General features: G+C 32.9%; 14 protein-coding genes and 1 long non-coding RNA gene across 27 annotated transcripts; 9 read left to right on the forward strand and 6 right to left on the reverse strand.

Moving 5' to 3' along the window:
• The first annotated feature begins 3,523 nt into the window (after positions 1 to 3,523).
• net (atonal bHLH transcription factor 8-like protein net) lies at positions 3,524 to 26,323 on the forward strand. Of its 2 annotated transcripts, none has more exons than XM_011058089.2 (2): positions 3,524 to 5,457; positions 21,862 to 26,323. In XM_011058089.2, the coding sequence occupies exons 1-2, from the start codon at positions 5,406 to 5,408 to the stop codon at positions 23,013 to 23,015; spliced, it is 1,206 nt and encodes a 401-aa protein (XP_011056391.1). In that variant the 5' UTR covers positions 3,524 to 5,405; the 3' UTR covers positions 23,016 to 26,323. The 2 variants fall into 2 exon arrangements, with proteins under 2 accessions (XP_011056391.1, XP_011056392.1); XM_011058090.2 differs by lacking the exon at positions 3,524 to 5,457 and adding an exon at positions 20,036 to 20,371.
• Positions 26,324 to 35,801: 9,478 nt separating this feature from the next.
• Positions 35,802 to 41,381, reverse strand: LOC147908551 (uncharacterized). Its single transcript, XR_015546131.1, has 2 exons — positions 41,054 to 41,381; positions 35,802 to 38,666 (listed from the first exon to the last, which is right to left on the reverse strand). It is a non-coding gene; the product is annotated as an uncharacterized LOC147908551 (long non-coding RNA).
• Positions 41,382 to 41,458: 77 nt separating this feature from the next.
• Positions 41,459 to 45,049, forward strand: Surf4 (Surfeit locus protein 4). Its single transcript, XM_011058097.2, has 3 exons — positions 41,459 to 41,650; positions 42,789 to 43,463; positions 43,831 to 45,049. The coding sequence occupies exons 1-3, from the start codon at positions 41,600 to 41,602 to the stop codon at positions 43,915 to 43,917; spliced, it is 813 nt and encodes a 270-aa protein (XP_011056399.1). The 5' UTR covers positions 41,459 to 41,599; the 3' UTR covers positions 43,918 to 45,049.
• A 777-nt stretch (positions 45,050 to 45,826) lies between these two features.
• Smyd3 (SET and MYND domain containing, class 3) lies at positions 45,827 to 49,345 on the forward strand. The gene is made up of 6 exons (XM_011058099.2): positions 45,827 to 47,023; positions 47,537 to 47,778; positions 47,868 to 48,172; positions 48,380 to 48,659; positions 48,795 to 48,957; positions 49,080 to 49,345. Exons 1-6 carry the CDS (start codon positions 46,914 to 46,916, stop codon positions 49,291 to 49,293), a joined length of 1,314 nt encoding a protein of 437 aa, XP_011056401.2. The 5' UTR covers positions 45,827 to 46,913; the 3' UTR covers positions 49,294 to 49,345.
• A 143-nt stretch (positions 49,346 to 49,488) lies between these two features.
• Positions 49,489 to 54,112, forward strand: LOC105147225 (uncharacterized). 2 transcript variants are annotated; one of them, XM_011058100.2, is made up of 6 exons: positions 49,489 to 49,947; positions 50,446 to 50,640; positions 50,721 to 51,211; positions 51,646 to 52,439; positions 52,872 to 53,373; positions 53,497 to 54,112. In XM_011058100.2, exons 2-6 carry the CDS (start codon positions 50,514 to 50,516, stop codon positions 53,695 to 53,697), a joined length of 2,115 nt encoding a protein of 704 aa, XP_011056402.1. In that variant the 5' UTR covers positions 49,489 to 49,947; positions 50,446 to 50,513; the 3' UTR covers positions 53,698 to 54,112. The 2 variants fall into 2 exon arrangements, with proteins under 2 accessions (XP_011056402.1, XP_087265556.1); XM_087409430.1 differs by lacking the exon at positions 49,489 to 49,947 and having other exon boundaries at positions 50,499 to 50,640; positions 50,776 to 51,211.
• Positions 54,113 to 55,592: 1,480 nt separating this feature from the next.
• Positions 55,593 to 58,829, forward strand: LOC105147226 (ribonuclease H1). 7 transcript variants are annotated; one of them, XM_087409437.1, is made up of 8 exons: positions 55,593 to 55,963; positions 56,043 to 56,254; positions 56,330 to 56,628; positions 56,789 to 56,947; positions 57,566 to 57,749; positions 57,988 to 58,118; positions 58,199 to 58,463; positions 58,581 to 58,829. In XM_087409437.1, the coding sequence occupies exons 3-8, from the start codon at positions 56,528 to 56,530 to the stop codon at positions 58,665 to 58,667; spliced, it is 927 nt and encodes a 308-aa protein (XP_087265563.1). In that variant the 5' UTR covers positions 55,593 to 55,963; positions 56,043 to 56,254; positions 56,330 to 56,527; the 3' UTR covers positions 58,668 to 58,829. The 7 variants fall into 7 exon arrangements, with proteins under 7 accessions (XP_087265563.1, XP_087265564.1, XP_087265558.1 ...); XM_087409438.1 differs by having other exon boundaries at positions 56,043 to 56,082; XM_087409432.1 differs by having other exon boundaries at positions 55,593 to 56,254.
• Positions 58,695 to 59,729, reverse strand: LOC147908552 (uncharacterized). Of its 2 annotated transcripts, XM_087409441.1 has the most exons (3): positions 59,419 to 59,729; positions 59,170 to 59,321; positions 58,695 to 59,070 (listed from the first exon to the last, which is right to left on the reverse strand). In XM_087409441.1, exons 1-2 carry the CDS (start codon positions 59,499 to 59,501, stop codon positions 59,174 to 59,176), a joined length of 231 nt encoding a protein of 76 aa, XP_087265567.1. In that variant the 5' UTR covers positions 59,502 to 59,729; the 3' UTR covers positions 58,695 to 59,070; positions 59,170 to 59,173. The 2 variants fall into 2 exon arrangements, with proteins under 2 accessions (XP_087265567.1, XP_087265566.1); XM_087409440.1 differs by having other exon boundaries at positions 58,695 to 59,321; positions 59,419 to 59,726.
• A 245-nt stretch (positions 59,730 to 59,974) lies between these two features.
• LOC105147227 (uncharacterized) lies at positions 59,975 to 62,620 on the forward strand. Its single transcript, XM_011058103.2, has 4 exons — positions 59,975 to 60,171; positions 61,612 to 61,665; positions 61,738 to 61,954; positions 62,198 to 62,620. The coding sequence occupies exons 2-4, from the start codon at positions 61,613 to 61,615 to the stop codon at positions 62,306 to 62,308; spliced, it is 381 nt and encodes a 126-aa protein (XP_011056405.1). The 5' UTR covers positions 59,975 to 60,171; position 61,612; the 3' UTR covers positions 62,309 to 62,620.
• A 1,162-nt stretch (positions 62,621 to 63,782) lies between these two features.
• Rpb7 (DNA-directed RNA polymerase II subunit RPB7) lies at positions 63,783 to 65,499 on the forward strand. The gene is made up of 8 exons (XM_011058105.2): positions 63,783 to 64,045; positions 64,134 to 64,243; positions 64,320 to 64,479; positions 64,873 to 64,923; positions 65,006 to 65,071; positions 65,153 to 65,224; positions 65,295 to 65,328; positions 65,405 to 65,499. The coding sequence occupies exons 1-8, from the start codon at positions 64,034 to 64,036 to the stop codon at positions 65,419 to 65,421; spliced, it is 522 nt and encodes a 173-aa protein (XP_011056407.1). The 5' UTR covers positions 63,783 to 64,033; the 3' UTR covers positions 65,422 to 65,499.
• A 475-nt stretch (positions 65,500 to 65,974) lies between these two features.
• Positions 65,975 to 69,157, reverse strand: LOC105147229 (Uncharacterized protein C6orf136). Its single transcript, XM_011058106.2, has 5 exons — positions 68,826 to 69,157; positions 67,251 to 67,778; positions 66,952 to 67,040; positions 66,613 to 66,837; positions 65,975 to 66,365 (listed from the first exon to the last, which is right to left on the reverse strand). Exons 1-5 carry the CDS (start codon positions 68,958 to 68,960, stop codon positions 66,179 to 66,181), a joined length of 1,164 nt encoding a protein of 387 aa, XP_011056408.1. The 5' UTR covers positions 68,961 to 69,157; the 3' UTR covers positions 65,975 to 66,178.
• A 360-nt stretch (positions 69,158 to 69,517) lies between these two features.
• On the reverse strand, positions 69,518 to 72,019 carry LOC105147230 (uncharacterized). Its single transcript, XM_011058108.2, has 3 exons — positions 71,738 to 72,019; positions 71,140 to 71,384; positions 69,518 to 70,898 (listed from the first exon to the last, which is right to left on the reverse strand). Exons 1-3 carry the CDS (start codon positions 71,930 to 71,932, stop codon positions 70,340 to 70,342), a joined length of 999 nt encoding a protein of 332 aa, XP_011056410.1. The 5' UTR covers positions 71,933 to 72,019; the 3' UTR covers positions 69,518 to 70,339.
• Positions 72,020 to 72,157: 138 nt separating this feature from the next.
• On the reverse strand, positions 72,158 to 74,164 carry LOC105147232 (exosome complex component RRP4). The gene is made up of 3 exons (XM_087409877.1): positions 73,869 to 74,164; positions 73,544 to 73,784; positions 72,158 to 72,876 (listed from the first exon to the last, which is right to left on the reverse strand). Exons 1-3 carry the CDS (start codon positions 74,003 to 74,005, stop codon positions 72,358 to 72,360), a joined length of 897 nt encoding a protein of 298 aa, XP_087266003.1. The 5' UTR covers positions 74,006 to 74,164; the 3' UTR covers positions 72,158 to 72,357.
• On the forward strand, positions 73,645 to 76,577 carry Ercc1 (DNA excision repair protein Ercc1). Of its 2 annotated transcripts, none has more exons than XM_011058110.2 (5): positions 73,645 to 73,768; positions 75,360 to 75,478; positions 75,670 to 75,864; positions 76,068 to 76,253; positions 76,366 to 76,577. In XM_011058110.2, the coding sequence occupies exons 1-5, from the start codon at positions 73,741 to 73,743 to the stop codon at positions 76,573 to 76,575; spliced, it is 738 nt and encodes a 245-aa protein (XP_011056412.1). In that variant the 5' UTR covers positions 73,645 to 73,740; the 3' UTR covers positions 76,576 to 76,577. The 2 variants fall into 2 exon arrangements, with proteins under 2 accessions (XP_011056412.1, XP_011056411.1); XM_011058109.2 differs by lacking the exon at positions 73,645 to 73,768 and adding an exon at positions 74,507 to 74,954.
• A 931-nt stretch (positions 76,578 to 77,508) lies between these two features.
• On the forward strand, positions 77,509 to 78,795 carry LOC105147233 (uncharacterized). The gene is made up of 2 exons (XM_011058112.2): positions 77,509 to 77,653; positions 77,841 to 78,795. Exon 2 carries the CDS (start codon positions 77,853 to 77,855, stop codon positions 78,372 to 78,374), a length of 522 nt encoding a protein of 173 aa, XP_011056414.2. The 5' UTR covers positions 77,509 to 77,653; positions 77,841 to 77,852; the 3' UTR covers positions 78,375 to 78,795.
• On the reverse strand, positions 78,639 to 102,410 carry LOC105147234 (b(0,+)-type amino acid transporter 1). 3 transcript variants are annotated; one of them, XM_011058114.2, is made up of 5 exons: positions 101,861 to 102,410; positions 80,916 to 82,039; positions 80,333 to 80,546; positions 79,622 to 79,927; positions 78,639 to 79,059 (listed from the first exon to the last, which is right to left on the reverse strand). In XM_011058114.2, the coding sequence occupies exons 1-5, from the start codon at positions 101,883 to 101,885 to the stop codon at positions 78,995 to 78,997; spliced, it is 1,734 nt and encodes a 577-aa protein (XP_011056416.1). In that variant the 5' UTR covers positions 101,886 to 102,410; the 3' UTR covers positions 78,639 to 78,994. The 3 variants fall into 3 exon arrangements, with proteins under 3 accessions (XP_011056416.1, XP_011056415.1, XP_087266001.1); XM_011058113.2 differs by lacking the exon at positions 101,861 to 102,410 and adding an exon at positions 84,672 to 84,777; XM_087409875.1 differs by lacking the exons at positions 78,639 to 79,059; positions 101,861 to 102,410 and adding an exon at positions 84,672 to 84,864 and having other exon boundaries at positions 79,865 to 80,004.
• Positions 102,411 to 103,072: the final 662 nt, after the last annotated feature.

The following is a 103,072-nucleotide window of genomic DNA, read 5'->3' on the forward strand; positions in this document are numbered from 1 at the left end:
AATAATTGGTAAAGTACAAAACGATTTTCCAATTAAATATCGGATACGTAACTTTTAATTTTAATTTTTAGTTCAATACATGAAATTTCTTAAATAATTTTTTTTCTGAGAGTTACAAATTCTTTTTGTTGCAACCTTTGCACTTTACGAGCGAAAGGAAATGAGAGATCGACCGTGTCTGCGCTGAGGTTGCTTTTCGAATCCGATGCGAATTGAAAGGCGACCGAGTGCAGCACGGGCGTGTCTGTTTCGCGAGTTGACTCGTGTAATTGCGCGCGAAATTGCCGGCCAAAATAACAGTCATTAATGATCTTTTTTTCTCGCGCGCGTGACCGATATTCGTCGCGATAGAAAACTTTTTACAACACGCTGTAAATACACCGCGAAGAAATGAAATATATATTTGACAATTAAGCTCGGTTTGTTTGTTATGGAAAATATGATTGCGAGATTATCAGTGAATTCGCAAAAATGGTCCGATCAGTAAATTAACCAATGCCCTGATAAAAAACAATGTATCGTATGTATGTATAAAGAAAATTATCTCATTGACCTATCTTTGATGTATCTTTGTTCAAGATACCAATTCTACATAATAAAACTTCATTTTTTTTTAAATAAATTTCAATTTTTAGTGTAAATTTCATGATACACATTCGACATTCAGTAATATAATATAACGCTCTAAGATACACATACACACACACACACACACACACACACACACACATACATGTGTGTGTGTGTGTGTGTGTATATATATATATAAAATATATGATATTAACAAAAATATTTGTAAGTGTAATCTTTATCGCTATCAGATCACCTATCCTTACTGCAAGATATATACCTTAATCATTGATAAGTAACTCAAAAGTCAATAACGATGAATCCCTGATAATCACTTTAACCAATAGGTGACACCAAGAATTTTATCTCGATTAACATACTTTATCGAAAAATCTTCATTGAAATACTCAAATCCCGAGAATATCGCTCACTAGATTAAGCTTGTTGTATAGAAACTCAAAAACAGTTGTTTTTTTAAATTACTCAAGGGAAAATTTAATCACGTTCCCTTTTCTGCATTCAATTGATTGACTTGAAATATATTAAAGTAATTGGACGGCTACGTTAAATTTACATTTATAACTCTAGCTGAAACAATTATAATAATTTTCATGTTCAGGCTTTAATGTTCACAAAATTAAAAAAAAAGGAAATACCATGCAATCTGTTCAAAAAATAGAAACTTTTTTAATGAGATTTTTGAATGGCCAACAACTGAGTTAAAAGAACAACTAACAATAACAATCTTGAAATTGTTTGGTAAATTTTATTATTTAACAAAATTTAAGATGAATAAAATATCTATAATAACGTATTATAAAATTTTTTATATTTTTGAATGTAGAAAGAATATGAATGTAAATTTAAAATATATATTGTAAATTTTTCATTTAATAGACAAGTGACATTTGAGGAATCAGGAATGTTTCAAAAATATTATTGAATATCATATTTAAATTATTAAAAAGAATAATTTTGTGAATTTTTTTACTGGGACTAGAGTGAAACAATTTTTTTATACTGAAAAATTTGATAAATATAACATTTTCTTTCTACTTATTTTTATTGGATTTATTTTCTCGCAACATATTATTGCTTACAAAGCTTACATAATCAAGATTATGCAAAAATTTCCTACACGTGTTTTAAAATTCGTGTTGAAAGTGTCCGTGTAACTTAATACTTCCGACCAATTCTAAGGCGGAGTAAAAAAAGAAATGTGATGAATCATACTTAAGCTTATTATCAGAAGCCGCACACAGGTACCGTTTCAAGAATGCAAATGCATTCCTTTATTCCTTGATTTCTACCGAAAAACCGTCGTCGGTGTGTTACTACTCAGAAGGAGATAGAAATCTCTTCGATCAGTAAATTCCGCAAACCGAAAGTGCGTAATTTAAACCAACAGAAACTTCATAGTGTTAAGAAAAGATCAACACAATGCAGAAACAATGTCATAATGCAGTTCGTAGAACAAGAGAATAGATCAACACACTTGAGAAAGAATATTTGTCAGTGATTATCTATAAATTCTAAATTAAAGATATAATCATATTTTTTCATCATTCTTCTAAGTTGCAACTATGTTTATTCTTTCAGAATAAACATTTTCCGTAAATTTTGAGCATTGCTATACTTAGGATAATAAAGAAATATAAATAGATAAGATAACAGTGTGTTTCTCCCAAATAATTTCTGTATACAAACATGAATTTAGTTAAAGAAGTAACCGTGTTTTATCAAGAGAAAGCATGTCAAGAATATTGAAACATGTCAAGATTATGAAGATCATCAATAAGTGATAATATTAAAAATGATTAAAATGTTAATATTTTATAAAATCTTAAAAACCCTTATTTTTTTAACAAATTACATGATTGATACAAATCATAGGTATAATGCATTCATATTTATATTTAATATAAACTTTATCTAAAAAAATTATGTCGCGTAATATATCCCTGCCAAGCCTCATATGCATATGTATTATTGAGTAATTAAATTTAATTAATAAGAGAAAAATAACAAAAGAACGATTTGTTCACTTCGTTAATTGTACATTTAGTCGGAGAAGAACTCGCAGCTATCAATTAAGCGTATTATAAGTAATCAAACAAAAAAATCAATTACAAGCGCTGTAAGAAAATAATCACGCGATTAAATAAAAGTCTCGGATGGCCTTGATCGGTTACTTATTAATACGCGGCCAATTTCTGGTTTGACAAGTCTGACTACAAGTCTACTGTCGAAACGAAATACATTGCAACTACGAAAATGCAGCCCGCAAAATGTAAATTTTTGTGACAGAATTACTAAAAGAACGAAATTAAGAGATCACGACTTCTTTTTTTCTTCGTTGACTTCATCGAATAAAAATTATAAATTGCAATTTAAATGGGCTAAAGAAAAATGAAAGCTTAATAATTTCGTTTCATGCACAAATTAAATAAAGCATGGTGATAATAATTCCGTTCTTCACAACGCAAAGCGCACTAATCCTAGTGGATTGGCCATATGGATTTGTGGAGTCTCGAATGGAGAACATACAGCTGTGTCTGCAAACGACCACGTGGTGACGTATCAAATAGACGTGTACCAAAATATTTTCAGACTCGTAAAATCGGCGAAACAATGGAAAGACTGACTTATCTCAGATCATTGCTTAACTCATAGAATCCTGAATGGACATGGGTATATTAATTGCATGTATTGTGTAGTAAGATTCCATATTTCGAAAAGATGGAAGAAAGATGTGTACATATGTTGACAATATGCAATTCAGTTGAATGTGAAAAGAATGTCATGACGCTCACATGGACGATATAATTATTTTAATTCGTAAACATTTAACAATTAAAAAACAATTTAAAAAATATTAGAAAATATAATATATTAATTGTTCGTATTCTTTAATAAGAAAAATATATCCAAAGATACAATAAAAATTTGTTTCTAAATAAATAAATTCGATGATCATTCACCGATACTATTAATTTATTAGTATGCATAGCCTATTTTTACAACAAAATCGATTTTACTGTAATTATTTCGTCATGGAAATAAAAATTACCGTCGCACGGAATTCATAAGTGTTTACGATTCAGCGGAACGGTGATGTGCTCGGTGAATATTATAACGAGCATGGTGTTTCGCCACCGCCCCCGAGGAGAAGTGCCCCTAATATCCGCCCGTGCGCAATACGCCCGCGGGTGTTTCCCATGCTTTTGGCATAGTGAAAGCATTCTTTCAAGAGGACAAGAGTTGCACCGGGTCTGCTTGTGTCCAACAAACGGGAGAGTCACCATGATTAGTGGAGGACACGATGAAAGGAAACGCAAGGAAGGGCGAGGATGGTTTAAAGCGAGAGGGCGGTAAAAGAAACAAAAAAAAAAAAAATTCGGAGGTCGAATCTGCCGGAGATCAACGCTGGTAAACGGCCTCCGCCTCAAAACCTGGGGAAAGACTCCTGCGGTGGTCAGTGAGTCCCATAAACTCGCGATTCTTGGCCGCCCGCGGCATCTCCGCACGCAGACATGCAAACGCACACTCGCACATTGGAGAGTGCTACCACTGGTGGGTGGGCAGAGCGACTATAAGGCATGACGAAAGAGAGACGAATGTAGAGAGGAGAGAACTGTAGGGTCAGCGGAGACGGAGAACGAACGAGGAGACAGGGTGCAAGGAGAAAGAGAAAGAACAAGCTAGTGGTACAGAGAAACTGTGAGCTAAACTCTCAGCCTGCTGGCGCCGCTCTGTCGGCCCCCGCTGATTCCCGCCGCCAACAATGCGTGCACTTCTCCTCCTCCTCCTCTTTCTCTTCTTCCTCTTCCCCGTAGCCATCGCCACCACCGACGCCAACGCGCTGTGTCGTCTAACATCTCGGTGGTTACCAATACTAGTGGACAGCGACCATCACCATGATCAACGGCGCCAATATTAGATACCAACGTCGCATTGAGAATCATTGAGTGATCAAGAATCAATAGGAGTCATTTAGAATCGTTAAAACCATTATGTCTTAACATCGTTAGGAATCGAGAATAATAGACATCGTACTATCCCAGCCATTCACAACCCATCGAGTAAACTAGAAGGCAGACCAATACTCTTACTGTTATTGTCATAAACCGCGCCTAGCATCAAAGTGGAGTAACACATACTATTACTACTATCACTGACGCCAACGCCAACGCCAAACGCCAACGCCGTGCCGTTCTCTGTCACGGGATCTTTTCCGGCGTGATCTCCCACTCATCGCAATATTCTCGTATGCTACGTTTCGAGTCGACAAAGCTTACGGGTGAGAGGGAGACTGTATTCGCGGGGACGTCAGTCGTTGCTGATAGTAGTGGTGGTAATACAGGCGGTAGTAGTTCAGTAGTACTACTAGTATTGCTGGTACTGATAGCGATTGTGTAGTGGTGGTGGTAATTTGCCGGAGTGGTGGTGGTAGAGCGACGACGTTACTAGTGGCGGCGATGGTGGTGGTGGAATGGAGCACGAACCAGTCGAGCCTCCCTCGCACACGTAAGAGCATGAAACGGAGTCGAGAGTACACGAGGCGAACCAGTTCACTGTCGACTGCGTTCGGAACAGGACGTGTGTCGACTCACATTGAGTTTGTTGCTTAAACATAGGCTCGCGAAACTTCTTTAAACATCGTATTCGTTCAAACGGAATTTTGGGATTACCAGGATCCAATCAGTTTTGTTTATTATACGTGTCGAGATTTGTGGATCTGTACTACGAGGGAAAAGGAAAAAGTGTATTTTGTGCGTGAGGGTGCGTGAATCGAGGAAGGAATCGGTGAAGTGCCGGTGGTCTATAAGAAGAAAATGACCGATCACGTGGTGGAAAGTACGTTCGAGCTTTCAGCTTTCATGAAAGGTGAATTTAGTTCGTAGTCGCAGACTTAAATTGAGGGATGACACGAAAGGGATGACTGAAGCGAATGTGATCACTTTAGATTGCTGAGTATTTCAACTTTAGTTTAATCTAACTTCTCCCACATCCTTTAACGTGCTGAAGTTAATATTAGACGTAGTTGATGTAACTAAGCCGTAAAGAGTGGAAAATTTGATAATTTAAATAAATAATTATTTATCTATGCGTAGCAAATTTTAAAACAAAGTATTATTCTACATCGAACGTACATTAACCTACTTTAGTCCGAGACAACTCTAATTTTTTTCATTTAATTGTTCTAAATTTTATGCCTTAAAAGCCTTCGCTTTCATATATTCTCGTGTCATCGCTCGAAATATTTTAAGCGCTTCCAATTAAAAAATAAGGGATCCAAATTTGGGAATCATCAACATCATAATCCCCGTACAATTTAAGCCAATTTACATTTCTAACCAGCGTGCTCCAGATTGGTTTCGTCGATCGGCTTTAAATCGGTACATGTCAATACATGACATCTCAATACGCGGTAAAATCTGCTAAAGCAGTATTCTGCCGAAAATAACATCAAAGAAAACTTCAAACGTAAATTATCATGTCAATTGTCCAAAAAATACGGGCTGATCGATATACTCCCCTTGGTGGAGGACCGACAATTATCGTTATGAACAACGCGGAATAGATCGTGATTGGTAGATCAGGACGGGGAACGAAAAGAGAATTGCTCTACAGGCGATAATCCGAATGGACTTTTATACCGGTATAAAGATTAGATATTCGCTTGTAAATGAACATACATAGAATGGAATGGAAGTACACAAATGGGAAAATTGCTCTTATTAGCTACGCTCGTTGCACTGTCACGTTTACATCCTATTTCTCTAGAAGCGATGCAGAACAAATGCGACACTTGAATACTAAATACTTTTGATATTCATTCATTAGAGATATCTTCAACGTTCTGATTCAACTTGAATTAAAACATCTAATATAGTTTAATAACATGATTCTAATAAAAAAAACGTTATAAATTTGATTGGAGTCACATACAGCGTACGTTTTCATGGTATGATTGTTAAATTGAAATAATTTACGTCAGACGATTAAATCTACGATAATGATATGAAAGCGTTCACTTTTTATTATCAAAAGTGTCGACTTGAAGTTCATTGAGGTGTGGACTTACAACTAGAATTAGACCACTTACGTAAATGTTGGTGATATCAGATGCCGAATGATAGTCTGGACATTTTTACTAGACTACGTAGCCGAAGGTATAGCGAGATCTCGATCGAGAGAGAGAGAGAGAGAGAGAGAATAGAAACGCGAGAGTGCGAGGCAGAAGGCTGCGGCGGCGACGGCGACTGTGGCTGCGACGGCGCCAGCGTGGGTCGCCACATATACGCACTGCTACAGAGATACGATCCCGGGTAACAGACGACCCCCTTTGACCGAGCTTGAAATCAGTGCTGAGCATCTACGCGTAAACAACGATCCTCGGAGCAGCGAAATCAGCGCGATATACTGATTTAACTTAACGCCGGCAGAAGACCGATACCTGAGGATTTGATAAAACGTCATATAAAAGCGCAATTCAGGAGTTATTAATAAAACAGTCAGAAATAATTATATATGCTACCAAGTTTTGGTTAATAAGATGTCTATTTATGACGTTTGATATCAAACGTCATTTTATAGTATCTCGGAAAACGATAAGAAATATAAAGTGAAATATCAAACCTTCGGATGATACAATTGAAAATAAAATCCTATCTAACCATGAAAAGTGTATCTCTTTAATTGAATACCAAAACGATAATTCGTGCAACAGTTTATATGTAATGTTTGAAGGATTTATATTTGATTGTAAAATTTCATTGTCTAATTTTTTTAATTTATTGATATTGTCGCGTTATTATATCGAATGTGTGCTACTTCATGATAAAGAATATATTATTTATTATTCCTGCAATATAATATATAAAAATATTATATATTATAATAACAAATTACTAACAATATTATTTTAGTAGGATTTTTTAGTAGGAAGTTAAAAGCACGGTAAAGAATTAGTATCGTTTCTTGTTTTGTTATTCATCGGACGGATTTCCGATAGAAGAAAGAATGTTCGACTATGTTCTACTTTCCACTTTCCTGAAGTCGAAAAAACATATCAAAAAATCGTGCCGATAAACTGTTATACTATTGATCAATGCAATTAATCGCACATATGTTAACGTCAATGGTCACCGCTTAATTGTGATGCACTCGAATTCAATATTCATCAACGGTGTTAAATATATATCGATAATGTCACGCTTGTGTTTCGTGGGCAGTTATGTGAGTCGTAAAAAAATATAAATGAAAGATTACATTGCACGCGTGCCGTTCAATGTTTTCTCGCGCAAATCTGTACCCTTGTCGGCATCATCAACGAGATGTAAAGTTAATTGAAATAACTGAAGTGCTGTTAGCATAATACCTTCGTTGAATAATATGCGAATAATCGTTAAATAATATGCAATATATTCAATAATAAAATCAGTAGTCAACATTTTCCAATGATTTCAGTACACCTGAATAATTAATACAATAATTAATAAGTGATCGGTATAGAAATGATAAATATATGCCGAGACATTTGCGGAATAAATACATCTAGTTAAACACTCCGAAGGATATTTTATTATTCCGTTTAATTTATATTTTGTTTATTTGGGTTTCATTCATTTAGTTAGAGTTTCTGTCTCGTTAATTCACATTATTTTATATTAATCTCTCATTTCCGATATTTTAATAATAATTATCAAAATCTATTGTATAGTAGTGGTTTACACTGATTGAAACATTACTGATCGTTTATTACAGTAGCTCCATAAATACTATATTTATTGATCTCCGAGTAATCATCAATCTCCACCGAGAAGTATTACGGCTTCATTCCGCTATCATAATCAGTCGACACGAAAGCGTGCAGAAAACGAGCGTTTTAATTAGATCGTGTCCACCTTTTCCGCGATAACTATAATCGAGATAGTACCTATCGCCTGTTGCTACTTAAGTTCTGCGTGCTCATTTACATATCTCATCTCCTCTCTCGGTCGACTACTTTTACTCTTAAATCTACCGCCGACAGCAAATATCTACGTTGCGCTTGATTTCGACTTCGCAGCGAGCCGCAGCGAAGAAATGATTTCTGCAAGTTTCACGGGATTAAGAGGCAGAGGAAAAGAGAGAGAGAGAGAGAGAGTTCCATCGTTCGTTCATCACTGCATGCATATTGAATTGTTACGCGCAGGTGCGCGCACTTTTATACGCTTCATTCTGATTTTCTCGATGTCATTTCAATAGGTTTGTCTTTCTCGAGGTTAAACCACGAATGACTTTGCCCGAAAATGGATATGTTTATGCATTAATAGAAGAAACACAGGAAATTACTAATGCTATCGCACGCATATGTAATTAAAGGTCGACACCCCAGACAAGCAACATGGAAATTTCAGCAATACAGGATGTTTACGAGACACTCGGCATTTTACTTTTAGATACTTGAAAAGTTTCGATCTTTGCTTTCGACAAAAATTTGATTAAACGTTACTTTTTCGTCGCTTCATGTTTCTCAATTCTGGAGATATTTTAAGGGCTAACAACGATGAGCATAAAAAAAATTCTATTAAAAGTAAACAGTACGCCGTACTAGTATTATCACAATTAAATAGCATTGTGTCTGTATATTGGTCAACACCGTTCCGACACTGTAGACGCTTTGGGCGACGGCACAATACTCAATACAAATTTCGCTTGGGGTTTATTGCGCCGGCTTTGACCTCGCCTCGAGAGTGTAATCGATACCCTATTGAGTCCCGTCACAAATACAAAGGATGTCACGAGGCGAAGGAACTCCTCTCTCTCATCGCCACCCACTTATGCATTACGATCCTGCACCTGCTACCTACTACTTGCGATGGTATTAACTTCTAATGGCCATTCTCCGCGCGAAAAAAAAGGAAAAGTTTTTTAACCTTTGTCCTTTTAGGAAAACAAGATGGTATCTAAAGAGTCCTCAATTTCTGTATACATTTATATAACGTGTAATTATAAACACCGATCTATTAAGCAAAATTTAACTTAAAAATGGTAAGAAAAAAATTGGAAATTATTTTTAAGAAATTTGTCTTAAAAAATGATGTAAATATTTGGCATGATAATTTCAAAATCATCCAACGTATATATTTATAATCAATGATGTACGATGAGAGTGCACGCGATAGCAAGCCACTTGTTCTCGATTTTCGAGAGTACGGTTGACGTGATTAAAATAAGCGGTCATCAGATATGGTGGTCCGTGTTAGAAATAATCGCTAACACGCTAAAATTCGTTAACGCGAATTCCTCACTGCAGATAAAAAAAAAGATAATATGACATGTTAAGGGAAATGCTATAATCGAAAGAATTATCGTTTTTCAAATATTTTCGCACATGCAGAGCTTATACGAATCGTTATATATTGACATGAAATTTACGTAATATCATGGCACGTGCATGCATTCAGTAGTAAATTATAATTCGCGATTTTATGTTGATTTAAGCGCGCATGAGTAAATACGAGCGATTGGTGCGGGTTCGCGACACGTGGGTCGTTTACACGTGTTTATTACGCGGATTGATATGCGCCGTAGCACACATGTGAAACGAGGAAGACAAACATTCAATAGTTAAATTCATAAAAATCTTACATTTTCTAAAAATATTGAAAATGAATATATATTTTAATGATGGACACGTGACAGAAAAATGATGTCAAAAAAAAATAAGGATGATTTCAAGATGATGTATAATTTAGAATATTTGCAAATTGAGTTGATTAAACTTAAATTAAACTTCATTTTTTGTAAAAACTAAACGTTAATTCGTTTAATTAAATTCATAATATTTTTAACAAACTAAAAATTAATCTTTACGAATATATACAATATATATATAAATAACATTGTATCTGAATTACTTTTAACGTGATATTTAACATTAAAAATTAAGAAACTGTTTATTAAGGAAATATGAATTGCAAGTAATTTTTACTTCTAATTTTAATTTATATAAAAATACCATTAATCACGGAAAATAGATTTTTCAATAATAATTGACAATGAATAAGAGATTGTGTATAAATTTGTATCAATAAATATTTGCTACAAATTAGGATTATGATAGACAAAACTGTTTTTAAATGTCATTTGAAACACATAAGACTAACACAGAATGACGTAAAAAAATTCACTCACGGATAGAAGATAATTTAAAAAATTTAATTAAAAGATTTCTTAGAATTCATTCCTCTTTCTCTACTAAAATAATATTTTCTCCTTTTTTTTAGGAATCTAATAATCTTAATAATAAATAAAATAATAATCTTATATCGCTGATATGTACATCTCTGTTATCGTAAATAATTACATTTCTATGAAATTATTAATTATCAAAATTCGAGCGTGCTCGAAAACATGATACTATGGAAGTTCTCGATATCGGTGCTGCGAGTTAAGCATGCTGGCAAAGGTCAAGACATAAGGTCAATGAGAGAGAGAGAGAGAGAGAGAGAGAGAGAGAGAGAGAGAGAGAGAGAATTCTCATATTACATGTCCCCGATCGATATCTTCATTTGATATTATTAGTTCGTGCATTTTCTTGTCTAATGTGTCTAATAACTAACGAGACATTTACATGATGAATCTTTCATGTGAAAAGAGAAACCAAATATAGCAACAAGTACGTGTAAAAATATTAAATAAAAATGTTACTTAAAGAAAAAAATATATAGGGTAAAATGGGGCTATTTTCTTCATTTCCCATGATATTATTTATGTTTTTGAGCAACATATATTGAACATTCAAAGGTCATACTTGTGCTTTTAAGAAGCAATCATGATTGTATAAGGTAGTTATAAAAAAAAAACATAAATTACAAAAAGATATTATATTATATTACAAAAAGATATTTGTTTGTTGCTGTAAATTTCATATTACTTTAAGATTGAAAATGTCGGAATAGCTCCGTTCAATTTTCTATTAAATATTTTTATTTAAATTAAAAATAATTGAATTCAATGAATCTAAAAACATTTATTTTTTGTAATAAATAAATTATGCATTATCTACTTTATATTTTCTCGTGAAAAGAAAAAAACTGAAACAGAATTTATAAAACGAATAAAATTGGATGTTATAAATTCTGCTATTTTTCTTCATCATAATTATCACAATTTCTAATTACTGCTTCGAACAAACGAAAATATCGGAACAGATATTTTTTCAAAGAAAAAAAAGAAAAACAGAAAATACGAATAATAAAAATAATCTTAGATCAAGAACCTTTGGTAGAAAACAAATTATATATTTATATATCGGCATCGGCATTGTGTTTACGTGAAGTCGCCCAATGTCAATGAAGAATGTCTAGAATGTGATAGAACGAATGGCCATATAATCATGCAATATGAAGAAGAAGCGGAAAAGACGAAGAAGTAGAAACAAAGCGAATGGAACACAAATGTTTTCGCGATCGACGGCAGGCCAGTCGATCGCGCAAATGACTAGCCCGATATATCAAGTCACGCTCACTCTCACGACCATCTGGCTAGCGCCATTGCCTTCTCTCTCTCTCTCTCTCTCTCTCTCTTCTAGGCAATCTCCTCCAATTCCTCTCTACGCTACGATACCAAGTTCGTCTGCATCAGGCTTTCTCTTATCATTCACGAGAGAACACTCGCATGTCGTGAGAGACAGGAATAATTTCGCGAGTTAGATCGTTTAGCGATAAATTATTTCCTTTGACTATAAATTCTACGGTCAAAAGTTCACCGATCGAAATTCTTCTTTCGTTCTTACGTAAAATAATTCTTATTTTACATAACAAAACGACAGTTTCGCTGTAATATCAAATAATTGGCTAACAATCGCGAAGGTCAATCGTGTCGGACAAAAAACACGAAGGCAGCGACAATTTTGTTGCGACAGCGAAATTCTCGTCTTTCATGGACATTTCGAGGATCGAAACCACGAAAGTATTGATGCCGTCTCATTATTCGGATTGAAATCGATCAGGGAACGATGAACGAACACGGATCGATTTATTTATGTCAAACGAAGAAACTGCGCGGACTGGTAACCCTCGTCGGAGGCAGCCGCGTGTCTTCGCGACGTCGACGGCGTATTGGCAACGCGATAAATATCCCGCTCTCTCGCGAGGATCGGGACAGGAAACGGCGCATCCACATGGCGGCGTCGCGTCGGTGAGATTTATCGGAGGCGAGACTTGTTTTTTTTATTTCCTCCTCCTCCTACCCCTTTTCTTCTCTCCGGGCTCCGGCTTGCCGCTCGCTTCGCGGAAAGCCTCCGGCGGAAATGCGACGCGCCGCCACACGAGAGTGGAATATAATAGCCCAAGAGCGAGAGATCTTCTGTCTTTAGTGTCTTTACGGTTTGGAATTACCAAAATCTGTTCGTATCTAGCTTAATTGAAAAATTATGACGATTGAGCAAATTTTCAAAGGTCTATCTAAAAATTAATATTTCGATTTCGTTAAATTGTCTTGTTTTTTTTTTAAATCTGTTTAAGAAAATATATTCTTAAAGAAAGCTTTTATTATAATATTATCAATATTCCATTTTAAACACACATAGAAAATTATAACTAAAATCGTAATTAAAAGAGAGAAAGAATTTTGAAATAGTCTGCACGAAACATCATTGACATTTTAACTGACAATTTGATATTTTTGAAATTAAACAAAAACTGACAAGAGATTTTGTTACTGCAACTAATTGATTCGGCGTCACACTATTGACATACATACATATATATATATATATATATATATATATATACACACTTTAATACTTTTCTCTATAAACGACAAATAAATCTTATTCTAACATTTTAAATATTTAAAGGATATAATTATTTCATTTTCTTGTTAATACAACGCAATATGAATTATTCACTGTTCCATTTGAAATGCGATAAATGTATATGCATTAATAATGAATTTTACTCATATTCCCGGATATTAATTTCTTATCGATATCTCGTTAAATTATTCAAGTCTTAATAATTCAAGTCCCTACAATTAATATCTTTTGCAGTCGGTTGCATTTGCAATCGACTTTAACGCCGGTTATTTTCGTCGCAAGCGCGACGAATAGCAAGGCTCGACATGCCGCGTTGCCGTCCTTCGTCCCAACAAGAAGAAACAGAAGAGAATAATCAGACGCTTAATTCGGCCGGCGCGCACACTTTCGCGCCTACGCTCAACATGCCGCGGTCTTAAATCAACGCTCGAGCTGTCGCATAATTCTCCCAATAAAATAACGCCGGCGAAGGTGACGCAGGGTAAAACGCGAACGCGCCCACGACTGGCGACTGGCGAAACGCGTGTCAACGCGTCGGAACGGTATAATCACTAACGGAGACCGCTCGTTAGGCAATCGTTAAGTACCACGGTGTATCGAGCTATCGAGAGTCATTAGGCATACGACACGTACTCGTATCGACGCGGTCTATCTAAGTCTGTAAGTCATCGCAACGTACGGTGATCGTACGGACTCTCGTATTACGTCGCCATTACACCGCGGTAACAGGTGATTATTAGCAGCCCACGGCGTCGCTCGGCGCCGGATGCAATTGGCGTCGTGTAATTACGCGAACTAGTCAACACCACGCGGTCGGCGCTTTATAATTCCGCAAAAGGCGGCCGGTGCTGATAGACAGGCATCCGCGGTACAGCAATGACGGAAACCTGTACTTGGCGAATGATCTATGATCGAGAGCAACCTTATTTCCCTTATTTAGCTCGATTCATTTTATTCCCCGCTTATCGATGAAAAAGAAACGGTGTCTCTATTTGATTTCGGTATCTTAAGACGTGCTACGTATTCTCTCAAGATGCGCTTTAATGATTACTTATGACTTATCAACACGAATCTTAAATTTTTACGCTGTATGGGATATATATATATATATATATACATATATATATGTGCGAATAATCTTACATTTCTTAATATATAAATGTAATATTTTCCGAATAAATCGATATTTACATGGAAAGAATAATTTTGCTGAAGTATCTAGATATGAAAATAATTTTGTTGGGCCATCAAAATAATTATGTAGGACTTAAATTGGTTATTAGAATGTCAAAATTTTTTGCAGCATTGCTCATCACGCTTGAGATTTTTATCTAATTATTTTGATAGCCCGACAAATTTATTTCCAAATCTGTATCTAATTAAATTAGATGCATCAATTAAATTGTTCTTTCCATGTAAAAATTTCAAGATATAGAAAAACATCGCGAATTTATCTGCTCTTTGCATTGTACTTTATGTACGTATTCAGAGAAAAATGAACTGATTATGAGTATCGATATTAATATTATCGCATTCAGTGGTATTTGTGAAATGCGCATAGCAAATATTTTAAAGGCATCAATCATCCTATACGCACATGCTCTTTTTTCCTGTTTTCATCGAACCTTTCGTAATTCAGGTCATAGATCACGCTCGAATCGCTTATCAAATTCTTCGATGCACATTTTTTCTTCTTGCACATTATGTTATTACGCAAAAGAAGAAGCGTATTGCTTCCTAAATATCTAACACACGGATTATTATTAAACCGACGATTTGAAAAGTCGCGTGGGTGATTTCGGCCACATGCGCGCGAACCGTTTGCGTACTTTATATTTAGCTACTTCAGTTCTATACAAAGCTCTCAAAAGCAGTTGGAAGTTTCCCGACGTGTTTGTGATATCCCACGTGTTTTCTTCACCGTCTTTTCAATCTTCCACGTGGGAAGCGCCCTTACCGTCCATCTCAATCAAAAAGAAAAAACTGAACTTTCTGTTTCCTTTTTTTTTATGAATAAAGTCTCGAATGTATTTTTATATATGTTTGAGATCTCCAAACATCTCAGATTTTCTAAATCAATGAATTTATCAAATTATTAATAAATAACAAACGAAATTGATTAAAATACAATATTAATAATTATTTCAATGGAATTCATATTATAAATATCCCGTAATTAATAAATATATCTTGAATTTATTAAACTTTCAAAAGACTCGAAAGATCCATTAATTTTCGTCTTCCAAAAAAAGTTTGCAACAATTGAAGAATCATTCGAACATCGGTAACCGAGGCAATGACACGATCGCACGTAACAATAATTTTGATATGCAAACACAGCTGTGTAGCAGACGCAACATCGAATAAAAAGAACTTTTCCTCGAAGGATGTTTCTACGAAGCGTCACGTGGAAGATGCGCACCCGGCGCAACGGAAAACCCGGCGGAAGGTCGACGTTACGTTTCTCTGGCGCGAGAGTTTGCACAGATGTGCTCGGCGTGTTTGAACAAATGCGAACGAGACGGCGGCAGAACAGAGGTACACACTACATACGTCTCGAGACATTCGCGAGCCTGTCGCGAAATGGCACGAGCACTACTCCAAGTACGCGTACGTGGAGGAAAAGCAATCGCAGACAGATCTTCATCGTCCTCTAAACTGCCGGCGGTTCTCAGCGGGATATCAGTTGTTCAATTAGCTTAGCCATCTGGAGATTGCAGATTGATTCCTTTCTAGGTGAAAATTGCTCCACGTGCCTTAATCGCAGCATCCGAGCATCAGGCAGTATAATTTCGTATTTCACAAGGAAAAACAGCACGTGTCCTCTTCATTCATGGGTTTTTATTCACTCCTTTCATTCAGTTATAGCTTAAACTCCGAGTTCTACTTGAGCATCTTTGAGAGGTATTCGTAGTCCGTTCTTATTTTAAGACCTGTCTTAAGTAATATCGTAAAATGATAATCTCTCTGATTGGTTTATGACGTCTTAAAACTGTAAGACGGTCTTAAATATAAGATCCGACTATAAATATTAGCCTGTTTTTTTGGAAAATTTCAAGAAAAGATACATCTCGTTTAAAACGACAGGCACCATTCGTACGCGGCGAATCTCCGCGGCGGTGACCTCCTTCATCAATTTCATTTCTTTCGTCGGACCGATATTTATGATTCGACCGATGATCGAGCATGTGTCTCAGCCGGCGCCTGCTGATGACCCCGAATGACCTAAACTCTTCTCGCGATAATTTCCTTTCCACGCGCTCGCGACCTTTCGTTTTTTACGCGTGTGAGAAGATTACGAGGCGATGAAACCTTTTTTTGTAGAGAAATGCGTAAATTCAGCGAGTCATCGTTATTTCAATTGATATCGATTCTACGCAATAACGTTTTCGAAAATATTTACCATTTTCATTCCATATTGTTTAAAGTAACTATAAAAAAATAACTGCAAAAAACCTGCCCATAAATTATTAAAAAAAAAAAAAAAAAACGATAGTTGGCCAATATCGAAAATGCATTCGGGATATCGTTGCATCGATAATAAGCGAGCTCAAGTAAACATTATACGAGAAAAAGGCTTCTCCGTTCGTTAAACAATAATAACGATCGTCGCCAATGGCGGTGGCAGATGGCTACTATCGAGAGTATGGTCTTGTTATCGGTTCGATAACGCTTTTAAACTAACACACGACGAGCAGAGACGATGCCAGGTGGCCAATAACATTATCTCGCTTGCATGAACAGTTTCACCTCACTTGTTCCGACTCTTTCGTTGTATTATAATTCGCCCTCTTTTCGATTCTATTTGTTTGGTGACGAAAAAAGAAACGGCGAGAGAGATATTTCGATATTGAAACAAAGGGGAATTTTATTCCAATTAATCCAACTTTAACCCTTAGTTTTGCGAGAAGTTAACGACCGTTAGTCGCATTTGAGACGAGACGACAGACAGGAAATCTATGTTTGACTCCAATCGGCGGGCATTTGCTGCGCTCGGAGGAGGAATTCCATGCCTTTCCGGCGAGAGCCCTTCAGTTGGATAGTTTCCAAGATAAGTACGTAGTATCTACGAAAGGTTTTCGGGAAAGCGTCGCGTCGAGGTCAGCCAATGAGATCGCCAACCAGAAAGGAAAGACGATCCGGTTGCGATCTCATTGCTCGTTCGCGTCGCGATCGCGATGACTCCTCTATCTTGGAAAAGCAATAAAAGGAGAGCAATGAACAGACGAGATTGGCGCCAACGCCATGTGGCGGCCGTGCTTTGCTCTTCCCAGCTTGTTTCTCTTGAGAGGAGAGGACACGAGAAAAAGATAGAGAATATATAGTAGCGGAGAAATGGCGTTTATTAATACCGTAGAATCAAAATTCAGCGTACGTTATTTGATCCTTACATGGAAAGAACGATTTTGTTAAGATATCTAATAATTTATATTATAAGAGTAATAGAGCTGAAAATAATTTTGTTAAATCACCAAAATAATTATGTAGGGAATTCAAACACATGATGAGAAAGTTACGAAAATTTTGACATTTTAGCAACCAGTTTCAGCATAACTTAACATAATTTTTACATACTTATTTTGACAGTCCAATAAAATTATTTTCAGATTTATATCTAATTAAATTATACTTCAGTCGTTTTTTTTCTATGTAGATTTCTAGTCGGAAAATTATTATTAGCGCATTTTTCAATTATATTTTCGCAGCGTTATAAGTGAATGTTTTCTTGTTTTATTTTCTTTCCAAATTGTTTTAATTAAAATCAGAGTGTTAGAATAATTGGAGGATTCAAGAAAGACAGCTAATAAAAAGTTCGCTGGTCGACTTCGATTTCGAGTAAATACGACGCCGAACGTCTCTTAAAGATGTTAACTGATTCCGATTCACAGTAATCGCATTCGGGAGATCAATGTAGTAAGACGAAGAGAATGAATGCGAGAACGAGACAGAGCGAAATGAAAGAATCAAGCCGGCTGCGGCGCAGGCGATCCATGATCGAGAAATCCGATGCATCTGCGATGCTTGTCGTGCTCGATCAATTGCCACGTCAGCGATCGTCGGTTCGTATGAATTATTGCTTCGATCGATGATGGTCAAATGAAACCGAACCGTTCGTTTGTGCTACCGGATACCCGCGCAACGTTTCGCCGAATAATTTACGTATAATTGCGGGAAAAATGTCAAAGTTCGCACATGACTCGTGCGGATCGTGGAATTTTACGTGTCTCATGGTCAGGAAATGTGAGAAAGGTCATTATATCGCAATCCACGCTCTAACGTCGGATAAAATTACGCACCGTCGTGTTTGCATACGTATTTATTACACAAACAAGATGATTACGTCAGCTGGTTTGATAATTCGCGCATTGTATACAGTTTTGCGATTCTTAACTCGCACACTTTGCAAAACGTATATTTGCTCCAACTTTTTCAAGGATAGTTAAAAATTTACAAAAAAAATATACAATCACTAAAAAAAAAAAAGTAAAAATCTGCCACTCTTATTCAAGAGTGCAAATATTTTCAATACCGGCAGTATTTTCATTCGTTTGGAGTAAGTTTTCACTCCAAGAAATTTAGAGAGGTAGCGTCGCTCCGAGGAAAACAAGAATCTAAAAAAGTCTTATTGTATCTCTAAAATCATTGCACATGATAAAAAAAAATCGTAGAAATATAAGGAATCATTCATGGCCCCCTCCGAAATGCATCACACGCTAAAAAGAGGTGAGGCAAAACTGCTCGCGTAAGTCGCGCGATGACAAGCGTCTTCCCCGGAGATACTAAAATCAGCGAAATTAGTCTCCGCCTTGGAATCCGAGTCGACTCCGGTCGACGAAGCGGATGGACGGGAGGAAAGGCGCAAGTATATTATAATCTTCTCTTGCTCGAGTCGAGTCTCTGTGTGCGCGCCAGATGGTACCAGCTGGATGACGCATCAAAGCAGAAAACTTCCCGCGTGTCCAAAGCGCGGTTCCGCCCACGGAATCGCGAGGAAAACACGTGCGTCTCCGTTGCTACCATCGTCGCCGCGCCGTCCTCCATTGCCGTCAGGTTGCGAATAGTCTCGTAATGCGAGAATTCGATATTAGGATCTCGTAACGCGCCTACGTTACCGAAGAACATTATTTGTATTTATATGTTGTCCGCACGTGGACGCTGGTGCCATATTAAATTTCAATAGCGAATTCCTCGAGCAATTTATCTTACATTAATCATAATCTGATTGATGATAGCTGAGTGAACGATGCAGTTTAGAATTGTCGATATCGAATATAAATACTATAAATATAAAAATTATATAGGAAAAAAGGCTAGAATAATTTGTAAAAATTAAATTAACAAGATAATAGGGCTATGAGCCAAGCAAGGTCTTGATGCTATATAATATTAAATAACAAATAGAATATTCCAAACGGTAAATAAGTTACGGTAAAAGTAGGTAAAGACCGTCTTTATGTCCAATCCTTTAGATGTGAGGTGTAAAATTTCTTGCTTTGATTGTGAGATAAATTATGTCGGTCAAACGAAGAGACATTTACAAATGAAAATTCATGAGCACCTTACATTATTAATAAAAAAAAACGGGATCTCCATCACAGTTATTTCGGATCATCGTATGAATTTTAATCACAATTTTAATGGAAGGAGATTAAAATTTTGGATACAGAATCATCTTAAATAAAAGATTAATATCAGAAATGGTGCATATAAAGAGATAATCTCAAGATTTCATCCGACATGTACCTTCCCATACTACAATTGCTGTCCTCTTCCTAATGCCTTTGAGTATACCCCCTCTTTTCAGACTTTTCCTACCTAACGTCTTATGCTCTATCGTCAAAACAGTCATTTTCATTGTGTAACTTACAGAGCAAACTTCTCTCCTCTTAAAAATTGAGTTCCTTTTAGCAAGCTAACTCAAGACGCTGTTTTCGAATAATTAGATATTATATGAAGAAATTTTACGACGGATTACAATCAATTTTCCAGGTATTTCTTATTTTTATGATTTCTTTAAAATATGCAGATTGTTTTAATTTTAATATAACTGTTTATTTTCTCCAACATTCTATTTAATAACACATAATTGTTTTACAATCATTTTTACTAGATTTCACTATTATATATTTCTAGACCGAAATTTATAGTCTTTTTAATTGTTAGTCGTTATATTGATTATAAAAAATTCCGAGATATGCTTTTGATTACTTCCGTTTGATTCTACTTTAAGACATCGGTTAATTACTATTACAATAAATTTAATAACGTATTTCTTTGAAATTTATTATTCTTAATGTTAAAAATATAATCAGAGCGATATTAGTTAATACTGTTTGAATTTTAAAATGTTAACGACATTGAGAATGAACAGATTGGGATCAAAACATATGTTCTAATAAACTTTCTGTTTGTTATTTAACAATACAGTATCAAGACCTTGCTTGACTCATAGCCCTATTCTTATTAATTTAGTTTAAATATTAGGTGTTGGAATTAATTCGTAGCGTTTTACAAGTGATGGGAAGTACTTTCATTAATGTATTTTTTAATGCTCATGTGAAATAAATAACATTCTTTCATTAAAAAACGCTACGAATTAATTCCAACACCTAATATATTTATCAATGTAAAAACTATTTATATTTATCTTAAATAAATAGGCATTATATCAAATATATATTTATTATATTTTTATATTTGGCGTATAAAAGAGAATAAAAGGTTTAAAAAATTGTGTGGTTCAATTGATAGATTGAACGAACTTACCTATGAAGTTCGATCTCAATTATGCCCCTTGTCTCGTCCAGATGGAAATTATGTAGTCGTGTCCTTGTGCACTGTATTGGCAACAGATTTAAAAGCACCGCCAAGAAAATGAAAGAAAAGCGTTTCACTCTTCGCATTTTCCGTGGCTCTAGCCCTATTGCACGATCGCCGCATGGTGGAAGTACACTTATATAATATATTTATATTTATAATAAATTTATATAATACATTTATATGATATATTTATATATTTTATAATATACTTCCATCATGAGCATAGTGGAATCAGAAAGGTTGAAACATTAGGTATGATGGTGCAAAGAGAAGGCGAATTTTGACCAATCAATCAGCATTGCATGTTACTATCTATTGACCAATCAAACGCTATCGGCATGTCATTGTTCACTGCGCGTCCTTCGGAATGTTTCACTTAGGGCACGACTACATAGTTACATAGTTTCCATCCGGACGAGACTTAAGAAGGCATAATTAATTATTTCTTTCTTTCTATTATTATCTTATACTGCAATACTCATAGTATACCCGTATAATTAAATCTGTCCGTGCCGCTTGAACTTTGTGCACTTGGAATATTTGTGTTTTCTTTCGCTAATATTCAAATATATATTTGTCTCGTTTAAAGTACAATTTTTAGGGATTTTTTGGGGATTAAGCAACACGAGCTGATGTATTTTTCTTCATTTTGTTTACAGCTGGTGTCATGGCGGGTTCTGAGAGAGATAGCGGTTCTTGCAGTAGTGCCGATGAGGACAGTAGATCGAGTTTACATTCGCCTACTTCGTCTGAGGACAGTGTCGAAGTGCAGGTAATACCAATTTCGTTGAGAAATAAGCGGAAATTAGCGGAGCCACGAAAGATTCAAGAACCTGCAGTCATCATAGCACCACTGAAGAAGAGACGGTTTAATCCTATTTCCAAGGAGACAACTGTGGACCAAGAGGAGAGCAGATCATTAAACACATCGAATCCTTTTCGACCATGGATTCCTTCTTCCTATAAAAATGAATCAGAGACAATCGTGACTTCGTCAATGACGACGTCGACGAATACGATTTCCATGACAACAACTGCGATGACGACGACAACGACATTGTCCAGCGAAAGAGAGGAAGAAGAAAAAAAAAGGAGACAACAAGATGAGACGACGCAGAGGCTGCACGAATCATTCAGAAGACTACAACATCCTACCGATCACAATCGATTGGCTGTTTCATCTCGACGAGAGTCTCGTCAGAGATTCTTCGAGTCGGTAGCACCAACAGCAGCAACGACGTCTCCATCGAACACGATCTCTCTGCCGCATCCTAGACTGCAAGACGAGCCATTATCTTTGGTGGTGAGAAACGAAGGATCCAGAGTGCCGTCACATCCTGCTGTAAGTGGCTCCTACGACAAGACGCCATCGTACATGATGGAACACTTGTTGCAATCCTCAGTACAGATAGCTTCGTCCAGTCAGAATCATCAAACTCATCAGAGTCATCAAGTGGCTCCCATGACATCGAGACTTCATCATCAAGGCGGCCAACAAAGAAATTACAAGAACATGACGAGGGAGAGACGGATAGAAGCGAACGCTCGAGAAAGAACTAGAGTGCATACCATCAGCGCCGCCTTTGACACGTTAAGGCGAGCAATACCTGCCTATTCACATAACCAGAAATTGTCAAAGCTATCCGTATTGAGGATTGCCTGCAGCTACATCATGACGCTTAGCAAGGTTCTCGGTAAAGATGGCGAAGTAATCGCCACAAAGAACAACGACGCAGACTTGAGTAGCTGCGTAGAGTTGGTCTCCAGGACTATTCAAACGGAGGGTAAACTCAGAAAGCGGAAAGAAGACTGAACGAATCGTGTTTTCACCTGAACAATGGGAACAAGATTGGAACGATAGACAATGGAATCTGTCATAACAGAAACAGCGGGGGATGTTCCGCATTGTCCGCTTAAATGTCTTCTATTCTCGATGCCATGTGGTTCGGGGGAGGGGAGGACGATGTAAGGTTAAATAACCTAAGCAACTAATCATCACCGATTTCTATGTTGAGCGTATTAATTCAAGGACTATCGATTAAAAATGCGTTAATTAGAGTCGCGAGTGCGATAAAACAATTTTCAAAAGTAGCGACGAATTAAATTGAGACTTATTTGCGAAAAATGTACTCTCAATATTTTTTGGAGTAAAATCTCACTTCAAAAAAGTGAAAATATTTGCCACTCTTGAATAAGATCTTTTTTTTTGGAATGAGATTTCACTCTAAGAAATTTAGAGAATAGGATGACTACTTGTCGTTTTACAAAAATTGTACATTACGCTTTTGAAATCATAATAAACTTTAAATTTTAATGAATACTACTGTAGCGAAGAATTTCTCGCGATGCCCGCAATGGTAATTCGTCTACGTACCGATTGCAGTTACTCAACCAGACAATAAATTTTAGAAAAATTCTCATACTTAGATCACGCTTAAATTTACAACAGATACTGCTACAGACGTTACACTGTATCACGAATTTACGATAGAGAGCGGCGAATGTTTATGTAGGATTTGACCATTTATGATAGAAGCTAGTCTTGAAGCTATTTTAACCCTTTTGAAATGTCCAATACATCTAATTTACTAATCCCATAAAATAATTACTCTAATAGTACACTTTTATCTAGAATACATCTAGGGGATATCTTTAAGATGTTCAAAAGACATATGGATGTCCTAAGGACGTCTCTTGGAATGCTATTAGGGTTATATTTTTGTCAAAGAAAGAAATTTTATAATTCTTAGGACCTCTTTCACCAACTTCTGATTAAATTAATCGACGATCAACTCACAGAAGTTGCGAACAGCAGTTTAATGTATCAGAACGTTTCCTCTCTCTTCCTCTTCTGTGTTTATATTTGGTGGTAAGAAACGAGGCACCCAGAGTGCCGTCGCATCCTGCTGTAAATGGCTCCTACGAGAAGATCGCTGAACACACCGAATCCTTTTCGACTATGGATTCCTTCTTCCTATAAAAATGAATCCAAGATAATCGTAACTTCGTTGATGACGACATCGACGAATATGATTTCCAATACCATGACAACAACTGCGATGACGACGACAACGATATTGTCCAGCGAAAGAGAAGAAGAAGAAAAAGAAGAAGAAAGCAGGAAACAACAAGATGAAATGACGCAGAGGCTGCACGAATCATTCAGAAGACTACAACATCCTACCGATCACAATCGATCGGCTATTTCATCCCGATGAGAGCCTCGTCAGAGATTGTTTGAGCCATCGTACATGATGGAACACTTGTTGGCAGCTTCGTCTGATCAGAATCATCAAAATCATCGGCCTCATCAGAGTCAACGAAATCATCAGAGTCATCAAGTGGCTCCCATGACATCGAGATATCATCATCAGAGCGATCAGCAAAGAAATTACAAGAACATGATGAGAGAAAGACAGTTCTCTAACAGTTCTCACGTTGGCAATCGTAGTGATTGAGTTAATAATCGATTAACGTTAATCAGGATTGGTGAAAGAAAATCTTAAAGGGATCATAAATCGAAGGCCGAGAGTTTTGAAGAATCATTCGTCCGCGACGGACGCGTCTCACATCGAGTGCTACTATTCGATATATTTTTGAAATATATGATCCCCTTAAAGATGAGCTAGAAGGTTTGCGGGTTATCGTCGTATTTTTGTCCATTGCTAATGCCAATGTTTCGTGAACTTTGCCGTTCACTTCATCAGGACGAGGGCGCTCTTCGCCGAACGCTCTTCACGAAACGTTGGCAATGGACAAAAATACGACGATAACTCGCAAACCTTCTAGCATCTTTAAAGATAATAGCCGTGGAAAGCCTAAAAACATTATAATTTTCTAAATTTCCATTTTCATGGCGATAACTTCATAGAGAGCGTTATAATAAACAATTATAATAAATATGTATTTTTCCGTCTTAAATATTTTTTGCGATTCGTTGTCTTTTAAAAGGGTTAAACGTGAAATATGCAAACGCGCCTTAGTTCGGTTAAGCAGATTCGTGTGTCATCTAAAGGTCCTAAAGCAACGATTTTCAAACTACGATTCATTGAAATGCACTTATTTCAACGAAAGGACAAAAGAATCGATCGATTGTCTGCAATCTATTGAATCAGCTTACGACTCAGTGAGAAATGACAATGGAATCGACAACGAATCGATGTCGATTCGACGTCGAAATTGACGTCGAATCGATGTCGAATCAACATCGAATAATATGGGGGACATGTCAATCTAAGATATACGCGAAAAAGAACAAATTAAAAGGGAAGACAATAATAATACTGCTTGTGAATTCTTGATAAGGCGGTGAATGTTTACGACGAAACTACAAATGATATCGTCCTCCTATAGAAATATGGTAGTCAAATAAAACACGCGTAATAAAAGTACAGTTATAACTAAATGGGATTTATTAGGATTGTCTCATTTTCAGGAATACTATTACTTTTCAAACTCTGGCATTCACTATTGATGATAAAAAACAGAAACATAATCGACATAAATGTAATTTGTTTTTTCAAAAAATTGGTTTTAATATTATAATTCAATATTATTGTAATATCGATAATTAAAAAAAAATATGTTGAATAATTTTGATTCCGAGATATACGTTGAATTGTTAACAAAAGGATCGTTGTAACATTTTGTTTAAAAAATATTCGATTGTCATTATTGCTATAGCAAGAGAAGGACGTTACTTGATGCTGAGACAATTAAAGCTAAGGCCTTATCTACAATAGTCGCACAATCTGTGTCGCAGGTCGCAAGTTTGTTGCAAGAGCCAATTTGATGCCAATATTAAAAATTGACGCTTTATACTTATATGACTACTGTAGATGAGACCTCTAAAAGAAGAGCAGTTGGCTCACACAGTCTTTTTGCGCGGTTCCATCGAGACTGCGTCTCGAATTTTGTAAATAGCGAAGGTAACGTTACGATTAACGATTTATGCGAGTGTACAGTAATCGAATGTGTTATGTGGTGTGAGAAAGGAGCGCATTTGCACGTTGGCCTTATGCGACGATTCGATGCGATATCCAATATGTACCTTTCTATGTTAGAAGATAAAAAAAAAACTTCGAACAAAGTTCAAATGAAAGTGAAACTCAACAACGAAAATTATGTCTTTTTTGTGTATTCTTTCCCATCACGATCTCCCTCGTAATTACTACTACTTTCTTTAAAATTAATGTTGCTTCTTATTTGCGAATTTCGCTCGTCAAGAAATAGAATAAAAATATATGGAAGCTTTTAATTTGTATCGTTTGAATGTACAACATTTTTTATTTATTAGCTTAAATACAAAGCTATCGGAAAAATCTATCGCGTTCTTCATTGTATCTTAATGTGAGAATAGTCACCTAAGGTGTTTTACGTCAGCGACGAAAGATTGTGAATTATTGCAAAATATTATTTTGTATTAATATTACGGATATTACTTAATACGGACATATTTCCTTTCTTCTTTAATAACTATTCTTTACGAATCTTTAAATATACAATTCCATTGAAAATCTGCAATAAAAAGGCGTCATATTAATTAAAATTTTTATGTTTCGGAAACACTATCGTAATAAGCTATACTTAATTATTTCATTTAATATCCGTTTTCTACTTTTTTCAGAAAATTGAATTGACAGAAGATTAAATTCACATTCGTAATGTTCTCAAATATTAATATATCGGAAAACAATTAATATAATATACAATATGTTATTAATATAATAGTAACTTTAATTGGGGTGTAAAGATATATGTAAAAAAAAAAATCAGGTGTCTATTCCCAAGTTAATCGAACAAGTCTGGAAATTGACGCGTTTAGCGCAGACAACAATACGAGACAGTATAATACGCATCCGCGCGTATCGTTTCGCGAATGCAATATCGAACAAAAATCTGTGGTAAATTCAAGCTGAGCGAACGTTGTTCGATTGGGCGTATGCGCATAACCAGTTACGGCTAGATTTCACGAGTTTGCCTAAGCGTCCGAGATGGAATCGCGGCTGTTATCGCAGCGACGAGGTAAAAGTGGATCTAACAGCAGTTTGTAAAAAACGTATACAACGCACACGTGAACGCGGAATGTATTCAGGTGTAACAACGCTGAACACATCGTCGGAGTGACGACGGGGATGTTCCCCGAGCGCGCACATCTGGCCCACAAAAGATAACGATATCGGCCAACAATCCGATTGTGTTACCTGCCACTGCACGATACACTGCACACATCGAGCACATTCGGTACGTATGTAACCGCTATACCGCGAAATCGCGGAACCACGATAGTTTTGCGCTGTATTTGTGGCAATCATAGCATAAGTTACGATGCTTTCTTTCTCTATCTAATCTCAAATATTTTTGGTAATCTCAAATATTCTTTCGTTTTCCTTTCGAACTCTTCCAGGAAGTTTTGAAAAATTATTCGGAACAGACAGAGTTCGATGTACTGCATTAACGTTTTGTACAAAGAAAAAACACCAATTTTGCTGAATATCTAAAAATCTAGCTAGATACAGATCTGAAAATAATTTTATTGGACTATCAGAATAATTATGTATAAGGTTTCTCAAACATATTGAACAATGTTGCAAAAAAAATTTGACATTCTAACAATCTAAGCATTCTACATAATTATTTTTATGTGTGTGGGCTAACAAAATTATTTTGATCTGCATCCAATTAAATTTTCAGATATTTCAACAGAACTTATCTTTCCATGAAGAAATCATACGTGGATGTATAGAAATTTTCTAACTTTAACAAGGAGAGAAGCTCAAAGTGTTAAAATGCGAAAGAATTTTGTCTCATACATGTAAATATTTTTTCCGTTGTAATTATGATTTGTATTTAATTATCCTTTTGTAATAATAATATAATTTTCATTATAATCGCCGGATTGGCGTGGAGCGCGTTCAGCTCTGTATCCGGTTCGGCAGCTGTTTAGCATAAGGGCAAATTGCTTAAGAAAATAATGATTCTGCGCCGTCGTCTTTCGCCCCGTCTTTTATGACCCGCGCCTCCTTCCATCATTATCTAGAGATGCGGCAGGTGGCGATGACGTTCTCGCGCTCGGCTGTTCGGCTACCTGCCTCGAAAATGAGCGCGCGGTTTTACTCGCCGCGCAACGCCACGGGCGGCAGCATCATGTATGCGTGTAACACGCGTGTGCATGCTCGTCGCCGGGATCGCGAGTTGCACGTGTAACACGGGCGTTGGAGGAAGTTGACACGGAGGCTGCAGGGAACAGGAGATCCGCAATACAGAACAAGAAGCAACCGGCTATACTAATATTTAATTTGGACTCTCCAAAATATTCGTATAAAAATTTCGCAAGCACAGAACACTAACTCAGAAAACTAACTCAGATACTGTTCTATTATTTAAATGTGATCCTAATGACAGCTAATAAATTAAAAATCAGATCGGAATATTTTATTCTGATTTATCGTTTATTCGTTTGTTATATGACTTTAATTGTACCTGTGAACTGCTTTGAATTTGAGAGGTCTAATTAATCTGACCGAAGTAAAAACGTGCTCAAATCAAATTGATTATGAGTAATGAATATTGTTTCTTTAAAAAAAAAAAACGCAATAGAGCAAGAACAAACATTTTTTAAAAGACGATTCTCGCGCATTTTAAAAAGCGACGATTTTGGGATCTGTTTTCTGTTAGCTGAACTAGTGTATATTTTTGGAATTTAAAATGAGATAAGTATATGTTTGATATTTGATAAAAGCAAGAGAGTTCTAGTACAGGAATAAAAAAGATCTTCGATTAGATAATTACAGGGTATATGATAATACCATAGAAATAATGAGACCACTTGGGAAATAAATAAATTGAAAAAAATAAATAAATATATATGTAACATGTTTCTTACAGTCCGTACTAGATAACATCCTTGTCTATACAAGCAGGAGAGGAAAATCGATTTAAGCGTTAATCGATTTTGACGTCACCGGAGCTGCGAGAAATACTATTTATGACTTCCACTTGGCTTCCATTTGCAATTAGAGCATCTCTATGATAATGCGCGATTTGCGGATGGCAGTTTCGTTGCCTGCAAATGAAGCGAAAGAATGCCGACCGGGCGAGCGAGCAGGTGCTCGAAACACAACCTCGTGATACGGGCTCTCTCCTCTCATCTCTTTCAATCCTCTCTCACGCTACGAACGTTCTTTACGTTCCTTCTCGCAAACATGTCGTTCTCAAATGTATCTGCTCCATACATCTTAGACATATTGAGTTCACAAACAAGATAATAGAAGAAAATCGATATATTTGAACAGTTATGTTCTATTTGAAAGAATATATGTTGCATTCTTTAGAAAAAAGAAATAGAAAAAGGTATAGAAAAAAAATGATAAAAAATGTTATCCTTGACAAATGTAAAAAAAACATCGATAATCTTTTGCTGCGTAACGCACCTTTTAAATGAAATCTGAGAGATAAGATTGTTCGCATTTTCTGGCTAGCATTCTTCACTTTTTATTTATATTTAATATTTAATTTATATTTATATTATGTGTCCTACAAATAATGGAATCACTTAGACTCGCTCAGACATTTTTATACGTCTAATTACAAATATGAAACAAATATTCTAAATTTATGAATAATTAAAAAAACAGAAAATCAAGTGGCAATTACAATTTGCCAACTACTATTTACGAAAGATAAAGATCACGAGACGTTATTTTGCGGAAGCGTAGCAACAATAAGAACCGCAAGTTATGCGTGTACGCACCGCGAGGACTGATTATGCGTTTGCAGCGCAAGGACACGCGATCCGGCCCCACGCCTCTTATTTTCGTGAAGGCCCAAAAAGCCGAACTGTGGGTACGCACCTGCTAAGAAGCAGGCGCAGGTGCATTTATCCGTCTTCATAAGCATTACTTAATTTTCGACGGTTACACACATAGCGCGAGTATAGTAATTGGCTCAGTGCATACTTGCCTCGAAAAAAGGAATAAAAGGGCATTCGATTTAAACGGTTAATTCGACTTTATGTCATAGGCGTTCCGGTCGTTCTCGATTCATTTATAGTTCATATATTTTATTTAATTTGACGCGAAATGACTAAAACACTTAATATTGAAAATCGTAAAATGACGAGAGAATGTAATAGCCAACAATCATTACTGTTCCTGTTATAAAAGAAGAAGACGAAATACCTAGATCGTGCTTGCCTTGATGTTGTAGATGTTTTATTCTCTCTTTCTTTCCTTTTCTCTCTCTCTCTCTCTCTCTCTCTTTCTCTCCCTCTTTCTCTCTTTCTCGTTATAATTATTATTAATTACACTATTTTTAATTATAGCCATTAAGTATGTCAGATTATTAACATATTTCTTGATGTGTGTTATTTTTGCGTTAAATAATATTATTTCATTATGAAAAAACAAAGAGGAAAAATAATTTTATTGCCAAGGAATTAAAGGATTACCGTTTGTATCATGGATACAGTTTGATAAACGTAGTCTCCGCGAATTTTTTAATGTTTAGTACGCCCACAGTATATCGGCCAGATCAATTTCAACGGAAGTTTCATTACAAAGTTCCATTTCATTTTGAAACGGAACGAAGTTCAAGCACTTGTTTATGTACACATTTAGTGAGTCTCATAATGGCATATTTTGATTATATTTTGTCGCAAATGCAACAATTTTATTGCTTAAACAAACAATTTTTAATTGTGTGAAATTATCTTAGAGAAGAACACACACATAAAGAAATGTAGAGATGAATTTTTGAATCAATCAATAAGATCCCTGTAAATTCCAGAGATTTTTCATCCCAATTTTCATCCCTCTGCTTTCAAAATTATTATACATTCACAAATTTAATTTTGAGATAAGTTTTAAAGAATTTTATTATTCTCCATTATAAACTTTTATATTGTGCTTACACACGCGACATGTATATAAAGATATGTTCATTTTCATCGTATACCTTTGAAATAAAATCCGCAAGGCATCAAATATATTCTTTTATTTTTTGCCGATTAGCGTTTAAAAATTTGTCTCGAGACTTGTATTGTAACTTACAGAATAAAGTCCTTTTCAGGATTCAACTTAGGAATTCGACTTAATGCTGTTTTAGACGGCAGATTGACCAGCGCAAAACGACCATCGTGCTGAGAGAAATCGCGAAGAGGAGCTCTAAGGAGGAACCGAGAGAGCGAGAGACTTAGGTGCAACAGCGGCTATAAAGCAAGATTAATGAGGCGAAGTACGCTCTGGTAGGAAGCTGTCATGGTCCTGGCGCCAGCTGACCAGACGACTCGCACAACCAGCCACGGTATCGACCACACATACATCCATTACACCCACACATATACGCACACAAGCACGCGCGTAACATACATTTACGAACTATGATCCAAATCCTCTTCTCTCTTTATCCCCGTTGTCATGACAAACCCTCGTTTTGCGTTCTCCAAAAAATAGATCTCGTCAACGTAATCTAACAACAATTAATGATCCGATGTAACGACAAAAATATCAGAAAAATTAGAAGAAGATACGATGAAAGAGCGGAGAAGAAGTATAATAATGATGCAAGTGATTAATGTGAGTTTCCGATGCGTATTTAGATAAAAATGAAAGACTTGAAATAAAAATACTTTTACCGCGTAGTTCTACGATTTTTTTTTTCTTAAGGAATGTTAAGAGATGTTAAGAGCATTCGAGCAAGTCTATACATCAAAATGCCATATTACTTCTTTATCATAATAAGAAAATTATTAATTCATTACTTCGTGTGATTATTTACAACTGAGAATAATAATGGATGATTATTATGTCCAAATCATTTATTAAAATTATCACGCATAAATGAGAAGATTCATATAAAACCCTATTAATTAATTCATGTCTCCTCAATGATGTAAGTTCTTCCTATCCATTCGATAATTTTCTCAGGCAAAGGATTGATTGATCTCTTTATCGGCGACGATCGTGACATTAAAAAAAATGTGGGCAAAAAATAGGCTATCCTTGATTGTGGGCAAAAAATATGCGGTGGTCTGCGGTCTACGTGCGTGTGTGTTACGTATCTCGACATTACCTTCCGCATCTTCTTCCCAGGCTGCCATCGACAATCGGACAGACCATCTCGCGATGGTCGGCGTTGAGAGAGGAGTTCGGGACACCTGTCTCCGACGGTTATCCCACGTTAAGTACATAACCAGTTTCGCAACGCGAACTCGAAAGCCCGGCTATATCGATCCATTCACTGTACACGAACGCACGCATCGCACACGCGTAAGAATTGGATGCAGAGGACCGCTCGCTCGCACGCGTGCACGCATAAGATCGCACGCATGCACGGACGGATGCAGAGGTGGACGGCCGAATTAGGCGAGCGACTGCAAATGCGGGAAATTGGACTACGATAACGTACAGGGTGTCTCAGGATTGCGGTAGCTTTTATCGATAAAAGATTCCCCGATAATGGAGATTCATCACATATTTTATGTGTAAGTAATGATATTTTATGCGATTTATAAGTAAGTTAGTGGGATACTGAAAACTGCATAAGCATAGAGATACATTGCATTAAATTTAAAAACGCGTGTAAAATAATATAATGAGAATTACTTGTGTTACTTTAAAAATGAGAGTGTACCGGTTTGATAAATAAAATACTTTTTTTTAATTACGAGATGTGTTTGACCCTAAAATACATAGTAATCTATAAGTAAAATAATTCAAATCAAAATATAAATAGTAGTACAATGTTGTATATATATGTATATTAAATTAAATAAATAATTAATAACTAATAAAAAATATAATATTTCTATAAACATCATTTCCTCGAAAAAATTATAAAATATCTAAGAATTTCCGCGAATTATCGCGCTTTCTCTCAGCTGTGAACTTCTTAATCAATTTGGCGTCGATTTCTCTTTAGCGAAAGTTTAATTGGACGTCATCTTTTTCGCGCCTTCTTTATTTTCAGCATCAAGCGGCAATTAAACGGCACTTCTCAGCGTTTAAACTTCCGTTAAACTGAAGTCCATGGGAAATTGCACGAGAAAGACCATCGTTTATTTGCAAACTTAAAGTTTGGTTCGTTGAAAATTTTGAATTACTTATAAATTCGAAAAATAAATATATCTCGATACTTTTAGGAAAGAATTTTTTTTAAATATATTGATAACCTCGGAAATGTTGAAATTACTCACAGAATCGTAGCTCCATTTATGTTGTTTTTACTAGATAACAAATTCTAAATATTTTTATCTTGCAGTGACGAACATTTGCAAGAATATAATTAATTATATTTGATATAAACAAGAAAAAAAGAAAATTGACAGAATAATAATTGGAAAATAATAAAACAAAAATTGGAAAACAAAATAATGTAGTTTTTCAAAAGTTGCATATTTTCTGTATTAGAAAATTTAGAAAATTTAGAAAATAACATTTACATTAACATCAAAAACTTAACTAATCTAATTATAAATAAAAGAAATTAAAAATTTTGTGTTACAATTTACAAAAAAATCACGAAATTCTATTCTTGCTTTGATATCTAATTCCCTTTTAAGAAAATTTCTTCATTAATATATTTTGTGTATTATATATATATATATATATATATATACACACACACACACACACACACACACACACACACACACACACACACACACACACATACATATCTGGTATATTGTATTTCATTGTGCATTTAAATGCACATTAAATTGTAAGATATTTAATATTGAAGACCGCACAGTAATAGATTACATTTTCACTCTTCATGTACTTCAAATTATTCGGGAAGATTCATCACAGTGACGAGATGCGATTTCCGAGACACCCTGTACACGCTGTCGTATATTAGGTTCCGACCACTGCGGCCGGATGAATACAAACGCGAATACGAATGGCAAATGGCGGGTGACAAGGCATCGGCATCTGCGCTTAATTAATGCAACACCGGCCGCAACGATACGGTGAGGAGGAGCCCATGAGAATGCTGCGGAACGGTCGCTATGCCCAGACCCGGAGAGAGCAAATCGTGCCTCACAGAACGACGGAACGACGATGGTGCCCAAACCAGTCCAGGGTGTTCAATTATGCGCGCCATCGATCCACACTTCGTCTCCGAAACGACTTGCTCGATGAAAAAGAAAACATGTCCAGGAAACCGATTCCCTTTTTCCGCGTAAGCATCGATCGCGCCGATAGCGAGGTATCTGTGATCGGTCTTCGTGAAAGAATAATAATAAGAGTCAAGTGGAGATTCAGCAGTGGCCTTTTCAGAGTAAGCACTTCTCTGAGAGCTCAGAAGCTTCAATCTTCATTTACGAGATTTTATGTAACTTCTCTTGGAATCAATCAAATTAAATTTAACCTAATATACGAGTGATTGTTCTTCTAAATTATTTAAATCAAATATAAGTAAAATGCCTAATATGAGCCTCCGCAGTTGTTACATAAATAATATATTTATAAGGAGATAAGATACAATTCGCAAACAATTGGAATATATTAGGTGTTGGAATTAATTCGTAGCGTTTTACAAGTGATGGGAAGCACTTTCATTAATGTATTTTTTAATGTTCATGTGAAATAAATAACATTCTTTCATTAAAAAACGCTACGAATTAATTCCACCACCTAATATTTATCAACAAATTAAATAATTAATTAATTAATTGCAAATGAAATTTCGACTCCAGATTTGAATTCTCCTTTAGTCAAGTCCAATTTTTTTTTTACTCAAATCTAAAATCAATTTGCATTTTTTTAATTCGTTGATAAGCACATTCCAATTATTTACGTATTGTATCTTATTACCTTGTAAATATATATTTAAATATCATGATATATTTACACACCGACAACCGCAAAGGCTCACATAGATTTTTTACTTATATATTTGATTTATTTTTAAAGCCACAAAGTTATTTTTATTTTTATTCATTTAATTATTTCAATTAGTTTAATTTAATTAAAAACTTTTTAATCTCGAAAACAAGTCTGAAGAAACACCATTTTCTACAATCCTTCGATGCTGTTCTGAATATGATATCCAGTTTTCATTTTCCAATGTTTTTTTTTTGTTATAATTATTATAATATTAATAAAAATATCAAGGTACAACTATATTCCTTAAAGTCTAACATTTCGATTTAAAAAAACTTTTTGCAATATGTTTATTTTTATAAAAGTTATAAGTAATCAAATTGAGTTGGATATATGCTGTACCCAAGTGTATATTCCTGCAATGTGGCACCACAGGGTCAATAATTTATTCGAGAATGGATGTTTAAATGAAGATTTCTGTTCATGCTCATGTCAATTAGCTCATTCTCGTATATTTCTAGTGCATTAATTAGGAAGCTATTGCTAAAATCCTTATCATTCATAACTAAAAATTAAATATTCAAGTTTTGTTGGGAACTCATAGATCACATAAGAATTAAAAATTATATTATCAGCCACATTATTTCTTCTTATTACCATTAACGAAGAATTCTAAATTGTAAAACGTATCAAATTTGAATCTTCGACTTTATTTTTTCCTAATCTCTCTCTCTCTCTCTCTCTCTCTCTCTCTCTCTCTCTCTCTCTCTCTCTCTCTCTCTCTCTCTCTCAATCGACATGAAAATTAAAGTAAAATAATAATCACGTTTCTCATCTGTTCTTATCTGTTCTTAGCAAAATGTCTATTAACCAATTAACATTTAACGTCTAATTAATCGACGAAATTGCGGATCATTCTGCCAAAAATAAGACACGTTACTCCGAATAATAACGCGTCAATACACGAGCGTGTTAAACAGTCGGTGTTTTGGGATAGTTCCGATTTTTTCCCCCTCCCCTTCTCGTTTATCTCTCTTCTCGTATGGACACCCACGAGTGAACTCCGTCTGTGTCTCCGTGCGAAAGCAATCCTCTGTATGGGATGCGACAACGCGGCGCCAGACAGCCTCGCTCGCACACACAGAGCCATGTTCTCGCCGCTCGATTCCCGCTGCGACGACGCTACGAGGACCGAATGCGACCACGCTCGGTCCTCGACTTACGTAAGTCTCGACCATACCGCTGCGATACGACCACAACCGTGAGGTCGCGTGAAGGGATGCACTTGCAACTCCAGGGCGACTTTCCAAGAAAACAAGCCCTGGAAGAGTCATCACGTTGCGAGGAATGCGAGACGTTTTATCTTAGAAGATTCTTCTAATTTTTCTCAGAGTGTAAATAAAATAATTGGGATAAAAATGTGGATGTTAATATAATACATAATGATGTTACTCTTTCGTGATCCGTAACTTAAAAAAATTATATAGACTAAAATCAATCTAAAGTCGTTTCAACCAATGTTAAATCACTGTGAAGAGAATGAGACTTAATTATTATCTTAAAGAAGTTTCTTTTTTTCAAACATTAAAATAAATAATTTTACAATAATAAATTATTATTATAATATAATAATAAATAATTTTATAATAATAAATTTTATCTTGATATACCTATATAAAATTAATATAATTATATGAAATAAAATTAATGATTATCTTATATAGAATTAAATTGGACATTAATAATTCACTTGGGTATAGCATATATCCAACTCAATTCGATAACTTTTATAAAAATAAACATATTGCAAATTTTGTTAAATCGAAATGCTAAACTTTAAGAAACATAGTCGTATCAAGCTAATATCTTTATTAATATTATAAAAATTATAACAAAAAAAACATTGGAAAATGAAAACTGGATATATCATATCCAGAACGGCATCGAAGGATTGTAGAAAATCGTGTTTTCGAATTAAATATAAGATAATTTATAACAATTGTAACAAATTTCTCTGTTAATGAAATTAATCCAACGCAAAGAATTAAAATTATAATCTCTCTAACTAAAGTTTTAAGTAATTTATATATTGATCTTTGAAAAATTATTAATACAAATATATAAAAAGATGTTTCTGTAGTCATATGCAGAAAAGTAAGTTTTTGCAAAAGATTTGTGCTTGGTTGAAGATTTTTCTTTTTCTGATTAAAGTTTTCATCGAAGTCTTGTAAAACTTATTTGACGAACATGCTTTTGTGAGTTACAAGCGCGTATATATACGCGGAAGTTAGCCGAGTTTCCGCGTTAGTAGAAAACTACCTGTGTGCCACTTAGATAGAACGCATAGATGTGAGCGAGATCAACGAGCAGAGATGCTCATCAGCTCCCTTTCTTGCCCGGTCCTAAATAGGATAGGGAGTCAAGTAACTCGGCGCCTACCGGCAGCGCGGCGACGATAGTAAACCTACTCGTCTCTATTACAACTTGATATATGCGGCGTACACACGTGGTATTCGTATTCGTATTCGTGGTAATAGATAGCGGGTATCGCGAAGCGGCATCTCGAGCGAAAACTCGAGCTTCGTCGCTCGCAAGACAAAATGACGACGGTCGCAATTGTCGACTTTCTGCATTCGAGGAACGTGAAAATTTCGTCAAGCATGAAACGCGATTCGCGAAGAAAATCTTCACGGTAGCGAGTTTAAGAGACCGAGTTTAAGATGAGCGAAATCTAACCCTTGATCTCCGAGCAAATTTTACGAATCGTGAAAACTAGAAATGCTGCCGTCTCTAGCAAATACAGATTGAAACCTAATTTTGATAATTGGTTATCTCGATATAAAAATTTACGAAACAATCATTGATTGCTTAATTTTTGCATAATTATCTTATATGCGTACTATTTCTCAATGAAAAAAATTATTTGTGAATAAAGAAATAATACTTATTTATATATAATAGAGTATATATGGAATTATTCGACATGGAATGGATTTCGACCGGAATTATTTAATTATTTCATAGATTTTTCTTCAAGTTTTCTAGGAAAAATAAAATAATTTCGAATCCATTATCATAAGTTCCATAATACAAACTCTGAATGTTTGCTCCAAATTTTGTAAAGACACGACTTTCAGAATTAATTTGAAAAAATCGCTATATATTATTTTATGAATGTGTTAATAAAAAAGGAAATAAAGATAAGCGCGACATTATAATTTATCAATATAAAAAATATATGTACAAGTTCCCAGTAAATACACGCGATTATATGTATATTAATTTTTTTCATTCAAAATACATAAAAATTGTATACATACTTTCCATTTGTCGCACAGTCGAAAGATTTTATGTTATATCGATCCAATTTTGATGTATGTATGTACTATCGAAGAATATCGTAAAAATTGACCTTATATTATAAGTGCTTAGTGCTGCCATCTAGTGTAACGGCGATTATGCAAAGCTATGGATAAAATAGGTAATGCACTTACCGACAGAAGACATGCGGTAAGTTATCAACGGAAAACAAGCATGATGGCGAACGTTGGCGATTCTTCCCGACGATATGAATTTCCGTTCCTTTTCATGTTGCGTCGATTTTCCGATTATCTTTCGTCGTGTTCTTACTGCATCATCTTGTACATGAAATGAAATAGATGTATTAGACGATTAGACATAAAATATCGAATTTAGTCTTAAGAAGATACCTCTAAAAAAATTCGCGATTCTAGAATTTTTACATTCGTCAAGCAATACCGAATTCAATCGTGTTACACAAGTAATTTAACGAGACAATCGCAAGATATACTTCGAAACATTCGAAACAAGCACATATGTACAAAAAGAGTTGTTTTTAGACGGCAACAATCGCGGGAACCACATACAGGACAGCATTTAAGCAATATTGCAGCAACATTGCAAATATTGCAGCAATATTACTGCGAGCACATTCGAAACGTGACTGTATGATTCGCAACCTGTTTCGCAACTAATCTCCATTCAGAAGTTCACGCAATGTTGCGATTCTAGTAGAATATTGAAATGGTCGAAGCGACCGAAGTAAATTTAGCTGCGATAATTATTTAGCTTACGAAGCTTGAAATTATTTATATATAAATATTCATAGCCCATTCTTATTTCAAGACCACCTTATAAATAATGTCTTAAGATTCTAATAAAATATTTTTTATCAGTATTCACAGTAGGTTTGTATATTTAAAATCGCCTTAAGTACAATGTCTTTAAATATCATGAACCAATCTGGATATTATAATATATAGAATTATTCGAAATGATGGATTTCCGATCGGAATTATTCCAGATTTCCATTGTGTTTTCTAAAGAAAACGAAATAATTTCGGAATCCATTCCGACTTATTCCCATGATAGATGCCTAGAAAGTTATATTAGCATTTTAAGTTATATTGGCATCTTTATACTTAAGGTCTCAAAAGAAGAATGGACTAAACATATCAAACATAGTCTATTTAAGTGATTTTAGTTATCTTTGTTTTTTAGGAGCCTTCATTACTCCTTTTTTCTTATAAAATGTTAGTTATATATATGTAATACGTGATTTCAACAGTTAGAGCAGTATTCAGATCTTATATTCAAGACCGTCTTAGGAAGTTATCAACCAGAGGGCTGTATTAGCGTCTTAAGACATTATTTAAAATAGTCTTGAGATAAGAATGGACTATAGTTACTTTCCATTTACACGGATTCTCAGATAATTCTCACTTGTGACGTCATAACTCAGTTGAATGTGCGTTTCTTTTGCATTCTGACAAATAAGATTTAACTGAGATTTTTGCCTATAATCTACACAAGATCGAGACCGTGTGCTTTAGTCTCGTACTTACTTTAAAAGTGAGATTCGAATTTATGTTGTTATATGATAACTTTTTACCAAAGTAAGCAAATAATGACGTCATTAATCTGATGAAATATTCAGCTCACTTCAGACTCAGTTTCACCTGTGTGCAAATAGAAAGCAACTTATGAATATTACCCTTTAGAGTTGAAAAAAATGTTGATTCGAGGGAACTGAATAATATATTGTATCCAAATAAAATGAGAGAAAAAACAATATTTCAATGCATAATTTCAAAGGGTGCACTCTCTACTTAATGCTCGCGAACACCGTTATCATTCTTAATTGTTTAACATTTGATAAACAAGGATAAAATGATTCCACGAGCATTAATTGATAAATGGATATTAATATTGTTGTAAGCATTAATTAATAAATGGAATACAGCCTAAGGGCATCAACACAAGGATAATTGTAACTGACAATAGATTTGTTCGCGTTGCATGCTCCAACATGCTCTTACCTGCTCCTATTATACCATAGCTTCTACTCACTCCATCATTGGAACGTTTGAGTGAGTAGGAACTACGGTTGAAGGAAGTAGGAGCATGTTGGAGCATGCGACGCGAAAAAATCTCTAATGAGACGACGACTGTAATCCACTTCAATGGATCAGAAATCCATTTACGGGGACAACAAGAAGAATCTAATGAGTCGTTAAACGTGAGTCGTAATCATCGACATATAGACTGGACGGAGCATCGAAACCATCTTGACAGACCAAGAAAGAGATAAAACGAATGTTTGGGTAGTAGTGACCAATAGGACAATAGTAGAGAGTTCCATGCCCAAACATTTATCTTATTCTTTCTAGATCCATCAAGACAAAAAAATCAAAGACATTTTGCCGTATGCTTCGTTCAGTACTATATATCGATGGTCATAGGTCAACGCACAATGTTTTGATTAACCTCTATCTACGACTTAACGTTTTACGACTCAGTTACGGCCATTTTTGTTGCTTAGATCCTAAGACCCTTAAGTTGCACTAATGTCACTTTGACTTTAAGCGAGACTTAAAACTCTGTCTCGTTTTAAAGCCAAAAAAAAGACAGAAAGAATTTTAAACCTCGCTTAAAAGTAACGTTAGTGCAATCAGGTCTAATTGGATTTAGAATGCAGTTTCAAATAATTCCAAAAAAAACTCACCAAGATACAAGCATACTAAAATAGATACATATACAGGATAATCTCCATGGCCTTACAACTTAAAATGGCCCATATAAGTAATTCAGAAATTTCTCGTTTAGCCAACAAGAAAAGAAGTTTAAGATCCCGATTCGCGCGTTCAGATCAGTTCAGATTCTCGGCTGCTCGGCTCGCGAGGCGCGAAGACGGAAGAGGCGCGAATGGGCGCGAATCGAATTCGTCATTTCGACGACGAACAGCGCCGACTCTCGTGCGACGACCACGTACGCCGGAAACGATGCGCGCGCAGCCGGCCAACCAACCGATCTCCACATCACACGGACATGGTCGGAGGGGCGCCCGGCGCGATCGGGTGGTGTCTGGTTCCCCCACCACTCGCCTCGATTCGCCTCGCCATTGCTCCGCGCGCCTCGCGCCCTCGCGCCCTCGCGCCGCTCCGCTCCGCTCTGTGCGCATCGTGCCGTGCCACTTGCGTGCGCGCACGTGTGTACGTCGGTGTGTGTGCATGGGTAGATTTTTTCGGTTTTTGAAAGACAGTGCACCACGATGGTGATCTCGCAGGAGGTGCTCTCGAGGGCGGAGGAGATCGCCGATCAGGTGAATCTTGCGGCACGGTTGCGTTCCTTAACCGCTTGGTTGTCAGATGACTCGCGGATCCCGAAATCCGTGGGGCCCCACGCGTGAAAGAATGAACGAAAGGAAATTCAGATCCTGTGGGAGAGCGAATCGCACGGTGCGGGCGGCCCGCTCTTACCAACGTCATCATTCTTTGGCGCGCGTATTTTTCCATATTTTCGCACAAGCGTCTCGCTCCTTGTCGCGTTTCTACGGCCGCAATTAAAACGATTGTACGGCCGAGGTTATGAATTCCACAGGTGAATTTTCCTCGATACAGATACGCAAGTCGCCGACGATCAAGCTGTGATGATTTTTTTCTCTTTCTCAGAGGTTACCCTATAGATACAGTCATTTGATACAAACAGATTTTTTCAAATGGATATCAATATTTTTTATAGCTGCATATATGTACAAGGATGACTTTGATTTTTTGCTGATACGTCCGTACTTATCATCTGTTATTTTTAAATTTGCTTTATATGAATATGAATAGATAATTGAATAAGTTCTTATTTATAAAAATATTACAAGTCTGTAAGTAAATGAAAATGTTACGTTTTCATTTATGTGTTTAATCTCATCGATCGATTTTTATTTAATATTGTTTATTTAATATTGTTATGTTTTACTTAAATGATGTTTATATGTGACTTTAGTGAACATGTGGATCTTATTGCCTACACTTTCACAGACCTACTTTTCATACTTGTGCACAATAATGCGGCATTATTTTCTGATCAGCAAGTTTCAAATATGTATGAGAAAGATAATCTGTATCAAATAATAAGATAAAATTTGTTAAAACAAAACATTCATACAGCACAGATATCTAAAGATTGTTCTAAGTATGTCCTGTAGACATCCTCTAGATAAAGTATACTATGTGGGCAAATTTTAAAAGATAATTTTTTTAAAATTCTTAAAAATTATATTTTTACAAATTGTGAAGAGAATCTGTAGTTCATAAAAATATAACTTTTAAGAACTGCTATGCTATAAGCTTCCGAAATCTTACAAATTATATCTGTTAAACGAATATAAGTCATAATTTTTTTGTTCAATTAAAATTAATAGATATAATTAAAACAGATATTAAGGTATTTATTTATTGTAACAGGTAATCCGCAATGGCAAGCACGTGCTTCCAACATTGGCACGATTATGCCTCATCGCTACATTCCTAGAAGATGGTTTACGAATGTGGTTCCAATGGAGCGAACAGCGAGAATATATGGATGCTTCCTGGGGCTGTGGAAAATTCTTGGCTACCGTCTTTGTCTTTGTAAATCTTGTTGGACAACTCGGTGGATGTGTCATGGTGATTGGCAGATTGCGAGTCAGCATAGCCTGTGGAGTTTTATTCTTCATCGTTATTCTACAAACTATCGCTTATAGTATTCTATGGGACATGCAATTCTTATTCAGGAATTTGGCGCTAATAGGAGCGCTCTTACTAGTATTGGCCGAATCTCGCGTTGAAGGCAGATCGCTGTTTGCCGGCGTCCCTAGTCTCGGCGACAACAAACCTAAGAATTTACTGCAATTAGCCGGTCGAATACTGTTGGCGTTCATGTTCATTACGCTGATTCGCTTCGAAATATCCTTTATGCAGATCCTCCAAGATATTGTTGGTAGCATTCTGATGGTGCTGGTAACAATCGGCTACAAGACTAAGCTGAGCGCATTACTACTTGTTGCTCTATTAACTGCGTTAAACTTTTACCACAATGCGTGGTGGTCCATTCCCGATTACAAACCTCTCAGGGATTTCCTTAAATATGACTTCTTCCAGGTAAGTTCTCTGAGTTTATTAATTACATAAATATTGAATATTTTTATCATGTTAAAATTTATTACAACGAAAAGATTTATTTCTTGATGTTTTATTTCTGCAAAGTAACTTTATAATGTAAAGTGAAAGAAAAACTATAAGTTAAATTAAAAGAATTATTTTTGTATCAGGAAAAAATTAAGTAAAGGAAGAACTAATTTTAATTATTTTGAATCTAAAGATTTTAATTGGTGTTTAATTTTGAAATTATTACAATTTTTGTGTGATTCATTATACCTATTGCTTAGTTTAATATATAATTCCAATATTTAATCTTATCCTCTATGTAAATATTCTGACATTCATTTCTTATTTTATTTTATTACAGACATTATCAGTTATCGGTGGCCTTCTGATGATAGTCTCTCTAGGTCCAGGCGGTGTATCGATGGATGAACATAAGAAAGAATGGTAGAAATAATTCCACTTATGGATATGGAAGATGCATGCGTCATTTGGGTTGTTGTCATGAAAGTTAAAGTGAATTATCGTGTCTCCCGTTTTGTCCTTATATGCGCTCAAAAAAAATCATAAACGAGTCGAAACAAGGAACTCATGCATGGATATCATCGGTCTAGAAGCGATCATATTTTATGTTAACTAATCAAATTTTATATTTTAACATTGCGGCAAAATATTCGAAAGATTTCGAGATCAGTAAAACTATATAATATTTTAGAATATAAAGTTAGTATGAAAGAAATAACAAGAAAAAACGTGTATAAAGTGCAGCTCATAAAAGTTTAAATATTCGCATAAATTTTATTGAATGATCATGTAAAAAAATTAAAATATGAAATAACAATTGTGTTATTCTTTTATATGTTTTAGGATATTTGTACACGTATTAATCAATTGCAAAAGCTTTATAAATTATTTTTAATTTTATATGCCAATGTATTGTTTTTATTTCGTAGATCATTAATACAATAATAAGATGAATTTTGATGAATTGAAGATTTGTTTTTGGCATATAAATAATTTATAAAGTTTTTGCTTGGTATATGTGTACAAGTATCCTGAAATATATAAAAGTAACTAACAATTGTTGTTTTATAGTCTTCTAATTTTTACATGATAATTCAATGAAATTTATATGATTATCTGAACTTTTATGAGCGGTAATGTATACACACATACACATATAATACACACACAAATACACACGTGAAAATATTTAAGACGGTTGACATTGTATATACGACGCTGCGTCTAATGTGGATAATATTTTTTTCCATATATTTTTGATTTACCTAACTTTAATCGCAAGCTGAACCGATTATTTCAAAACTTGTATTTTAATATCGGATATATGCTTCCACATTCTATCTAAGATTTAAGAATTTCCGGGAAAAAGAGATCCGTCGATCCTAGTTTTACTGTAACCTTTTTTTTTAACTTAATTGACTGTAAATAAGTGTTCCAGATTTGTCTTAATTGTGAAATATAAGAGAAAGAGCGGGTTGTTAATGAGAAATCAGCAGGTTAAGGGTTATTATAGTTAGTTCCAATAATATGTCATGCGAAAATAAACCGATCTTAAAATAGCGTGCGTACGAACCTCTCTTTACATCAGCAAAACGAGAAAGAGAGAGAGAAGAAAGAGGAGGAAGGCGGACGCAATCCTGCAAAGTTACTAGGGGAAGTGCAACGCCTTTTCGACATCTTCTCGAGGCTAACCGGCGAGAGAGTAAAGCTCGAAGAAGTCTGAAAAGATGAGAATCAAGAATCAAGGGTGTAAGCGAGTACCTGTGAATAAAGGTACCACTATTTTATACGGGAAACCATTTGCCTATGTTGTAAGATCAGTGGTGCGCGATGAAAGATGCGACCATTGCCTACGAAGGTAAAAAATGTTTTATCAGATATATATATACATATATATATATATCTACATAAAAAGATAATCTTGATAGAATCGTCTTGTCCTATTGTTCCTTCAATCCCAGCCTTATTTACGTTTTATTGTTATAATTGATTGTTGAACTTTATTATCTTTATGACGTTGCTAATTTATCGGGATCAATTCGTAAAATTATTATATTTGTACAATATTTTATACATATATATAAAATTTAATAATTTTTTACTAATAACAATTGGCATATCTCTCGTAATTTATTGAATATTGTTATCGAAATGTTAAAAAAGACGATTGTCTCTTTATTACATATTGTGAACACTTCTGTAATTTTTATACAGAATTATATAATGTACATTAAATGGCAAATTATTTCAATCTGAATTTTACATATATATATATATATATATATATATATATATATATATATGCGCACATATTTTATATTAATCTATTTACAAACCTCACTGATGTTGCAAAAGTTTAGCATTAAATATAAGATAAAAGCTTAAAACAGTAAATGCTTTTTATCAGCCCATAATTTTTAATGAATTATATTAATAGTTTATTAAAAATTTAGACTCATTTTTCATCATATATACTTTTTATATTTCATTTTTCTATGTTTGTCAATTTTCTATATTTGCAATGTTCGGAAATATAATTTTATTTCGCAATATTTGAAAATATAATTTTTATTTATGTCAAAACTAATTTATAAAATATATAGATGGAATTTAAACAATCAAACATAAATTTTTTTTTTTCCAAAATAAGAGTATACAACGTGCATCAAAATTTTCGGAAACGAAGAAGAGAGAAAAAAATTATCAGATCTTCTCATAATATTTTATATTTTTGAAATAATTTTAATCTTCATTATTGCTTGTAACAATATTTAGATAATGTATGCCTGACTTTTAAGTATTCATTCGAAATATTTGAATTAATTTTTAAAATGATGAATATTTGAACATAAAATCCTTTGATTGTAATTCCTTATTATTTAAATCAATTTATTAAATGATGAATATTTTGTCATAAAGTTATTCATTATAAATATATTACTTAAGAGATGACGTGAGAAATAAAAGTTATAGGTAATGTAAAAATAGAAAGTATATATATATATATTTTTTTTAATAATGTAAAAAAATGCACTTCTAGAAATTTATTTCTACAAATTTTTAATTTAACAGCTGTTTTCAGTAATTCACATATACACATATATATGTATGTATATATTTATATGTATAACAGCTGTTACATTACAAATTTGTAGAAATAAATTTCTAGAAGTGTGCATTTCTATTTTTATATTATCTAAACATAAAAATATCCTGTTATAATTTAAATTCGAATTATATAAGACGCTACAAATATATTGAAGGAAAATGTAACAAGTTAGAAGTTTGAGGTTATGAACAATACCGGTGTTTATATCGTCGAACAAAAACAAGATTAGGTTAGATCACGCTTTAAAATCTTCATATATTCAGAATAGAAAGACCAAATATTTCATAAATGTAATTTATGTCTGCGTTTTCGAAATGAATTCTGACATAATAAAAAAGGGAACGACAATCTTTACTGGTAGACCATTTGTCTTTACTCTTAACTCGAAACATAGGACTACTCGATGTGACAATTGTTTGAAGAGGTATAAATAAACCATATACTAAATATTTAAAACAGCATAAAAATATAAAATTGCAATATTATATCCGATTCGGTTTTCCGTTACATTATTTTAATTTAAATATTTTGGATTGAATTAGTTTTGTATATCCTTTGGTGAAAATTTTTTTTAGAATTCTTTAAATAATTTTTCAGAATTCTCTCTTTAGAACATCTATATAATTTTATACCATTTAAAATATTTTTATACAAATTGGAACACACTTCAGAAGTAATTAGAATCAAGAAAGACTGTCTTTTCTTGACTTCTTCATATAAATATTTGAAATATTTTAAGATTACTAAGATTTCTCATTTTATAATTTCTAGAGAAAATTTATAAAATCTGAACAAGTTTGATATTTTTCATAAGATGCAACATTCTTAAAAATATGAAAATTTTTTTTCACCAAAAGATAAAGCAAATTATTGTACACATAAATGCATTTGGTACACATTATATATTGCTTTGCTATCATGTGATTTATTATTGCAGTGGGAAATTGTTAAAGTGTTCGAATTGTCAGTACGTGTATTATTGTGATCGCAATTGTCAGAAAGAATCATGGCCAATACACAAGGCAGAATGTACATGTTTGAAAAAGGTGTCACCGAAAGTGTTGCCAGATGCGGCTCGACTTATGGCACGTATCATTCTCAAACTCAATCAAGGTGGAGCCGAGGAAGTGGGCTATTACACTGAAAAAAACTTTAGAAGATTCAAGGACCTAATGTCTCGTAAATATTTTTCTCTCTTTTTAAAAAGAAGATATTTTAAGAAAAAAATCTATAAATATATATAATCCATTTGTACCTCTGAATTGTAGATTATTCAGATATAAAAGTGGATGTTAAACGAATGGAACATTTCACCATGTTATGTGGAGTTTTATCCCAGTTTCTCGATGAGACATTTATGCCTAATATCGCAGAGCTGATGGGTATTTATGGCAGGATATGTACTAACTCTTTCAACATACTGGATATCAATATGAATACCATTGGAGTTGGCATTTATCTGGGAGCATCTGTGATAGATCATAGTTGTAAACCTAATGTGATTGTTGTTTTTGAAGGAACTACCATTATTGTTAGAACATTAACAGACCTTCCTTCTTTAGATTGGTCGCAGGCAAGTATTGATAAAGATGTAAACTCCAATAATTGAAAAACATTTAATTTTCTTATTCTATAGCTCTCAAATGATTGAGAGCTATAAATGTTTGATGCAATTGATTTTACTGATAACTCTCAATCATTAAAAACAATACTAATAGATATATTTATACTAATAGATATATTTTACATTTCGGTATTTGTGTAATTTTATTTTGCACAGATAAGAATATCCTACGTGGATTTACTTAATTCTAATAAGGATAGACGCGAAGAATTGCACAGTTCGTACTACTTTTGGTGTGATTGCGAAAGATGTAAGAAAGAGGAACCAATGGTCGAAGCGGCTGCGTGTCCAAACTTATTATGCGACTCGCCGTGTTCGATTGAAGCTGACGAATGCGAGAAGTGTAACACGGAAATATCTGTAGAGTTTAAAGAGACATTTCGGGAAGTCGTCGATTTTACTATTCACCACTTGGAAAAAATGAAAACTATGGCTTGTATCCTTTTGATATTTACATGAAGAAACTTATTTTTTTTTTTTTTATTTAATAGGATATATGGAATAAACAATGCATTTATTTTATACAACGATACAATTTTTCCTTAATATTTTTTCTTATTAATAACAATAGATCTTGATGTTAGTAAGATATGTTTGAAGAAGCAGAAGGGTATAATGCATAAATTTAATATACAACATGTCCGTACTCTAGAAATGGCTCATATCGCGGCTATGAATCTGAAGTGTTGGGAAGATGCGGAGTTTTATGGCAAGGAACTTGTGCCAGGATATTTGTGAGTGATCATTTAATCTGTACAGATAATATTATAAGATAATTTATAATACATATATTTTTATTATTTTTTTTATTTTAAATGAATAATTCTAGTTAAGGATGTCATTGCTCGCTTTTCAGATTGTATTACGGGGAAATACACCCTTTGACAGGACTGCTGTATCTCACGGTAGGAAAGATACAGTTGCACTTGGAAAAACCGAAAGAAGCGTTCCAAGCACTAACTAAAGCGAACACGGTGCTAACGATAACGCATGGTGATAAACACTCCATAGTGGAAGAAGAATTGAGACCTTTGCTCTATCAAGCTGATATGGAATCGAATAGCGCGTAACGATCTTAAATTTTTGTAATTTTTATAGTAATAAATTATTGTTTAAACATGACGTGTTTTTTAATTTTTAGTATATCCTAATTATAATTTTTTTTTCGAACACAAGAATTTTAACATATTAATAGTATTAATACATTTATTAAGATAACAATTATTTTGTATTTCTTTGTATCATTCTATCGTTTGTAATATCGTATCCATGATTTGATTAGAAAATTAGAACAATTTATAAAATAAAAAAACGAAAACGGCGTATATTTTCGAAGATGGAACAATTGATACATAAATCGAACTCGTCGAGATAATGAAATGAAATCTTTACGTTTTGGCAGGCAAGGGGGAAGGTTGAAATAAAATAAATGTAAGATCTAGTTTTTTAATAATCTAATGAGAAGGACTATTCAAAACGAGAGGACATAGATCGGAGATAAAATCTGTTTTATTATCACGCGGAGTTTATTGACGATCGATATTTTTTATGAATGGTACGTCGGAGTGCGGAACAGTCGGCGCTGCCAACTTTGGGATATCGAGAGAGAAAGAAACAGCTGCTTGAGCTGCTACTGGCTGCTACATATGACAGCTGTCTCACAGTTCAGCGGCGAGAGATCCGGCTTCGTTCCATGAGGCTTGGATCGTGTTAAAAATCGAGTGGTAAGTCCAATTTCACGCGAATGTTTTACGAATCCTTGGGATGATCCTAATCGTTCGTACGCGCGAATCATCGAACTCTCTCGACGACCAGACCGTGAAAAAAATTCAATTTGGGTTAGAGAATCGAGATTTCATTCAATCTTGTTTGCGAGGATGCGTGGGCTTTAAGTGCTTCGATGCTTGTATTCCCATCTGTTCCATTAGAATATGGTATTCCCGGTAACGGACGTGGACAGCACTTGTCACTTGCTATATAATAATCATCACATAGAGCAATTAAGTTATTTACCACCGTTATCACTAGCAATATGTTTTTAGCTTGCGTCGTAAACTATAAAGTGTCCTCCAATAATCGCGTCGACGATGAGAATTATACAGCCTTTGTGTTTTTTTCAAAAAACGATATATTTATGTTAATATTTTATAAATATTTTATAAATATTTTTGTTATTTTTGCTTACGCACACTTTTTGCTTTATTTTAATATATTTTTTACAGATATTTAACTTTCCTTTTTAAGCATCAAAGTTATTTCTTGAACTGATGCTTCTTTGAGAAATCGCAAGATGTTTTCTGCCATTAAAAGATTAGCTGGTAAATCCGATGGGATCGGCAATGCGTCTCCCAGACCAGCCCATCAATCCATGCCAACGAATCTTCAGAGGAAGTTTGCTAAAGGCGTGCAATATAATAGTAAGTGCATGTATATGCTTTATATGTAGATGACGAAATAGAACACCAGTTGTAATGCAATCTTTACACATTATTTTTAGTGAAAATAATAATAAAAGGAGACAGGAATGTAGGAAAGACATGTTTATTCCATAGACTGCAGGGGCAAAAGTTTATCGAAGAGTATATACCCACGGAAGAGATACAGGTGGCGAGTATACAGTGGAATTACAAAGCCACCGACGACGTGGTCAAAGTGGAGGTATGGGATGTCGTAGATCGTGGTAGACGCCGGCGGAAATTAGAGGGTCTAAAAATGGATAATACTCCGGCTAATGCAGAAAACATTATTGAGGAACCTGCCCTAGATGCCGAGTTTCTCGACGTTTACAAGGGTACCAATGGTGTTATCATTGTGATGGACATCACGAAGAACTGGACATTTGATTATGTCCAACGTGAGCTGCCGAAGATACCTAGCCACATACCTGTCATTGTCCTCGGCAACCACTGCGACATGTCACATCACAGAACCGTCACTGCGGATCACATGACGTACTTCATAGATTCACTACACGAGAGAATAGCACAAGTAATTGAAATGATTGTTAATATTATAATCATATGTCTCGTTATCAATGAATATTTCTCCAGTAGTAAATTAAATAAAGTTCAGTCATCATGTTCAGTAAGAATTGAAGTTATCATTTTTTAATTTCTAAAATTAAGAAATTAATTCTATATCTTGTTTTTCTTAATATTTTAACAAATATTATTAAAATGAATACTCTCATACTTTAATAAAAGTTTTGCTTGAAAGAATGTTGAGGTTTTCTGCATGTAATGTAAAGAATTAAAGTTTTTGAAAGAATATTCACATTTTATTTATTTTATTACTTTGTTAATAAATTTTACTAATCATTTTTTTTTTAAATTCATTGACTTTTGTAATTTATATCGAATAATTATTCATCAACACCAACTAAAAGACTTCACTTAATTCTACAGTTAAATGAATTGTTGCAGGTGAGATACGCAGAGTCATCAATGCGAAATGGCTTCGGCCTAAAATTATTACACAAATTTTTTAATTTACCATTTCTGCAACTGCAACGCGAGACACTGTTGAAGCAACTCGAAACCAATGAAGAAGAGACGCGTTTGACCATCCAGGAACTGGACCTCTTCCAGGACAGCGATGACGCTGATTACAACAAATTCCTAGACAATCTCGTGAATCGTAGAAGAGCACTTGCCGACTCAGTGTCCGCTAGCAATCTAGTCGCAAACATTGTTCCATCGTCTATGAGTAATTATCATCTTACATCTTCCAATACAAATGCCATCGGAGAAGTTAAAAGATCGGCCTCGATGCCTGGTCCTATCGGAGGTGGAACTCCAATACCAGTGAAAAATTTAGACATGAAACCAAGGAAAGAGAGCTCGGCGAACACATTGGATAATGTAGTTAATTCCACGAAAACATCACAAATTACATCTATTTCACAAAATTCCACTATTAAAATAGAAACGGTTAAACCGACTGAATCTACCAATAACAATAGCGAGAGAAGAGATTCACTCAATCGGTCATCATCACTCATGTCCAAGATCTTTGGTCATAAGAAGGAAGATGAAACAGATGGGAAACTGCCAAATATTAAAAATGTTAATTTGAACATACCGTTGACTAGTGTTGAAGACTTTGTGCCAGATGGAATGCTGGACAAATCGTTTTTGGAAGGCTGCAGTTTGAGTCCTAATTCCCTTACCCCGGAACCGGATCCTGCACCAACTCAGGAAGAGGCAGAATCCGAGAGGTAAGCAAAAAGTTTTTTTAAAAAACTCTACTATTTCTAGAAAATATAAGTAGAACACATAAATTAGAAAATAATGTATATAATTTAAATTTTAGTTTACAAAATTACTTTTTTGTGTTCAATTTTATTTTAGTTAGAGATGTTAAATTATTATCAAGCATTTCTATCAATATTAAAAGAAACCTGCATAAATTATCATTGCTTTCTTAAAATAAAATCTTTAGTTTTCTTGTATTTATCTTTTTTATCTTTGTGCATATTAATAGTTTTTTTTATCCTAGTTTCAGTAATGTAATTCTCTATATTTTTTCAATATATTGTAAATATAATCAATACATACTGTTACTAAGAATTGTATTTTCCATTTTATAATTGCAATTATAATCAGTATTAAATATATTAAAAATATTATCACAATATAATTTTTTACAGTGACATGGAGACTGGTAATCCTCTGGTAGCCGGTTATGAGGATGACTTGTCGTCCATCGAAGAAGTAGCTTCTCCTATACAGCCAAAATTAGCAGAGAATCCGCTGTCCAAACAAAAACACAAATTTGAACCGTTATCAGGTCCAGAAATAAATATCGAGCAATCAAAACAAGTCACAAAAAGCAACTCCGTTTCTTCTATAGAACAAGAGCTGCAGATCTCCAATGAATATGAGTCAAACGAGCAACCAGACATAAACTCGGATGCTTTTGATAGCTGGTTGCGACGGGATTCCAAATGGCGACAAAGTCCTGAAGGAGGTGAAGATGTGAGTAGTACTAGTACAAGAAAGGATAGATTGGAATTGAGCGATAAAAGTCTGGACGTTAGCATGACAAGTTCTAATGTTCATCTGGAGCTGCTCGATGATACTAGTGTGCGTCACGTAAGCTCCAATGCTAGTAGTCCAGTAATGAAAGAAAAAAAGAAACATAAAGAAAAGGTAATTATCTTCAATAATGATTTATGAAAGAAGATTCTTAGTTGACCTACAGAGCGTTTTTTTTTAATTCTTCAATTGATTTTGAGTTAGAGATTTATTATTTATTTTTTTAATCGATTTTAGGGGGATGAAAAGGAGAAAAGGAAAAAGAAGAAGTCAAAAGACAAAGATAAGGATAAGGAGAAAACTGAGAAGACCGAAAAAAAGAAAAAACGCTCATCGCATCGATCCAAGGACGAGAATCGAGAGCGAGACGAGCTTGAAGAATTTTTGAACGGCTCGGTCATGAGAATTGGCGTTGATGTGGCCTACGAGGCAATTTAGCATTCATTATTTAGCATAATGTTAGGAAATATTCTCGGTAACATTTATTAAAAGCGTCACGCATCTTCCAGAAAGATTTCGCTCTCTTCGATGTAATGTATGTTACGCTTCCCCGAAAGCGGAAGAATAAGATTATTTTTTGCGAGAAAAAAATAATATGTTTCGAATCGCAGTATTAATCTGTGAATTCGTTATATACTCGTTTTCCTCAAACAGTGAGACGTCCGTTTTGGGACCGCTTTGACCCGTATTTCAGCCGGGCTCGGCATCTCAGTTTGCCACGATAAAAATTGTGATTTTACGAGGGATACGTTTCATCAATGCACTTATTTATATTGCATTTCTCATGTTAGATGTTTGACGATTTTTCACATACATTTGGAAAACCGTACGCGATGAGTTTGTTGCGTGAATGGATACAATAGGCGAATATTCTTTTACCCTGTACGTAATATGACGACTATGTGACATTATAACATACAGCATTATTTATTATACTTTCCATTTTTAATATTTGTGTTCACTTATAGTAAGATTTATATGTATATTTATCGTTGATATCATTTATAAATTTTCTCTTTAGCTTAAAACATATGTGCTCTGTCCTTGTTGAATATAATTCTTTTAAAGAAGTTATACTATATAAATGTTACGTTATTGTTGTATTTTTCATAACGGTGTATAGCATTATATGACCATGCAGCTTCATGTTAATAAATGTATATAAAACAAAATGTTTTATTTCTATAATGGAATTAAATAATCCGCAGTTTTGAAAGATACTTTGTGTTCTAAAAAAATGTTGCTAATTTAATTTCAACCAAAGTTTAATCTCGAAAAACATCGGAAAACTGCCTTTTTCAGTTAATAGTACAGAAAGAAACCTCTAAACGGCTAAGAATAGATGCCTATGTTTTTAAATGAAATCTGTCTATTGACACCTCTGTGTGCATAAAGAATTATATAGTCATGGATTTTTGGCGAATGACATCCACGTTTTTTTCTATAAATTTTTAAGAGGCCTTCTATCATCCTCATTACAATTGACAGTCTTCTTTCTTTTTTATCTTTCAGCAAGTTGACGCTATTTTTACATCAAAATAGCATTAAAAACATTTTGATATCAAATGACAAATAATTATAATGTCAAACTGCTAGGTTTTTTTTTAAATACAATATGTTATACACTAAAATATACGTTATAATAAAATCACATACACATTTTTTCCTGACAATTATAATATGGCAAAAACAAATTAGCTTGAAGAAGCCTTCCATCACAATGGAAGGTCTCTGTCGATTCTAATCATCTCTTTTCTTGGAACTTGTTGAAAAATAAAAAAAATGTAACTCATTATTTTACTCGTAACTACAGATATTAATATATTATATAATAATATATTTTTATAACATATATAAGATATTTCAAAATCGTTGGCGAGTTTTTCAAAGCAATCAGTTCTTGAAATATATTTCTCACGTATTTAATATCGCGTACAAATATTAATATAATTTAGTAATATATAAGAATTATTGAATACCTTGTTGGCAAATTCCAGCGATACTTCCGAGCCATTTTTCTTGAGTTAAATTAATGAGTTCTAATCGAATTTTGCTCTACTTTCTGAAGGAATTAAATTATTCGGTTTTGAAGAAAAAATCATGCGATCCGAAGTCGAAATAACAGCTGTAATCCTTCACCGTGCAATGCAATACAACGTACAATAGGCGGCCGTAGCTCCAAACTGGAGATATCGCAAATCGCAAGTCGCAAGTTTGCAATAATTAACAAAAACGCGAGCGCGCGATTTATATGGGCGCATTCAAGCTGAACAAAGCTGCTAATCTGCTCGTCGAACGAGTGAATGTGATTAGTTGGATCTATAAGTAACAACCAATCATATTCATTTGCAAGCAGATTAGCCACTTTGTCGGACTTGAACGCGCTCATAAACTTGGTGTCTCGCTGCAATTGCTTGAATTCGAACGCTCATTGGAGAATACTAGAATTTTCGGATAGAATATATAAATAAATCCTGAAAAACTTTTTTTTTCGGAAGTTAAGCGTTGTTTCTGGAAAGAGGCTTGTATTCAGAACGCGCTTTATGATATAATCGCGTATTTAGCGTTAACGCCGTTAACATATGGTTCACATTACTATCAACGAGATATTCCAATGATATGGGTGCAGCCACAATTGGTGCAGAAGAAATTAGGAATAAAGATTTTCTATCAGATCTCGGATACACCGGAATACACGATTTCTGTTAGATTGGCATCGTTATTTCTTATTCTTAATTCCTTATTTTTCTACTGTGGACTCTAACCTCTAATGTAATTTGTAGGTTGTGAATTCGTATACAATAAGACAAATTGAAGAAGAATGTAAACAAAAATATATTATATACAATATTATAAAATAAAACAATATTAAATTGTGAAATTATATAAACTAATCTTAGTTACAGTTATAAAAATTTAAAAATTATGTAAATGTAATTTGTAATATAATAATAAATTTTGTAATAGAGCTGCAAATTTCAATTTGGAAAAATAAGTAATTACTTATAAAGATGAACGTTATAATTTTAAGATGCACTTTAATTAATTATTTTTTTTTTATTCTTTACAGATGTACATTTAACGATTCTTGTTATACATTAATAGGATATATATTTATTCCATGAACAGAAATTACCAATAAAAAGCTTAATTTTTTTGTCAGGAAAAATCCTGCAAGTGATGTATTAATAACATTGGTAGTAAAAGTACAAACATTAAATAAAGATATGATTATCCAGGAAAAAGGTCATATGTATTGAGTAAATTGATGAAATTGAATTTCATATTTATAACAAGGCATTATTTCCTAAGCAAAATGCCTTACTATGCAGTAGCCAGGGGTCGAAAACCTGGAATTTACGCTACATGGTAAGGAAATTAATTCAACTAATTATCAGCAAAAAGAAATTTGAGTAAATATGCTCGTATATTTTTGTTAAACACATTAAACAGATTCGTGGCTTATTTTGAGCTTATATAAGAATCTATTTAAAAAGAAATTAAATAAGAGTTCTTCTATTTTTAACAGGGATGAATGCAGTGCCCAAGTTCTTAAATTTCCTGGATCAGTATACAAGAAATTTGCAACAGAAAGTGAGGCTCAAAACTTCATAAAGGAGCGTTCTTCTTCAACTGAAGGAACAAATTCTAAGAGCCTTATTTCATCGAAAATTGTGAAATCTGCAAGGTAAATATTAACCCTTCACTGGCAGTATGAAATTTTTGATTATAGTTTACATTCTGAGTTGTTGAAGTCCATAACAGATTTTTTTATTGATTTAAACTATATAAAAATCTAAAAAAATTTTTATATATTTTTTAAACCTTTAACATGTTTTTACCGTAATAGAAATAAAATTATATTTTATTTATTTTTTTGTAAATTTAAATGTAATGATTTTGAAAAAAACATGTTATTGATTAAAAGTGCATAACTTTTATATGAGTGAATGAAAAAAAATCTTTTTGAGTTACAATATATACTTTAGGATAGTAGTACTTAAAAAAAATATAATAATGTTGATTTCAAAACGTTAAATTATTTGAGCACCTTTATGAATAAAACAAAATCTCAAGTTCTTTGGGAAAAAAATAAAATGATAGCGAACTCCATTATTCATTTTCTTAAAATTTCCACAATCAAAAAATCGATTGTCTTAAAAGATCCTGCATTGCTGATGGAGGGTTAATAACAACTCCTGTTTAATATAAATAAGGAAGAATTATTGCGAAGCAATAAAATTTAAGTTAATGAAACTCTGAAATCTCATTACAATATATCATTTAAAGCTAATATTTTATGTAGATCTCAAACCTTGCCGAAACAGTTGTTTACACTTGGTGGTAAACAGTCTGCAATAGTTCAGACAAAACCATTATCATCAATTTCAAAGAGGACTTTATCTACAAGTGACGATAGTAATGAACACCCGAACAAAAAGAGAAAAATAATTGATATTTCAAACAATTTAGCTCAGTGTCTTAACCAGGTTTGAAATTAATAGTGTATATCAATAAAATCTCTCAAAAACTAAACTGATCAACTCTATTATTTATTTTTTAATTTTTTAATTTTAATATCAAAGCGCATAATTTATAATTTCATCAATTTTTCATAGTTGAATAGTTGATGTAGTTAATCAGTATGGTCTGAGAATTTCATATGTTTAAAAATAAATAAAATAAATTATACTGCAAAAATGTATTTCATAAATTTGGATTATATAGGATGACAAAGCGGATTTTATCGTGGATGAAGATGGCTATGTGAACGTTTTTACGGATGGTGCATGCAGTTCGAATGGATATAAGAATGCACGAGCCGGTATCGGTGTTTGGTTTCGAGACAATCATCCTTTGTATATTTTATTTTTCAGTCTTGTCCATTGTCTACTAAAACTCAATGAATCTGCGCGTAATATAGGTATAATTTTCGTAGAAATATATCTGAACCGGTAAACGGACGACCTACTAACAACATGGCAGAAATCCAAGCTGTTACAGTAGCTGTGAGACAGGCGAAAAAGGCAGGAATCAAGAAGTTGAAAATCAACACCGATTCTAAATTTCTCATCTCCTGCATTACGCAATGGATGCCAGCGTGGAAGAGAAGAGAATGGAAAACTGTGGATAACAAACCAGTTATAAATAAAACAGAATTATTGGAAATGGAGAAAGAATTAGAGAACTTGACGGTTGCTTGGGTAAGCAATTTTTTATTTAATAGTTTTATATATATATATATATATATATATATATATATAATGTTCACAATTAATATAGTGTAAACATACTATTGTGAAAGATATTCAATCTTCTAGAATCATGTGAATGGACATGCAGGAATTCATGGTAATGAAATGGCAGACAAACTAGCAAGAGAAGGCTGTCTGCGATATAAAAACTAGTTGGATAAAAGATGAAATTAAAAATACTTCTTATTATATCTTAGATTATTTGTTTTATTTTTGCATACATAAACTTTTCTATAGAAAACATTATGTAGTATTTATTGTACATGAAATCTAATAATTCACTTTTGTTATACAATAAATCTAATCTATAATTCACTCTTTCTTTTTTTAATGAGTTTTATTATTGTAAAAATAATGCGATCAGACACAAAATATGATTAAAATTGTAGAATATATTGTTACACTTTTGCGCATATAAACAGAAATTGCTATCACAAAAATGGTTACAATATATATACTAAATTGTACTTACTGACAAAAATGGCTAATTCTCGTTGAATAAAAGAGATACGAGAATGGTTAGATTAAATTATATCTTCCATATTATAGATTACTTCTAGAAAAATACATTGCTATTTTCTATCTACATAAATACATTCTTTATTGTGATGTAATTATTAAAGCTATCAATTACCAAATCAGTAAACTAACATACAAGATTATTGTTTCATGGATGAGACAGAAGCTTGCGCATTCTCGTTTGTTATCTGTCGGTTCAGCGATTTCGACGATCTCGTCGATATTTGTTTAAGAAGAGTGTAAATATCCTCCGGAGATACTTGTAACGCCAATAATTCCAATACAATTCTATAAACAGAGAAAATTGTATTGTGATAAAACCGTGTGGAGAGGTTATGTCAGTGGGCGAAATTCCACTTTCGATAACTCTCGACAAATGTCTCACCGAAAAACTCCGGGTACCGTAGAGATGCCCGTTATTTCGGCTAGTTCAATCAGTTCTTGTTGATGCGATTGCGAAAATGCCATTTTCTGCGAAAATCATCGACCGCACGGATTCATAGACTTTTAGATTTACCGCGCGAAGTTATTCGTAGGCAAGCTCGAGATTTTAGGTAATTCAGATCTGACAATCGTCGCATTGTAGTTTTTTTTTTGTCAAAGCCAGTGAATCACAGCAATCTCAACCAATCAGACTAGTCATCGGATTAGTGGATTTACTTGATATTGGGTCATCTAAAAAGTATCCGCGGTACTTTATCACTAGATATATGACCATCAACACACATCTAGTGACAAAAAAACTGCGGATACTTTTTAGATGACCCATATTTACAATATTTGATTAGATTTAGTGGAAAAATTCCAAGCACCAATCAGAAAATGTGTAATAAATTAGCCAATTAGCGACGTGGGATTAGCTCCACCCCAAATTTTCTATTTCCCGTTCTCTGCCAATGAAATTTCTCGAATAGTCACGTGATACATCTTCAAGAGGGATCATGGGATTCAAATTTTCTGTACGTAGTGTTCTATATACACTGCTCGCTAATGAAAAAAGACAAAGGTTAATAACGTCATTTTCATAACATTTTCGACATTTTCGTACGACTTTCTTTGCTGAATGAACGTTGTTGAGTAATATAGGGCTAAAAGTTTTAAAATTATTACGCTAATTGCTGACATCGCAAATAATCAAGTAAGTTTTGATGAATATAACATTTTTGTTTGTGAAAGGATGGTAGATCTCGGATAATGATCTTCAGGTTTATCGAACTTGCGAGGACCTGTTGCTTCATTGCGTCATTTCTTTGTTATTTCATCCATTGTATATATCTCTTATAATTGGAACGTACGAATAGAAAATGTAAAAAATATTATGGAAGTATTGATCAATATTAATTATAAAGTTATTAATTAACGCAATCATGGTGTTGAGGATAGAAATGGATATTTTGTTGAATGCGTACATGGCTTGTTTTTTTTTAGCTGAACTTTTGCAGTTCATCTGTTTTTCTTTTCTTTTCAAGAGCAAAGAAGAGAAAGAAAGATGAACTGGTGCAAAAGTTCAGCCAAAAAGAACAGGGCCACGTATTTATTGAAAAAATAATAATTAAAGAGATATAATAATAATTTAATAATACATTTAATTAATAATTGAAGAGCTATTATGACAATATCCTGAGAATTGCAATCGAAACTTATATAAATATTGAGAATGTGTATGCTTTTTTGTGATTATGTTCCTTCTGATGTTTTTGATATTGCCACATTTTTAAAACTAGTTTTTTCTTATGTATTTGATAATGCCACATCTTTAAAACTGTAATTATAGATATAATAAAGAGAAAGTAAAAAAATTTTTTTTAATGCAAGGTTTGCCCTTTTCTGATTATACTCTTTAAAATTTATTTATATTTGTAAGATAAAGAAAAAAAGCAAAAAACAATTACATGATCTGTTTGCATTATTTGAAATTTCCCAAAATTTTTAAACTTAAAATATGGTAGGTAGAATAAATTATTCAAGGAGCATAAAAGCCAACACAAGATTAGTGCAATAGTATTTATTCCTTCATATATAACAATAATATAATGATAAATGTTTTGACCTTAGATTAGGTCTTCTTCAGTATCAGAACAAAAATTCTAATATATCTATCTTTAGTCTTACATTATTTAATATCACATAAATTTTATATATATTTGTACGATCTTGTAGTTTTAATCAATTTCGTCCTATAAGACTACACCTATCTTGTATTATCAATCCAGATTTCTCCATAAAACGATCGAATTTGAGATATATATTTGGACGTTGAAAAAGAAAGCAAAGATGCAGAGTACAAAAAGTGTAAGCAACACAAACAGATCTATAATTGTATTTTCCTTTTTTTGATATTTTCTTTCTTTTGTGAGTATGATTTGTTGATGTGATAATAAAAGTAATAATAATAAAATATGAGTGCTTTCTATTTGATAACATAAGTCGACACAAGTATCATTCTATTTTCTTTATATTTAATAAGTAATAAAGATAGAACGACACTTGTATTACCAAATGAAAAGACTTTATATATAAAAACTAGCAATATGCAAAAAATTAAAGTCTGAAATATCTGAATTTTTTTTCTTGTCAGAATGCCTTATTACGCAGTGGCTAGTGGTCGTTCGACTGGAGTTTATGATAATTGGTAAGAAAATTAATAAAATAATTGAAAATTATGCTTTTTGCAATCAGAATCTAAATTAATATTTTATGTTAGGGAGGATTGCAAAGACCAGGTTCATGGATATTCCCATAACAAATTTAAGAAGTTTGATACACCAGATCAAGCTTGGGATTTTGTTGACCAACATTCTTCAAATGCTGGACAGTCATTTAATACTAACAATAAAGCTATAGTTTGTCGAGATAACAATCAAGTTGCACTAAGAAATTACCGTGGTGAAGTTAACGGCTATCAACGTACTGATTACACGGTATGAAATGGAAAATATTTTGAAAAATGCTAAGGGCACATGTACTTTAACACTGAACAAAAGTTTTAGTAATTATGTATTAATAATTAAAAGGTTCAATGTGATAACATTATTTTTCACTTTGTCTCAATTCTAGAACGTTTTCTAAATTTTAAGTTTTAATACTATATTAACTGTTTTTATTTTTCAATTTCCTTTGATGATGACTATACTTTCTTTGATTAATAATGACTCGATTTGCAGGAAGGAAAAAACACTGTCATTGTACGCGAACGTCTTTACAGGAGTGGCAGGGATGGAAATGGATATTTTGTCGAAAAAGGCACACGTACTTATTGGAAAGATAATAATTAAAGAGATGTCATTATGAGAATAACCAGAGAATCTCACTTTTTCTTCTGAAAAATTTATATTATCATATATAGTTTATATTATGGATAAAACTTACTTATTTTGTTAAAAATTTAAATCAGTTATGGAATGTATTATTTTAATTTTGTTATTGATAACTCGTGCATTTTCTTTACAAATAAGTTTATAACTCGTGCATTTTCTTTACAAATAAGTTGATAACTCGTGCATTTTCTTTACAAATAAGTTAATAACTCATGCATTTTCTTTACAAATATTCCACGAGGTTAATAAATAAATACCACCTGTATACAACTACTTATTTTATAATTCTTAATTATAATTTCTAATTTCATTAAAATGACAATTTTTTTCTATTACAAGAGTTTGTGAACATATTATCGAATTCTTGCCTGGAAAATTGGAATTATCGCCTTTTTACTTATCCTTAGATTACTCTGGGATCAAATTCATATTTTAATTCTTTGTGTTTATCAATAACATATTTTTCTTTAGTCTAAACGCCTAATGCCATACACGAAGTAGCTACGGAACAAGAGAGGGAATCGAATTCATTTTTGTTTAGGTGATCATTTTAGCATTGAATTTTTCCAGCATTTTTGTATAAAAGCTAAAAATAAAATTTAATTTCTATTTTTACATTATATTTTATAAACAGGTTATTATATATTGGGTCATCTAAAAAGTATCCGCGGTTTTTGTCACTAGATGGTGTTGATGGTCAACACCATCTAGTGACAAAAAACCGCGGATACTTTTTAGATGACCCAATATTATAAATGTTTTTGTAATAAAGCATTTATATAAAATTATATATTTATGAAATATAATTATTACATAAAAAATTTTATTTTATTCTATTTATTAAAAACTATTATTGAATTTTTTTATTAAATATGTTTTCTAGATACTTGAAATAGTAGAAAATTCATTCTTTCTTGTGAGAAAAATAATTACATTTGAAAAATGCGCCTTAAGAATAAAATGCAATATAGGGAAATTTCAGAACTTCGTCTTTTTGTCATGTGCTATAATAGAATGTTTAGGAGCTTCGCATAATAAAAGGAACAGAACAAAAAATAAAAATTTCAATTTATCAGAAATCATGTATTGTGGAATATACAATTTCTGATAGGTTGAAATTCTTATTCTCGGTTCTCTATTTGTTGTTCCTTTTATTGTGCGGAGCCTATTAGTATGTTACTAAATCCCTAGACACTGCGAAAGGATAACAATAGAAATAATTCGATTTCAACTCATCAGAAACTGTATATTCCAATGTATCTGATTTCTGATGGGTTGAAAAATCATGTTATTTCTTTTGGATTGTTCTGGCTGCATTGAGTGCGTTCAGCGGACTCAACAGTTGAGTGAGCGTTCACTGTTATTGGTGTATTCTTTTAGCTCATCCAATCAGAATTTTAGATCTAGAAGAATACATCAATAACAGCGAGCGGTCACTAAACTTGAATCTGTTGAATGTGCCATTGTGTCTGGAGTTTAACGATTGCATGCGGATCGAGTATAACCTATATAGATTTTTGTTTACTGTATCTGACTGTATCCTTCATTAACTAGTGGAAGGCAAAATATTGTTTACTGACTTGACTAATATAAACTTGACTAAGTGATAAGTTTATTTAATACTTTCTCAAAAATTTAAATTGAATTATATATTTATAATATTATTTCAATTAATGCTTAATCATGTTTTACCATGTAAGTTAATTTCATATATTTCTACTATCAATTAATCAAATTCAAAAGAACAAAATTAATTGCTTTTTAATTTTTTAAATAAATATAGATTTCTTTAGAACATGAGATTTTGTTACATCCCCGATACTTTGGTCCCCAATTACTCGACACTGTAAAACAAAAACTCTATACAGAGGTAGAAGGGACTTGTACAGGAAAGTAAGTATTTTTTGTATATTTTAATATTAAAAAGTTTCGAAACCTTAAGTTATGTTAACTTTATATGCTTGTTTAGATATGGCTTTGTCGTAGCTGTCACGACAATTGATAATATAGGAGCTGGTATTATACAACCAGGACAAGGTTTTGTAGTATATCCAGTCAAGTATAAAGCGATTGTATTCAGGCCATTCAAGGGTGAAGTGCTAGATGCGATTGTGACTCAAGTGAATAAGGTAGGAACAAATAGATGCTTTTTCAAGAATATAGAATGATCTGTTTAAACATTCGTTTTCTTCTTTTTCTTTATATTTATATCTGGTCTATATTAACCTTTCTCATATGCTTGTGGTTCGCATTAATTATTCAATTGCCACGAGCATATAGAACTTAGTTTTAAACAATGATTCCAAACAATGAATTTTTGAGAGGCATTTTTGTGGGCAAGGATACTTTCGAGAGGTTGCCGACCTTTTCCGAGAGGAATTACGAGCATAAATATTTTGGTTCCTACTGGGATCGAATTTGGGAACTCTGGCATGATAGACGCTGTCTACCATATCACGCTCGCGCTCAACATTCGTTCATTAATTGTTAAACTTGATGTCTCACGATTGTCACATTTACAGGTTGGAATGTTTGCTGAAATAGGTCCACTTTCATGCTTTATATCTCATCACGTAAGTAATAATTATGAAATATAGTAATTAAGTATATGTTACATATATGACATAAATATTATATAAATTTAAATTCCTATAGTCAATTCCAGAGGATATGCAGTTCTGTCCAAATGTGAATCCAGCCTGTTACAAATCAAAAGAAGAAGTAAGTCATGTCATAAAACGTTGCTTGTTGCAACAAAACTTTTGTAATTGTGAGAGTAATAAATTCGAACATATCTTTCAGGACGTAGTTATTCAAGCAGATGATGAAATTAGACTGAAAATTGTGGGCACAAGAGTTGATGCCACGGGAATTGTAAGTATTAAATTAACACTGAATCTTTTTGTATTACATCAATTTACATACATATAATTTTTTGTTTCAGTTTGCTATTGGCACGTTAATGGACGATTACTTAGGTAACAGAATATTTAACATTATTGTTTTGCAAGGCATTTAAATGATATATTTATAATTTATTTTTCCTTTTTTCAGGCCTCGTATGCAACTAGCATTGCTACAATCTGTGTCTTATTTAAAAATATTTATTAGTTTATCTGAATATATTTTATATTTTGAAAACGATACAAGTGTTTTAAAATATTTTCTATCTTTTTATAAGTGTAAGATCGATGTAATCAATCCGACAAAAAGATATGAAAATATAATAATAGTATATAAAATCATATTTAGATAGAACGGTAACAATTTAGACATCTTTTATAATTGTCAGAATAATGAATTAAAACAACTCTCAAAGAAATTATAAATTGTGATAATGTAATATTTATAAAATAAAATTAAGTACAAAATTATATATATATATATATATATATAAACTAATGATAGCTTGTGTTATAAACAATCTATAGAGGCAAAACAAATGATGATACATAGCCTTATTAATTCTGGTAACAATTGTCTCATTTTCTAACATTTTTTAAATATACTGTAATATAATTGTCATATCTTTTTACGGAAACACTAATGCAAAATTATATGGACATTGCTATTACTAAGCAATTAAAAAATCAGATATAGGTAGTTTATAATCATACAAAGATATTGTTTAGGTAATGTACATTTTTTTTAATTCACATATTTCTCATTTACTACCAACCATTATTTCATAAAGATTTGCAATGAAATTGATACGCCAGCAACGTGCGAAACCACTGACTGTGGAAAAAAGCATTCTTATTCTGTTCGTTGTGATGATTTGAATAAAATCGTATAATTCCATCAGCCGGCAGTGATTACAACGATTTTTCAATTCATAGAATCTTCGTTGTTACCAAATATATTTACAAGATTTGTGAATAGCGCTAATTTCGGTGCGATACGTAGATCTTCCTTTTTCGTGATTGTATCTTGATCGGGCATCATCTTGTCCGCAATATGCTTATAAATTTTGCCGTTAGCATTAACATAAAAAGTAGAGAAGCCATCGTACCATCTGAAATAGTTTCCATACATATTATTTTCATAGTTTCTATAAGGAAAATTAGTTAAAGGGAATTTAAATATTTTATTTTTTCTTGAAGATAGAATAAAAAAATCTCTAATATGAAATTAGAAAAGTAAAGTTCTTTTCAAATACAGTAAAAACTTCAATTAATTGGAATTAATGTTTGCGAGAATTTATGACAATTGTATTACAATGTTTTTGTTAACATGAATTTTGTAATACAGATGATACTTACATATCGCGATTGGTACTTATGGCATCTTGTATTTTCCAAAATTTATACTTCCAAAACATAGTAAACACGTTCCAGCCCGTGACACCTCGTATACGCCAACGAACCTGTACGGTATCGCTTTCAGGATGCATTGTTATTTTTATGATATCTAATTTGACATATGCAAATTTCATGTGACCAATTATCCTAAGCAGTATTAACTGTTTAACATAATTGTTAAGCCCCCTGTAATATTTTTTAAATAGATATATGAAAAAATAGCAATATTTAAAATGTAGACATTCCTTATTATTTTAGAAATTATTACATAAATTAATTTATGTAATAAAATTAATTTACCTTGTTGTTACTCCTCTAATATTGTTAATAAAAACTAGATCATCAGTATATATCGAAGTGTTCAAAGGTTTCACAAACAGCTTTGGTAACTACAAACAATATTTCAATCAGAAAATAATAGTTTAGCCCAGAGAATTGTCTAGCATAAGAGAATCTCTTATCCTAGACAACTATACTTCAGAAAATTGTCTCAGATTTATTGTACTTCGTTTCTGAAGGAGCGTAATTGTAAGTTCGAATTAAAGTCAGTGAAAGTAGTATAAATAATTCTAAAATTTCCTGTAAATTATATGACATACATCTTGACTAAGACAATCGACTATAGATTGTAGTTGTTCCTGCGATGGTTTATCCTCGTTTTCTTGTAGTGACTGTTGCGAGTTCATTTTTAGAGTATTGCTTGTATCAGCAGAAATAAATAAGATATTTTTATCAATAATTGTTTCTTGACTACTGTGTAAACTTTCTAAAGAAATCACTCTATTATTACATAGAAATGAATTATCATTATCATTTCCTATAACACTTTGTGCCTGAAACATTTTAACATTGTTTGACATGATTCCTGTAGGAGCTAAGTGATTCCTGCCTTTCAAAAAGGCAATACTGAGTCTCTGTGACTTGTGCAGCCTGCGTGGGCTTTGGACCCAATACATCATTGTATTCTTGCTCTCATCGTCAGAGTATCGTTTGGCTAGCTTTTTATTCCATTGATTGTGAACAAGATAAGTCAACGATAAACTTGGAGGAAATGTACATCCCGCAAAAGGTACCAACTTTTCTGTGGTGTTTGCTCTTACAGACAGTGTTCTCTGTGTACCCAAGAACTGAAAATTTATAGATATGGTAAGATTCTACAACAATATGTAAAAAGCAGTATGTAGTTGTACAAAGTTATAACATAAAAGATTATAAATTGGAAATTATTCAGATTAAAATATAAATAACAATAGTTCTATATATAGAATGTCTCAACTACTATATTTCCTCTTAAGAATATATTCTTGAAGTAATTTTGAGACGAAAATATAATACAAAAATATCAAGACTGCAATAATGTTTTGAATTATAAGCTAACTTTAAATGCTATAAGTTCAAAACCATTTTACTTTTATAGCCTCTATTATTATTTCTTAATTCTTTCCATCCAATTTAGAAATAATAATAGAGACTATAAAAGTAAAATGGCTTTTGACTTATAAGCATTTAAAGTTAGCTTATAATTCAAAAAATTATTGTAGTCTCGACATTTTTATATTAGGATCTTTGTTTTAAAATTACCTCAAGAATACATTCTTAAGAGGAAATGTGAAAAACCCTGTGTATGTGTGTGTGTGTGTGTGTGTGTGTGTGTGTATGTGTGTGTGTTAGATTTATTAGCACTCATGTTATAATGGTTTCTATTTTTAAACTTAGATTACTTAAGTTTAGTTCGTAGTTTAGTCAACTGTTAGAAGCTTATTATCATAAATTTATATTTCTTGTATTTTTACTACAGAAAAATTCGCTTGAAATAAGTCTATAATTGAAAGAAAAAATGCGTGATATTTCCGAAACATTCTGTACACTATATATCAACAAACAGTCTGATGTGTACATACAAGCATTTTTATTTTTGCGACAACGTGACGTGCCCTCAAATCACTCTTTAATCATTACGACTTAACAAGAATCGGAGGCTCGGATTTCGCCGCTGTCGCAAAAATTATAACAAAAATTCGTGTTCTGTGGATCGGCGAGTTTTAACGTTGTTGTCGTTACGGAATCACGCGATTATATAAGCATTTGGAGGTTAGAACAGTTAGTCGTTGGCAGGTATCGTTTACACGCTACGACACGAAGACTTGCCAAACGGAATCGGTCACACGACGCACCTGCTTTAGGAAGGCGGATGACTCGATGTTCTTCTGTAGCTGATTACGATTGAGTTTTGATGGTGTTTTTCGGCTGCTGCCGCCGCTTACGAGCGACGACAGCCGGCCGGGTAACGTGCGAAAACACAAAGACATGTTACGCGATCGCGCGTGACGAGAGCTTATTCAGATCAACGACATACTCCACGATCTGCAAAAATAATGCAACACGGTGTGTCAAGTCACTGTTAACTACTATGCGATGCTTTACGCGTGCTTTTCAACACGATCTTGCGCGGTCCGCAGTTATCCTTTCCGGCTGTTTCCGGTTCGAAGAATTCGGACACGTTCTTGTGCGCTTCACGAGATAGCGCTTCATAAGGTAGCGCCAAAATGTACATATTTTTAAAATAGTTCGAAATTCGCTGTACACAATATTTTTTTATTTTGTATGGCTGTGAAATTTTATGTAAATTTCTGATAATGAAATAAAATCGCGGGCGAATATAAAGCATCGTCCCGTACTAAATCCATAATTTATTTAATATTTTATAATATGTTTATGTATATTTATATGTTACGAATCTGTTAAAAAATGCAAAATGTAATTAATCTGTAAAAGTCAATGAAAATATAATATTATAAATTTTGTAGATTAAATCATAATAGAGCAAATATTAGTCGATTATTTTCTTAGAAATTATAACACAATATTTGTATATTAATATTTTATTTTTTTATTGACAAATTTATTGTAAATCAAAAACTAATAACACCAACGACATTGTTGAATTTTAATATAAATAAAATGTATGTAATACATAATATATGTAAATGTAAAGTGTAATAAAACTCATTTTTTATATTCCTTCATTTCAAGATAATAATTTTACATGTGTCAATATATGCAGCATATTCTAAGACTTAATTTTACCTTGTGTTATTCTGTAACATAATAACTTTATAAGTACATATTATGAAAATTTTGTTCCCAAACTCAATTCTCATTAATAATATGTACATACATGCACATAGATAAATCATTCTTGACTCAATTTACATTTATTTTTAATATTATAAATATGTAATTAAATATCTTTCTTCGCGCATTAAGTTCTAAAACCAACTGAATTTTATATATCTATGAACTATTTTATATATTATTTTATCTCTATACTAAGTTAAGTACTTATATCGCTCATTTCAGATCTTGGATCAGACTTTCTAATTTATTTTATAAATTTTATCTCCTAAAGAATTCTTTCTAAAAATAATACTTATATTAACAAATTCAATGCTTACGTTCTAATATCTAATTTAATTATCTTAACATTTAACGGAAAACCATCTCCATTCTACTGGAGATACCATCTTTAGTATCTCCATTCTATAATTCTTTGCATCATTTTCTTCGTTTTTTTCTTTTTATTTTCAACTTTTCTAAGCATACAAGATCTGCTTCAAAATGAGATCATGGTCTTTTATATTAATCTACCATTTAAATGTTTCTAGATATACTATATTATTTGCTATAATTATTCTTCACCGAGGCTCAATTTTTGCTTAATTTCCAATGCGAGTTTGTAACCGAGTTCCGGTCGTCGGTCTCTTCCTTCCACCATAGCCTTCACCTGGCTGGAATTCACTATCACGCCATTGCTGCCTATTACAGTGGCCTTGGTCTTCTCAATGTCAACGAGGTCCACGCCACGACTGCAGTCATCGATTAGTATAGTGCGATAACCGCTAGTAAGCGCATCCACTGCAGTAGCGCCCACGCAAACGTCATAGGCCAATCCACAGATATAGATATCGGTGGCGCTTTTTTCCTGCAGCTGCGACGACAGCGTGGTCTCGGTGAGCTTCTTGTTGTCCCAAAACACTGAATACGAGTCGACTTCTGGATTCGTGCCCTTGTAGATCTTGATCGCTTTGTTAACGATCTTCAGGTCCTTATGGAGCTCGGCACCCCAAGAATCCTGTACGCAATGACGAGGCCACAGGCGTTGCTTCAACAACGGTGGTCCTTGAAACGTTACTGTGTCGTATACCCGCGCCGCTTCCTTCGAGATATTGCTGCTAATGTCTACCTTTCTGCGATAACGACATTTGCTAATAAATATCAATATGCAAAGATTTTCTTTCCGCTATTTTTTTTTTCTTTACAATTATCTGTTTCGTACTTTTATATCAAGTTTTGATACTTTGATAAAAATAGAGCAGTTGAATATATAAAATTTAATATTTTAAGATTTAAGTTTGTATAGATACATCTTAAGTAAAGGTATAATAGACTTTAAATTTTGCATTTTGCAATATGTTGAGATATAATTACCTCAAGTGCAAATTATCAACGAAGGATACATGGTCCACGGGATGCCAGTCCAGGGAATAAAACACTGCATCGAACGGTACAGTTTCCAACAATTGGTTAATTGGATCGATTACTTCCGAACCATCGTGTTGCGCAGCGCACTGCTTTATATTTAAGGAGCCTGTTATAAAATCATTTTGCACATCCACAATTAAGAAAGCGCTTTTGGGACGCGTGCATACTTTAATCCATCGGTTCCAGCACACCTACGTTGGACCAATAAAAATAATTTTATATAAGTATATATATAAGTATTAAGTCATTGTTTTGAATACATCAATTCAGATATTTATTAACACTTTTGGTAACTAAATAATTTAAAAAAGAAAACAAAATACTTAAATATAAAATTGATTAATATCATTATATAGATATCCTATTATCTTCTCAGATAAGATAGCAAGAAAAAAATTGTTAAAAAAATATAACTAATAATATACTTTTTATTTAAAAAAAGTTTAAATTTAAATTATTTTTTTCTATATTTGATATCTTAAGCTCTCTCTTAAAATGCGTTATTATAAGTTAATTAATAACATAATGAGCATTCCTTATATACCTCAAATTCTTCTCGGTCGATCAGGCCGTCGCCTTTGAGATCGAAGATTGAATACACCTCGCGCAGTTGATCCTCCTCGAGGCCGTAAATCTTGCCGCGGTCATTTCGAAACAATGCGCGACATATGAGATCAAATTCGGAAATTGACAGGAATCCATCGCCGTCTTTATCGAAAGCGTTGAAACACGCGTCCATGTCTCTCTATTTGCCGACTACCTGTTTCCAAGTTCCACTTGTTTAATCAATACTCAGATTAGCGTCTGTCCGATCACTTTACACCTGGACCGTTCAGACAAATATAGATCTATCGACGAAAATACTGCAATATTTTATATATAATACTTATCGCTGTTATCTGCAATATGTTATAATCTAACCACTCGATTCTCTCGAAGAGAATAAGTATTCTACAAGTATCGATTTTTGTCACCAAATCGATTTATTATCAAATAGCTCGGTGTATTACAATATTACATAAAAAATTGTTTTATTTATCATGTCTTTTACATTTCAAGATTGCAAATGAAAGGATTAATTTTATTCCTTTACTATAGTTTTAGACTTCTATCTCATAATTATATCATTTCGCATTACAGTATTATTTCATTTGTGCCGTGATATTACATAGACCGCGCGAGTCTCTGATGCGTTAACAGCGACACGTCGACCATCGCTTCGGGATGCAACAACTCGTGTATGTCGTACTTAAAGGATTCTTCGTAAGCATACGTCACGGAGGTATCGGATAATAGCATGTTGCATTGCGCCAGGATCAAGATGCAATTACGTAACCGTGTGCAAACATTGCGATTTTCTATAGGAATTTTCGACAGATCCTCTGTGAAACCACCCTCGGATTTATCGACATTTTGAATGTTTGCACTGATCCATACGTAACCGTTATAACCGAGTATCAAAATGGCTCCACTCTCTAGAGTATGATAGTGTGTCTTCTTGCGTTGAATTAACATCGGTGGTACTTTTAACATTATCCCCTGCGATAGTTTGCCATACTTCAATACTCGCGTATGTAGAGAGAGTGAGCCGTCTGCGAAGATTGATTGCACTTCTGCACAAATCAGATCTCCTTCCTGCAAATACCTGCGCATCGTCTGTTCATCTTCGGCAGATCTTCTTCTCTGCAAGTTTAAAGAGTATTCAAATACGTATGATATATTGAAAGCTGTTACATTTTTTTATTATTTTGACACTTTGCTAAATAAAAGTTTTATAAAAAAAACTTAATTATAAGAGTATTTAATAATTCTGAAATATATTTTGATTAATATTCAACTACATTAAAGAATAATAATAATAATAAATAATAAAATTATTTTTTTCAAAGTAAAAAAATAATTTATTATATTAATATCCAATAAAAATAAGCCAATTTAATAAGCCAAAACCAAACATATATAAAAATAAAAAGTTATTATAAATTAAAGAAAATAATAATTACGTTTTTTTTCTAAATTCTAAAGATATAAAGAGTATTCATATAGATTCTAAGATCAGTATTCATATTCAGTTCTTATATTCAATATTCATAGTCAGTTCTTATATTCAAAAGCATCTTAAGCTCAGTTTTGAGATGTCACGAATCAATCAAAAAGCCGTATTAATATCTTAAAACATTACTTAAGATGGTCTTCAAATAAAAATCGACTATGAATACCAGCCTAAGACTAACTTAAATGTCATAAAAAACTTAAATCTCAAGGCTTAAATTTCAAATTTTTATACAAATATTTAAAAAATATAGAAGTGTTTCATTTATATATATATATATATATATATATATCTTACCAATTCACCACCAGGCAAATTAACACTGGACAACAACAGGACAGCATCAAGCTTAGCATTTATATCAACTTTCCAACGCTTCTGTTGTACTTCCGTTATCCTTCCTACGACAAGATCTCCGATCTCTCCATTATAACGTGCCTTCAAGGGTCTAATCGATATAAGTTTGTTCACCTTTTCTAAGACTCCAGCGACTGATGCACGCAACGTTTTCTCATCATCAACGTAAGTTCCATGGCCTCTTAAATAATCAGTTCCAATCAAACAATTATATTGTAGTTTCACAATCCTGTGTTGCGTAAAATCAAAGCAGCCAACTATCTACCTCAAAAAATCCGGTTGACTGGATATCTCCTCGCCAGGAGTGTAGAGCCGTGGCTGGATGCCATTATTCGTTATTAGATTGAAATCTACTCTGTTTACCGCCAGACGTACATTAATAGGCGAATATTGAGCCATCATACAATAATATTGACCAAATTTAATTGCCCGATTGCTCTCACCTTTCAACGGCTTAATTTTTTTTGGTTAAGCGTCACCGGGTCGTAAATGTCGTTGAACTATCAACAGATTGACGACATATTCCTTACTTAGAAGAGTCATGGTGCCACTCTTGAGTTATGAGTGCCACATCACCAATTTTAATATGCAATTTTTTCATTGGAGCTCATTGGATGTTCCGCATAATAAAAGGAATAGAGAAGAGAGAACAGAGAATAAGAATTTCAAGCTATCAGAAATCATATATTGTGGAATACAATACATGATTCCTAATAGGTTGAATTCTTATTTTCTGTTCTCTGTTCCCTGTTCCTTTTATTGTGCAGAACCCCTAAGAATTTCAACCTATCAGAAATCATGTGTTGTGGAATACACAGTTTCTGATAGGTTAAAATTCTTGTTCTCTATTCTCTTTTCCTTTTATTGTGCGGAGCCCCTTACTGTTTGTAAAATCATAAATATATCAGCTCGCATCAAAACTAAGGTTATTGTGTATTTTTATCGTATAAGGAGCGAGTTATTCTAAATATTTATCAAATATTTATGTAATGAAAGAGAGAGATTAAGCTGATTCTACAATGAGTAGTCGGAAATTATAAGTTTTAATAGTCTTAATTTAAATAGATGATTGATTTTTCGCACCTACGACTGCGATTGATTTGGTTTCTAGTTTTAAGAATAAGAAAAAGATCAAGAATAAGTTGAACCGAGATTATTAATCCACATTGATAGAAACGGGCATTAGTCATACAAGTTGATTATTGGCCAACTTCATCGATTCATGATAAGATTTAGGACTACCAACTACTGACTTATTGTAGAATTAGTATTATGGATAATACAATAGAAAATGCAGAAGATTTGGATGATGAATGTCCGACAAAACAAGCTAAAAATATGTCTTTCGAGAGTAAGTTATATTATAATATTATTAGGTAAAATGTCAGTAATATGTTAGCAGTTTATCAATAGATTTGAATAGAATTTTCATATAGATTATATTAATTTGCATCTACATTAAGCTCATGTTCTGTCAGTAGAGTCTGTTGATAACAAATTACCAGTAGAGAAACTACAAACAAAACCTATACATAATTTCACAATGAAATATTAATTAGCTATTGAATGATAAACTCTGCTTGGTTTCTATAGTTAATCTGCAATCGTACATTCTATTGTATGATTTCTACTGGCATCTATGAGCAGACTAATTTACAAGACCTATTTTTAACAGTTTTAATTATTTAGAATATTACTTATAATACAATTGAAAATTTTATCTGTATTTTTTATAATTTGGATTTCTTTTTTTCAGCTGCTTTTAGCAACTTGAAGAAATCTGAGTTTTTCACAGATTTGCCAGCTTCTAAGCCTGAAACTTCCACGGCAATATCTTCAAGTAGAACCAGCACTGTCCTTGTCAGTCCAAAGCAAGTAATACTGTTTTCTTATATTTTATAAAATATTATAATATAAATTTTTAAGAGTAAATATATTTTGCAAACTGTACACTAATCAAAGTTAATAATATATTTTTATAGAAAGTAAATTTGTCAATAAAATTTAAAACATGTTATATTAAAACTTAATTTTAAAAATGTATAATATTTTTTCTTTCTCTCCAGAAAGGCAATCCGTTATTAAAGTTTATAACAAATGTATTATGGGAATATTCCGACATTGTGCCAGATTATGTAATGGGAAAAACTACATGTGCTCTTTTCTTATCAATTCGTTATCACCAACTAAATCCTGATTATATTCATGAAAGACTTAAGTTGTTGGGCAATGCGTATAACTTACGAGTGCTTTTAGTACAGGTATATAACTACAATTTATATATTTGTTTTATAAAAATATAATTGACTATTAATATAATTCTTTATACAACATTAATTATGATTAGGCGTAATTATATTATTTATTTCTATTATATGCATTCAATTTATAATTTCTTAAGTTTTGTATAAATTAGAAATTTTGTAATTTTTTGTATCTATATTAGACTTTTTTATTCAATTAGATTGATGTCCCCGAGCCTCATCATGCTTTGAAACATTTAACAAGGATTTCCATTTTGGCAGACTTGACAATAATGTTAGCATGGAATGCAGAGGATGCAGGAAAAATTATTGAAACTTATAAAATATATGAAAACAAGCCCCCTGATAATATCATGGAACGCAGCGAAACAGCACCTTATCAAAAAGTAATTATTATCTACTAAAATATATATATATAGATATATTTTAAAAATATGTATATATTTTATATATATGTATATATTAGAGAAATATTTATATAATAAATATTCGTTACAGTTGGTTAATGCTTTAACGACAGTAAGATCTGTCAACAAAACCGATGCAACAACTCTTCTAACAACTTTTGGCACATTAGCTAACATTGTAAGAGCACAACCCAACACTTTAACCTTATGTCCAGGATTTGGTCTACATAAAGCTCAAAAACTTCATAAGGTTTTGCATGAATCTTTTCTATGCACACCAAAACTCTCTACAAAAAAATAAAATTTTCCAGTACATATATATTTAATATTTTACATTAAAGTTTTATATTAACTATAGAATTATTGCGCTACAATAAAATAATTAGATAAAGTCACAACATATACGCACAACCAAAAAATGTATATAATATTTATAAAAAATAAAATTTTTTAAATAAATTATAAATGATTCATATGTACAATGATAAAACAATGACTAATGAATTTTTTAATTTGAAATAAAATATGAAAATTATAAATTATTAAAAATATGATTTATAAATAACTTTAATCTGTAATATCTCGTACCCGTATTTAACTTTGTTAATTTCATGTATAGCAGCTTTCCAGATAGCAAAGCGTGTCTCAGCAAAATTGCACAAATCTGTGATTGCTTATGATGCTGGCAACTTGTCTTAAATTTATCTTCAATGATTTTGAATATACCAATGTTGTAGCAACATGCAGACAACAATGTGTATATGTATTGTCAGCAAGATAGCTGTTTGATGATGATGATTTTAAAGTTGTCGGACAAATTGTTGGCAAGTTGCTACTTAATGTTATTATATTGTAAAGGCATCAAGTTGCCAACAAATGAGGACTTAGTTGCTGCAATTTTGGTAGCAACGCATACTTAACAATGCATTCTTAGCAAGCAACGTGTCAGAAACAAGATAGACGTTGCTATCTGATGGGTTTTAGTATGTACTAATTTAATAATGCAGATGACTGAATTCGCGCTAATTGTTTCTATTTGTGGATTCAACGAATTACGTTTTTAAAAAAAATAAAAATAAATTAAAAAGTTCAGTTATAAAAAACAAATGTATAAGAGTTATGGCTCATATTTTGGATGTCGATTGATACTGATTGCCGAAGTATTTGTCATGCGGCAAAATACAAAGTCAATGAACGTATAGCTCCTAAAAAAAATGATATGTTATCTGTTTGTCATTAAACACAGGTTTGAGAGGTTCATGAAAATGCACCTCAATCTATATGAACGCGGCAAAACGCGAGCTGCTCTTAGAACGAACTTGCGATTTGTATACCAATTTCACTAACGAGATTATGATTAGTTGTGATTAGAGATTGCCGTAAGTAAATATTCATGATTATTGATCGTCAAATACATGCATTTTTGTTTTCAAAATATTTTCAACGTTTATTTATTCCGTAATTCTTTTTGAGGTTATGAAAATTACTTTTTTTGTATATTGTTAATAGAGAGGTTAGACCAGAAGGTAAATAAAGCGTTTTTCTTTTAATATTCATTTTTTTTAGTGTGAGGAAAAAATGGAAGACTTTGTACCAACACGTGGCTCCCAAGTCAAAAAAACTGCGACGAGTGATTACATATCTGTGAATTATATAGCGCCAAAGAAAAAAGTGAAATCTGCAGATGACTCAAATAACAAAGAAAAACTTGAGGAATCTACGAAACAAACACCTGCTGAACTAAAACAACAACAAGAAAAAGAGATGAAGAAGTTGCGATATGAGATTATCAAATTTGGTATGTCTGGTTTCGAGAAACCAAAGGCGAGGAGAGCAAAGGTTGAGCTCGCTATTAGCTTAGGTGCAATACCTCCCAAGAATAAGAGAATGAATTACAAAGCATTAAAGACGCGTCGAAAGATAGAGAAAGAGAAGAAAAAGGAGGAAGGGCACAAGTCTGGATTTACCAGTAGTTTGCTCAAACCTAAGTCTAAGAAAACACAGAAGAAGGATAGTGGTATTCTACAAGTTTATGGGAAAGTACCGAAAGATATCTTGATAAAAAAAAGAAAAAGAGTTGAAAATAAAAACAGTTTCTAAAACATGAAACTTTACTAAAACTCTACATGAAATTGGTTGGAAATATGTTTTAAATAAAATATCTTGTAAGGACTATTAAGAATAAAAACTATATATTTGTAATTAATAATTACAATTAATTTATCAATTAGATATATTTTAATTGGATTGTACACAAATTAATTTTTAAAAGAACAAGTTAATAAAATTGCGAATTCAAAATAATACACAATTTGCGTGGTAGTTCAGGAAAAGGATAAGGATATACGAAGAAAAAGAGGCAAATTTATAACTGCAAACATTTAAAATATTTTCTGTTGATTCATCGCTTTTTCATTACAACATCAATTATCTATTGTCTAACAATAATATCTCTTCTGCATGTTGTATACTATGTATGAAGAATAACAAGTAATAAAATAATATATTTTTATATAATATATATATATGCCTTTTTTATATGATTTTTTTATATTAATTTTTTTTGGGCCAGCCTTGAGCTTTGTAATATATAGGATATAATGCTCTCGTCTGCATGTATTTAAAATAGGATATATTCAGGTGTTCATACAGTTCACACAATGCCATAATGGAATGATTCGGCATTCTGGAGAACTGTACGTTGATCTCTCGAAATGAAATCAGTCGAAGGCAACCGCCGTTGGAGCCACCTCTAGTAACATCTGCAGGAAGGCATTGACACCTTCTATAATCAGAAAACAAAATATACAATATAAAATTTAAGGTCACACAAATTAATAGAAATAACTTTAATAAAAAACGATTTTTTTTTTATTAAAGTTATTTAGTCAAAATAAATTTAGCAGAAAAACAGAGAAAAGAAATTTTAAGAATTTTAATTTAAGATTTGGTAAATCTTTATTTTAAATTGAAGAGAAATTTAAAAGATTTTGAATTTTGATTTTATTTTCATACTTTTTGAAATTCTATAATAATTTGTCATCTTAATTTTATTGATCCTTTTAGGAGTTTATTTCTACGTATATTTCTTTCTACAAGCTTAATATTTCAGATTTCTTGAAACTCGACTAGATTGGTTTAATTTGAATTTCAGATTTTTAATAAGGATCTTGGAGTTTTAATTGTTTTTTCTTTTTATCAATAAGATATTTATTTCTTTTTTGGAAATAAGTTTAAATATTTTATATTATAATATATTGATAAAAACTGATAACAAGGCACTGTATAAAATTTTTAATTATTCGTTGACGAGTCTTTATTTTCAGTGTAACGACGTCTATACCCACCCATGAATTTGGGCACATATCCAAATTTTACGAACGGGAGGTAGACGAGCATGCCCGCACCGATAAAGCCAGCCGCGTACAGGTACTCGATCTGGGGCTTGTCAATAATCGGCGCCACTATGAGATACGCGGAGATGACGAGCACGAGCATAGGTATCATTAGTGGGCATTTGTACGGTCGCGGATGATTGGGCCTGGTCTTCCGCATCACCAGTAAGGCGACCATCGAGCCGCCGTAGAATATCCATGCAGTAAATGAGAAGAAATCAATCAGCGAATCGATGTTACCGGAGAGAACCATCGCGCCTGCGAAATCAGTATTTTGGCTTACAACACATTTAGACACCTTGAAGTCGATACAGTCCATATAGCAATGGTCTCGCCTTGAAAGTAGAACAACATATGTATGTTACATAAAACAAAATCTTAAATAATCGGGAGGATACGTTCATGATGTAAGAAAATTTAGATACAATTCTACTGCTAGAAGATATCTAAAAGACGAGCTGAAAATTTATATCGAAAAAATGTTTAAAAAAACAATTTAAAAAATTCAAAGCGATTAGATGAAATCAAATCTCAAGCGAACGCTCGCAAACAAACATAAACAAATAGAAACGAGAATTTTAAGAAATCAAATTTGATTTTGCTGAATGCGAAAGATAATTATCTCTCGAAGCAAGTTCGTTTAATCCAGGTCTGTTTTGATACCTGCTACGAGGGAATGGAAGATGAGGCCTGGGGCAGGAGTAAAGCGTCGCACATGCACGTAGCTCAAGCAGTCGAGCAGATGACCCTCTCGCGACGCGGCGAAGCAGAGTCTACCCGCAGCAAACAGAGTGCCATTAGCGGATCCAAAGGTGCTGATCGCTACGGAGAGCGGCATTAGCCACGCCATCACGCCCAAAATCCGATTGCCGAACGTCTGCGAAAAAAAATATCTTGATCCATCATCAAAATATAGAAATTGATCGGAGCAAAGTCTCTCTCTGAATTCTGATAATTCAACTCTACTTGCAAAGCGATATCGAGGAAATTCATGTCTTTACAAAGAAACATCCATTAACAGTAACTTATAATTTTCCATTCAACAATATAATTGTGTAATATATGTTATATTATAATTATATTGTTGAGTGGGAAATTATAACTAACATAACAGTTATGTCATTGTTAATTGATGGGATGGGTGTTTGATGGGATCGATTCTATCATTTTACGTCACTTTCAAAAGGGATGTTTTTTTGAGAAGAATAATGTATTCTCTAAATAAATTTGTGTTGACCATATTTACCACCGCCACGGCCTCGCTCTCAATCATTTCTGACGGTGACATGACTGCTAGATAGGATACATTGATGAGTGCGTAACAAAGCGTGACGAGCGGTATGCCGATCATGATGGATCTAGGCAAATTCTTGGAAGGGTTTTTAATCTCCTCGGTTACATAATTAAGATTGTTCCAGCCGTCGTATGCCCAGAGGCCGGTATAGAAAGCAGTGGCGAGGCGACCGATGTTGATGCTACTACCATCGATGGTGTCAAACGCCGTTTGCAGATGCTGTGTGTTACCCTGTATCAATTTGTATGAGCCACCGATTATCACCACGAGTATGGCCATTAGTTTGGCAGCGGTGAAAGCGTTCTGCACACCGGTGGCCAGGTTGACGCTATAGCAGTTGATCAGGAGTATCAGAACAATCGCCAGCAGGGCGACGATCTTGACTACTTGGTCAGGTGGCTCGCAGTCGACGGTGAACGCCTCGACGGTGTACTGGGCGAACGACAGACAGATAATCGCCATTTGCGACGGCTTAAGCACCAGGGTGGACACCCAGGAGAAGAGGAAGGCAGGCGGGGCGCCGAATGCGTCCATGAAGTACGCGTACTCGGCGCCGCTGCTCGTGTTCATGGTGCCCAGCTCGGCATAGGCGAGAGCGCCGCAGAGGCTCAGCAGACCGCACGCGGTCCACACGACAAAACTAATGCCGACGCTACCGGTACGCAACAGCAGACCCGACGGCGACACGAAGATCCCGGAGCCGATCATCGTGCCGACGATTAGAGCCACCCCACTGACGAGTCCCACCCGTCTCTTGAGGTGAACAGCGTCGTTCGCCTCTGCGTCCGTCCCCTCCAGCCCTCCGCTCCCTCCACCCCCGTCTTCGTCATCCCCCACACCTCCAGATTGGCCTTGTTGTTGTTGCTGCTGCTGTTGTTGCTGTTGACGCTGTTGTTGAGGATGGTGTAACGACGGTTTGCCGTTGCTGCTGCCGTTGACCGATTTGCCAGATCGGCAGACCAATCCACCGCCAGTGTCACCGGCACTTCCTCCCAGCCAACCCCCCAATTGTAGTTGCTGTTGCTGCAGTTGCGGCTGACCGCCATTACTCGTCTGCGGATCATGTCCCACGGTAGCTACAAAGGAAGAAATTTCTTGTTATTTTAGTACTTTGTACGTTATTCATGTCATAATTGAGAGAACTGAATACATTGAACGTAGCCAAAGGGATGAAAAACTTGTAGTGATAAAACAATTCATATTCACAATTTATCGTTACATTATTTAACTTGTTAATTTTGAAGTAGGTGGGTGGGATGTTTAGAACACTTTAAATTTTATCCTTATAGTTACTTTTTTAAAAAATATGCATAAAATTAAATTTACATTATTTATACCTTCATGAGATAAAAGAATGTAAAAATAACTTTAAAACTTCTAGGCTAATACACTTTTTATTTTCTTTTCCAGAACAAAGTTTTTAAAATATGAGTGAGGTGCTGTGATCATCTATTTATTTAAACATCAAAGAAATGTATGATGAAATATAACTAAATTATTAATTAAAAAATGTCTAACCAAATGTGAAAATTAAACTAATTAAAGATTACATTCAACAATTACAATTTTATAAATTAGATTCATTGTGCACGCTGATTGATTTTATCAAATCAATAATCTGTAGTATGATCTTCTTCATCAAAGTTACAAAAAAGCTTATCCGTATCAAGCATGTCTAAAACTATCTTTATTCAGGTAAGAATAACTTTGTTTTTCCAGAATTAGCCAATAAATAATATGATCTTGTTTTTTCCTCGATGAAAAGGTTACTTCGTTAGCAACATTAATATTTGAAAAGCATTTTCTAATTTTTCATTCTGAAGGCGTCTTTTTACTATCTATTATATCCTATTAAACTTCTTTAGCACGAGTTACGTTAAGAAAGTCAAAGAACGAAGCACACAATAGTGGTGAACTTTTTATAAATAATATATTGATTCCGTCGAAGTTTCATAATAACAAACTTTCTTACTGCATGAAATAACAACGAATCAATCACATACCTATTTTTATAAAGTAACAAAACTTATTCAAAGGATACTTGGGGTCATGAACTTGGTTACTTTGTGAGTAATAATCGATTAAAGGTATGTCAATTTGCTTAATCATTCTGTTTAAAAGAAAGCATTATAGAGATTCCTATAAAGAGAGTATCGAAAGGATTGCAAACAATGTATAAACATCAACAATAAATATGTTTTATAAAGTGTATGTGATATATCATTTTATTCTTATTATTCATCGAATGTTAAAAAAGGATAAAATGATACATTATAAACATCATACGCTTTTACGAAATCAGGTCAATATTTATAGATCCTCTTCCACTTGGCCAGTTTCTCTCTATTTTCTGTAATTTGATACAATATAAATAATTGACCAAATTTATTTTATTGATCTCTAATTATTTGATTAATGTTATACGAATCTCATCTTTTTACAGAGAAATTATAATGATTTCGCAATTTAATTTGATCACGAGGCTTATAATTCCACTCTAGTCAAAGCAGCTTTACTTCAAAACTTAAAACTTAAATCAATTAAAAAAATTACAAGCAATTTGATGAATCCGCGTCATCACGCTAATTGCTCGCAGTAGTCTTCTACTTATGGAGTTAGGATTCCGGGAAAGAATATCATTTGAGAAATATTGCGGCAAATGAGTATGAGAGTATCGTTTAATGTGGTCGATAACGCCGAATAGACGAAAGTTGTATAAATGAATCGTGGATTAAAATCGAAATTACCACGAAAATTGAAGCTTAGGCGAATTTATATATTTTTTATATTCATTGCGCGTTTCGTAGGTTTGTAAAAGGAAAGTACTAGACAGAATACAAAAAGCACTGCGAAACCAAATGGACTTCGTTATATTTGATTTGTGCCGGTTCCTAAGTTTAGAGTCACCCGGCGAGAGAGGAGGATCATCGAACCACGTGGTCTGCCCTCGTCCGCATAATTCGCGTTTGGAATCTCGTTGCGGACGCGCTGGGCTCGAAATAATTCTGGATTTTGCTGCTTCTTACATAAACGCGAGAACTATTACGCGAGAGCTTCACTTCCGTCTCTGGTCTTCGAAAGAAAGGGACCAACCGGCGTAAATATTTTATGAAAACAAAACAATGTTTAGAGCAAATGTAACTACAGCATCTGTCACACCCAATTCTTTGGCAGTGATGTATAATCTTTTTTAAAAATTTTTTTCAGAGAACCATTTTTAAAAATAGATATAGTCTTTCAGGCCTCAATGTTTGTTTTATTCACAGGATAGAAAATATTATTTTATATTTTCAGCTATTATCAAGCGGATCGTAAAAAAATCACAGGTGGACTCAGTTTATGCGTCTCTATATTAAGACTCTCTAAATTCTTTGGAGTGAAATTTCACTCTAAAAAGAATCAGTCTTGAAAAAGAGCTCAATTTTCAATCTTTAAGAGTGAGATTTCACTTTTCAAAGTGAGATTCGCTCTAAAAGACTTTCTACAATAAGCTAATTTATTACTATTAGTAATAAATCAGAAGTCAGAGAAGCTAGAAATTGTACGTAGTCGATTATTCTTTTCGACTGTGATTGGTTTCTGACTTTTGATTTATTATGAATCTTATTATATAGAAAGCTTCTAAAAGTTTAGAGAGAATATAATATCGCTTTGTTACGAATATTTCGTCAAATTTGCAATTAACATTAACGCGAAGATTTCACATACCAGGTATCGTAAACGAGCAGATCGCCGAACACGGATAATTATTCGAGGGTGCGACGAGAAGACCGACCGGCCCGTACCGCATCCCTCTCATTTACTGGGGTAGCGAACTGCCGCGCGCGATTGGCCCGTGGCGCCGGCGACCACGTGACCGTCCGCCGCCAGCCAACCCTCGCGTAATCCCGCATCACGTGACGGCGATTATCATATTATTATCACGGAGTCATCGCGTCGCGACCGTAATAGTTCGCGTGGCGGAGCGCCAGGAAGGCATCGCGTCGCCAGACTCCTCTTTTGCGGCAATAAATCACGAACGAAAAATGCGCGCGAAACTCATCGACCCCGGCGGCGCGGGAATTTCGAAGCGCGAAGCGAGGGAGGATGCACGTTCCCCTTCTCAAGGTGACCCCGCTCCAACGTTATCGATCTCATCGGATGCGCACCTACATTCCTTTTCGCGACGCTCCGCTTCGACGTTACTCGCAAAAATCGAACTATTCATCGAGAAACGAACAACGAGCAAATGAGATAACGTGTTTTAGAGAAGAGTACACTAGAAAAAAATTATTAATTCTCATAGATATTTCTCTCTAAACAAATTCTCAGAATTAAGGAAACAAATAAATATTTACTCAAAATATGATGAATCAAATTCATGGTTCTTGTATTAAATAAATATATATGTTTATTTGATAAATATTTATTTAGAACTATTCAAGCAAATATTCATTAAAAATTTAATATTTTGTTCAATGTATGAATTTTATTCGAAGGATTTGTATATGTATTCGCAAATAAACGCAAAAATAAATTCAATCGATATAATATACTTGCCTGATAGAAATGCGTGTTTTTATTTTGATAATCGGTTCAGAAAAAAATTCAATGTCGAAAATAAGCTGTCGATCTCTCAGATATTCCACTTTTTCGATAACTGTAAAAAACGTGCAATTCGTTAAAATAATAAGAATTTAGTAGAAGAATCGTATTTTCCCGCTAATAAGAATAAATCGTTGGAATTGATGAGAACGAGTCCGAAGATCATAAAACTTCTATACTTTAATCCTGTGCGTGTATTTCTGAGCGACGTTACACCAGTTTGGTCACGTAGCGTCTCTCGTTTCTCTCTTAGATTATTCCGTATGACAGCTGCACGTTTTGGTAGTAAAAGCCAAAAAATGTAAATGTCCAACAAATTGACAAAGTACGGCCACGCATGCCAACAAAACAATATTTCTATTGTTTAGAATTTTACATAGACGACTGAATGCAGGTAATCGAATCCGTGAAAACAATTGCGTGATATCGCGAAACGTGCTTAATCATTGACCGTAAAATCGATAATAATTGTCGATTTAATATCGTTTATCACGCTATTAAGACCGCTTATCGTAATTGACCACGTGGACAGTTTCCGGAAATTATACGCAGATTTGATGTAATACTCACAATAGGTACTCTAAAATTAATCTCTCATTTCCCAAAATTTTACGCCAGAAAGCTTTTTTATTTTATCTGATGCAATTCAAATACTGTTTTGGCAATTATTAGGTATTAAATATGAATTCTGTTAATAATTTCTCTCGCAAATTTAAATAAAGATTTGTTATTTTTCTCTATAGACAAAATCATGATGTAAATAATGTAAAATTGTAATATAATACATCGAGAAAAACGTCTTGTAACAAGATTAACTATAAAAATAACTAAAATCTATTATAAAATATAATTTATAAACTTATAAGAAAGGAAAATAGAGAGAAAGAAAGAGAGAGAGAGAGAGAGAGAGAGAGAGAGAAATTTCTAAGAAAAATTAAATACAAATGTCAAAAGCTTTACCAATATTTTCTTTAAAGTATTAAATGCTTTCATCTATATGAAATCTTCTAAAATATCAAATAATGACATTTATCGATCTTCATATATTAGTCGCACTTAAAAGATGAATCGAATAGAATGACATTATTCTCTCTATGACATGTGAGCAGCTGAATATATACATACTTACACATACATTATTGAGAAAGGGTACAATGCCCTTGCTAAAAGAAGATCTTTATATTATACAGCACATTAAGTTAATTTAAAGAATGTACTCATGCGAGAAGGTTAACAAGGATCGATAAGCCTTTTGTAGATTTAACGATAATAAAGTAATTTGTTGCCGAACAAAATGAAAAATAAATATAAATATGTAACTATATAAACACACGCAATTTATTATATAAAATAATAATTCAAATAAATAAAAATGAACTCTTAATAATAAAAAATTATAATAATATGGCAATGAGAGTAACAGTGCGGTAAGTCGAGCGCAAATTGTTTCAAATATATATTTATAACAGATTTATCACTTTACAATAATTTCAAGACGTTTCGATCTTTTTTTAAATCTTCAGCAATGTGATATTATAAATTAAAGTAAAAATCAAGCTCATCATGATGGTTTTTAAAGATAGATTGTTTTTAAAGATTTTTGTTTCAATTTACAATATCAAATCGCTGAAGATGGTCCAAAAAGAGACCGAAACATTCGAAAATTATTGTAAAGTGATAAATCTGTTATAAATATATGTGGAGCAATTTGCGCTCGACTTACTACGTCTCTCATTGCCACAATTTTTTAAAATAATAATATTAATGTATACAGATAGATAAAAATACATATAATCTTGTATATTATAAAACTTTATTAAATTATTAGCAATATTTTATATTCATCAGAGAAAACGGATTATCGAACAGATAAAATTATCTTAATTTCATATAATTTTTAACTTGCAATTAACGCAATTTCTTAATTATATAGTTAATGAGCAAATTCTTATGCAAAGAACTTAAATTATGTAGGATCGATTATTCGTGGGCAGAGAAGCATAAGAGGAACATAAGAAGATGAATTGAAATTTCAATTATGTAGCTATGCTATCCGTTAAACATGTAATCGATTAAGCATCCATTAGACTTAATTAGATTATCATTGTTATTGAGCGTTGCGAAGCTATTTGAAATTCCTTGAATTCTCATCGAGCGATCTACGATCTGACGAATGTGTCCTAAAGAGTAATTGGAAAAGGAGACGTAATTTGTACCAATTATCAAATACAGATTCATTGGTAAAAAACAACGTTTTTATGATCAATTTAATGGAACAAGGTCAGATCGCGTGAAAAACAACAGATCTGAATAAGAGAAATGATTGCTATGCAAACACATGCCAAATCAACTCACAGAATAGATCGTAAAATTCAAATTTTGCAAATTCTGTAAGTATATATTTGAATAAATTATTTTAACCTTATTAATTTATTTTTTATGAATTATTGATTAAAAAATTCATCCTTCGTGAGAAATAAAAATTAAAAAATTAAAAGAATAAAAAATATAAAGTTGAAAAAAGCGAATTTTCTATTTCAATTAATTGCATCCTCTCAGTCATTAATATTATCATAGCAATTCGTAGCAAAAGCGAGATGGATTCTTGTATATTGTCTCGTTAATTAATATTTATGATTAGTTTTAGCTTTAAAACTGTCGAAGATTGATTAAAATTAATAACTGGGATATTTCACATATCAGTAGGTGGATCCATTATATTGAGAGAACAATTATAAATTACACGTTACATTGTTCGTTAACTGGTTTAAACAGTTTTTGGGAGAAAATACATAATAAGAATTTTTCAACATTAATTATTAGAATTCCTTGTTGAATTGCCTATTTAATCATGTAATGTACTTAAACTTAAAGAATTAAGTAGTAATAATGTGAAATTAGTCAGACCTAGCTATACTTTATTTTATAACAACAAATTGTTCTAATTCGTACGGATATATTTATATGTTATTATATTCCCTTTGAAAATTATCCATAATAACTATAACTTCCTTGTTCTTGGTCCAAACAAATTTGCATATAATGTGAGAAAAGCGTTGCGCGTGATGAACTTTGCGGCTGTTGAAGATGTTGCGTCAGTTTTACTGTTAGTGTATTGTCATGACTGGTAAATGATCCCTTTTGGCCGACTCTAGCTGTCTCACACTTTCAGCAATGTATTTTTCAGTTGGCGTCGTGAATTGCTTTACATGTCTCATAATTCATCCACGTTGTTGCACCCACTCGTCAAAACTTTGCTAGTACTATTGTAATAACTGCCAACTCGTAATGTATTTGTATACAAAATAAGAGGAAATCATGTACAATGACGCAAACACATAAATACTAATATAATGAGAGGCCGCCACGTAACGATATAATTATTAGTGAGAGAATATTCTAGACTCACATTCAAATAAAATTATTTGTAACCTATTTACTTTAGATTACTAATTACATATTCTTAAAAAGATTAATAAAATCACTAAAAGCAGTGTAAACCATCTTTTATTAAAAAAAAAATATATATATATAGATGTGTCACCGATATATATACCGAGAAAAAGAATTTTTTTATAGTTAAAAATGCATTAAGAACTATCGGATCTTCGTTAAATCTATTAACTCCTAATCAGCGATCACGTAATTTTCGACTTTGTAAAATTTATTGTGTGAGATTTATTGCAGCAACAAAGTGGAAATTGTGTCGCTACTCCTTTGCGTGACATAGCAGCATAATCCGGCCTCATTTAAAACCGATCGCGACCGATATTCCGGCATGTCGTTTAACGATGTAATTGCCGATGACGCCAGGGAATGTATTCGCTTGCACGCGTTTCTAATGTGCTCTAAATGACGAAGACGATGATAACGATGAAAACGAAGAATAAACGTATGATAGCACGAAGCAAAGACCGATGATTTCCTCTCGATTCTTCTGTCTCTTCGGGGCAACGAATTGGGTTGGGTTAAATTATAAAATTCTGCGAAGTGTCAGTGCGACAACGACGACACCAGATTAGCCTGGACTGACCGATCGGATGGCGTTCATCAACACGTGTCAGAGTTGATAATCGTCGTCGACGCATGGCGCGTCGACATACACGGGGTGTCGTGAAAGACGACCAAGTAAAAGGAATCAAGCTTGATTTCACAAGATAAATTCAATAACTGGGTTTTATGTAATTGAAGAAAAACGTAAAAATATCTTAGAAATTTAAGGAACTCAGTCACGCAAGATATCCTAGAAAGTACACTCATAGACTATGTGTCTCTTACAATTTTCAATATTAATTCTTAATGATAGATTTGCGCTATTTCAAATTAGAGAACTGAATTATTTTTATATCGAGTTTCGATTAAAATCTCTAAAGTTAAATATTAAGCAATTTATAACTAAAATTTTTACATATTTAAAAGGATAGTTAAAATACTTCGAGATATACAATCAATAAATCAAAAGGCAATAACAATGTAGTCGATAGGATATAATAAATTGTTTCATTATAAATCATACGACCTGTCCGAAGACCGGACAGTTTTATTAATAATATATACACGTTTCAGTTTGAAATTGAAACTTTTCTCAGCGAATAAAACCGAAGTAAATTGAGAAATATACATATCAATCTAATTTATAAATTTTCGATTTTGTTTATTAACTTTGCATCCGGAAAAAAATTTCTAATTTCGAACTGAAGCATACGTTTATTGTTAATAAAGCCGTCCTGTTAGTTCACTGATGAATCAACTAATTGAAAAAATTCGTTGTTTGTATCTCGTTAACTGCATATTAGTTTTTATTGGCTATTTTTTACTTATGAATCATACATTTGTTTCGCATAGCTTCGATTAGACACGGGTCGGTTTTCACTAGAATGGCGTCGTATACGTTTTATCGCGTAATTCGTCATACCTTAGGAGATATATGATACTAAAGATTAAAGCAACGCGCATTTGCGACATGAATGGCCTGTCGTAAGAAATTAACAATCATAAATATTCATCGTGAAATATTGCAAGGCTCCAACTGCATTTGATTTGGGACATATGCGAAACGAACAAGCGTTTCCTATCTGAGGTACCGGAAAGCGAATTTCTGTACTGCGTTTCATGGGCAAGGTCGTGTCGATCGTAAGAATTCTATCGAGCTCGTTGTCGAGTCATTGCATTCATCTTAACATTTACTTCTTACATTGAACTTGAAATTAAACGAAAAAAAGTAATAATTCTCTTAATCTATTCTTCAAGGACAAAAGAAAATAAAAATATTATTATTTTTGCCGAAAAATAAAACCTTAAAAAATTAGAATATTATAAATATAATTCGAATATAATTAGAAAGTATTATAAAAAAGTATTAAAATGCGCGCATTAAAATACATTAAATATAAATAAATCTATTTTGATATCTTATAAAAGCTATATATATAGAATATATTTTATAAGAGATTAGAATATTTTTCAATTAAAATTTCAATTTAATTATATAAGAATTAAAAACAAGAATTTATATGTTACTTTTAGGATTAATACAAGAAAATTTATAAAAAGTAATCTTCTTGTTTTCAAATAGTTTTTAATAATCCAGCCAGATAGCAAGATGTCATTATTTATTGTCATTTTAACGATATTAAAATAACATCTTTTCATGTATTGAAACCACAAGACTTTAATCCTTTCAATAGTCAATTAAACATCAGTTTAATTGATGTCAGAATCGACAAATTGCTATCTGACCTGAGCTATCTATCTCTTAGTTTCTTTTAATATTTCTGAAAGAAAATTGAGGACTTCTGGGACATCTCGTTATACATAGGTATACGGAAAGAATGATTTTGCTGAAATATCTAAAAATTTAGCTAAATACAATACAAATCTGAAAATAATTTGGATTATCAAAATAATTTATGTCGAAAACTCAAGCATGATGAGCAATGCTACAAAAAATTTTAATATTCTAGCAACCTGAGATAGCGATTCTAGATAATTATTTTATTAATCCAACAAAATTTTCAATCTGTATCTAACTTTTTAGGTATTTCAATTTTTAAATACTTCAGCAAAATTGTCCTTTCCGTATAAGATAAGTCATTTTGAATTTTAATTGGCAGACTTTTTTATTTCAATGCATAAGATATCGAGATTTTAGAAGCTACTTCCTATTTAGGTCGCTTTTTACATACAATTTTTTTGTCCGATAATTCAACTGAAATGATAAAGTAACGAATAAAAACCGTCAAAATGAATTGAAATGACATTCTCTGCAGACTGCGTAGTAAAATTTTTGCGTTGATGAAATCGTGACAAAAGATGAAATTTGTAAAAGGATCCAATACATTAAATAAAAGAAAACTGAAATAAAATTCTCTATATTTGTTATAACTTAAAAGAGAAATTAAACAAATGTATCCATACATTGCATATTTTTTAAAATTTAGTTTAAACTTTAATATTTATTCGCGATATTGAGATTACATTAAAAAAAAAAATAATTTTTTATCACACATATTTTTATTTTATGTTCAGTTTTTCTCTCAAAAATTTCATTCATTATATTTAGTAAATCTTTTTTACGAAAAGCGAATTTGTATACCGTGACTATAATTTTTTAAACATTCGTAACACTCACGCTTTGCAAACTAATTGTAAATAGAAAAACTGTAATGTTTTCTTTTAAAAGAATTCACAGAATCATCAAAAACAAGTTTCTTGTCATTCGTAGAACAATCGATTCGACTTCGAAGTAAGAACGGTTCTATGAAATTATGTTCGTCCAGAAAGCAAATTTACACGAGTAGTTGAAGTTAATTGCTGTTGAATTATGATTATCATAATTTATTCGTTAATACACGCGTGTCATGTATTGAATACCGCAAGACTTTAATCCTTTCAACGTTGGACAAACAAATGGGACATATGTATTTCATCACAGACAAATACTGTTTCTCAGACTTTGCTTGAAATTTGTTCAAAGACTTATTTTAGCACGATAATATAAATATTTGTTATATGCAACCAGCTAACGTGTATTGTTACGTACATCACATTTGAAATTACGTCACGCGTCATAATTGTTAATTTTTTCTTACTTTGTTGTTTAATTATATATTCATTATAATTTGTCAATGTGTGCTTTTGCTGAATACATTTTAAATCATATACTTAGTATACTGGCAAAGTGTACTTTTGATAAAAAAATTATATGTCAATATTATATACACACCACACACACACACACACACACACACACACACACACACACACACACACACACACACATACAATATATATAATAAATTTATAATTATATTAATTTATTTATACGATGTGTGTGTAATTTATAAAAGTATAAGTAATATTTAATATATATAAATTTATAAAAATATAAACAAAAATATAAATAAAACTTAATTTATATATATATAAAACTTAATTTATATATATATATATATATTTTTTTTTTGTTTATATTTTTATAAATTTATATATATATAAATTTTTTAACAAAATTTTTTATTTCTTATGTTATAGAATATAGTTTATAAACCTAAATTTCTTGAGTCTTAAAATCGATATTTCATTAAATTATACCCGTAGATAAATACATTGCAAGTATATTATATTAACTGCAGAAATATAAAATTGTAAAATTATTGATGGAGAGAAGAATTGCATCGATTTACAAAAAATAGAAAAGAACGGACGTGAGCAAATTAGAACTCTAGTAACTTTTATCGAGAGCCGATTAGAATATCATTGATTATTCGGGCCAGTATTTTATAAATCGATTTGGGAATGCAATTTCTCAGGGCCACCTTCGTTTTATGATCTCATGAGCTCTGCTTTATTAATGCGGCCAGCGTGAGTGTTGGTCGCATTGTTCGCCACGTTATTCGTTTTGCCTTCTATCGATCGACACGCGTGATCGTATAATCCGCTACGATAATTCAGAATTTCCCGTTCAAAAGTCTTTTATTGCGCGACGCAAAATCGTGACGTCGCGAAAAATCGAAAATTCAAGAACTACAAAGTTTTACGAGTTCTCATTATGAAATTATGACTTCTCATTATGATATTTTAATATACGAGGTGTGAAGAACAGACAGAGGCAGAATATCGGAGAACCAGCATAGCGTTATCCCTTGAGAAGCTTAGAATGATTTTCCATTAGTAAAGAGATGAGGAAGAGGTGAGGAAGATTATCAATTATAATATTTCCATAATCTTTTAAATTTCAACTTTTACTTACTGATTAATTTAAGCCCTGGATTATTTAAATCTCATTTAAAAGCTTATATGAAAACGTATTGAGATAATTATCTTTATAATATATTATAGTTAGTAATAAAATACATTATAATTGCTCAAGTACAAAAAGATAAAAAAAAGAACTTCAATCAGATGGAATTCATACATGAAATTAATATACATACATTAATACTCTTCTATATTCAAAGTTATTAACATTCTATGAAAATTGTCATTAATTCTATGCAAATTAAACAAATTCAAATTAAAAAATATTCTACATTATTATATTGTACATCCTAATCTATTTTTTATTAAAATATAATCCAATTCAGATTCCTATAATACATCAAAGTTATCTTCAAATTTTATACACTCCTCGCATTTTAATCGAATCACTTTGCAACATTTTGACCCTTATTATGCAATACGAGAGTAAGTGCGGAAAATGCTATGTGGTATTGCGTCATCTCATGTAACTAGAGAAATGCCAGGGGGAGATTCTGGAGCACGCGATACCTTCCGTCCAACCGAAACGCGATTCGTTTCAAAAATATCCACGCTTCGTTGCATATGTCAGTAACATTGAGCGTGAATGAGGTGAAATCGATTTGCTTGATCCTTCGTCTCGCTTATGAGATTAGACATTATATTATGAATGTGTTAAAGTAGCGAGAGCAAAATAATACGCTAGACAAAATAATCGTTGCGTACAAATATTTATGTAGCATATATATATACATGTTTTTTTTAATATATGATTTTATATATATATATATATATATATAAAATTATTTATTATCTCAATTTTCATTATCTCAATAGCCATAAATAATATCAATGTAACAATTATGTATAAAAATAGTAAAATCAATTTGTTATTTATCTTTTAAATTTATTTAATGTAAAATAAGTAATTTTTCTCTCTTGCAATAAATACTTATCAAGAAATTCCAACGTTACTTTACTCAATTTTACAACTTTCTTCACAAATTCATACAAAGTATATTATTAAATTCCATGGATTCCATTTGATTAACTTTTTGATTTTCTCTGATTCTTTGATTAGTGCTTGAGGAATTGTCATTTATTTAACAATTCATAAAAATATATATATGTAGAATATATTTCTTAGATATATGTTGCCTTTCTTCTCCCTTTCTCTGAATATCTATATTGTACCGAAATAGCACAAGCTCTCTTGCGTATAACAGAAATATCATCGCCTTCAGAGTTAAATGCTAAATTAGACTACTTGATTCTCATCTGGCAAATCATATGAATAAAATTCACGTGATTAGAGTGACCTGGTATTAAATAATGTCGCGACCAGATGCAGACCAATGACTTCTCTGACGTATACATATATATTCAGAGTATATAATAATAAATGTATAGAATATTTTAATGAATTTTTAATTTGTGTGTAGAAATAATAATAATTTTTATAGAGTATTAATAATTTTTAAGAGAGCGAGCATAAAAAATATTATTAAATTTCATTTAATTAAATTTTTGTTTTTTTCTGGTTCTTCTAAGTAGTGTCTTTTAACAATTACTCACTCTCTCTCTCTCTCTCTCTCTCTCTCTCTCTCTCTCTCTCTCTCTCTCTCTCTCTCTATATGTATATATGTACATATATATATATGTGTGTGTGTGTGTGTGTGTGTGTGTGTGTGTGTGTGTGTGTGTGTGTGTGTGTGTGTATATAAAATGTATGTATTGTATATAGAATATATATTTTTGTTTTGTATCGTCTTTTTTATTTTCAATAATATGCATTCGCCCACGTGCATACGCCGATCACGAGCTTATTTTTAACAATTTAAATTGAACATGGCATGCTAAAGTAGCCATAAATAGACGGACACAAGAAATAGACAGATTCCTCAACGAGCTCAAATCGATGAGAAACGAGAGAGAGAAAGAGAAAGACAGAGAGAGAGAGAGAGAGAGAGAGAGAGAGGGAGGGGAGAGGGAGGAAATGGCAATGAGAGGAGCCGCGACGTTTCGTTTAAGCCAATCATTTCGCACGCAAACTCATGCACGAGCCGCTTTTCATCAATGAATCCACGCTAAAGTAACGTGCGACAGCACTCTATATTTCTCGTTGAGAGAAGAGATCTAAACAAAACTTGTCCATAAATGATACAGTCGGAAGCGAAACTTCTTTTAATATGAGGTACTAAAAAGAATGCTAAACTACCATACACTCGCAATATGTATTTTATAGAACTTACAAATTCTTACCTTTGGCAAATGGATCGTAAAACTATGTTTTTACACTCAATCATTTATTTCATAGAAGTTATGACAAATTCTTATTGCGTTCTACACATTAACTTTAAAAATTATCGAGAACATTTGTTAACCTTTAAACAATTTAAAGCATCTTAAAATTTTTTACATTTGCGTCAATTGTTTTTATATAATCATTGTTTAATGTATTTTATAAAATATTTCTATTTATAATATTTTATAAAACATATTTACTTATTTTCACATATTTACTTATTTTCAATAGGTAACGAAATTCTCTAAAAGACATTATTAAAGTTAATATGAGGCAGACGTTGTATATAAAATGTTAATCTTTTTATAACGTTTAGGAAATTTTAATTCTACTATTCTGATCTTATTTATTAAAACTGGATATAAAAAATCTCATATAACTTCCCTTTTAAAAATGTGATATTGTGATACATTTTAGTGTCATTTTCTTAGTATTTTACTTCTCGAAATGAGATTGGTTGATTTTGTAAACACGTGCATTGTTTGAGAATAGTTCAATAATATTCGCATTAATCTGTTAATATTTAAACGAGATTCACGGTTCGTAATGAAAGTTGTGAGTAGGTAGGAATTAAAGTACATTAACGTTATCGGGAAAACACTTGTTTCGACGTGTAGGAAAAAAGAGAACATTGTGACATCGCAAATCTATTCTTGGCGTATAAGAGGTCACGCACATAAAATAAGTCTTTACGCCATCACAAAGTAGAATAAACTTGCGAAACTTATTATAGAGATGCGTCTCTAAACAAAATCGATATCTCTACTATCATCTTCATCAGTTTTCATTAATTAAAAAAGAACAATGCAAAAGATAGTGAATGGGAGAGAGAGAGAGAGAGAGAGAGAGAGAGAGAGAGAGAGAGAGAGAGAGAGAAAGAGGAAAAAACGAGAGTATGCAAATTTAATATACTTTAATTAGAATTTTATATATTAATATAATTCTATTATAAACATAATTCTAAAACTAGATATATATATATATATATATTAAATAATTAAATAATTTTTTATTTGTCTTAAGGTGCCTCTATATAATATTGCAAATCGTAGTTTGCAAACGCAGAATAAAGATTTGTTTTTTCGTTTCGTGTGATTAGTTTTCATCATCTGCGTGCATCTTACGTGCAGTGGTCGTCATTCAGCATTAGCATTTGCGAACCACGTTTTGCGATTTGTGAATTATATAGAGGCATTCTTATAGTTTTATTAAATTTTCTAATTTTATATATATATATATATATATATATATATATATATACAATTTAATAAAAATCATAAGACAAATAAGAATTATTTCGAGATACGAAAATATCATTATTTCACGTATGCAAGTATCTATAAATTTATTACAGTATTTATTAAAATGTACAATATTGTGTAAAAAACAGAATTACGTAACTGCAATTTTACCGATAAATTTTACAAAGGATATGTGTATATAAAACTACAAGCACACTACAGTAGATATGAATGGATGAAATGAAACTCGATAGTATCGTAATCGTTTCAATGACAATTAATCATTAGCGGCTCGCGCCGATTCAAGTGGGTACTTGACTTTATCGTGCGTTAAGCATTTGCAACAATTACGCATCAACAGTCGTGAGAAAGTAGTTGATATCCAACATGAAGATCGTTAGCGAGTATATTCGATGATATTTTCAAAGTAAAGGCTCGCGCCTGATCTCGAGTTATCGTAGAATCGATTGCCCTCTTCCATTCCCGTCTGACTATAACGCGTTGTTTTCACTTAACTATAACCGTAGCTTTTGACTTGTAATTTAATCTATACTCATGTTATAATGTTACATATTGTGATTGTATCAAACGGAAATTAACAAGATATTTTTATTATCTTATTAATTACAAATATTAACAAGATTTTTAAGATCTCACTAATCACAAACATTATTAAAAGATGAAATAATTTTTTATACTAAAGTTTATCGCGTTTTTTATATTTTTTGCGAACATACTGATGCCGATATTACGGCTTGTCCAATGATCTAAAATCTCGCATCACTTTCGTAGAAAAGGAAATATATGACATTTGAATAACGTCAAATCATTTATCATGTGATGTCGCTAAAGAGTTAAAGAGAATAGTCGTAGTAGTAGATGGTCGCAGAAGAATACCTCTCATCTTAGACAGTCGATCATAAAATGTATAATATTTTGAGATGTAGCGAATCTTCATCTAGTATTTAGGATGATAAGAATTACTATTTTACATATGTTTACATATGTACATAATTTTATATATATATATTAGGTGTTGGAATTAATTCGTAGCGTTTTTTAATGAAAGAATGTTATTTATTTCACATGAGCATTAAAAAATACATTAATGAAAGTACTTCCCATCACTTGTAAAACGCTACGAATTAATTCCAACACCTAATATATATATATATATATATATATATATATTTACATAATAATCTTTATAAATCTATTCATTAATAATTTAAATAAAACAAAATGAGAATAATATCAAAAGCAAATTTAACTTTGCCATGCGATTAAAATTAATGCAATTTTAAAAAACTTTATTTATAATCAATGAATTTTTATTAACAAAAAACAAAATTCCGTTAATTCATGAAATAAATAAAAAACCTAACCATTTTTTATTAATAAATGACAAACTCATTATAATCGATAACATTTCAGTTTTAATTATAATTTTTTATTATAATTGTCATTATAATTGGTTGATATTCGAATTGTTGTCGGTTATTGCTAGTTTTAAATTTTATCTAAGTATGTCGTCAGCTAACAATAAATGTGGAATTCAAGCGCAAGATTACGCAATGTGCGGTTTCACACAGTGCCACATCTATAAAAATGATTGACGCGAATTCATCGAGGCACACTCAGCAAAAGTCGTTTTTCATTGACAAAGAGAATAAGAGGCTCGACGGCGAGACGTTTATAATTAGCAAACATTTCGCGACTTGAACGATTGAGAGAGTAACCAGTGGATACACATCTTCTTGGCACACTATGCTCGACCACGAGGACGCAACCAACAGGTTTTTCGTAGTTAACCTATTCGAGACGCATTCGTGACGCGAAACACTCGTTGCCTTCAATTGTGGGTACACCGGGTGTCTCGAAATTATTTATTATCTCGCCAAGTAACTAAAGGCTACGAAAAGAAAAGTTTTCGTTCTCTTTGAATTCTTCTTGTTATTGTTATAAAGTCATAATCTTTATCACTTTGACAGAAATCTAACTGGCCAATTTATTACTAACAGATAGTAAATTAATTTATTTGGAGTACTAAAAGCTTTGAACAACAATGCTTTTAATATTTAAAATAAGAACTTAATTATTGTCTTTCAAAATCGGTCAGTGTGAGATTTTTATAAGGACTGAGTCTGTATTAGAGCTTCCAATAATCTTCTCTTACGTAAAAAAAATATTAATCATCTAAATATTAAAAATCGTAAACATCTCTACATAAAAAAAAATCAAATATTTCTGTCTTTCAGAGAACAATCGTATTAAATTTTCAATTTTTTTCATTTTTGTAAAGGTGTATCGTTTATGTGAAGATCTAGTTTTTCATCGATCACGCCCTGAAAAGAAACGTCTTCGGAACGTCCACATGTTTCTCGCCGGCCTTCAACTATTCCTCATGTTTCATAATTAATACGAGTACGCCTAATGCCTCTTAGTTGCAATCATGAAACGTCATCGATACTCAATATCAACGTCAGCAGCGTTGATAGGAATTGTTTATTTTCTGCTTGAGATGTTCGAACTAGTGAGAAAATATAGATACTCTTGAATGATAGAGCTATTTTTTAATTAAATTTTTTTCTTCCTTCTTGTAACTCCTCAAGAGTGCAAGCGCACTTTCCTTCTTTTTCCTCATCCCATTGCATTAATAGACCAGATTATGTTTGCAGAATGACGTCAGTGCGTATGATATGAGCAGTACATTCAGAATACGTATACACATACATATATAGTTTGAGATGATATTGTTTTCATCGAGATAGATCCTCCTAAGATATTTTAGACCTAATAAAATATTCTTATAAAGATATTTTCGTTTCCCAGCGCTATTTTTAGCTAAAGGAAGCTAAACTCAGCCACGTGATTGTTATCGGCTTTTATACGGATAATGCTTGCTGTTTTATTTGCTTTGTTCATTTCATCATATTTTGTCAATAAGAAATACTTCGGTTTTTATATATATATATAACTTTTTTAAAACAAATTGTATTAGTAAAAGTTACTTTTCCAGCTGAGAAAAAGGAATATGGATGAGGGTTAATTGCGCCCTCCTTCTTCTGCTGAAATGGTAAACGGTTAATTAAAAATTTATAACAATTAATAAATTTATTTATTTAAAATTGTATAGAGCTGATGAGAGTACAGCGTGACAGTTGGCGCAATTTAACAATCAATAAAAATTATATTTAAATTTATTTTATTGTTTAAACATTCGGCTTCAGTGAAATTGCGCTGTAACGAACAATAAAGTAAATCTAAATAAACTTTCTATTGATTGTTAAATTGCGCATCAATTACTGCTACACTCTTATCAGTCCTTTTGCGATTTTAATTTTCACTTTTTCGGGAATCCTGCATAGTCTTTTAAATTTATTTACATATTACATTAAAAAAAAATCTAATCGCATTAATTAAAATTTCAAGAATGAATGGTAGATTCAATCATAAAAGTTCAGATCAGATATTTATTGTGAAATCTATCATACATTCTAATTAAGATAATTAGAAATTCAATTATGATAATCAAAATTCTGATCAATATGATGATTTTGTTCATACTTGTTAATACAATCAGGACATTTTTCTCGGAGCAATTAATAATAAAATTTATGTCAGCCAGAAAAAAATTAGATAATTTCTAATAGTATGTATCAAATGTTCGCATTATTTCATTAATAATTTTGTTAAACTATTTTTATCTGAAATCGAGAGGCACTATAAAAGTTTAAGGTTGTAAATAAAAAAATTAGCAGATATTACGTAAACGATAATTAACTATTAAGCGATATTTTATTTAAGTATCCATTTTCTATTAATATCTAAAGTTGATTTCTCACAATACTGATTAATTTGTAACAGAAATTTTTTCTTTGCTTTTCTTTCGAAAATAATATTTTATCGAATCGTGCGGATGAAGATTATTTAATCGCATTAGAAATTTTATTACTCTTAAGTGCTTTAGCGGTTTTTTCTCTGAAAGATTAATGCGATTACGTAACGAGAAGCGCGCCAGTTGTTTTCATTGCAAACAAACAAACGTGGGCGTATCGCGTGTACACCGGCGAGATACGAGACTGTTAATCGCGATTAGTTTGAGACGCAATGATCTCGCTTTTTAAGGAATTTGAGATAATTACTCATTAATTCAATTTATTTTTTTCACCGGACCATTTTTGTATCGAAGTCCTCAAATTCTCACTCAGGACGAAAGAAATATAAAAACTCAGTGAATAATAAGTTCAACAAAACTAAAACTCTACTTCTTATGTACCAAGGGAGATCCGATCGCATAGGCTTGTCCACGAAGATGAGAAAATATGAAGGAAAAATTTAATGAAAATCCATTTTAAGAATTCTCATCTTCACATAAGGACAGATTTATTAATTAAACTGATTTGAGCCGACTTTCTATTATGTTAAAAAATGGAATTGCAGAGCCAGATAAATCGACGATTACAACGACGATCTAATGCGACCGGCATCACAGACAAAGAGGGTTGCTCCAGAAATTATGCGCTTACCTCGTTTGAGGGGCGCGACATGCATGACTCTTGGAGGGACCGATAAGAAGGGCGGATCGTGAGACCGCCTCTCATGACACCACGCCGCTACTTTTCAGTGCAACCACCGCCGTTCGCTCCTTACGCAGCTGCTGTCCTCGCGTCCTTCGTCGTCCTCGTCCACTCGCACCCCTTCTTCTTCTACCTCCCCGTCGACCTCTGCCCTTCTACTTCCGGGACCGGTTTCTGCTGTCCTCTCCTCTCGTCGTTCTTCTCAGCGTGTACTCACTCCTTTCTCCCTGTCGCGTACTATCTTTGTTCTCTCGTTAAACTCTTCTCTCGTTTCTCGCTCGTCCTCGCGACGACGCTGTTCAATCGGTCTGCTGAATTTACTTATTCGCGATATGTCGCTCTACAAGTCTTCTCTCTTCCGGTTCTCTCTCTCTCTCTCTCTCTCTCTCTCTCTCTCTCTCTCTTTCTCTTTTTTTAATCGCCTGTCGCTGATGCCTCTGTCAGAGTAATGTTCCACGACGCTCCCTCAACGAGCTTTCGCGCTTTACTGGGCGTTCGTCGGAGCCGTCGGAGGCGAGGTCTACCAAAGCTACCACTGTCGAGGGTCGAGGGAGTGGAGAGACGTGAGGGCAAAGCGTGAACCGGCGCGGTATGGCGCGGCGCAGCCCGGCGCGGCGCGACGAGACGCGCGCGTCGGAGAATTCGCTCGATACCAACGACGGAGCGACGCCACCGTGAATCCTTACTCCAGAATGGTGCGTAGCATCCATTGGTTATCCCTCACTTATCATGGACATCACGCGGCTCCTGCGTGCGGGAGACACGCAGGACGTCTGATCGTCGGCACTTAATTTCAATGCCACTATTGCCACTTTGTTGAACTCGTTTTCTGCATTCGGGGTCAGATGAATGTTTGCGTATGACCTTTGCAACAGAATCTTTATTTACCAATGTATAAATATACTATGTATAAATATACTATGTACAAATCTATTATACTAAAAAAAAAATTAACAATTTTAATGTTGATATATTTTCATTTTCTGTATACAGAAAGAATGGTTGTTGAAGCATCGAAAAATTTGGTTAAATATAGATTTAAAAATTATTTTGTCGGATTATTAATATTTAAAGTAATTATGTAAAATACTCGAGTTGGTTGTGAGAATAAAATTTTTTGCAGTATTGCACATCATGCTTGAATTTTTAACTGAATAATTA

Source organism: Acromyrmex echinatior, chromosome 9 (assembly GCF_024713525.1).
Source record: "Acromyrmex echinatior isolate Ae372 chromosome 9, ASM2471352v2, whole genome shotgun sequence".
NCBI classification, from domain to species: Eukaryota; Metazoa; Arthropoda; class Insecta; order Hymenoptera; family Formicidae; genus Acromyrmex; species Acromyrmex echinatior.

Bases quoted from the DNA above. Each gene is read 5' to 3' on its own strand.
- net (XM_011058089.2), top strand. From the start codon at position 5,406: ATGACCGATCACGTGGTGGAAAGTACGTTCGAGCTTTCAGCTTTCATG. The intron at 5,458-21,861 runs GTGAATTTAGTT...TTTTGTTTACAG, and splicing joins GCTTTCAGCTTTCATGAAAG to CTGGTGTCATGGCGGGTTCT.
- Surf4 (XM_011058097.2), top strand. From the start codon at position 41,600: ATGGTGATCTCGCAGGAGGTGCTCTCGAGGGCGGAGGAGATCGCCGAT. The intron at 41,651-42,788 runs GTGAATCTTGCG...TTATTGTAACAG, and splicing joins CGGAGGAGATCGCCGATCAG to GTAATCCGCAATGGCAAGCA. The intron at 43,464-43,830 runs GTAAGTTCTCTG...ATTTTATTACAG, and splicing joins TTAAATATGACTTCTTCCAG to ACATTATCAGTTATCGGTGG.
- Smyd3 (XM_011058099.2), top strand. From the start codon at position 46,914: ATGAATTCTGACATAATAAAAAAGGGAACGACAATCTTTACTGGTAGA. The intron at 47,779-47,867 runs GTAAATATTTTT...TCTGAATTGTAG, and splicing joins ATTCAAGGACCTAATGTCTC to ATTATTCAGATATAAAAGTG. The intron at 48,173-48,379 runs GCAAGTATTGAT...TATTTTGCACAG, and splicing joins CTTCTTTAGATTGGTCGCAG to ATAAGAATATCCTACGTGGA.
- LOC105147225 (XM_011058100.2), top strand. From the start codon at position 50,514: ATGTTTTCTGCCATTAAAAGATTAGCTGGTAAATCCGATGGGATCGGC. The intron at 51,212-51,645 runs GTAATTGAAATG...GAATTGTTGCAG, and splicing joins TACACGAGAGAATAGCACAA to GTGAGATACGCAGAGTCATC. The intron at 52,440-52,871 runs GTAAGCAAAAAG...AATTTTTTACAG, and splicing joins GAAGAGGCAGAATCCGAGAG to TGACATGGAGACTGGTAATC.
- LOC105147226 (XM_087409432.1), top strand. From the start codon at position 56,528: ATGAAATTGAATTTCATATTTATAACAAGGCATTATTTCCTAAGCAAA. The intron at 56,629-56,788 runs GTAAGGAAATTA...TATTTTTAACAG, and splicing joins CCTGGAATTTACGCTACATG to GGATGAATGCAGTGCCCAAG. The intron at 58,119-58,198 runs GTATATTTTATT...TAATTTTCGTAG, and splicing joins TTTCGAGACAATCATCCTTT to AAATATATCTGAACCGGTAA.
- LOC147908552 (XM_087409441.1), bottom strand. From the start codon at position 59,501: ATGGCATTTTCGCAATCGCATCAACAAGAACTGATTGAACTAGCCGAA. The intron at 59,322-59,418 runs GTGAGACATTTG...CTCTGTTTATAG, and splicing joins ACGGTACCCGGAGTTTTTCG to AATTGTATTGGAATTATTGG.
- LOC105147227 (XM_011058103.2), top strand. From the start codon at position 61,613: ATGCCTTATTACGCAGTGGCTAGTGGTCGTTCGACTGGAGTTTATGAT. The intron at 61,666-61,737 runs GTAAGAAAATTA...ATTTTATGTTAG, and splicing joins ACTGGAGTTTATGATAATTG to GGAGGATTGCAAAGACCAGG. The intron at 61,955-62,197 runs GTATGAAATGGA...CTCGATTTGCAG, and splicing joins ATCAACGTACTGATTACACG to GAAGGAAAAAACACTGTCAT.
- Rpb7 (XM_011058105.2), top strand. The intron at 64,244-64,319 runs GTAAGTATTTTT...ATGCTTGTTTAG, and splicing joins GAAGGGACTTGTACAGGAAA to ATATGGCTTTGTCGTAGCTG. The intron at 65,072-65,152 runs GTAAGTCATGTC...CATATCTTTCAG, and splicing joins GTTACAAATCAAAAGAAGAA to GACGTAGTTATTCAAGCAGA.
- LOC105147229 (XM_011058106.2), bottom strand. From the start codon at position 68,960: ATGTCTTTGTGTTTTCGCACGTTACCCGGCCGGCTGTCGTCGCTCGTA. The intron at 67,779-68,825 runs GTGCGTCGTGTG...ATAAATTTTCAG, and splicing joins CATCCGCCTTCCTAAAGCAG to TTCTTGGGTACACAGAGAAC. The intron at 66,366-66,612 runs GTAAGTATCATC...AAACTATTTCAG, and splicing joins ATAAGTACCAATCGCGATAT to ATGGTACGATGGCTTCTCTA.
- LOC105147230 (XM_011058108.2), bottom strand. From the start codon at position 71,932: ATGGACGCGTGTTTCAACGCTTTCGATAAAGACGGCGATGGATTCCTG. The intron at 71,385-71,737 runs GTATATAAGGAA...GGTCCAACGTAG, and splicing joins TCGACCGAGAAGAATTTGAG to GTGTGCTGGAACCGATGGAT. The intron at 70,899-71,139 runs GTAATTATATCT...TCGTTATCGCAG, and splicing joins GTTGATAATTTGCACTTGAG to AAAGGTAGACATTAGCAGCA.
- LOC105147232 (XM_087409877.1), bottom strand. From the start codon at position 74,005: ATGATGGCTCAATATTCGCCTATTAATGTACGTCTGGCGGTAAACAGA. The intron at 73,785-73,868 runs GTAGATAGTTGG...TGATTATTTAAG, and splicing joins AGTCAACCGGATTTTTTGAG to AGGCCATGGAACTTACGTTG. The intron at 72,877-73,543 runs GTAAGATATATA...TTAAACTTGCAG, and splicing joins ATTTGCCTGGTGGTGAATTG to AGAAGAAGATCTGCCGAAGA.
- Ercc1 (XM_011058109.2), top strand. From the start codon at position 74,876: ATGGATAATACAATAGAAAATGCAGAAGATTTGGATGATGAATGTCCG. The intron at 75,479-75,669 runs GTAATACTGTTT...CTTTCTCTCCAG, and splicing joins TCCTTGTCAGTCCAAAGCAA to AAAGGCAATCCGTTATTAAA. The intron at 75,865-76,067 runs GTATATAACTAC...TTATTCAATTAG, and splicing joins TACGAGTGCTTTTAGTACAG to ATTGATGTCCCCGAGCCTCA.
- LOC105147233 (XM_011058112.2), top strand. From the start codon at position 77,853: ATGGAAGACTTTGTACCAACACGTGGCTCCCAAGTCAAAAAAACTGCG.
- LOC105147234 (XM_011058113.2), bottom strand. From the start codon at position 84,762: ATGAGAGGGATGCGGTACGGGCCGGTCGGTCTTCTCGTCGCACCCTCG. The intron at 79,928-80,332 runs GTATCAAAACAG...CTGATTTCGCAG, and splicing joins CTTCCATTCCCTCGTAGCAG to GCGCGATGGTTCTCTCCGGT. The intron at 79,060-79,621 runs GTGGGTATAGAC...TTCTGATTATAG, and splicing joins ATATGTGCCCAAATTCATGG to AAGGTGTCAATGCCTTCCTG.